Source organism: Euprymna scolopes, chromosome 15, assembly GCF_053919585.1.
Source record: "Euprymna scolopes isolate OS-2025 chromosome 15, ASM5391958v1, whole genome shotgun sequence".
In the NCBI taxonomy this organism is placed as follows: domain Eukaryota; kingdom Metazoa; phylum Mollusca; class Cephalopoda; order Sepiida; family Sepiolidae; genus Euprymna; species Euprymna scolopes.
This window is the reverse complement of record NC_136496.1, coordinates 21102651-21215150: the sequence shown is the minus strand read 5'-3', so window position 1 is coordinate 21215150 and position 112500 is coordinate 21102651. Positions and strand designations below refer to the sequence as shown.

General features: G+C 32.9%; 1 protein-coding gene across 2 annotated transcripts; it reads left to right on the top strand.

Annotated features, from left to right (window-relative positions):
* The first annotated feature begins 19331 nt into the window (after positions 1 to 19331).
* LOC145293745 (F-box only protein 7-like) lies at positions 19332 to 95656 on the top strand. Of its 2 annotated transcripts, XM_080140222.1 has the most exons (11): positions 19332 to 19601; positions 40518 to 40695; positions 54281 to 54520; positions 57592 to 57760; positions 62042 to 62128; positions 69384 to 69476; positions 71891 to 71943; positions 78069 to 78192; positions 81902 to 81939; positions 92947 to 93060; positions 95501 to 95656. In XM_080140222.1, the coding sequence occupies exons 2-10, from the start codon at positions 40528 to 40530 to the stop codon at positions 93022 to 93024; spliced, it is 1050 nt and encodes a 349-aa protein (XP_079996348.1). In that variant the 5' UTR covers positions 19332 to 19601; positions 40518 to 40527; the 3' UTR covers positions 93025 to 93060; positions 95501 to 95656. The 2 variants fall into 2 exon arrangements, with proteins under 2 accessions (XP_079996348.1, XP_079996349.1); XM_080140223.1 differs by lacking the exon at positions 54281 to 54520.
* The last annotated feature ends 16844 nt before the right edge of the window (positions 95657 to 112500 follow it).

Sequence of the window (112500 nt, the reverse complement as noted above, 5' to 3'; positions counted from 1 at the left end):
GCATATTTGTGTAATTATTATTGCAAGAATAAAATTGTCACTTTTTTATATACCCAAAATTGACAGTGTTTGTTATATACATTTGCCGAGCATTTTGGCACACGATTTATGAATAAATAGAACTACAGCACAACGTAACCGTCTGCCGAGATCAACACTTATATTCTTTAGTTTGAAAAGATGCCCCTGAAGAAGGTCGGAGGTTACACAAGCTTAAATTTTATTAAAATAACAACCAAGATGAGGATAGTAGTCCAAGTGATTCCGTTTTTGTTAGTTCCCGTATGTGAGTCGATTCAATTCAGTTACGACTGTTGTTCATTTTTTTTTTCTTATTCACCGACAAAACGAGACTTTTTTTTAATAATTTCAACAATTTCAATCATAATTTATATCATATCTGCACTATTACAATGTAATGTAGTTTGTAGGGGACTAGGATATACAGGGTGTCCGTAAAGTTACTATACAGTCTTACAAGTTACTATACAGACACCCTGTAATATATTAACAGTACAATAAATTTGCGCTCTTCCAAAGTTAGCTTGCGTGGCATGCTTGATTAAATAAACCTGTAAAAAAAAAAATATATATATTAACTATTAATACAAATATAATACAATAAAACAATAAGACTGTATAGTAACTTTACAGACACCCTGTATAAATCCCAATCCCGTTACAAGAGAATAATGAAACGAATGGAATTGAAGGAAACAAAAACTCAATTGATGGATAAGATAAACGTGTCGTTTATTTACTGTTAAAAGAATGAATGTTTTAGATATAACATGTGTTCATGTCCGCGCGGGTGTAACCATCGTTCGTTGCGGGACTGGTATTGTAGAAGGAAAAAGGAAATGTGTGTTTATCTCAAGTTCGGGTTACTATCGTTTGTTCGCGCGTGGGAAGAGAAGTGAGTAATGTAATAGAACGAGAAATGGCAGTCCATCGTGTAGACAAAGAAAAGGATAGAGGGTTGACGTCAGTTAGCAGTCAGCTACGCGAAGGTGTTCTCAGGGACCAGTAGTAGATAGAAAGAGAAAGAGTTAGAATGTGTACGTACGGTCTGTTAGCTTTTTGCCTCACATAGTAGCAAGTGGTGTGAGGTACGCGCCTCCCAAAAGGGAGGCGGCGGTTCGCCGAACCTCTCAGCCCGAGAGCTGGTCCTAAAAGGAAGAAGCCGCTTGTTGCTCTTTCTTTTATAGGTTGCTTCCGGTGGTCTTTTGCGCATGTGTGTATTTCCTTTGAAAGGAAGTGACGTCGTCCATCTTTGTGTGTACGTGTGCGCGTGTGTGAGTACATGTGTGTATGTTAGCGTGTGTGTATATGCACGTGAATGTGAGTGTATGTACGTGAACGTGAATATATGTACGTGTGTGGACGTGGGCACATATGTTTGTGTGCGCGTATGTATATGACAAGTAATATAGCTTGAAATGTGAACGTGTGTTTTTGTGTGAGACTTGAAAAGGCTTGCGCAAGTTATTACCCTTTAAGTCAGATCCAACATTGTGTATGAAAGTCTTGCAAAGACACAAAGGAAAGAAATTCGACACAAGTTTTTTTTCAGTTTAAAGAAAAGGCATTTATTACCGTTTCTACACCAAGCCACCTGACATGTATTTTCCAAGCCAGCAGCAATATGGTCGTCTGAAAATCTTGATTAAAAAAAACTGCTGTGTCAACAACATACTCAAAAGTCCCTGTTCACACATTGTTCAAAGTCCTTTTTTTCTTCCTTCCTCTTCCTCCGACCACATTGTGACGTCACGTTTGCACTACGGCTTGATCATTTGCATATATATATATATATATATATATATATATATATATATATATATATATATATATATAAGTAGCTTCGTTATACATACGAGTAATTACAAATCCAAAATTCTTTTTTCTTTTATTCAAATAGACACCCGTTTTTCTATTTTTAACCGTTACTTTTGACGTTGTGTGTGTGTGTGTGTGTGTGTGTGTGTGTGTGTGTGTGTGTGTGTGCATGTGTGTGTGTGTGTGTGTGTGTGTGTGTGTGTTGTAATTAACCAGTTTTGTTTTCCTTTTTATCACTACTTTATTTAGACCCCAGCACCATTTTCGGCATATCAACCCTTACCTTTTTTTTTTTTTTTTTTTTTTCTGATTCCAGGTTTAAAACACGTCTTCAAAGCGAGTGGTCACAGCACCAAAAACGAACATAAACTACATACTGAGTATATTCTATCATAAACATGTATGTATAATGTACGCACGGTCATCATAGTTGTGTATATAATGTGTGTAGTAGTTATGACGTATAAACATATACACTAAACAGGTTCAATCAACAGGACGAATAGACTTATTTGAAGTAGTTCTTTAACATATTTGTTGGCAGTCGGTACTTGAAACTATATAATAAAGAAGCTTCTAACTTCATTGCACGTGAAGCAACACCAAGACAACTTCTTGTGACTTTAAACATAGCTTTTATTTCTGTTCAACATTTCAGGTCGAATCATGCTGTCAGTTTCTCCTTGCTAGCTTTTGCATCTTGGGCCATAAACGTCCTCTTGGCTTCCCGAACATACAAGAAATGATGCTATCCTCAACTGAATAGCATGATAACTGAAAACCAACACTCTCTCACTCAGTCGTTAACCTAATATCATAAAATATTTCCTTGTCCCTCAAACAGAAGAGACGTTGCGAGCCTGTCTCTGCTTTATCATTATTTTCATGGCAAGTGCTCATCTATGGTTCCCCCTCACCAAACTTTGATGAAAAACACTCGTCTAACCAAAACCATTATCAATAGTTTCCCACACTCTTTATCTGTGCCTAAACCTAAATGTAGATTCCATGAACAAAGCTTCTTTCTTAGAACTGCACGCCTATGGAACTCTCTCCCGATTGGCTGCTTTCCAGCCAATCTGATTGTCTTCAAGTCCAACGTTTATCATTATTTTCATTGCAAGTGCTCATCTGAGCTTCAATCTATGCCCCCCCCTCGCCAAACTTTGATGAAAAACACTCGTCTAGCTGAAAACACTATCAATAACTTCCCACACTCTTTATCTGTGCCTAAACCTAAATGTAGATTCCATGAACAAAGCTTCTTTCTTAGAACTGCACGCCTGTGGAACTCTCTCCCGATTGCCTGCTTTCCAGCTAGCTACAATCTGATTGTCTTCAAGTCCAACGTAAACAAGTTCTTGATGAACCGTCCCCCTAAGTAATCCAATTTACGAAATTCCCACTACTTATGTTTACTATTCTATAATCACATGGACTAATGTATCCCAAATTAACCCTTATCCTCGAGTGGCCTCCGGGCCTTGATAAGTGGTGATTTCTGTGTAAAATGTTTTCTCAATCATTAAATCATTTCTATCTGATAGGCTTATAAAAGTAGTGGTTGATGGACAGAAATCAGAAGCCCACAGTATTAATGCTGGAGTCCCTGGGGCGGGGGGTCCATCCTGGGCTCAACTCTCTTCCTGATCTGCATCAATGATCTCTCAAAACACATACTTAAATCATTCGTTGACATCTATGATCATGATAAGACCATCTATGGCAACACATCAAAGGCCGTAAATAACAAAGTTCTCTCTGATTCTCTCTCTTTTGATCTTGAGCGTGTGGTACAATGGGGGAAGAGGTGGCTGGTTACTTTTAATGCATCTAAAACCAAGCTTCTATCTTTACATCATCAACGCTCTGATCCCCATCTGGCATCAATTGAAATGATTGGGGAGGCTCCATGTTTTGACAAGCTTCTGGGATTGACCTTTACTCCTGATCTAAAATGGAACACGTACATCAAATCTGTTGCCAAGGTCGGTGGAAAAATGGTGGGATCCTTCTACCGCTCCAGTAGATATCTCACTGCTGATGAAATTCTCTATCTATATAAAAGCCAAGTACGTCCAAAGATGGAGTACTGCTGCCATATCTGGGCAGGAGCTGCTAAAAAGTTTATCCTGCCTTTACAGAGTACAAAATAGACTTTGTAGCTTAGTGGGGGATGCCCTTTTCTCTTCCCTGCAACCTTTTTCCCACAGAAGAGGCGTTGTGAGCCTGTCTTTATTTTATCGTTATTTCCATGGCAAGTGCTCGTCTGAGCTCCAATCTCTGGTCCCCCCTTGCTAATCTTTCACGAAAAACACCCGTCTATCTGAAACCACTGTCAATAATTTTCCCCACTCTTTATCTGTGCCTAAATCAAAACATAGATTCCATGAACAAGGTTTATTTCATAGAAGTGCACGCCTGTGGAATTCTCTTCCATTTGCGTTTCCCACCTGACTACAACTTGGATGTCTTCAAGTCCAACATAAACAAGTTCTTGATAAACTGCCCTCTTAAGTAATCCAATTTATCAAATCTCAAATACTAACGATTACTACGATATTATCCCATTGATTACTGTACATGCATTAACCCTTATCCCCGAGTGGCCTCCAGGCCTTGATAAGTGGTGACTACCATGTAAAAAAAAAAAGAAAAAAAAAACTCAAATCAAATTTTCAAATGAGGCCAACTTTTGTTATTGTCTCAACTTTGTTATTGCTATCATTCAATTCGTCCTGATCGTTATTGTTATAAATTCGACCTGAATTCCATTATCGTCAGTGAAATATTTACTATTTTTTTAAAATCATTTTATAATCAAATACCTCAAACTTAAATGTGGAAACTTGCTAATCTACTTGCTAACTAGTCGTAACCAACCAGTTACACATAAAGTGGCTTCATGTCTTGTTATGATTTTCATGAAAAAAAATGCAAATAGTGATAATACAAATTGGCACGTTATTTTATTGGATCTTGTGTATAATAGGCACCCCCAAAAGTGTTTCTAAAACCAAAAAATACACTTTTGCTTCTAAAAGTTTTAGTTGAATTTTCTGGGGCTACCAGGTCAGGAAGTCTGAAGATACTGGCTTCTTGACCTAAAAATGCATCAAACTTTGAAATATTTACTTGCACAAAATATAAAAGTACATAATGAACAAATTAGGCAGAAGGCCATTCAAAAGTGTGGGGATAATGAGTGTCGTTGGTCATCCATGATCTCAAATACTTAAAATTGTCTATCTTATTCTTAACTAGAAATATATCTCAGTCACCACAATACCACATTCACTCCAGAGGCCGTCCTACTTAAGGTAAACCCAAATTTGAGAAAATTTTATTGAATTATTTTCCTTTCACTTTGCAAAGTAAAAAACAAAAACAGCAGTTTTCCTCTACAAAACAACCAAACTAAACACCATGAATAAATATTTGAAGATATGAAGAACTTGAAGCATTAAAACTTTTACCAAAATGACGAGATTCGACATTAAATAACCCGAAAACAGTTGATATGCTATAAAATGAAACAACCAACCAATCTAAATTTGCTGAATCTAAACACTCTTAAATGATTATCTTTTCAAGAGATTATGTCAACGCAAATAGAAACGTGATTAATTAATAAAAAAAAACCCAAACAAGTGAAGCATGCATGGTCCTGAGTGAGTACACAGTGAACGAGCCATGACAGTTCAGCACCTTCCCCTCCCCATTTAGTCCCAAACGTGAAAATGAACAAACGATGCAGTTTTATGCCTTAACATATTTAAATTTGAGTTCTGCACCATGCAAAAAAAGAAATGACTAAGTCCATCATTTGAATAAAGGTTGATTCATATTTTAGTGGATATCTAATTTTGTTCTCATGGGGAAGCCACTTAATAAGGAAGAAAAAAAAAACGCAAAAGATATCTTGAATTGGAACGTTAGCCAACTCGTACCCAACTGCAACATTGATAGACCTCAAGCAATAACGTTGGAACAAACTCGACCGGCAATGCCAATACGAACTCAAACAATAACCATGTTCTATTTCAGTCTGATGCTGTCAGATACAACTAATTACATTCTTAATCCTGATTTCCAGACAAATCACCTTCCAAAATGTTCTAGATGATCCATAATGCGCAAGATTAATATTTGTTATATATATCACTCACAGGCCCCACGGCATTGCCCAGTCGTAATAGGCTGCTGGAAAAATGGTAGGATCCTTCTATAGATCCAGTAGATATCTCACTGCTGATGCAATTCTCTATCTATATAAGAGCCAGGTACGTCCAAGGATGGAGTACTGTTGCCACATCTGGGCAGGACCTGCTAAAAAGGACTTATCCTACCTTGATAGAGTTCAAAATAGACTTTGTAGCCTCGTAGAAGATGCTCTCTTCTCTTCCCTTCAACCTCTATCTCACAGAAGAGATGTTGCGAGTTTGTCTCTGCTTTATCATTATTTTCATGGCAAGTGCTCGACTGAGCTTCAATCTATGCCCCCCTCATGCCAAACTTTCACAAGAAACACTCGTCTAGCTGAAAACACTATCAATAATTCCCTCCACTCTTTATCTGTGCCTAAACCTAAATGTAGATTCCATGAACAAAGTTTCTTTCTTAGAAGTGCACACCTGTGGAACTGTCTTCCGTTTTCCTGCTTTCCAGCTGACTACAATCTGATTGTCTTCAAGTCCAACGTAAACAAGTTCCTGATGAGCCGTTCCACTTAAGTTAACAAATTTACCGAATTTCCATTACTAACGATTACTATATTGCCCAATTGACTGCTGTACACTCTTAACCCTTATCCTCGAGTGGTCTCTGAGCCTTGATAAGTGGTGATGCCCATGTAAAAAAAACCCCAAAAAACTTAAATATGATATTTTAATTCATGCAGATTTTATATTGATCATTATTATAGAGCTAATTCTCTACCAATTATAATGTTCTACCCAATGTATAGAAGCGGCCGCCTGATGTGGCCTGGTTATAAAATATGCTGTAATATGATGCAGATTTCATATTCTGTACCCAATATACAGTAATGATTTCAAAAGTTTAAAAAATATATAACTTGAGTGCCATCAGTTAGAATCGAAACCAAAACATGTAACTCTCCAGCATTATTTGTTACTGTGTGACGTGAGTCGATATGCATAAAAAATTTATAACATTGTTGAAGGATTAATGTATATTTGCACATGTGTAGAAATAACATGTTTACTTAACTTACGCCTGCCAAGTTCCAATTTAAAAAAATAAAAATTGATACATAAGCAGCTATTTTTACAGGCTAAAAACCAAATTGAACTTGTCTGACAGGTCCAAGTCCCCTATATATTAAGTTGTAAGTCTGTAGGCCAAAAATTGACAGAGTAGTTTGGTAGAGACCGTTCTTCACAAAGACAAGGTTACGTTTATATATATATATATATATATAATAATCCACGTACAGTACTGTTTTGTTATATTGCAACTCATCAGTGTGGCTAGACTAGCACCTTTCCTTAGCCGTGGATTGAATCTACAACCATTGCATTAACCATGGATCGGTGCTCATAAACAACCTCCTCAAATGTTCATTAAATAAACATTCGCCAATCGCTTTTACAGTGCTCCAGCTGCTTGTCTATTTACAAACAAACAGAGAGCCTCGCTTAATAGCCAAATAGGCACTGAACAAGATACATTTACGACAGTGCTCAACCCAAAGAGGGGGGCTTAATATATAGTCATCCACATACAGTACTGTTTTGTTATATCACAACTCAATAGTGCGACTAGACTAGCGCCTTTCAATAGCCGTGGATTGAACCTACAATAATCGCGTTGATAATTATATCAATTATGGATCAGTGCTCATAAATGACCTCATCATATATATATGTATCTATATAATTATAAAACTCAAATGACCTTGTAACGAGTGATGTACCCCACTTTCCGGTTTATGACATCAGGTTGCACATGCGCGCATAAACATTAACCCATAACAACGTAAACAAATAAACACAAATAATCGCTTCTTTTGTAGATTTTGACCTGGGCACTGAAATATTAACGTTATTATTTCGAAATTATTATTTAACATGGGAAGAGTGGGGGTGTTTTGCAACTATTCTTTATTACAACTATACTGTCGCTATTTTCTTACAATTAAACAACTTTAACCCATTGACAAACATAAGAACAATTGTAGTAAAGCCAAGACTACTACTACTACTACTACTACTACTACTACTACTACTACTACTATTACTACTACTACTCTCTATCCGTCTCTTTTCCTTCCTTCCTTCCTTCCTTCTGTTTTTTATATTTTGTTTACATTTAGAGGTACAAAATAGTTGTGTGAGAACGGTGAATTTGCTGACACATTTACTAATCTGTTTCAATATTAGTTTTATTTTATTTTATTTATTTAGGTTTTATTTTTTTGCTTCAGGTTTTATTAATTATTTTTTTTTTAGATTTTAAGTTTCTATAACTTTGTTGAAGGATTCCAATATGGGTTTTTCATTCTTATATTTCTCATCGGTAGGTTCATGTGCGTTTTTGCTGCTAAATGACTTTCGTCGACGTTCAATTCGTAGGAAAATCATGTTTAATTTTTTATTTTTGAGCGATTATTCAGAAAAAATAGGTAACTTTACACGAATAGGGAAGATTTTTTTTTTCCTGTTTTAGTGATCCGTCCGTGATTTTTCATTTTAATATACTTTCATAGAAATGTTTCTGTTATGTCAAAAAAAAACTATTTTCTTTACATCACAAGTGTCACACTCATACATGAATTCCATAGCTAATATAACATACTGACCCAACGGGTCACGGGTAGTCTAGTATATTTAAAAAGTTCAAAATGTTTTCATCAATATTTGGAAGTTCCAAGTTATATCTGCGGTAGCTGTACAGTTCTAGGAGGTTCACCATCCCAGGCTTTATCTTTTCTCTTTAAAATGCATACCGTTTAGGTGTTTTGTAATGGTAAAATTATTTTGTCAAAGTCAGATTCAGAGAAATATTTTTCAGTGAAAAAGTTTTCAGGTTTTATAATAAAATGTGAGAAAAACGAGAGACACTGTCATACGGTAAACAAAACAAAATAATGAGTTAAGAAGGCATATATTCACAAAAGAGATCATTTATATATGTTTAAAATGGAAGTTTACAGCAATAGGAAAACATAGAATGTTCGTGAATATTTTTAGATTTCTTGTGAAAAAAGGGATTCATTAGCTGAGACATTAGAAATTTGGATCTGCTCAATAAAATAAATTATAATTCATAAAAAGTTGTTTACAAGAGTTGATGTTCTTTATTTATCATATAAGAAAATAGTTCAGTGATAAAAGTTTGGAAATATTTAAACTGATGAGTTGTTTTAAATGAGCAGACGATATTAAGAGATTCATGCCCACTAGGGAATATTGACAGGCATGGGAGTGCACTTTTTTTTTTCTTTTTTTGTTCGCTGTCTTTTCACTCTCCGACCTTGTGTTACATCCACCCCCCATCAGGAGGGAGCGAAGTAAATATCTGCTATAAAAACAAAAATACATACCCTGACTAATCCATTGCTCAACTCTTCTGCGTTGAGCAATGGATTACACATTTGCAACACAGTTGATGTTTTGAGCCAGAATAGATTGAGGTGGGTGACTCTATTACTGCTCCACCTCCCAGTAGTGCGAATCAGTAACGGTTGCTAGAGAGGCTGGTCATGGAAGCTGGCCATCTGAGGGTGTAACATTGAGGGGTAAGCAGTGGTTCCTAATCTTAGTCGCTGAGGGTAGCAGGGTTCCCGGTGCCAGAGAGACCCGGTTTTCTATTCAACTGAGCCAGATGGATTAGGTGACTCTTTACCACCTCAGCAGAGTGGCCAGGAACGGGAGAGATATTGCCGCACATCTATGCCTTTGTTCGGAACCCGTCCTTCATTCTGGACACACAAAATCACAACAGCACGTAGTCCTCATAGCTCTAGGCTGAATTGGAATGAGCCCCAACAACCCTGTCCTGGTTCAGCTCTTCCGGGTTAGCATGCTGCCGATGTTGGGATAAATCTCGACCAGTTGCAAAGCCTGACCACAAGGATACACAAAAGAATGGATGATGTAGGTTTATTGAAGTCGATAGATTTAGAGACAAGATAGAGAGACAATCTCAAACATGGAGTCAATTAGTTAAGAATGATCTTAGGAAATTGGGATTACAACCAGGCCTTGCACCAAGTTCGAAACGCCTGAAGAAGAGCTATCAAATAAAGCTCATCATTTTAAATTTTCAACCTCGTATAACAACCCCCACCCCACCCCGCGAGAGTGAGGTATATATCTACTTTAAAAACAAAAATACACACCCTGACTGTAAATCTTATATATAAATGGCTACATGTCTGTCTGTCTGCCTCCATATTTTCAAACTCTATCTCCTCCAAAACTGAAAGTCGCAGGGTGGCACTAAGAGCCTCAAATAATTGGATTTTTTATGGACCATTCTTTTATGGATCTTTAGGGGGTTAAAATTGTTTTTAAGGGGTCAAAAATGGATCAAAATTGAAAAATTCATTAAACATTTTGTACATTCATCTTAGTTTATTTTTAATTTTTAATCAGTTTGTATGCATGTCCCATTAATGTAGTTGTAGCGAATCGCCACAGACATTAGAGTGGCTGGACAAGGAGCGTTCCAGTTGCATGTACATCTGTTATCTACACCCACACAAATGATGCGGGCATAAAACTAAAAACTTGTTTTTTTTTCCCACCGATAGAGTTGAAAGCACACCACGTGACGAAGGTGTTGACTTTTTGTCCAATTGGCATTCAAAGGAAGCGAATTTCAAAAATATTTTTCTGACAGATCCGCTGAAAGCCGATCGAATGGTAAAAAGGGGCACTGTGCACCAAAACCAGACAGTCGAACTAGTTAGCATGCTGTAATCAACACTGACTTTGTCGAGGTTCAACGTTAAACCACTGATATAACTTCGCGCGCATCACTCATCTAAATTCTCCATATGAAAGTACCAGATCAGCGAGAATTAATATTTTCCCTTCTTGCTTCTTTTTGTTGTGCATACTAACGTCCGAATCTCACTGGATTAACAATACTGAACTAATTAATATAACGGATTTTAATGCCGTTTTAAACAGACAAAGAAGAAATATTTTTATATCTAAAAAAACATTTTGCCTCAGTCGGAGAAAGATTTCTCTCTCCTGCTTCTTATTACATGTTTTAATTCAAATTCTATCAGACTTTAATTAAGAGAAAAAACATATTAAGTCCTAGCGACCATACAAACCATTACAAACATTGCCTTTATGCCAAAATATTTCTTTCCAAAACATTTTTACATTCTCACAAACTTTGAACGATTTATTTATTATCACTTTTTTGACTCGTGTGTTGAATCGACACACACATAAAAAAATACGGGTCCTAGATATGACCTTAAACTATATCCGATGGTGAGGCCCCAGCTTGCGGGATTTGGGGAGTGTGCAGCCACCCTTTAATTGCCATTGTTCTCAGGTCTACTCTGACTCGGAGTGATAGTACCTGTTAGGGTCTCAACTATGGGTTAAATAGAAAAATACAAATATATTCTATTAAAAAACTTTTCTTCAAAATAACTGCATTTGGCATTAAATAACCTGAAAAAGGGTTGATATGCCATAAAACAAAAACAAACAAACTAAAAAAATATGCCAACAATAAAACATGTTGCCACATCTGGGCAGGAGCTGCTAGAAAGGACTTGTCCTGCCTTGATAGAGTTCAAAATAGACTTTGTATCCTCGTAGGAGATGTCCTTTTCTCTTCCCTGCAACCTCTATCTCACAGAAGAGATGTTGCGAGTTTGTCTCTGATGTATCGTTATTTTCATGGAAAGTGTTCGACTGAGCTTCAGTCTATGCTCCCCCCTCGCCAAACTTTCACAAGAAACACTCGTCTAGCTGTAAACACTATCAATAATTCCCCCCACACTTTATCTCTGCCTAAACCTAAACGTAGATTCCATGAACAAAGCTTCTTTCTTAGAAGAGCACGCCTGTGGAATTGTCTCCCGTTTTCCTGCTTTCTGGCTGACTACAATATGGTTGTGTTCAGGTCTAACGTAAATAAGTTCTTGATGAGCCGTTCCATATAAGTTATCAAATTTACCGAATTTTCATTACTAATGATTACTATATTGTCCAATTTCTACTGTACACTCTTTAACCCTTATCCTTGAGTGGCCTCTTGGCATTGATAATGTGGTGATGCCCATGTAACAAAAAACAAAAAAAAAAAAATGATTCATTATTCCTGGCTATCTTAAAATAAAAACTATGTTATTAAGTTTTATATTTGTCTTTGCCTTAATGCTAATTTTGACAACCTTTTATTTCTATTTTTTTTGTTAGGGGTTAGGAAACATTTACCTATGCTCACATCATGTCTGTGATACCGGGCATCAGTGTATGTTGACCAACTCCCCTACACCGTGGTAACGTCGCCAACTTTAAATGCTACAGTTTTGGTTTTGATTCTATCTGATGGCACCTACATACTTTTATTTTTACTTTTGAAATTATGACTTTATAATAATATATACGAAATTTGGAAAAATTAAAATATATTTAAGTGCATTTTACGCCCGGGCAACCCCGCCCCCTCCGCTAGTATTACATAAACTAGCAGCGACCAGCAATTACGATTTCTGCTGATTTCAAATAAACATTATGGCTACTACTGCTTTTTCACACAAACACAAATAGTTATGAAACTCGCTTGTGATGTCACAATAGAAAATAAATTCACAGTAAACTTTTGTCCAAAGACTATTTTAACAGTAGATAATGTTCTTTGAAAAACATTTGAACAGTAAGACATGATGGATTATTTCCCTTGATTTCCGTCTGACCTTTTTATTCGAAAACAAAATTCGATGCTTATTTTCGAATACAACCTATTTTCAAAACAAAAATACAGAAAATTCTTTGATGTACGTATGGATATATACGTACATCAAAGAATTTTCTGTATAGAACGAAGATGCCATACTCCAAAACTCACGTAAATTGATCAAGTACATTTTTTAAACTAAGAAAATCAAATTTTATGAGAGAGCGGTACGACGTAGGGTCTTGATCCGCCATCTATATATATAAAAGCGAAAATTTATGTATGTATGAATGTATGTATGTATGTACGCTTTTCTTCGATGTCCACAAAAGGCTTCTTTCAGAGAAGCGCTCGCTCGGTTCACAACTTCTTAAAACTTTTTATATCATTTATAAATTGTAATATCTCACACTTAACCACGGAGCTCGCCTGTCTATTTAATTTTATTGACTTTCAAACGTTAATTATTCCACATTTCCCACATTGGCACGCGTTACATTCGGTTTTCGGTATGAACAAAAAGCGAAACTCGACTTTAATAAAAGCACCCCCCCCCCCCGCTTCGGCGGCACGGGGGACAAGAGCGTTTGGGTTGGCAGCAGAGTGAGATCCGCTCCACGTGGAGCTGGGCGCCAGTTTCGAGTCATCTGAACAATTCGGAGTTCTCTCTGACCTGGCGATTGGCCCAAAATGCACTTCCACTCAACAACATACAATGCAGTTCCGGGTTTTTGGAGTCCCCGTTGTTGGACAACGGCCGTAGAAACTACTGATCACGCTTTCTTCGATTGCCGCGAACTCCACCAGTACTGGTCGTATGTCAGCGAGGTGACGGCTCGCATCGATCCTGAGCATCCTCGCCCAGTTACTGTATCCAATGTTGTGGACAACGTGAGGCCGCCGTGGGACCGGGAAAGACAAATGGTCTACGTTACGATCCTGGCTGTAGCGAGAATGGTGATTTGGACGTTGCGTTTGCAAGGTTGCCTGGGGGTGTTGTCTTTTTCTGATCAAGATCTGATCGCTTTCTTTAAACACCAACTACGGGTGAAGATCAGATGTGATAGAAGAAGGCTGCATCGCGCTGCATTTGACAGAAGATGGATACATGTGGCAAGTCTGTGTGTACGAAGAGGAGCCAAATTTGAATACGTGTTCCCCGCCTAGGTGTGGAACGCACATTCTGTAAAGTAAAATTAAACAAGTAGCCTCTCAGCTAGCTGAGTGTGTGTTCCATCCCTCCCCGATTAGGAAGCCTCCAAGATCCCCATCCCCTCTTACCTGCAATTTTTGTTTTAACCCCTTGCTCTAAATTTTACCCATCTTGGAGAGAAAGAAATGCAAACTAACCCCCATCCTTACCCACAAAATTTTCTTTTCTCCATTCACCCCCATCTAGAGGGCATCCCCACCTAGAGACTGACCCACAGAAGCGAGGTTCCTTTTACAAACCTAGTGGAACGGGCAGTCTATCAACTAGATGGGGTTGGGAGGGTCCTACTAATCACCTTTTGTTTTTTCTTCCCCCACCCTCGACACAAATGAATTATTGTACCATTTTATTGTTATCTTTTTGTTTTTACACGTCAATAAAAAATGTTTTAAAAATTGGGAGTTAAGTAGGACGTCCCCCAATATGAAAGGGTGAATGCGGTATTATGGCGAAAGAAGATACTAGCTGGGAGAAACTTTTGACTTTGTTTAGTTCTGGAGTGACAAGGATGACAAACGACCCCCACAATCCCCCCTTTTGAGTTGGCCATGTGCCTAAGTTTTTTGTTCATCGTTGATTTTGACTGTATTTTTAACATGAATAAAAGTTTTAATATCTCAAAGTGTAGTATCTGTTCCGAAGCAAAGACCAGCAAAGACCATATGTGGGGGTAACCCCACATATCTGACCTTGGTCAATGTAGGGATCACCCTACAGACGAACAGTTACTATCCAGCTCCCATTTCCCACCTCTCGGGAGCTGGTCCCCCCTTTCCCTCCCCCCTCCCTCTCTCTCCACATTAAAAACGGCCTTGTGCCTAATTTGCTCAGTGGGGAAGCAAATAAATCCAAATAGGCCCAGAGCCAGTGAATGTTTGTTGACTTCATCATATCAGACGGGGGGGGGGGGGGGGAGCGGGTTTTTGAAAACAAACAAACCGATTTATTGACCTCATTAAAAACTGTTCCACACAAAATGCTGCCTGCTGAATACCTATCCCTGTCACGTCAATAAAAACAAGCACCTGTTTTTTTTTCACACACACCTACAAACACCCGGGCAACGCCGGGTACCCCTCGCTAGTCTATATATATAAAAGCGAAAATGTATGTATGTATGTATGTATGTATGTACGCTTTTCCTCGATGTCCACAAAAGGCTTCTTTCAGAGAAGCGCTTGCTCGGTTCACAACTTCTTAAAATTTTTTATATCATCTCTAAATTGTAATATCTCACACTTAACCACGGAGCTCGCCTGTCTATTAAATTTTATTGACTTTCAAACATTAATTATTCCACATTTCCCGCATCGGCATGCGTTGCATTCGGTTTTCGGTATAAACAAAAAGCAAAACTCGACTTTAATTACAGGCCGACAGGCCGCTTGCCCGCGCGCCCTCCGGGGCCCGGGTGACATGATCAAAGTGTAGTATCTGTTCCGACAGATACTGCAAGCTGTGACTGGCTATGACTAGCAAAGACCAGATGTGGGGGCAGCCCCACATGCTTGACCCTTAACCAGCTCCCATTTCCCTCCTCTCGGGAGCTGGTCCCCATTTTCCCTCCCCCCTCCCTGGACTCCTCACATTAAAAATTGGCCTTGTGCCTAATTTGCTCGGTGGGGGAGCAAATAAATACAACAGGCCGAAGGCCACTTGCCTGCGCGCCCTCCGGGGCCCAGGTGACAAGATCAAAGAGTAGTATCTGTTCCGGCAGATACTGCAAGCTATGACTAGCAAAGACCAGATGTGGGGGCAACCCCACATGCCTGACCTTTAACCAGCTCCCATTTCCCACCTCTCGGGAGCTGGTCCCCTTTTTCCCTTCCCCCTCCCTTCACTCCTCACATTAAAAATCGGCCTTGTGCCTAATTTGCTCGGTGGGGGAGCAAATAAATACCTACTGCAAGCTATGACTAGCTATGACTAGCAAAGACCAGATGTGGGGGCAACCCCACATGCCTGACCTTTAACCAGCTCCCATTTCCCACCTCCCGGGAGCTGGTCCCCTTTTTCCCTTCCCCCTCCCTTCACTCCTCACATTAAAAATTGGCCTTGTGCCTAATTTGCTCGGTGGGGGAGCAAATAAATCCAACAGGCCAAAAGCCAGTTGTCTCCAGAGAGCTAAGTAACGTTTGTTCAATGTCGACTTCATCATATCAGACTGTAGCTTTCATTTCACTCCTCCTAATAAACAGGGAGCGGGTTTTTAAAAACAAACAAACCGATTTATTCACCTCATTCAAAACTGTCCCGCACAAAATGCTTACTGCTGAATGCCTATCGCAGTCACATCAATCAAAAACGTACTCCTATTTTTTTTTTAACACTTTACTATTTTCCAACTGCGCGTCGTGAAGGCTTTGTTTTTTTTTCACGGGCACCTGTTTTTTTTCACATACCCCGAAAAACACCCAGTCAACGCCGGGTACCCCTCGCTAGTCTATATATATATAAAAGCGAAAATGTGTGTATGTATGTTTGTGTGTATGTATGTATGTTTGTGTGTCTGCTAAAAACTTTCCACAGACACAACAAACATTCACAAACTTGGTCTCATATGAAAGCCCCACCTTCCAGACGACAAATATCGAAAAATTGACCCAAAGTGACTATCAGAAGTGCGTCAACTGATCGATTTTCTGCAGGGGGGCCCCCCCAAAAAGTGACATTTTAATGTTAAACATTACATATTTTTAAATCGATTTATAACTGCCCCAAAAAATACAGCCGCCAACTCTTCTACATAAAGTATACACGCAGCCATTTATTTTGGGTCAACTTGTATTTAAAACCCGCTGAGTCATGTCACGTGATCTTGACGTCAGCAAGTTCTAATGGCTGTCTTAATTTACAATTTAAAAATGTTGCTATCGGTAAAAAAAAATTAATTAAAGCTAAACTATGAACTTCTACGCTATGGCAACGTTACCAAAGTTATTACCACATTCAAAATAGGTAGATACGATAGTTAAACGAAAAATAACATAACATGTGAAGTAAAAAAAAAAATACGCTTACAAAAGATATTAACGATCGAAGTTTTTTTTTAAAATAAAAACAGCCAGACGCCATTTTCCAGTCTTTAGAGTAAGGCAGATGAAGTGAGAGAGAGAGAGAGAGAGTGAGAGAGAGACGCAAACAGAGAGAGAGAGAGAGAGAGAGAGAGAGAGAGAGAGAGAGAGAGATGTCTAGACAGAAAACGAGAAAAACGTTAACTTTTTCACCCCAAAATCGACAATTTTTGCCAGGGGGGAGGGTCATGACATCGTGACCTGATTTACTTTAAATAGTTGATAAACCAAACAAACTTTAAAGACGTCGCTTTAGCTCAGGTATTTAAGGCCTTGGTTCATTATCTAAACGTTTTGGGTTCGAATCGTGGTGTGAGATTTTTTTTGTTGTTTTTTTTTATTTTTTAAATTTAAATATTGAACCCTGTATTATTTAAGCCATTTTTCACGTAATGTTCGTTCATTTTTCTGTTTTAATCGTTCGTTTGCTTTATGTTATTTTTTTTTGTGTTTTACCCCCCCCCCCCCCCCCGCTTAATTAAAACGTTGTTTTCTTTTCTTACTTCGCTTATAACAATGCTTACATCATCATTGTCGTCGTCGTAACGCTCGACGACTTTCAAACATCTTTCACTTCTGGCTGGCCGATTTTATTTTCAAACTTCACCTCAGGGGTTCGGCTTAGATCCTACCCCCCCCCCGGCTAGTATTCTATCAAAGCGAAAATGTATGTATGTATGTATGTACGCTTTTCCTCAATGTCCACAAAAGGCTTCTTTCAGAGAAGCGCTTGCTCGGTTCACAACTTCTTAAAATTTTTTTATATCATCTATAAATTGTAATATCTCACGCTTAACCATGGAGCTCGCCTGTCTATTTAATTTTATTGACTTTCAAACATTAATTATTCCACATTTCCCGCATCGGCACGCGTTATATTCGGTTTTCGGTATAAAAAAAGGCGAAAACGTTTGTTCAATGTTTACTTCGTCATATCAGACTGTAGTTTTCATTTTGCTCCTCCTAATAAACAGGGAGCGGGTTTTTAAAAACAAACGAACCGTTTTATTGACCTCATTAAAAACTGTCCCGCACAAAATGCTAACTGCTGAATAGCTATTGCCGTCACGTCAATCAAAGACGCGCACCTTTTTTTCTTTAACACTTTACTATTTTCCAACTGCGCGTCGTGAAGGCTTCGTTTTTTTTTTCACATTTTCGGGGTTTTTTCACATACCCCGAAAAACACCTGGGCAACGCCGGGTACCCCTCGCTAGTTTTAAATAAATATGAACCGTGCTGAAATAATAACATTAGGAACTTCTTCGAAATAAGAACGAAAATCAAAAGCCACAATATGTAATTTCCATTAAAAACTGGTAAAAGTCACTTAATTGTGGCATGAGTGGATTGCAAGCAAAAAATGTTTTCTATTCATTAAAACAGTTTATGATACCGAGCCAAAGGTTCGATTTTTAGGGGGGAAAAAGCTAGTAATAAAGATGGGGAGGGAATCTCGGCGGTTTACATGGAGTTATCTCCCCGTGGCGTGTTAAAAATTTCCATAATGGCTGACTTCAACGTGCTCTCATAAAAACGTGTTTTTCCGCCGTAAAAAGAAAACTACTCAATAAAATTAAATGATTTTTTTTCGGAGATCTTCAGTACAAAACGGATACGTACAATATAACCTTTTTTTTTTTCGATATTTTCATTTTTTTAATGTCTTGATTAGACTGTTCAAGTACCTTATTTTTTGTTGTTAAATAGTATTCCATGATGACATTTTCGAATTTAAATCGGTGCTAATCTTAAGATTAAGTCGAAAGTTCGATTTTTTTTTTAAGATATCGTTTTAAGCAAAAACAATATTACGTACTTAATTCTCACGTCGAAAATAGTAATATATCCAAAAATTACAAAAATTCATCGAGTAGAAAGTTATTTACAGTTAAAAGTAATTTTTACAGAAAATTGGGTAAAATTGCATTGTTCTTATCTGTTATAATGTAGACGATAAAGAGTTCACACAGAGGCGACATAACTTGGAACGCAAAAATTAGATTCCATTTTAATGGATTAACATTTTAGCGCATAGACTTTATTTTACTAAAAACACGACAGCAGTTGTTTGTTCTACTCGATGGCTTAATGTATTTTTTTATATAATAGTATTTTCGACATTACAATTAAGTACGTAATATTGTTTTTGTTTAAAACGATGTATATTTTTTTTTTATCGATCTGTTGACTCTTTAACAAACACTAAACACATTGAGAAATATACCTTTTGCATGAGACCAAGAAACCGGCTAAGAACGATAACTCTAATTGGACTAAAGCTTTTTGATTGATTTATCGCCCTTGGCAGTATTTTTATTCTGTTGTGCACAACGGAAGTGAAGGGAGTTTTCGTGTTTACATCTTTTTACGAATGACTTGAAAGCGAAAAATATCTTCAAAAAAAAAAAAAAAAAAAAAAAAAAAAGAAAGAAAAAAGACAAAACAGGATGAAGATCCGTGCGAGACTTGGACCAACTGTCAAAGTTGTTGAAATCGAAGATGATGTAGCGCCATTCGTTCAGCTCCGCAATACGGATCCTCATCCAACATGCGTTTGGAAATCTTTTGAATCAGTCAGTGAAAAATTATTATTGTGAAAAATTTCTTAATTTTGAAAAATTATTATTTTTTTTATGTTTTAACAAATGTGTTTATTTTTGGTACTTATAAGTTTATTGTACTGCGCTGAAATAATAACGTTATGATTTAGAAAGCCATTCTTAACATGGGAAGGTGTTTTGTAACTATACTGTACTTTCATCTTACAAATTAATAATAATAAAACGTTTAACTTGAAAATACTATTTAAAAAAATAGCGCGGTACAATAAGTGCATAAAATAAAACAGGCACACTATAAAGTCAATATTATATCAAATTATGTCGTTAAATATTTCATTTGATGGCGGACCTGTACGACAGTGACCACCCCCTAAAAATGCGTGTTTTCACCTTTTTTTTTTTAAATTCTTTCCGACGATTATCATAGATTACAGACTTAAATATCATATGAGCAGAAAAAAAAAAAAAAATTGGTACTGTTAGCGGTTTTAGTTCCATGCCGAACACCGTAAAAAAAACCCTGAGTTTAGTTTCCCTCTCCCTACGCATGCGCAAAGAACATGTTTTAGTTGCCATAGTAATTAAACGATCATGAATTTTTATCGACTTTTTTTAATAAGTTTTTCTGTTTATGAATATATTGAAATAAATGAAATTACTACACATTTATTAGTAATAATTTTTTTTTATATTTACATTTTATATTTACATTTTTTTTAAATGAAAAGAAAAAGTCGATAAAAGTGAGACATAAACGGTAAAACGTCGTCATTTAAAAAGAAAATCCTATTAAAAAAACAAAAAGCCGATAAAAGTGAGACATAATTTTTTTCCTTTAATATTCATAAACAGTAAAACGGCCAAAACGCCATTTAAAAAGAAAATGCTATTAAAAAAAAAAGAAAAAGTCGATACTATTTATGAATATTGAAATAAATGAAATTACTACACATTTATTATAATTTTATCGACTTTTTAAAAAATTACTAAACATTTATTAATAAAAAAAATGGGTGCTAGTGCACTTATGATCCGCGCGATATTTTAAATCGTATTTCTAAGTTTAATTAAAGTTTAATGTTTTTTTTTTATTCAATTGTAAGGTTAAAGTAGAGAATATGGCAACTAAAACATGTTCTTTGCGCGTGCGTAGGGAGGTGGAGAACTCATTTTTTTTTGTTTATGGTGTTCCTATTTACAATGTCTCCCCACGGGACACAGTTAGACACCAGGGTCGTTTTTTAATGTGGAGAAAAGGAACAAAAATAAAAATTGTCTCAGTCATGAAGGATTTCTCCTGCAGTGCAGGAGTCCTGCACTGATAGAGAACACGAAATTTAAGTGCAGCACTGCAGCATCTGAAGAACAGATACTACACTTTGATCTTGTTTATTTATTTGCTTCCCCACTGAGCAAATTAGGCAGGAGGCCGTTTTTAATGTGGAGATAGGGGGAGGGGGGAGGGAAATGGGGATCCAGCTCCCGAGAGGAGGGAAGTGGGAGCTGGATAAGAAACTGTTGGTATGAAGGGTTGCCCCTTCAGTGACCAAGGTCAGATATGTGGGGTTACCCCCACATATGGTCTTTGCTAGTCATAGTATCTGCCGGAACAGATGGTATTTATTTGCTCCCCCACCGAGCAAATTAGGCACAAGGCCGATTTTTAAAGTGAGGAGTGAAGGGGAAATGGGGACCACCTCCCCGGGGAGTAGGGGAGCTGGATAGTGACAATTGGTATGAAGGGTTGACCCTACATTGACCAAGGTCTTATATGTGGAGTTGCCCCCACATATGGTCTTTGCTTGCAGTATCTGCCGGAACAGATACTACACTTTGATCTTGTTCCGAAGGCCAAATAAAAAATTTTTTTATGGTGTTCGACATGAAACTAAAACCGCTACCAGTACCAAAAAATTAACGACTTTCTCGTTATAACGTTCTATTTCATCGCTACCTGATTTACTATCAATTCTTTACCGATGTGTTACGTGATTAGAACGTTATAACGATAAAGTAAAACCCTTCTTAAAAGGCCTTAAATTTATTTATTTATTTTTCTACTAATATGGTACTTAAGTCTGTAATCTATGCTAATCGCCGGAACCCCCCCCCCCAAAAAAAAAAAAAACAAAACAAGGTATAAAACTCGCTTTTGCAGGGGGTGGGCACTCTCGTTCCGCTCATTTGATGTCTCCCAAAAAATGCTCATTTAATTCGCCTTTTTAGGCGCTAAAATAGACCGGCTCTCAAAGCAGCGTATAATCGTTTGATAAAATCCGATAATGAAAAACGGAAAACAAAAGTAAATTTCATTTTCATATTTATATATATAAAAAAAAAATGGGTGTTTGTATTACAGTACACATAGATTCGAAAAAGTTGTCAAAAAACAAATATATAACAAATAAATGTTATCAAAGGCAAGATAAGTTACTTTTCTACCAAACTGGATATATTTTTTGTGTTTTTATTCAATGTAACATATTTATTCAGCTCGAAAAACATACAGTGTTTACCGATGTATTCGAAAATTCAAGATGGCGTCTCACACCCTCTTTAACACGGTAAGTTTGGGAAAAGGTGTTATAAATAAAAAACTATACAAAATACTATTAAAAATCCGCCGAATATATGTCAACCTATTTCACGGTAACATATATTGAGCGAGTTTTTAACAGTATTTTATCCGGTTTTTTATTTATAACACCTTTTCCCAAACTTACCGTGTTAAAGAGAGAATCAGACGCCATCTTGAATGTTCCAATACATCAGTAAACACTGTATGGTTTTCGAGCTGAATAAACATGTTACATTGAATAAAAACACGAAAAATGTATCCAGTTTGGTAGAAAAGTAACTTATCTTGCCTTTGATAACATTTATTTGTTATATATTTGTTTTTTGACAACTTTTTCGCATCTATGTGTACAGTAATACAAACCCCAAAAAATAAAGGTGCTTGTTAAGATAGAGTGTACAGATCGATTTTTTAAAGATGTCGTTTAAAGCAAAAACAACAGTACTTATTTGTTATGTCGAAAATAGTAATGCATCCAAAAATGATTAAAATTCGAGTAGACCAAAAGCCATTGTGTTTTTAGTAAAAAGAAATGGTACTCATGCAGAGAGTGATCCGTTCTGAAATAATAACGTTATTTAAAAAGCCATTCTTAACATGGGGAGGGGATGGTGTTTTGTACCTATTCTGTACTTTAACCTTACAATCGAATAAAAAAACATATAAAACTTTAATTAAACGTGGAAATACGATTTAAAAAATAGCGTGGATCACTCTCTGCATTAGCGCCAAAGAAATCATCGCTATGATCTAAAAACAAAACGTCAGTCATTAAAGTGGCGGAAAAAAGAGATAAGTATGTCCCCTGTATTCGCAATCTTCAAGGTGTTTAAGTCTAGGGAAAATGCAATTTCTCCCAATTTTCCGTAAAAATTACTTTTAATTATAAATCATTTTCTACTCGATGAATTTTCATAATTTTTGGATATACAGGCTGTCCAAAAAGTCACTGAAGGGTTTTGAACTTAAATAGATTCTTTATTTTTGAGGATCTCTTTCTATAATTTGAACACAATCTTACTAAGACACTGGGAATTTAAAAAAAAATGCAAAATTCAAACAATCTTTATTTATGAAAAATGATCTCTTTTAAATGTTGCCCATTTTCAGCTTCATATATTTGTGCTCTTTCCAAAACATTAGTTATATCAGATTGCAGAATCTCTGGATTTTTTATTTTATTTTCACCCCAAACAAGGCACAGTGCCACTTTGATGTAGGAGACTACTATCAGGGACATAAGTTGCAGGGATACTATGTAGGGAGTTGAGCGGCAAGATGTCTTTTCCCATTACACTTGAACTTCTGCATATCAGTACAGTTGGGAAAGCAGGAACCCAGAAGGGAATTCTAAAGGGAAGAAACTATTAGAGTAGAAGGCTTTCTTGCATCTACGGATCTCTACTGTGAGGGGTGGGACTTTGTTGTTGTTTGTTGTTGAGAAACTAGTAGCAGATGCATCAGCCCAAATGTGACAACGATACTCCATACACTGGCAAATGATGGCCTTGTAGAGGTATAGGATATTTTCAGGCACAAGTAACTTTCTAGCATGATAGAGAGAGCCCATCTTCTTCGCAGCAGCCTTGGCAATGCTATTGATGTATCTGTTCCAACTCATGTTCCCTGTGAACGTTAAGCCGAGGAGTTTGCCTGAAGTACTTTTACTTTAACCAAAGTATCTTTAGCCATAGCTATTGGTGGTTGAGAAGGTTTCTTGTAATTATTAAAGGAAACAAGCTTAGTCTTGGCAGTATTGAACGTTACCATCCATTTTTGGATCTCTTCCTCTAGGGTTTCCGCTATTGTCTTGGATATATGTTCATTCGTTTTCCCCTCATGCCTGTTATAGAGTGTAGTGTCATCAGCAAATATCCCTATCTTGGAGACTTTTTTTTATCAAGGAGGTCATTTATGAATATCAGGAATAATAAAGGTCCAAGAATCGACCCCTGAGATCCACCCACATTTATATCATACTAGCATTTCAGCCCGGCGTTACCCGGGTGTTTGGAGGTTTGTGTTGAGCAAAAACAAAAAAAAGTGGTAGTAGGAAGACAGGCTAGAACCTGTACCGCAAAGGAGGAAAAGAATGGGAAAAAAAAATCTGACGTCTTTGCTGTTACGACCACCACCAAACCGGAAGTCACATAGGTTTTAATTAAGGCTAGACAATCGAAAAGAGACGATAACTTTCGAAAATATCAGCGAAAAAAGCGACCCCCCCTAGAAAAGTGCCCAGTTGAAGGTGAAGATATTTATGTTTTTAGCCAATTTTTCAATATTTGTCGTCTGAAAGGTCGAACTTCAAAACGATACTGATCTTGTAAAAATCTGTCGTCTCTGTCAAAAGTTTTAGGCAGACATACAAACATACATACATACATTTATATATTGGTAACTAAAAATTTTCGATCCAAACCGATTAAAAAGCTTGCCCTATCTCTGAGTACTCTTTATGTAAAATTTCAAATGTTTAGAGCAGAAATTGTCTGAGTAATTTGGTAGAGACCGCAGAGGTAAAATTTTTTTTAACTTTGACTCCTATTATGACCCTGTAAGATTTATTGTTTTGGGCTCAATACAAGTTATTAAGTTAGATCCATGTCCAAGGAACCTATATCTAAAATTTCAAGTGTTTAGACCCAAAATTGTCGCAGGAGTTTGGTAGAGTTCTCAAAGGTCCAATCGTTGAACTTTGACCCCTTAACAGCCTAATTTCTGGCCGAAAACGGATTAGAAAGATTTTCCCAAATATATTAAATTTCGAGTGGGTAGATTTAAAATTGACAGAGTTATTGTGTAGGGAAATGTACACACACACACAGACACATGGACACACAGGAAGACGCACAGACACGTTCACTTTTATAGATATATAGATTCGACGTATGACCATCGAGGACAACCTGGATTCTTCTCTTATTTAAGAAGGATTTAATTATGCGATTGCGATTTAACTCCCTTATTTCATTTCTGATGTTTTCCTTCAATTCTTGCAGATTTTGGGGTTTGACATTTCGAGGTCTGCCAGCTTGCGTAATGAAATAAGGAAGTTAAATTGCAATCCTGAGATTCTGCAATCTGTCATGAATAATGTTTTGAAAAGAGCGCAAATATGCGGAGCAGACAATGGGCAACGTTTAAAAGACATTATCTATATATATAAAAGCGAAAAATGTATGTATGTATGTGTGTTCGCTTTTTCTCTATGTCTACAAAAGGCTTTTTTCAGAGAAGCGGTCGGTCGCTTCACAACTTTTTAAAACTTTTTATATCACATATAAATCGTAATATCTCAGAGTTAACAACGAAGCTTGCCTGTCTATTTAATTTGCTCGATTTCGGGAAGATAAATATTCAACATTTGTCGCTCACTGCATGTGGGTTAGTCTTTTTCCTATAACATCTTGGGGGGAAAAAAAAAAAAGCGTTCAGCAGTAAATACTATCCCGCAGTCAAACTTGACCTCATTAACTCATTAAAACGGGCACCTGTCAAATCCAAGTAATTAAATAAATTCAAATGTGTTTCCGTTAGCATCTTGTGGTGGGGCAATGATTAACGTCACACATTTTTTTTTTCACACTTTAATTTACAACTTTGCCTCAACGGTTGGGGTTCGATCCTCATACTTACTTTTTTTTTTAACCCCCCCCCCCCCACACACACCTCCAAATACTTGGGCAATGCCGGGTACCCCTCGCTAGTCTATATATATAAAAGCGAAAATGTGTGTGTATGTATATTCGCTTTTCATGTATGTCCGCGAAAGGCTTTTTTCGTCAGCCTTCTCGCTCGGCTCATTCCTTCTTAAAACTTTTTATATCACGTCTAAATCGTAATATCTACGACTTAAGAATGGGGGTCACGGCTATCTTTAATTTGTCCAACTTTTACCAGCTATTTTCGAGATATTTTTTGATCGCTGTGCGGGGAAAAACAGAAAGTGGCTTGCAGCGCAAAACTAGTCATACATCGCACGATTTAACTTCCTCGCACCTGTCAATTTCAATTAATAAACCTTAACTTAACACGCTTATTAATTCCTTTCCCTTCGTGGCCGAGATGGTTAGGTGTCTGACTTTTTTCCTTTTCGTTCCCACCTTCACATCAAGGCTTCGGGGTTCAAGCCTACATTCCTACTAAAACTTTTTTTTTCTTTTACACCTCCAAACACCCGGCCATGTTTTGATCTAACCCCTCCCCCAATACACACACCTCCAAACACCCGGGCAACGCTGGGTACCCCCCGCTAGTCTATAATATAAATTTCACCTGTCTGTTTAAATGTATGTATGTATGTCTGCCTAAAACTTTTAACAGAAGTGACGGATTTTAACGAGATTGGTATCGTTTTGAAACTCGACCCTTCAGATGACAAATATCGAAAAATTGGCTAAAAACATTAATTCCTTCACCCTCACCTGGGCACTTTTCTACAGAGAGTGGTCACTTTTTTCGCCAATATTTTCGGAAGTCATCCTCTTTTTTTGATTGACTAGCCTTAATTTAAACCTTCGCCAATTCCGGTTTGGTGATGGATGCAACGGCAAAGACGTCACATTTTTTTTCACATTCTTTTCCTCCTTTGCAGTACAGGCTCGAGCCTGCCTGCCTACTACCAATATTTTATTTTATTTTTATTTTTTTGCTCAACACACACCTCCAAACACCCGGGCAACGCCGGACACCCAGGCTAGTATTAAATAAAAACATTTTTAATGTTTTTATTTAATATTATTATATAAGGAATCATTTTGATTTAAAATCTATTGAGAAATACACATTTTAAATATGTAAACATTAAAAATAAGGAATAACAAGTTATTAATTATTTTTAATGTTTTTGTTTAATATTATTACACTGGGATTTAGTGACTTTGCCGGCAAATGTTTAAAAAATAAAATTATTTGAATTTCAAATTGCCATTGCTAAAGTTTTATTTTGAGATGATTATTTAAAAATTTAATATTAGTAGTCGTCTGGGCTAGACTAAGAAATTTAAAAAATAAATTGGAGCTGAGTATTATATTATTATAGTATTATATTATTATAGTATTATATTATTATAGTATTACATTATTATAGTATTACATTATTATAGTATTACATTATTTTAGCATTACATTATTATAGTATTATATTATTATAGTATTAGATTATTATAGTATTACATTATTATAGTATTACATTATTATAGCATTATATTATTATAGTATTACTTTATTATATTATTATATTATTATAGTATTACATTATTATAGTATTACATTATTATAGTATTACATTATTATAGTATTATATTATTATAGTATTATATTATTATAGTATTACATTATTATAGTATTACATTATTATAGTATTACATTATTATAGTATTATATGTTTATAGTATTACATTATTATAGTATTATATTATTATAGTATTAATTGTAGTATTGCTGATGATATGATGCAACAATAACAAATAGAGACTGACTAGTCAGAAAATTTGATTTGCCATCTTAAATGCTATTTGGGTCTGACTTTAAAAATTCAACAACAGTACTTTATATGTTATACTAGTATGCCGGTCAGCATTGTCTGGTCATAAAATATGCTTAAATATGATATTTTAATTTATGCAGATTTTGTATTTATTATTATAAAGTCAATTAAAATATGATAGTTTAATTATCTTAAGTATGAGCTGGTTATTTAAAAGTAATGTGCAGATGGTTATCATACTGGACTCACTGTGTCTAGGTTTTGGTTTCGATCTCAGCTTGATTATTTTTGTTTCCTACAAGAAGTGAACTGTTCAAAAAAACATAATAGCTGCATGAACATGTCTCTGTTTATTTCTGTTTTTTTTTTGCTTCATTTTTTTTTTTTAAAGGAATTTAACGTTACATTTAATATCTACAGTATTTCAATTTATAATCAAAAAGAATTCTGCATTAATTAAAATATAACGTATATTTTATGATCGGGTAATGCCGGGTGGCCTGCTAGTATAATTATATTTTGTAAAAGTTTACTTGAAAAATAGTCTTTACTTTGAAATATTTACTTTTAATACCATGTAATAAAAATATATTTTTTTAGTCTTTACTATGAAATATTTACTTTTAATATCATGTAATAAAAATATATTTTTTAGTCTTTACTTTGAAATATTTACTTTTCATCTCATGTAATAAAAAATATATTTTTATTCTTTACTTTGAAATATTTACTTTAAATCTCATGTAATAAAAATATATTTTTTTAGTTTTTACTATGAAATATTTACTTTTAATATCATGTAATAAAAATATATTTTTTTAGTCTTTACTTTGAAATATTTACTTTTAATCTCATGTAATAAAAATAAATTTTTGTAGTCTTTACTTTGAAATATTTACTTTTAATATCATGTAATAAAAATATATTTTTGTAGTTTTTACTTTGAAATATTTACTTTTAATATCATGTAATAAAAATATATTTTTAGTCTTTACTTTGAAATATTTACTTTTAATATCATGTAATAAAAATATATTTTTAGTCTTTACTTTGAAATATTTACTTTTAATATCATGTAATAAAAATATATTTTTTTAGTCTTTACTTTGAAATATTTACTTTTAATATGTAAAAAAAATATATATGTTTAGTCTTACTTTGAAATATTTACTTTTAATATCATGTAATAAAAATATATTTTCAGTCTTTACTTTGAAATATTTACTTTTAATATCATGTAATAAAAATAAATTTTTGTAGTCTTTACTTTGAAATATTTACTTTTAATATCATGTAATAAAAATATATTTTTAGTCTTTACTTTGAAATATTTACTTTTAATCTCATGTAATAAAAATATATTTTTGTAGTTTTTACTTTGAAATATTTACTTTTAATATCATGTAATAAAAATATATTTTTGTAGTCTTTACTTTGAAATATTTACTTTTAATATCATGTAATAAAAATATATTTTTAGTCTTTACTTTGAAATATTTACTTTTAATCTCATGTAATAAAAATATATTTTTGTAGTTTTTACTTTGAAATATTTACTTTTAATATCATGTAATAAAAATATATTTTTGTAGTTTTTACTTTGAAATATTTACTTTTAATATCATGTAATAAAAATAAATTTTTGTAGTCTTTACTTTGAAATATTTACTTTTAATCTCATGTAATAAAAATAAATTTTTGTAGTCTTTACTTTGAAATATTTACTTTTAATATCATGTAATAAAAATATAGTTTTAGTCTTTACTTTGAAATATTTACTTTTAATATCATGTAATAAAAATATATTTTTGTAGTTTTTACTTTGAAATATTTACTTTTAATATCATGTAATAAAAATATATTTTTGTAGTTTTTACTTTGAAATATTTACTTTTAATCTCATGTAATAAAAATAAATTTTTGTAGTCTTTACTTTGAAATATTTACTTTTAATATCATGTAATAAAAATATATTTTTAGTCTTTACTTTGAAATATTTACTTTTAATCTCATGTAATAAAAATATATTTTCGTAGTTTTTACTTTGAAATATTTACTTTTAATATCATGTAATAAAAATATATTTTTGTAGTTTTTACTTTGAAATATTTACTTTTAATATCATGTAATAAAAATAAATTTTTGTAGTCTTTACTTTGAAATATTTACTTTTAATCTCATGTAATAAAAATAAATTTTTGTAGTCTTTACTTTGAAATATTTACTTTTAATATCATGTAATAAAAATATATTTTTAGTCTTTACTTTGAAATATTTACTTTTAATATCATGTAATAAAAATATATTTTTGTAGTTTTTACTTTGAAATATTTACTTTTAATATCATGTAATAAAAATATATTTTTGTAGTTTTTACTTTGAAATATTTACTTTTAATCTCATGTAATAAAAATAAATTTTTGTAGTCTTTACTTTGAAATATTTACTTTTAATATCATGTAATAAAAATATATTTTTAGTCTTTACTTTGAAATATTTACTTTTAATATCATGTAATAAAAATATATTTTTTTAGTCTTTACTTTGAAATATTTACTTTTAATATCATGTAATAAAAATATATGTTTTTAGACTCTACTTTGAAATATTTACTTTTAATATCATGTAATAAAAATATATTTTTTTAGACTTTACTTTGAAATATTTACTTTTAATGTTATGTAATAAAAAATATATTTTTTTAGTCTTTACTTTGAAATATTTACTTCTAATATCATGTAATAAAAATATATTTTTTCGTCTTTACTTTGAAATATTTACTTTAATATCATGTAATAAAAATATATTTTTTTAGTTTTTACTTTGAAATATTTACTTTTAATATCATGTAATAAAAATATATTTTTGTAGTTTTTACTTTGAAATATTTACTTTTAATATCATGTAATAAAAATATATTTTTTTAGTCTTTACTTTGAAATATTTACTTCTAATATCATGTAATAAAAATATATTTTTTTAGTCTTTACTTTGAAATATTTACTTTTAATCTCATATAATAAAAATAAATTTTTGTAGTCTTTACTTTGAAATATTTACTTTTAATATCATGTAATAAAAATATATTTTTAGTCTTTACTTTGAAATATTTACTTTTAATATCATGTAATAAAAATATATTTTTTTAGTCTTTACTTTGAAATATTTACTTTTAATATGTAAAAAAAATATATTTTTTTAGTCTTACTTTGAAATATTTACTTTTAATATCATGTAATAAAAATATATTTTCAGTCTTTACTTTGAAATATTTACTTTTAATATCATGTAATAAAAATATATTTTTAGTCTTTACTTTGAAATATTTACTTTAAATCTCATGTAATAAAAATAAATTTTTGTAGTCTTTACTTTGAAATATTTACTTTTAATATCATGTAATAAAAATATATTTTTAGTCTTTACTTTGAAATATTTACTTTTAATATCATGTAATAAAAATATATTTTTGTAGTTTTTACTTTGAAATATTTATTTTTAATATCATGTAATAAAAATAAATTTTTGTAGTCTTTACTTTGAAATATTTACTTTTAATATCATGTAATAAAAATATATTTTTAGTCTTTACTTTGAAATATTTACTTTTAATATCATGTAATAAAAATATATTTTTTTAGTCTTTACTTTGAAATATTTACTTCTAATATCATGTAATAAAAATATATTTTTAGTCTTTACTTTGAAATATTTACTTTTAATGTTATGTAATAAAAATATATTTTTTTAGTCTTTACTTTGAAATATTTACTTTTAATGTTATGTAATAAAAATATATTTTTGTAGTCTTTACTTTGAAATATTTACTTCTAATATCATGTAATAAAAATATATTTTTAGTCTTTACTTTGAAATATTTACTTTTAATATCATGTAATAAAAATATATTTTTAGTCTTTACTTTGAAATATTTACTTTTAATATCATGTAATAAAAATATATTTTTTTAGTCTTTACTTTGAAATATTTACTTTTAATATCATGTAATAAAAATATATGTTTTTAGTCTTTACTTTGAAATATTTACTTTTAATATCATGTAATAAAAATATATATTTTTAGTCTTTACTTTGAAATATTTACTTTTAATGTTATGTAATAAAAAATGTATTTTTTTAGTCTTTACTTTGAAATATTTACTTCTAATATCATGTAATAAAAATATATATTTGTTCGTCTTTACTTTGAAATATTTACTTTTAATATCATGTAATAAAAATATATTTTTGTAGTTTTTACTTTGAAATATTTACTTTTAATATCATGTAATAAAAATATATTTTTGTAGTTTTTACTTTGAAATATTTACTTTTAATATCATGTAATAAAAATATATTTTTTTAGTCTTTACTTTGAAATATTTACTTTTAATATCATGTAATAAAAATAAATTTTTGTAGTCTTTACTTTGAAATATTTACTTTTAATCTCATGTAATAAAAATAAATTTTTGTAGTCTTTACTTTGAAATATTTACTTTTAATATCATGTAATAAAAATATATTTTTAGTCTTTACTTTGAAATATTTACTTTTAATATCATGTAATAAAAATATATTTGTGTAGTTTTTACTTTGAAATATTTACTTTTAATATCATGTAATAAAAATATATTTTTGTAGTTTTTACTTTGAAATATTTACTTTTAATCTCATGTAATAAAAATAAATTTTTGTAGTCTTTACTTTGAAATATTTACTTTTAATATCATGTAATAAAAATATATTTTTAGTCTTTACTTTGAAATATTTACTTTTAATATCATGTAATAAAAATATATTTTTGTAGTTTTTACTTTGAAATATTTACTTTTAATATCATGTAATAAAAATAAATTTTTGTAGTCTTTACTTTGAAATATTTACTTTTAATATCATGTAATAAAAATATATTTTTAGTCTTTACTTTGAAATATTTACTTTTAATATCATGTAATAAAAATATATTTTTTTAGTCTTTACTTTGAAATATTTACTTTTAATATCATGTAATAAAAATATATGTTTTTAGACTCTACTTTGAAATATTTACTTTTAATATCATGTAATAAAAATATATTTTTTTAGACTTTACTTTGAAATATTTACTTTTAATGTTATGTAATAAAAAATATATTTTTTTAGTCTTTACTTTGAAATATTTACTTCTAATATCATGTAATAAAAATATATTTTTTCGTCTTTACTTTGAAATATTTACTTTAATATCATGTAATAAAAATATATTTTTTTAGTTTTTACTTTGAAATATTTACTTTTAATATCATGTAATAAAAATATATTTTTGTAGTTTTTACTTTGAAATATTTACTTTTAATATCATGTAATAAAAATATATTTTTTTAGTCTTTACTTTGAAATATTTACTTCTAATATCATGTAATAAAAATATATTTTTTTAGTCTTTACTTTGAAATATTTACTTTTAATCTCATATAATAAAAATAAATTTTTGTAGTCTTTACTTTGAAATATTTACTTTTAATATCATGTAATAAAAATATATTTTTAGTCTTTACTTTGAAATATTTACTTTTAATATCATGTAATAAAAATATATTTTTTTAGTCTTTACTTTGAAATATTTACTTTTAATATGTAAAAAAAATATATTTTTTTAGTCTTACTTTGAAATATTTACTTTTAATATCATGTAATAAAAATATATTTTCAGTCTTTACTTTGAAATATTTACTTTTAATATCATGTAATAAAAATATATTTTTAGTCTTTACTTTGAAATATTTACTTTAAATCTCATGTAATAAAAATAAATTTTTGTAGTCTTTACTTTGAAATATTTACTTTTAATATCATGTAATAAAAATATATTTTTAGTCTTTACTTTGAAATATTTACTTTTAATATCATGTAATAAAAATATATTTTTGTAGTTTTTACTTTGAAATATTTATTTTTAATATCATGTAATAAAAATAAATTTTTGTAGTCTTTACTTTGAAATATTTACTTTTAATATCATGTAATAAAAATATATTTTTAGTCTTTACTTTGAAATATTTACTTTTAATATCATGTAATAAAAATATATTTTTTTAGTCTTTACTTTGAAATATTTACTTCTAATATCATGTAATAAAAATATATTTTTAGTCTTTACTTTGAAATATTTACTTTTAATGTTATGTAATAAAAATATATTTTTTTAGTCTTTACTTTGAAATATTTACTTTTAATGTTATGTAATAAAAATATATTTTTGTAGTCTTTACTTTGAAATATTTACTTCTAATATCATGTAATAAAAATATATTTTTAGTCTTTACTTTGAAATATTTACTTTTAATATCATGTAATAAAAATATATTTTTAGTCTTTACTTTGAAATATTTACTTTTAATATCATGTAATAAAAATATATTTTTTTAGTCTTTACTTTGAAATATTTACTTTTAATATCATGTAATAAAAATATATGTTTTTAGTCTTTACTTTGAAATATTTACTTTTAATATCATGTAATAAAAATATATATTTTTAGTCTTTACTTTGAAATATTTACTTTTAATGTTATGTAATAAAAAATGTATTTTTTTAGTCTTTACTTTGAAATATTTACTTCTAATATCATGTAATAAAAATATATTTTTTCGTCTTTACTTTGAAATATTTACTTTTAATATCATGTAATAAAAATATATTTTTGTAGTTTTTACTTTGAAATATTTACTTTTAATATCATGTAATAAAAATATATTTTTGTAGTTTTTACTTTGAAATATTTACTTTTAATATCATGTAATAAAAATATATTTTTTTAGTCTTTACTTTGAAATATTTACTTTTAATATCATGTAATAAAAATAAATTTTTGTAGTCTTTACTTTGAAATATTTACTTTTAATCTCATGTAATAAAAATAAATTTTTGTAGTCTTTACTTTGAAATATTTACTTTTAATATCATGTAATAAAAATATATTTTTAGTCTTTACTTTGAAATATTTACTTTTAATATCATGTAATAAAAATATATTTGTGTAGTTTTTACTTTGAAATATTTACTTTTAATATCATGTAATAAAAATATATTTTTGTAGTTTTTACTTTGAAATATTTACTTTTAATCTCATGTAATAAAAATAAATTTTTGTAGTCTTTACTTTGAAATATTTACTTTTAATATCATGTAATAAAAATATATTTTTAGTCTTTACTTTGAAATATTTACTTTTAATATCATGTAATAAAAATATATTTTTGTAGTTTTTACTTTGAAATATTTACTTTTAATATCATGTAATAAAAATAAATTTTTGTAGTCTTTACTTTGAAATATTTACTTTTAATATCATGTAATAAAAATATATTTTTAGTCTTTACTTTGAAATATTTACTTTTAATATCATGTAATAAAAATATATTTTTTTAGTCTTTACTTTGAAATATTTACTTTTAATATCATGTAATAAAAATATATGTTTTTAGACTCTACTTTGAAATATTTACTTTTAATATCATGTAATAAAAATATATTTTTTTAGACTTTACTTTGAAATATTTACTTTTAATGTTATGTAATAAAAAATATATTTTTTTAGTCTTTACTTTGAAATATTTACTTCTAATATCATGTAATAAAAATATATTTTTTCGTCTTTACTTTGAAATATTTACTTTAATATCATGTAATAAAAATATATTTTTTTAGTTTTTACTTTGAAATATTTACTTTTAATATCATGTAATAAAAATATATTTTTGTAGTTTTTACTTTGAAATATTTACTTTTAATATCATGTAATAAAAATATATTTTTTTAGTCTTTACTTTGAAATATTTACTTTTAATGTTATGTAATAAAAATATATTTTTGTAGTTTTTACTTTGAAATATTTACTTTTAATATCATGTAATAAAAATATATTTTTTTAGTCTTTACTTTGAAATATTTACTTTTAATATCATGTAATAAAAATAAATTTTTGTAGTCTTTACTTTGAAATATTTACTTTTAATCTCATGTAATAAAAATAAATTTTTGTAGTCTTTACTTTGAAATATTTACTTTTAATATCATGTAATAAAAATATATTTTTAGTCTTTACTTTGAAATATTTACTTTTAATATCATGTAATAAAAATATATTTGTGTAGTTTTTACTTTGAAATATTTACTTTTAATATCATGTAATAAAAATATATTTTTGTAGTTTTTACTTTGAAATATTTACTTTTAATCTCATGTAATAAAAATAAATTTTTGTAGTCTTTACTTTGAAATATTTACTTTTAATATCATGTAATAAAAATATATTTTTAGTCTTTACTTTGAAATATTTACTTTTAATATCATGTAATAAAAATATATTTTTGTAGTTTTTACTTTGAAATATTTACTTTTAATATCATGTAATAAAAATAAATTTTTGTAGTCTTTACTTTGAAATATTTACTTTTAATATCATGTAATAAAAATATATTTTTAGTCTTTACTTTGAAATATTTACTTTTAATATCATGTAATAAAAATATATTTTTTTAGTCTTTACTTTGAAATATTTACTTTTAATATCATGTAATAAAAATATATGTTTTTAGACTCTACTTTGAAATATTTACTTTTAATATCATGTAATAAAAATATATTTTTTTAGACTTTACTTTGAAATATTTACTTTTAATGTTATGTAATAAAAAATATATTTTTTTAGTCTTTACTTTGAAATATTTACTTCTAATATCATGTAATAAAAATATATTTTTTCGTCTTTACTTTGAAATATTTACTTTAATATCATGTAATAAAAATATATTTTTTTAGTTTTTACTTTGAAATATTTACTTTTAATATCATGTAATAAAAATATATTTTTGTAGTTTTTACTTTGAAATATTTACTTTTAATATCATGTAATAAAAATATATTTTTTTAGTCTTTACTTTGAAATATTTACTTCTAATATCATGTAATAAAAATATATTTTTTTAGTCTTTACTTTGAAATATTTACTTTTAATCTCATATAATAAAAATAAATTTTTGTAGTCTTTACTTTGAAATATTTACTTTTAATATCATGTAATAAAAATATATTTTTAGTCTTTACTTTGAAATATTTACTTTTAATATCATGTAATAAAAATATATTTTTTTAGTCTTTACTTTGAAATATTTACTTTTAATATGTAAAAAAAATATATTTTTTTAGTCTTACTTTGAAATATTTACTTTTAATATCATGTAATAAAAATATATTTTCAGTCTTTACTTTGAAATATTTACTTTTAATATCATGTAATAAAAATATATTTTTAGTCTTTACTTTGAAATATTTACTTTAAATCTCATGTAATAAAAATAAATTTTTGTAGTCTTTACTTTGAAATATTTACTTTTAATATCATGTAATAAAAATATATTTTTAGTCTTTACTTTGAAATATTTACTTTTAATATCATGTAATAAAAATATATTTTTGTAGTTTTTACTTTGAAATATTTATTTTTAATATCATGTAATAAAAATAAATTTTTGTAGTCTTTACTTTGAAATATTTACTTTTAATATCATGTAATAAAAATATATTTTTAGTCTTTACTTTGAAATATTTACTTTTAATATCATGTAATAAAAATATATTTTTTTAGTCTTTACTTTGAAATATTTACTTCTAATATCATGTAATAAAAATATATTTTTAGTCTTTACTTTGAAATATTTACTTTTAATGTTATGTAATAAAAATATATTTTTTTAGTCTTTACTTTGAAATATTTACTTTTAATGTTATGTAATAAAAATATATTTTTGTAGTCTTTACTTTGAAATATTTACTTCTAATATCATGTAATAAAAATATATTTTTAGTCTTTACTTTGAAATATTTACTTTTAATATCATGTAATAAAAATATATTTTTAGTCTTTACTTTGAAATATTTACTTTTAATATCATGTAATAAAAATATATTTTTTTAGTCTTTACTTTGAAATATTTACTTTTAATATCATGTAATAAAAATATATGTTTTTAGTCTTTACTTTGAAATATTTACTTTTAATATCATGTAATAAAAATATATATTTTTAGTCTTTACTTTGAAATATTTACTTTTAATGTTATGTAATAAAAAATGTATTTTTTTAGTCTTTACTTTGAAATATTTACTTCTAATATCATGTAATAAAAATATATTTTTTCGTCTTTACTTTGAAATATTTACTTTTAATATCATGTAATAAAAATATATTTTTGTAGTTTTTACTTTGAAATATTTACTTTTAATATCATGTAATAAAAATATATTTTTGTAGTTTTTACTTTGAAATATTTACTTTTAATATCATGTAATAAAAATCTATTTTTTTAGTCTTTACTTTGAAATATTTACTTTTAATATCATGTAATAAAAATATATTTTTTTAGTCTTTACTTTGAAATATTTACTTTTGATGTTATGTAATAAAAAATATATTTTTTTAGTCTTTACTTGTAAATATTTACTTCTAATATCATGTAATAAAAATTTTTTTTTTAGTCTTTACTTGTAAATATTTACTTTTAATATCATGTAATAAAAAAATATTTTTTTAGTCTTTACTTTGAAATATTTACTTTTAATATCATGTAATAAAAATATATTTTTTTAGTCTTTACTTTGAAATATTTACTTTTAATCTCATGTAATAAAAATAAATTTTTGTAGTCTTTACTTTGAAATATTTACTTTTAATATCATGTAATAAAAATATATTTTTGTAGTTTTTACTTTGAAATATTTACTTTTAATATCATGTAATAAAAATATATTTTTTTAGTCTTTACTTTGAAATATTTACTTTTAATATGTAAAAAAAATATATTTTTTTAGTCTTTACTTTGAAATATTTACTTTTAATATTATGTAATAAAAATATATATTTTTAGTCTTTACTTTGAAATATTTACTTTTAATATCATGTAATAAAAATATATATTTTTAGTCTTTACTTTGAAATATTTACTTTTAATATCATGTAATAAAAATATATTTTTTTAGTCTTTACTTTGAAATATTTACTTTTAATATGTAAAAAAAATATATTTTTTTAGTCTTTACTTTGAAATATTTACTTTTAATATCATGTAATAAAAATATATATTTTTAGTCTTTACTTTGAAATATTTACTTTTAATATCATGTAATAAAAATATATTTTTTTAGTCTTTACTTTGAAATATTTACTTTTAATATCATGTAATAAAAATATATATTTTTAGTCTTACTTTGAAATGTTTTCTTAAATTTTCATAGTCATCTGCAAGAATTTTTCTGGCACCGGCGAATTAAAGTCATTTTTTTGTTTGTTTGTTTGAAATAATCTTTATTATGTGTAATAAAAAAAAACACACTTAAAAGACTAAAAAAGTATATTTTTATTACAAGATATTAAAAGTAAATATTTTATAGTAAAGAACATTTTTCATGTAAACTTTAAAAATATATTTTTTACTAGGAGGGGACGCTTAAATATGATATTTTGATTTATGCAGATTTTGTATATATTATTATAGGGTCGTGATTTCAAAAGTTAAAAAAAAAAAAACAGTATTTGAGTACCATCAGTTGGAATCGAAACCAAAGCGAAACTGTAGCATTCAAATCTGATGACATTACCACTGTACCAACATGACACACACATGAACATATTAAAAATAGACTAAAATGAATGTACAAAATGTATAACGATTTTTTCAATTTTGATCCATTAAAAACAATTTTAACCAGCTAAAGATCCATAAAAGAACGGTCCATAAGAAATCCAATCATTTGAGGCCCCTAGCGCCGCTCTGCAATTTTTAGTTTCGGAGGAGGTAGAGTTTGAAAATATGGAGACAGGCAGATAGACAGACAGACATACAGTCGTTTATATATTAGATTACGTAGAACTATTCTAAAAAAAAACAGATCAGACTGTTTGAAGATGTCGGCCTCCTGACTTTAATGCATTAAACATTGATGCTATTGTTTTTTTACCATTTCCCTTTGCAAAACTCAATCATGTTCTGCAAAACCCAAACCAAAGACAATTTTCTTCTACAAAACAATGAAACTAAACCAAACATTATGAATACATATTTCAAGATATAAAGGACTTGAAGCATAAAGTGATCGGATTCAAAATTAAATAACCCAAAAAGGAGTTGATATGACATAAAACAAAACAATCAAACCATAATGTTGGCTTTTTTTTTTTTTCAGGGAGTCACCCCTTATAAAGGCCTAGAGGTCACTAGAGGATAAAGGATTGATAAGTGTAAGGTTGTCAATGTGACAACAGCTCAGTAATAATTTTTGGTAGGAATTGGGCAGAATTAGACTATTTAAGGGAACAGCATAGCAAGAACTTGTTTACATTGGACTTGAGGATGACTATGTTGTACTCAGCTGGAAAGCAGGCCAATGGAACAGAGTTTCACAGGCGGGCAGTTCTAAGAAAGAAGCTTTGTTCATGAGATTTGCATTTAGATTTAGACACTGATAGAGAGTAGGGGAAATTGTTGATAGTGGTTGTAGCTAGACGGTGCTTTTTGTGAAAGTTTGGTAGAAAATTCAATAAAATTAAAATAATTCTAATTCCATAACTTGGCTCTATTTTCAAACAATTTTCACCATACTTTTAAGTAATCACCTGAAAATAAAAGTCAATTTTAAAATTGAATATTAAAGAAGTTGTCTACCTTAAGTTTAAGAAGGTACAAATAAATAAAAATCAAAAACTAAAATTACTTCATCACATCCTGAGCAACGCCGGGTATGTGTTGCTACATTTTATATTTCAGGGTTGCTTGCTCTTTTCAAGGTGATATCCATTTTTATTTTTCATTTTTTTTCAGAAAATTTGAAATGGGTTTAAATAAAACCGACCTGTTCAAAAATGAAGATGCTACAATCAAAGACTGTGGCATTGTCCACTGCGATTTAATTCATATTATAACGGAAAATCCGATTCCGGTCATTGAGGCAAAGAAAATCAAGGTACAAGAGAAAAAAGGAGTCGATACTAATAACAAGGTAATTGCTTTTTCGTTTTTCTCACCTGACAATGTTTGACAAGAGTATTGATTTTGATTAAGAATATATCAAATGTAATTGGTTTTGCAAAGCTAGATGTTCCATCCATCCATAGCCCTGAGCCCCTGGAAGGGGCATAGGCCATCCACAACTTTTGTAGATACTTTTGTAGAGAGAAGTTCTTTTTTCAAGGTGAATGTGCTGGCCCCACACCCAACCTTCCCAGAAGGTACATACAGCATCTAGCCTTCCCAAATGGTCACCCATCTGGTACTGGCCAGGCTCAATGTTTCTTAACTTCGGTGATCTGGCGAAAGCCGGTGTGTCAACGTGATTGTGCTGTACAAGATTAGATGTTAGGTATATAAAAAATAAGGTTAGTTATAGAAAATTCTGCTCTAGCTTAACCCTTTATGACGTTTTTAAAAAATAATTTTCTTCCTTTGAAGATTGTAATGCTGAGTATGGGGCAGCCAAACCAGCTGCCAATATTGCCCTGCTTTTTATTGAAACCAACCGAGAGCTCTTTTTATTATTCTCATTGTTCTCTTAAGTGCAATTGTCTGGATCTCTTTTACACTTGGTTCACCAGGAATATTAGTTAGGTAGGACTTCAGGTTCTTCTTCATAAGCCTTGTCGCACCTCTAATAACTGGTATGATTGATATCTCCCTAAGATTCCAGTTTCTTTTCATATCATACATGAGACCTTGATATTTGGTCTGTTTCTCCCTTTCAGCTCTGTTCAGACCTCCATCATAAGGGACACTCACTTCAACCAAGGTTGCCACTCTCTCTGACTCTTTTCAGATAAAAAGAAATGTTTAAACTCTGGAACCAATTCTATTACAATTAATTTAAAGGGGAAATATTGTTTCGGTTGTCGAACATTTCGGCGTTCAAACAAACATCTGGAATGAATTATGATCGAATACCGAGTACCAGTGTATTTTATTTTATCAACATTTTTCCTTCACCACCTCCTTTTTATTCCAAAGGGGGGAAAAATACTGTCTATGATGAGTTGTTTTGTGAACTTTTGCTATTCGATGAAACACGTGTAAGACGTACTACATAAACGTGAATAAAATAGTATGAGTGCGAATATTAATATTAAACAAATTTGCTTTTAGTCACAATTTACTTGAATTAATATTGGATTTTGTTTTATGTCAATTTGTTTTTTTCATGAGTTGGATTTTGTTTTATTTCAATCAATTTGTTTTTTTCATGAGTTGGATTTTGTTTTATTTCAATCAATTTGTTTTTTCATGAGTTGGATTTTGTTTTATGTCAATCAATTTGTTTTTTTCATGAATTGGATTTTGTTTTATGTCAATCAATTTGTTTTTTTCATGAATTGGATTTTGTTTTATTTCAATCAATTTGTTTTTTCATGCATTGAATTTTGTTTTATGTCAATCAATTTGTTTTTTTCATGAATTGGATTTTGTTTTATGTCAATCAATTTGTTTTTTCATGCATTGGATTTTGTTTTATGTCAATTAATTTTTTTTTTTTTTCATGAGTATGCATGTTTTGCTTTTGTTTATTTCAATTTTCTTATTTTGTTTTAGCTGGGGATGGGGCATTCTACTGGATACTACACATTCACCTTCTATCTCATACATTCCAATTGAAAGATCTTTTGAAAATTCAAATCGTCCCTTTGAGTGCAATTGTTTGTATCTCTCTGGTTCACCGTGTGTATTTGCCAAGTAATTTTAGAAATTATTTTTCAGAAGTTCAATTTCTCCTGTAATGGATCACAGTTGGTTCATGTGCTGTAGGTTGGCTATCCTTGTTTACTGGCACTGATTATGAATATGATCACTCATGTAATTTTATGTCATCATAACTTCCTGTATTTTGTTTAAATAGAGCACCAGTCTGTGGCAGTTGATTAACGACAGTCTTTATGTAATGCTGAAAGGATCGAATATCAGTAACAGAAAGTGGAAATAAAATCTGTTAATCTTGTTTAAAAGCATGTTTTTCTCTCTGATGTTGCTTCATGTCTTGAATCTTTTGATTCCTTTCTATTTCTGCCATCCTCCTGCCAACATTATGGAAGCCTAAAATCTCATCATACGTTCTTCAAACACAGATTGCGAGTAAAACTGTCTTTCAACAAATATAAAAGTCCAAAATTATCCATAATCAATTATTATGTAATAAAAAAAAAAAAATTGGATATATCGTAGCCGTTTTCATAAAGACTAAACTCACTACAAAAGTTTTAAAAAATGTGCATAAAATTAGCAGTTGTAAATTGTGAACGAATAATTTTATTAAAAAAAAAAAAAAAAGGTTCAGAGACCAATCAAATACATATTTTCTAAATAAGCATATTTATTTAAAATTCAGATTTTCAACCCACATAAGAGTCTTCATCAGGAAATGTAGACAATATATATATATCATTTTTTTTATGTGTTATTAGATGGTATGTAGACTTTGGTTGTTATTGAAGATGGAGTTTATATACCGTATATTTCGTTGTATAAGACGATACTTTAAGTTAAAAAGACATCTTTAAAAACCAATATTTCATAAGTTATCGGGCGTTGTAATCATTAGCCTAGGCTAAACAAACACGGTTTTGTGATTTAGCAGCTGTCTTGTACAATTGATATATGATAAATTTATTGAAATTTATTCCAATTTTGTACCTCATCTTATCTGACGGTCGCCTTATATGCCCAAATACATGGTATATACTAGTAGATAGACCTGATGTTGCCCGGGATTAAATAAGAATCAATGAATATTTCACATTCCCATATTTTATTATCATTGAAATCAGTGAAATTGCTCATTTTTTATTTAAGGAGACGGCTCAACAAGAACTTGTTTACATTTGACTTAAAGGCTACCATATTGTAATCAGCCAGTAAGCAGACCAGTGGAACAGTGTTCCACAGGTGGGCAGTTCTAGGAAAGAAACTTTGTTCATGGAATCTGTGTTTAGATTTAAATAGGAAGTGGAGGAAATTGTTGACAATGGTTGTAGCTAGTCGAGTGTTTTCTGTGAAATTTTGGCAAGGAGGGACCATAGATTGGAGCTCAGACGAGCATTTGCCATGAAAATAATGATTGAGCAGAGGCATGCTCGCAATGTATCTTCTGTGAGAAAGAGGTTACAGGTAAGAGAAAAGGGTATCACCTACTAGGTTTTGAAGCCGGTTTTGAACTCTGTCAATGCTGGATAGGGCACGCCAAGCAGCTCCTGCTCAGATGTGGCAACAGTACTCCATTTTAGGACGTACTTGGCTCTTATACAGACAGAGGATTGCATCGGCAGTGAGATACCTACTATTTAATGCATACCAATTTCTACTGTACACTCTTTAACCCTTATCCTTGAGTGGCCTCTTGGCCTTGATAATGTGGTGATGCCTATGTAAAAAAAAAAAAAATACCAACATTTCAAATTAATGATGATGATGATGATGTGTGCATTTTGTTTTTGTGCATCCAACCAATACCATATTATCTCAAACCCAAGAGGAAGACTAAATCTGGGGAATATAACTAGAGGTATGTAGAACAGGAGACTTCATTGGTTTGGTCACATTGAACAAATGGATGAGTGTTCTTTGGGTTAGATGCAGCACAGTTAAGGTAGCAGCTTCAGTTCAAAGGAAAACATTAAAGGATGTTATAAAAATGAACTTGAAAGTTAATAAAGATCTGGTCAGACATAAATTAATTTGGAAATCAGTCGAACTCGACTGAACTCCAATCTATCGTTCCCCTTTGCCAAACTTTCACAAAAAAAAAATACTCGACTAGCTACAACCACTATATGCAATTTCCCCCACACTCTTTCTGTGCCTAAATCTAGATACAGATTCCATGAACAAAACTTCTTTCCTAGAAATGCCTGCTTGTAGAACATCTTCTGCCGGCCTGCTTCCCGCTGGAATACAACATGGTAGCCTTCAAATCTAATGTAAACAAGTTCGTGTCGAGCCGTCCCCCATAAATAATCAAATTATACCAAATTTAAACCATTAACGATTAATACACTACCACTTTACATTGATTAACCCTTATCCTTGAGTAGCCTTCAGGCCTTGATAAGTAGTAACTCCTAAGTAAAAAAAAAATTCCTTCATGGTATCCAGTGCATGCTGACATATAAAATGCATTTTAAACTTATGACGATGATGATAATGACTAGGGCCATGACAACAGCATATTCTTTTCATTGTTTTGACTCTCGAGTGTGTATCCGTTGATATCGTATATGCTTTTATATAGAGTGATGTGGTTCTCGGTTGATTAACTGTGCTGGATATATACTCGAGAGTCAAAATAATGAAAAGAATATGCTGTTGTCATAGGCTTAATAATGACTGAGAATACCGCAATATAGTTAAGACGGCAATGTTTATGTCATACATACAAGATCTAATCTGTACAGAAAATAAATAATCTCGTTATTGTATAAATAATCCGTAATTATCTATTCAATGCATGGCTTAAGCTGCTTAAAATCTTTATACAAAAAAAAAAATTTAAACAAGGGGTTTATTATGACTAATGTCCATGCAATCGATTTTGCGTATTTATCAAATATTAGCTTGATGCATAAATATGCATAATTGGATCAGTGCATTAATTAATGCAAATGAACCAATTATCGTGCGTTATTTGAAAAACGTGTGGTTTAAATTCATATCATCCGTCTGGAACCCTCGTTTTGCTCTGAACAGTGACCATCTGAAAATTGTTCAGAAACGTGCACGCAAGTGAACACCCTCCACCAGATACTCGTCATACTCTGGCCGCTTTGGTTCTCTGCGCTTGGATTCACTGGAGCTCTCACATTTAGCAGCTGATTTGGTAAACACCTACAGAATTATTTAAAATCTCGTCAACAACAGCACATTCTTTTTTTTTTTAATTCTTTTTTTTTTACAATTATTTACCCCAAACAAGACACACTGACTTTTGGATGTAAGGGCCTACTATTTGGGACCATATCTACGGGGATACTTTGTAAAGAGCTGAGTAGTGAGATGTCTGTTTACATTACATTTAAACTTCCGCATGTCAGTAACAGTCAGGGAAGCAGGTACCCAGGAGAGGATTCTAAAGTCTTGCAGCTCGAAGGAATAAACCATTAGATTAGAGCCCTCACATCTAACAGCTGACTTAGTAGACACACAAAAAGTTATTCAAAATCTCACCACCAACAATACTGAGCATCTTTTTTTTTAATTTATTTTTTTTTTTACTATAATTCACCCCGAACAGACACAGGGCCACTTGGATGTAAGGGGCTTCTTATTGGGATCATATCTACATGTAGGGAGTTGAGCAACAAGATGTTTCTTCACATTACGCTTGAACTTATGCATATCAGTTAGGGAAGCAGAGACTCGAGCAGGAATGGAAAAGTTTAGCAGTTTGAGGGGAGATGCTATTAAGAGTAAAAATCTTTCTGGCACTTAGGGATCTCTTCTGTGAAGGGGTGGGATTTTGCAGCTTGTCTGGTTAGTCAGAAGTATTTAGGTCAAAGAGGCACAAGTGTTATGAATTTGTCAGAGCACATTCCATAAAAAAACTTGTAAAGCAGCCACAAGTGTACAGAGATACAACATTGCGGTGATGGGACAGAGGTTGGTAGTGCGTGACTAATTAGGTTGAGTCTCCATGTGTCTAACACGTGTAGATTTTGTATTATTTGGATTCTTCGGACTACTGTTCTCATCTTGAGAGTTATTTTCAGAACGTTCTGGTCGATGTAACCTCCGACCTTCTTCAGACGTATCTTGTTGAGCTCACGAAACTGCATGGAATTTTTTAACAGGACCCTTTATTTAATCCAGGGGGGTATTTTGTTCTTATCCTGTTAGCCACGACTGGGTAGAAGTCCTAAGTAATTTGCAATTGTATTTGTAGATAAAATCAAAAAGCCTGGCGTAGCTCCATGACTTTCGGTAATGATTTTTTCATGTACTCGGAATTGTTGAAACATGTTACAAACCACATCAATCGTTAGCTGCCTAGGCACTACATCCTTTAAAACCCTCGTACTTTCCAGAATTTCCAAAAATCATACCTGATGTCACCGCTCCGTACACATGTACATCATGACTTCTATACTCTTCATTCCCCTGACAATTGTACAACATCTTATCTACTATATACGTACGGTTGATGAGTTGTAGTACACTTGAGCACTACACACAATGATTTCATCTATATATTAATACGATAGATAGTGTGTGTGTTCTTTTGTGTATCACACTTACATCCAGGTCGTTTAATAGTTATGTTATTTTATCAAGAATTCTTCATAAGTTTTGGTTTTTGACTATAGCTGATGTCACTTTAATCATCTATTTTTTTATTAATAATTTTATCAAGAATTCTTCATAAGTTTTGGTTTTTGACTATAGCTGATGTCACTTTAATCATCTATTTTTTTATTAATAATTTTATCAAGAATTCTTCATAAGTTTTGGTTTTTGACTATAGCTGATGGCACTTAAATCATCTATTTTTTTATTAATAATTTTATCAAGAATTCTTCATAAGTTTTGGTTTCGGTTTTGACTATAGCTGATGTCACTTAAATCGTCTATTTTTTTATTAATAATTTTATCAAGAATTCTTAAGTTTTGGTTTCGGTTTCGATTATGGCTGAAGGAACTGAAGTTATATATATATATATATGCACATATATTTTCATAAGTTTTTATTTCGGTTTAGATTCAAACTAATGCACCCAAGTCATATGAAAATATTTTTTTATTTTTAAAATCGCAACTTTATCACATATATAAATCAACAGAACATTAACTCCATAATAATATGTACAAAATCTGCAAGAATTAAAATATCATATTTAAGCGTACTTTACAACCGGGCTCCATTTACACTTAACATCTACGGAATGCCAACATCAATATATTACATATGAATGAGTCCCCTGTGGAATTTCCACAGGTCCTGCTAGTTATTATTATTTGGACTCACTGGGACAGCATTTCTCAACCAGGAGCCACTGGCCTCCAAGAGGAAGCCATAAGACAATGTCAGAAAAATGTAATTCAAAATACAGAAACTTCCAATGTATAAATATGGTGACAAGATTTCAACCATGAAAAAAAAAATGTAATTAATTTCTATATACTGTGGAACCTCTGAATATGAAATTAATTGGTTCCAGCTTGAATTTCACATCCTGAAATTTTCATATCCTGAAAGGCATTTTACACGTAAATCACCTAATTCCTTCCAAGCCCTATGAAAACAATTTTATAATAAGGGAAACACCAGAATGACTCTAGTTATGAAAAAAAGATCATTTATTTATATATATATATATATGATCTTTTTTTCATAACTAGAGTCATTCTGAAGTCAATCTTGCTAGATTCAGCCACTCTGATGAGTCGTGGACGACGAAACACGTGTCAGTGGATAATTATATTTTAAAAATAATATATATGCCGCTCCCCATTAAAAGGGGGTACCAGATTGGTCAATGGGAAAATTATACCCAACAAGCATTTAGGTAAAAATACACTTTCGTATAAATACTTGAATTCATTCAAGAAAGTATCGCTAACAAAAACAAAATAAAAACATATATATATATATATATATATATATATATATATAGTGGAACCTTTAGATACAAAATTAATTGGTTTTAGCTTGGCTTTCGTATCTTGAAATTTTGGTATTTGGAAAGGTGTTTTGCATGTAAATCACCTAATTTGTTCCAAGACAGAGCTGAAGTTAAGAGGTCTTGTCACATGAGCTCAATTACAAGTGTGCCATTTTTTTTTTTTTTTTTTTTTTTTTTTTACTTGAGAGTCACCACTTATCAAGGCCCAAAGGCCACTCGAGGATAAGGGCTAATGAATGTAAGGTGATGGTGAAGTAATCACTTATGGTGTAAATTTGGTAGAATTTACTTATTTATGTCTTAACAGGAACTTGTTTACATTAGATTTGAAAGCTACGATGTTGTATTCAACTGGGAAGCATGCCAGTGGAACAGTGTACCACACGCAGGCAGTTCTGAGAAAGATATTGTATTTTATATCATATATATGCAGATGCTTGATAGTAAGTTATAAAAATATATATGGCAATTAAGCTACACAGAATATTCCGCAGAATATTCTATGTAGCTTAATTGCCATATATATTTTTATAACTTACTACCTTGCTCTACCTATGTATTGAACACTGATGAAGTAAATACTACAAATTTACGCATAAAATTTTTGTATATTAATTTATGTGATTAAATGAAGTAGTTATATATATATCTATAATATAAAGCTGAATGTCTGTGTGTGTGTGTCTGGTCACGAATAGGCTCCTATATGGTTGACTATTTTAAAAAACTGATTACATATAATGATAGAAGATGTATCGAGACACAGGAATGGGTATGTTTGATCTGGCAGAACGGTGGTTCATTAAAATTGTGGGGTCTGCGTTCGCGCCTGGTCCACAAAGTATGGAAATAAAAAATTTAAAATTAAAAAAAAAACGTTTACAAGTGTTTTTGATATAGATGTACATAAGAATACTTTGATAAGTATGTTTTTACTTAAATAGGGATGATATAATAAAATTGTGGGGTCTGCATTCGCGCCTGGCCTCCATAGAATGGAAATAGGCACAAACTTTAATAAAGACTTTTCATATCTATCTGCGTAAATATTCTTTGATAATTATGTTTCAGTTTGAAGAAATATGGTATAATAAAATTATGGGGTGTTCGTTCGCAAATGACCTCCATAGAATGGAAATATGTCACAAAGTTTAACAAGGTTTTTTATATAGATCCACAGAATATTGTGATAAGTGTTTCTGTGTGAACAGGTATGGTATAATAAATTATGGGGTTTATCTATTTTAATTTTACTTTCATCATATTTTGCTTTGGTTTTGGTATCCCCAAATTTGAAGCTATCTCTTTACAACCATTCCTTTTCATAACCTATCATACTTTCATAAATCAGAGTCCATTTTCTGTAGACTGTTTTTGAACCCAGCCAACGACGGGTACTTTTGCTAGTATATATATATATATATCAGAACAACAAGATGAATTAGATCACAGATTAATGAATCTTGTGGTATCAAGTCTTACAATATATTTTTGGGAGATAATATTTTTTATGTAAGACAATCCCAGCCAAATAAAATTGCTCAATATACTAGATAGAGCAAATTAAAAATTGCAGGTTTTATATTTTAATCTCTTTCAGGAAATATAATTTTCAAAACAAAAAAAATATTTTTGATTGAGCAAGGAATACAGCATTCAAAGTACTTTCCTTAATCATTGGGTTTTCGATGTATGCTCATCTCTTTAGCATTAGCAAGATATTTGTGTTCTGGATATGATTCATTTTTGCTATTTAGCGCATCCATTGAAAATATATTACAGATTAAAATCTTTTAAAAGGACATAGAAAAGAAGAAAGTTCTTGCAGAATTCAGCAAAATTTTCACTTTGATTTATAATTTTCGAGTAATCAAATAAACAACATACAACTAAATCTGCAATTTTTGTTGAAATGTAGAGGAGTCACAAGTGGTGAGATACTCAGTAAGGGGGCCACCTGGTCATCGAAGGTTGAGAAACACTGCACTAGTAGTTCTCACAGAGGTCACTCACTGATGATGACTGATGTACATTATCTTATCTTTTATATATATATATATATATATATATATATATATATATATATATATATATATACTAGCAAAAGTACCCGTCGTTGACTGGGTTCAAAAACAGCCTACAGAAAATGGACTCTGATTTATGAAAGTATGATAGGTTATGAAAAGGAAGGGTTGTAAAGAGATAGCTTCGAATTTGGGGGTATCAAGACCAAAACAAAATATGATGAAAGTAAAATTAAAATAGATAAACCCCATAATTTATTATACCATACCTGTTCACACTGAAACACTTATCACAATTTTCTGTGGATCCATATTAAAAAAAACCTTGTTAAACTTTGTGACATATTTCCATCCTATGGAGGTCAGTCAGGCGCGAACGAACACCCCGTAATTTTATTATACCATATTTCTTCAAACTGAAACATAATTATCAAAGTATACTTATGCAGATAGATATGAAAAGTCTTTATTAAAGCTTGTGCCTATTTCCGTCCTATGGAGGCCAGGCGCGAACGCAGACGCCACAATTTTATTATATCATCCCTATTTAAGTTAAAACATACTTATCAAAGTATTCTTATGTACATCTATATCAAAAACACTTATAAACGTTTTTTTTTTAATTTAAAAATTTTTTATTTCCATACTTTGTGGACCAGGTGCGAATGCAGATCCCACAATTTTAATGAACCACCGTTCTGCCAGATCAAACATACCCACTCCTGTGTCTCGATACATCTTCTATCATTATATGTAATCAGTTTTTTAAAATAGTCAACCATATAGGAGCCTATTCGTGACCAGACACACACACACACACACACATCCAGCTTTATATTATAGATATATATATATATATATTTTTTTTTACAAAGGGGTCACCACTTATCAAAGCCCGGAAACCACTCGGGGATAAGGGTTATTGCATGTTACAGTACGTTAGTATTGGAGGTTTGATAAATTGCCTTACTTAAGGGGGCGGTTAATCAGGAATTTGTTTATGTTGGACTTGAAGACATCCAGGTTGTAGTCAGGTGGGAAACAGGCAAATGGAATAGAGTACCACAGGCGTGCACTTCTAAAGAAGAAGCTTTGTTCATGGAATCTACGTTTTGGTTATGCAGTGATGATGAGTTATAGTGCACCTGAGCACTGTACACAATGATTTCATTATTATTTGTACTCACTAGGAGTTCTCATACAGGTACTTATCAGAAACTAGCCTGGGTGCCCGGCGTTGCCCAGGTGTTTGTAGGTGTGTGTTGAGCAAAAAAAAAAAAAAAAAATTGTAGTAGACCGGCTTGAACCCGTGACGCGAAGGTGGAAAAGAAAGTGAAATAAAATCTGACATCTTACCGCTACTCCATGACTTGACCGGAAGTCTTAAGCATTCAAATTAAACGTAGTCAATCAAAACGATGACTGGCGCAAATGGCATTGCTTTTAAAGCTCCCACAAAGGTCGTTTTTAATGTGAGGGAAAACCAGCTCCCCCAAAAAGGGGGCACTCTGGCAGTATCCAAATAAATGGTAATTCTCTCGGGATGATGGGTTTCCCCTACATTGACCAAGGACCAATTACAGAACAGATACCACCCGGGCAAAAGCCAGACATTGACGTTTGCGTTTGAATAGTTTTGTTTTATTTATATGAAAAAGACAAGCAAACAGCCGACACAATGGCATGATGGGAATTTTGTTTAACTCGATCAAAAAAAAGATAGAGACGATGACCGTTTACGAATCTGAGATATTATGATAAGTAAGCGAAAACTTCTCATGGAATCTAACCGAAGCGAGAACCCCCACCCACAAAACTTTTCAGGGACATACACAAACGCTAGCGTCCATTTTGCTCTTTATATAATAGATTACTCGCTGATAATAACCAGTGGTGTTCCTTGAAGTCTGGGTGACAAGTTTCCCCAAATTTCCAGCACTCTCTATCTCTTTTGATAACCTTTGCATGATTGCAACAGCTGCTTATTATTGATTTCTCATTGGCAATGACCGTTGAATTTCTCTGATTAAAGTATTCTCTGAACTCTTGCAGTGGAGGTCTGGTTAGTGCTTTCCCTTCACGATCTTTCCATTCTACTTGACCCTACACAGCTTTTTTGTGCGGTATCAGCCGAAACTGATACCTTTATTATTATTACTAGCAAATGTACCTGGCATTGTCTGGTATTAAACATAACATTAAATTCCTTTAAAAAAAAAAAAATGAAGTAAAAAAAAAAAAAATGGAAAGAAACTGAGACGTGCATGTGAGTATTATGTTTTTTCTAAACAGTTCATTTCTTGTAAGTAAAAAAAAAAAAATGCTTGAGCCGAGATCGAAACCAAAACCTAAAGACAGTGAGTCAAGTATGACAACCATTAGGCCAGCTTGCCATGATTTTTAAAAAAGTGTTTTCAAACCTACTTATTCTTAGCATAAGGAAGCTGTCATGTGAATGATTCACGCATGTGTAGTCGTGAAACAGTTGACAAACAAATAAAAATCCGATGACTTCTCAAGTACCAATTTTTAAATTTTGACCCCTGAGCAGATCTTTTGTTCAGATGAAAACTGATTAAAACATTTTCTACGTGTCTGAATACCCTATATACCAAATTTCAAGTATGTAGGTCAAAAGTTTGTTGATTATATAAGTTTAGAGTTGTCCTTACAGATACACATTCTCACTTTTATAGATATATAGATTATTATTATTATTATTATTATTATTAGTAGTAGTAGTAGTAGTAGTAGTAGTTTATCTGTTTAGCATTGCTTGGAATGAAGTGAAATTCTAGTTTTTAATTTTTATAGGCTTTTTATGTGTTTGCACATTTTTTAAATTTACACAGAAAATGAAATATAAAAATTTAGTTGTAAGAGAGACAACCTTTTTTTATAGTCTTTAATTAAAAATGAATTATTTCCCTTGCTGATAAAATATTTTTAGTCATAATTGAAAAATGTTACCATAGTACTAGTTGTTCAGGTGAGATTATATATTTCTAAAAGTAAACTGTACCAAAGTCTATTATGATAGTACCAATAACATTGTATAACAATAACAAATGCAAATTGGCTAGTCGGAATCAAAAATTAATATTTCAACTTGAATGTAATTCTTTTATTTTTTTATTTGCTTTTTATGTGTTTGCACATTTTCAGACACAGAAAATGAAATAAAGTTTCAGTTGTAAGGGAGGCAGCTCTTTTATATATTTTTTAATTAAATGCAATTGAGATTGTCGGACTGACTTCCTCATCTTGGTTGTTATTGTCACAATGTTTCGGCCGTTTTGCCCTCCGGCCTTTGTCAGGTGTTTTGTATCGAACTGGGGAACCGTTTTTAGGAGTCTCGAACCCAACCCTTTATTATTATTACGGGGGTACCGTGTTCGGACTCCAGCTAGGCTTTGGGACATAGTTGTTGATTCTCTGTTTTGAATGTTACTTTTTCACTGCCTTCTGTTCAGGATTGAACTCGGCACCTTTGGGTAACTGTAAACTTTGATACAACGTCTAGGACCACTCGGCCATCTAGTGACATAACCCTAACCCTAACCCTAACCTAACCCGAACACGGTACCCCCGTAATAATAATAAAGGGTTGGGTTCGAGACTCCTAACAAATGGTTCCCCAGTTCGATACAAAACACCTGACGAAGGCCAGAGGGCAAAACGGCCGAAACGTTGTGACAATAACAACCAAGATGAGGAAGTCAGTCCGACAATCTCAATCAATGAAAACACCTCGTCTCAAAAAAAAAAAAAAAAAGAAAAAAATATAGACAATTACTAAATGCAATTCTGTAAGAGAATAGAAAATAGACCCAAGATGTAATGTCCAGTTTTAATTTTTTCTTGAGCTTCATCAAAAATATTGTTATTTTTTTTTTTTTCTGATCATCAGGGCAAATCAATGTCAAGTTGCTTAAAGGATGCAACAAGTTCTAAATCAGTAGAACCCATGGCGTTTGTCTGTAACAGTCCGTACATGAAGAAAGTATTGCTCTGCCACGAGTCGACCAGTGAACGAGTACCAGAGCAGCTCGAGATGCTGCTCCATTCTTCCTCTGCGGAAACGTCTCAGGAGATTCTCATGGTTGCCGTTCACCAACTCATGCGGGAAACGGGATTTCAGTTTGCAACTGTAAGTAGAAAAAGTAAAACATGTGCTCCCCCCTCCCCCTCACACAGCGACTGCAACCACTTTTTTTCCTTGCATCTATGCAGCAAATGGCAACCTCATGTTTTCCTGCATTAAGAAATATATAAAGTTTATAAAGAAGGTAGCTGTATTTGTGGTTGTTAATCTGCAATCCATTCGACATTAGTTTTTGCTTGGAGGGTGTCATTATCCTCTCATGTAGAGCACTCTCAAATGAGCCCTGGTGATACCAGATCAGATTGCCTGAAGATATTGACCTTCTGACTTAAATGCAGCAAATACTGATGTTATTATTTTTTTTTCTTTCCCTTTGCAAAACTCAAGCATGTTTTAAAAAGCCCCCCCCCCCCGCTCAAAAAAACAATTTTTCTCTATAAAACAAACAAAACCAAACACCAAATATATCTTTATTATAAGGCAAACTTTGTGTGTGTCCATGAATTCATTCCCCATATACCTCACAATGACAGCCGATTTTTATGAAATTTGTACTTCATGTATCTTGCACTGTTCTTAGATAGGTTTTGTCTTGGAATGTCTTTGATAAATATCAATAATCGATTAGGTTCACACAGACTTGAAAAGTCCGTGAATTTTTATTTTTGCCTTGAATAATCCTTGAGAATATTTAAATTTATTCAAAATGTCTTGAAAAGGCCTTGAAAATTGCATTGGTCCCTTTATCACAAAACTAACTTAAGTAGTTTTATGACAAAGGATCTAGTTTTCAATTATTGCAAATTTTTTTCTCACTTTTTTTTTTAGCGGTGTGGGAGAAAGATTCAAATCTTCTATTTTTGCTTTCATTTATAATTTTTTTTTTTGTAGGGGCACAAGGGGAGGAGAAGTAGTACCCCTCCCATCCCCTAACAAACTCTTGTGCAGATGATACTCTCCAATGGGGACCCCTCACCTCCAAAAAAAAAAAACAAATTGTGATAACCAAAAATAAAGCCAGCTGAGTAAAAAAAAAATGGACAAGACAGCAGCCATCTTGGTTGGAAATTAAAAGCCGTAAAGAGAGTTAATATTTGAGATGAAATAAAAAGCATTTAAAACTACTTAGTTAAAAACACCAAAATTTGATATGGGTTTGATTATAAAGTAAGTTTTATTGGCTATGGTAACATTTATTTGTTGAATATTTGATTTTTTTTTTTTTACCTCTTTTTCGAATTGCTGTGGATTGTAAAACAAACCCCAAATTTTGTTTTGAAAACTTGAATTTTGTCTGAAGAACGCTTTGAAAATTCCTTGAAAATGAACACTGAAAATCTGTTCAAACCCTGATTAGTTGGTTGGTTGTTTTTGTTTTACGGCATATCAACCCTTTTCAGGTTATTTAATGCCAAATCTAGTGATTTTGAAGAACGATTTTTTAATAGAGTATATTTGTTTTTTTTTTTAAAGTCAGTTTCTATTTAACCCATAGTTGGGACCCTAACAGATACTACCACTCCGGGTCAGAGTGGACCTGGGAGCAATGGCAATTGGCTCCATACTCTTCCAAGCTCGCAAGCTGGGGCCTCACCATCGGATATAGTTTAAGGTCATATCCAGGACCTCAAACCCTGATGTATGTGCGTATATATATATATATATATATATATATATATATATATATTAGCATTTCAGCCCAGCGTTGCCCGGGAGTTTGGATGTGTCTGTTGAGCAAAACGAAAGCCAAAAAAAAAAAAGTGGTAGTAGGAAGGCAGGCTCGAACCCGTACTGTGAAGGAGGAAAAAAAAACGGGAAAAAAACCTGACGTCTATGCTTTTAAGACCACCGTCAAACCGGAAGTGACATTCTTTTAAATTAAGGCTAGACAATCGAAAGGAGAGGATGACTTTAAAAAATATCGCTGAAAAAAAAGCGAATCCCCCCCTCCCCCGGAGAAAAGTTCCCAGTTGAAGGTGAAAATATTAATATTTTTAGCCAATTTTTCGATATTTGTCGTCTGAAAGGCCGGACTTTAAAACGATACTGATCTTGGTAAAATCCGTCGCCTCTGTCGAAAGTTTTAGGCAGACATGCAAACATACATACATACATACATTTATATATTGGTAACTAAAGATTTTCGACACAAACTGATTAAAAAGCTTGCCCTATCTCTGAATACCCTTTATGTTAAATTTCAAATGTTTAGAGCAGAAATTGTCTGAATAATTTAGTAGAGACTGCAGAAGTCAATTTTTTTTAAAACTTTTACCCCTATTATGACCCCTTAAAATTTATTGTTTTGGGATCAAATCAAGTTAGTAAGTTAGATCCATGTCCAAGGAACCTATATCTAAAATTTCAAGTATTTAGACCCAAAATTGTCGAAGGAGTTTGGTAGAGTTCTCAAAGATCAAATTGTTGAACTTTGACCCCTTAACAGCCAAATTTCTGACCAAAAACCAATCACAAAGATTTTCCCAAATCTCAGTACCCTGTATATCAAATTTTGAGTCTTGACTTAAAATTGACAGAGTTATTGCGTAGGGAAATGTACACACACAGACACGTTCACTTATATATATATACTAGCAGGGGTGCCCGGCGTTGCTCGGGTGTTTGGAGGTGTATGCTGTGCAAAAAAAGCAAAAAAACAAAAAAAATGGTTAATTTTTTAAAACTTTGACCCCTATTATGACCCCTTAAAATTTATTGTTTCGGGCTCAAGTCACTTTATTAAGTTAGATCCAGGTTCAAGGAACCTATATCTAAAATTTCAAGTGTCTAGACCCAAAATTGTCGGAGGAGTTTGGTAGAGTTCTTAAAGGTCAAATCGTTGAAATTTGACCCCTTAACAGCCAAATTTCTGGCTGACACCCGTCACATCGATTTTCCCAAATCTCAGCACCCGGTATTTCAAATTTCGAGTCTATAGACTAAAAATTGACAGAGTTATTGCATAGGGAAATGTACACAGACAGACAGACACGTTCACTTTTATATATATATATATATATATATATATATATATATATATCACATTCAATTCTATTTGTATTTTTGTTGTTTCCAAAAAATCTTTCATTGAAATTTACCTTTGTTCAACCCTGCAGAATGTGACAGTTGATGGAAGCAGTAGTCCTATTATGTCCAACCTAAGTGAGATCTTTGCCAACCAAAGGAATCAATCGTATTATCGCCTATTTTACACACTTCCTGACAACGAACGAGTGACCGCCATGCTTGTCTGTATTCCGATGATTAAGATGCTGATTATTCAGGGTGAGCTATATTATATAGTTATTGTATCAGTTATTTATATACTAACTCTCGGCCACGGTACACTTATTTCAGTTATCTATATACAAACTGTCCCGACCCAGCATTGCCCTGATATCTTTTTAGTTTTATCTTTGTTTTGCTATGTGTTTTAACTGTACTATTTTGTTTTTTTAATAGGATTTTAAATATTAAATTTTTTATGGAAACCTTCACTCTCATTTTCCTTATTTTGTACTTTAGTCCTCACATCCTTTGACCAATGTTTCTGACAAAGAAGGAAGAATTGCTGTTTACTGAGTCGGGATCTATCCATGTAATACTTATTATTGAAGTGGTATTTTCTTATCATCTCTTTACATCTAGTGACTTCATGCTTTATTTGGAGCAATTTCCATTTAAAAAAAAAAAAAAATTATGGTATCATTTGGTCATGAAATTATTTATTGAACGAAGGTCACTGAAAAAATAGTCTCATGATTCTACCACTTCAGAAGGTATCTCACTTCTGACACAATTCTCTACACATATAAGAGCCAAATATACCCTAAAGCCACATCTGAGGAGGAGCTTCCAGGAGTACCCTGTCCTGCTTGGACAGAGTTTAAAACGGACTTCGAAATCTAGTAGGTGATGCCTTTTTCTCCTCCTCCTTTTCTTTATCATAAAACAACCTGATGTTATCTGTATACTTTACAGATGTAACTGAAGTGAAATTCAAAAGTAAAATGACCTCCCTGTAGACCGATTCTTAACAATAATATTTAATCATGTTTGGTTGGCCAAATATAAATGGGTCATGGAACACCCGTCTCGCAGAAAATACTATCACTAATTCCCCCCACTCTTTATCTGCGCCTAAACCTAAACGTAGATTCCATGAACAAAGCTTCTTTCTTAGAACTGCATGCCTGTGGAATTGTTTTCCGTTTACCAACTGACTGCAATATGGTTGTCTTCAAGTCTAACACTCTTTAACCCTTATCCTCGAGTGACCTCTTGGCCTCGATAAGTGGTGATGCCTGTGTAAAAAAAAAAAAAAATGTAAATATGATTGTCGGCAAGCATATTGTTGTGCATGTCAAAAGGACATTTGTTTTGAGCACACATTAAAACCAAACAAGAATCAAAATCACTAACCAACAAACTAGCCTGTTGTGTAGCGGTGATATCAAACTGTAAATTGACGAGCTGCTGTGTGTTAGTGCCGAGAACTTTAAAACTTTGGTGCTAGTGCACTTACTGATCCGCGCTATTTTTTAAATTGTATTTCCAAGTTTAATTAAAGTTTTACGATATGTTTTTTTTTTATTCAATTGTAAGGTTAAAGTACAGAATATGTACAAAACACCCTCCCCTCCCCATGTTAAGAATGGCTTTTTAAATAATAACGTTATTATTTGAGCATGGATCAATAAATGCACTAGTACCAAAACTTCTTCTAGAAATGCATTTGTTGAACCGTTCCAACAACTTGTGGAAGATCTCATGGAAGTTCTCTTGTGTGAGCGTGTCAATGACCCTCATCACAGCCTCTTTCATTTCCTCCATTTTCTTGTAACAACAATCTGTAAGTTTTTTTTTTTTTGAGCTTAGGAAACGACCAAAAGTCACAGGAAGAAAGGTCTGGGGTATAGGGAGGTGAGGAACTTTTCTTCTTTTTTTTTTTTTTTTTTTTTTTTTTACACGGTGGTGACCACTTATCAAGGCTCGGAAGCCACTCATGGATAAGGGTTATTGCAAGTACAGTTCGTTAGTGTGGAGATTTAATAAAGTGTCTAGTTAAAGGGGCGGTTCATCAGGAATTTGTTTACGTTGGACTTGAAGACATCCAGGTTGCAGTCAGGTGGGAAGCGGGCAGACGGAACAGAGTTCCACAGGCGAGCAGTTCTAAGGAAGAAGCTTTGTTCATGGAATCTACGTTTTGATTTAGACACAGATAAAGAGTGGGGAAAATTTTTGACAGTGGATTCAGCTAGACGGGTGTTTTTTGTGAAAGATTGGTGGGGGGGACCAGAGATTGGAGTTCAGACGAGCACCTGCCATGGAAATAACGATAAAACAAGGATAGGCTCGCAACGTCTCTTCTGTGGAAGAGAAAAGGGCATCCCCCACTAAGCCACGAAGTCTATTTTGTACTCTGATAGGCTGTTTTTAGCAGCTCCTGCCCAGATATGGCAGCAGTATTCCATCCTTGGACGTACTTGGCTTTTATATAGATAGAGAATTGCATTAGAAGTGAGATATCTTCTGGAGCGGTAGAAGGATCCCACCATCTTTCCAGCGACCTTGGCAACAGACTTGATGTACGTGTTCCATTTCAGATCAGGAGTAAAGGACAAAACCAGAAGCTTGTCAAAACATGGGGCTTCTCCTAGATGAGAGCCATCCATTTCAATTGATGCCAGATGGGGATCAGAGCATTGATGATGTAAAGATAGTCTTAATGCCCATCTTGATCAAATAGTCTGTGGCAAGAATGGAGTTGTGAGTTGTGGACTGGTGCATTGGGACAAACTTTACGCAAATCTTCCACATCTTCAGTTCCTCGCAAATAATTATGTGTACAGTTCCCACACTGACATCAAACTGTGCGATTATTGTCTCTATAGATACATGCCAGTCCTTATCCATAAAATTCTTAATTTGGCCAATCAACTCTGGCGTTCTGACTTCCTTACTTCTCCCACACTTCTTATCATCCCTCACAGACTCTCTGCTTTCCTTGAATCTTTTATGCCATTCAGAAACTGATGCTTGACTAATGCAAGATGGTCCAAAAGCAGTATGAAGCATTCCATATGGATCTGTGTCATTTTTTTCCAAGTTTAAAACAAAATCTTATTGCATCTCATTCTTCGTAAGTGTCCTCACGTCCAGATTGCATTTGAGAAATTCACCATCTGTGGCAATCAGGCTTTAGAAGGGTGTATTTCAATTCCTGCTGTAGCTGTTCATTTGAAGCTGAAATCATAAAAATTGGTCAGTTATCTCATAAGATGTATAGCAATAACATAGTGAATTTTCAAGAGTCTACAACAAATTTAAATGTCTGTACAAAGAAGTCTGGAAACTTATTTAAGGCACCTCATATATATATATATATATATATATATATATATATATATATATATATATATATAAAGTTATTTTAATGGAAAGTTTTACTATCAATAAAAACATATTTTTTTATTTATAACAATATTTTTATTGGGAACTTGTAATAGGCATAAAAACATAATTTAAAACTATTTTTATTAAAACAAGTGAAGCGTGCATGGTCCCCTGTGAGTGCACAGTGAACGAGGCATAAAAAAAAATGACCTGCATTTGTCCCCCCACCCCCTATTTAGCCTCAAAAGTCCCCAGGGGATGTCAAATCCTGGTGAAAATGAACAAACGATGCAGTTTTAGGCCTTAACATATGTAAGTTTGAGTTCTGCACCATGCAAAAAAAAAGAAATGACTAAGCCCATCATTTGGCTCCCATTTAGCCTCAAAAGTCCCTAAGGTCTTAACATATTTAAATTTGAGTTCAACACCATGCAAAACTGCTAAATAGACATACACAGAAAATTTTGGACAAATATGGTAAAATAATCCCAAAAACGGAGTGTTTTTATTAGCCCTAAAAGAGCCCGTAGGGTACACCCAAGAGTTATCACGAAGTATAGACAAACAAAATTATACAGAAATCAGTTAGTTACAACTTTTCAGAAAGTTTTATAAAAATTCAAGGCATCAATTTTTTTTAATAAGCACAAAAGTGTTAATTTTAGCCATTTTAATCCGAAAGGCACCCCTAGGGGTGCAACCGGAGTTTTCTCGGAAAATCTGTTCTATTACTTTTTTACTCATATCATGTTTAATGTTTGTGCAAAATTTCCAAAAATTCCAAGACGTAGTTATTAAGAAAAGTGTGGACAGATGAATGGACAAACGAACAAGAGTTATATTCAAAGGTCCACCCTCCTTTTGTCGGAGGACCAAAAATTATTTCATTGGAAAGTTTTACTATCAATAAAGACATAGTATGAACATATTTTTTTTATTTATAACAATATTTTCATTGGGAACTTGTAATAGGTATGAAAGCATCATTTAGAACTATTTTTATTAAAAGAAATATTTACTTATCTTAATGTATCTTCATATTACGTCCCCTTTTAAAAACAAACATTTTGTACGACTAAAAAATGTTTGAAGTTTTTAAGTATATTTTTTGCTTACGTCATCCTTTCATCAAATATGATTTTTCTCATTTTTTTTCGTCGTCATATTTAGGCAAACTTCTGAATCATCCTCCATCTGAAGAAAATGCACCTGAATATCTTATGAACTCCGAACATTTCATCAATCAAATGAAAACAGGTGCGTACTGTTTTGTTTTAAAAAGAAATTATTTGTTATATTACATCAATGATTGACTTGTTTTATGGCATATCAACCCTTTTTGGTTGTTTCATATTGAATCCATTTATTTTGGTAAATAAGTTATTTGTATTTTCTGTTCTTAAATATTTAATAGATTTTATTTTGCATATAAATCATTTGTACATTAATTTCTTTCTCATTTTTTTATTTTTTATTTTATTTTTTTACTTCTACAGAGTTTTTGTTAATCAACATTTTTATATATAATATTTAGATCATTTCGAAAACAATGGAAATGTTTAGGCAAGTTAATTGTGTGAGTGGACAAAACCCCTAATAATGTGTCCAAGGTGAAAGAAAGAAAAGGAATAGAAAGTTCCGGAATGTTTTCATGTCGGGAAGCAGAAACTTAAAGTGCCCCCAGGTTGTCCAGTGGAGATCTTCAGTGAAGTAGTCGGAGTCTGGGGAGATTAAATGGACTGAAAGTGAGAGGAGAGAGAGCTGTGTCTTCTTTGGTGGTCTGAGCTCCTCCATTGGCTACTGGCTAGTTCCTGACAGAGGTAATTAGTTCCTTAAGGGACATGTAGGATTAATGCACCCTACTAGCTGACTGGTCACTGCATGGCTGCATCAGTCAGCAAGGGGCCATTAATCCGCAAGAGAAAATAGTATGTTATGGTGGATTTGATTAACATGCATAATAATAAAATGATGATCATTTTATATAAAGAGATTTTGTCTGTCCGTCAAAATTTTTATTAAATCATTTCTCTCTGATAGGTTCATAAGAGTAGTAGTTGATGGGCAAAAATCAGAAGCTTACAGTATTAATGCTGGAGTCTCTCAGGGGTCCATCCTGGGCCCAACTCTTTTCCTGATCTACATTAATGATCTTCCAAATCACATCCTTACATCATTTGTAGACATTTATGCTGATGCGACTACCATCTATGGTAGCACATCTAAGACCGTAAATGACCAAGTTCTCTCCGATTCTCTCTCCTCTGATCTTGAGCACGTGATACAATGGGGAAAGGAGTGGCTGGTTACTTTTAATGCATCTAAAACCAAACTTCTATCTTTACATCATCAGCATTCTGATCCCCATCTGGCATCAATTAAAATGAATGGCTCTCATTAGCAGTACACATGAAAAAAATTGAAATAGCTTAAAATATTTCAATATTGGTATACATAGAAAGAGTTTGATGAGCTAAGAAAGAATCTTTTTAAATTTTTTAAATCTGATTAAAATTAATGAAGTTATGACTATTTTTGTGCCTTGCATGTTTGGATATTTTCCCTCTTTAAGACCATATGTGTTTTGTCACATTTTTTACACTACTTTTTCAGTAAAAATGTCATATCTTTGTTAAAACACAAGATTAAGTAATGAAATTTACCATATAAGTGTATTTTTGTACCAGGAATCAGAATATGCAACTGAAAATCTCCCAACGTTTATGGTTTCCAAATAATCTGCAGTAAATGTGCATAAATATGCAGCAATTCCTTAAAAATACCATGTATCCATAAACAGAAAAGAAATTGGAGAACTCATAGTTGAATTGTAATGTGCTTTATGTACAAAAAACTTGAATCTAAACATAGGACCATTTAAAACTGAATATATTGCAATATTTCTTTGGTATTATTGTAGATTAACACCTTCTGTTTAACCTCACTCAACCTCTTCTGACCCCCCCCTCCAAAATGTGATTCTACCTTTTTAGGCAATTATATATGAAATGCCATGAAAAAACTTTAATGAAAGATAAATTATTTTAGAATTTAATGTAAAATAATTCCTCATTATAGGTCACTCTAGCGTTTTAGGGCAGTTAACTGTTTTTTTTTTTCTATCATAGATCCTGTATGCTTTTTTTTTTTTTTAAGATGATTATGTGTGGTTTTAAGAGGGTTTCTATGCAATGAGAATATTGGAAGGGTTGCCATTCAGACTTTGAATTAGTTGTAGGGCTAATGAAAATTATGTGTGAACATACTGAAGACTTGACAGAAACAAAAACAATATTAGAAGAGGGGGAGGTTAGTTTCACAAAAATTTAATGTAAAATAATTCACCATTTCCAGGCCATTCTAGCATTTTAGGACAGTTAATTTTTATGGGAGATAAATCATGTGCATTTTTCTTTAAGGAAGGATCTATTTTTTGTTTGTTTTAGATGCTTGTATGTGGCTTACAGAGGTATTTTGTTGGGGGAGGCTTGCCACACGAACTTAGTGTTATTGTTAGGGTTAAAGAGTGTTTTAGGAGGAGACCTGCCACTCATAACTGGGGTTAGAGGTGAGGTTAAGAGAGCTTTTTTTTCAAAGAGAGCGTTCATCACTCATATTTACTGTTAGTGGTTCATAATTATTGGCTTTTGAAAATGTTATGGATTCAATTTGGAATATTACATTACTATTAAATATGTAAACTTATGTCAAAAAGAAAAATGTGTGTGTGTGTATATATATATATGCATTTACACACACATATATATATATGCATAAACACACACACACACATATATATGTGCATATATACACACGCACACATATATATATGCATATACGCACACGCATATATATATGCATGTACACACACACACACATATGCATACACACACACCACACGCACACATATATGCATATACACATACACGTGTATATATATATATATATATATATATATATATATATATATATATGTATATATATAACAAATGTTATGCAAAGCAAGATAAGTTACTTTTCTACCTAACTGAATAAGTTTTTTACTGTTTTTATTTAATGTAAAATATTTATTCGGTTCGGAAAGTAGGTAATATTCAGCGCTACCCAAAAAGAAAATATGGCCGCAATTTCTATTTACATTTTTCAAGTCTTGATAATCACTTCAAAATAAGAAATAAAGCAAAATGGTGAATGAAATCCACCCAATAAATGTCACGGTAACATTTATTGGGTGGATTTCAATCACCATTTTGTTTCATTTCTTATTTTTAAATCTTTGTTGAGACTTCAAAAATGTAAAGAGACATTGCAGCCTCTTTTCTTGTTCTTTGGTAGCGCTCGCTCAACACTACTTGTTTTTCGAACTGAATAAACATTTTACATTAAAAAAAAAGAAAAAAAAAACTAAAAAGTATCCAGTTAGGTAGAAAAATAACTTACCTTGCCTTTGATAACATTTGTTTTTGACAACTTTTTTCCTACCTCTGTGGATTGAAATACGAACCGTTACTTCATTTTTGTTTTGTTGTCTTAACTGCAAAATGCCGTTTCCATTTCAAATAAATATCTTACAGAAAGTTATATATATATATATATATATATATATATATATATATATATCTATAATATAAAGCTGAATGTCTGTGTGTGTGTGTCTGGTCATGAATAGGCTCCTATATGGTTGACTATTTTAAAAAACTGATTACATATAATGATAGAAGATGTATCGAGACACAGGAATGGGTATGTTTGATCCTGCAGAATGGTGGTTCATTAAAATTGTGGGGTCAGCGTTCGCGCCTGGTCCACAAAATATGGAAATAAAAAATTAAAAAATAACGTTCACAAGTGTTTTTTATATAGATGTACATAAGAATACTTTGATAAGTATGTTTTAACTTAAATAGGGATGGTATAATAAAATTGTAGGGTCTGCGTTCGCGCCTGGTCGCCATAAAATGGAAATAGGCACAAACTTTAATAAAGACTTTTCATATCTATCTGCGTAAGTATACTTTGATAATTATGTTTCAGTTTGAAGAAATATGGTATAATAAAATTATGGGGTGTTCGTTCGCCCCTGGTAGAATGGAAATATGTCACAAAGTTTAACAAGGTTTTTTAATATAGATCCACAGAATATTGTGATAAGTGTTTCAGTGTGAACAGGTATGACATAATAAATTATAGGGTTCATCTATTTTATTTTTACTTTCATCATATTTTGCTTTGGTTTTGGTAGCCCCAAATTTGAAGCTATCTCTTTACAACCCGTCCTTTTCATAACCTATCATACTTTCATTAACCAAAGTCCATTTTTTGTAGGCTGTTTTTGAACCCAGTCAATAACGAGTACTTTTGCTAGTATACATGCATACATACATATATATATATATATATATTATATATATATATATATATATATATTATAGTGTGTGTGTATTTGGCAGGTAAATAAGTCAGCAAATGTTATATTTGGTTTTAATTTGCTAAGAAGCTGCGTTATGAAATTTTGAAGAAAATTCCAGGTACTTCTGCACTTATTGAACCATGCTGAAATAATAACGCTGTTATTTCGAACTTGAAAACTTGAAAATACTATTTAAAAATAACACGGTTCAATAAATGCACAAGCACTAAATTCCATAAATTTGTTGATTTCTATTTTCGAGGTTGAAGGTGTTTATTCCATAGGCCCTTTATACTACGCTGGAGCAGGTCGTAAAAATACCTTTCGCTTAATAAGTAGAAAAAAAAAATAACAAAATAAAAAGCTTTCTAATTGTAGTTTGATGTGTTTTCTAACTGCTTTTAAAATTTCAAGAATATTGATTTGAGGGTTTGTATTACTATACACATAGATTCGAAAAAGTTGTCAAAAAAACAAATATATAATTGTTATTATACATTCTGAAAACCGAATAGTTCTAAACTAATGTTATTCTGATAACAAAATAGTTCTAATTAAACATATAAGAACATTTATATTCATATTTTCATGTTTTTTTTAATTCGTTCTTGAATAAAAATTAAAGGACGCGTGTTGTTTACATTTACACTGTGCTATCGCTAATACTTCAGCTGCTGCTGCTACTAATACTACATTTGTCCAAACTGGAAAAATAGAAACGTTTTTTTTTTTCAGGTAGGTCCTTTTAAATTATTATTAATTACCGCAGTCCTACTCAACATACAATAATACTTTTAATTGATAAAGATAGTAAAAAGATTGATTTACTTACTAGTGGGTGTCCAAAGAAAGTTTTTTTTTAAATGTTCGATACTCGTCATATTAAAGTCTTTTTTTTAACACGAAAAAAAAAGAAATGGTCAAAAATATTTCAGACACTACACAGTATTAAGATTAACACCTCTTCTGATTGTTTCCTAAATTTCATGACGAAATTCTTCATACAATCACGGTACGGGCCTTTAGAAATCAGAGGAGGTCATTACAAAACCTAACCGAAAACACCATTTTATAACGTTAAAATTTTTATCACTTTATTTGCTTAAAACTCTTAATAAATATGAATGTACATTATATATTTTAATTCATTTGAAAGTATATTCATTTCCAAACAAAACAGTAGTAATTTGAAGACTTGAAGTGCTTTGGTTTAAAAAATATGGCTATTTTAGTAGAACTACCTTGAAATGTGTGATTATCCGAAGCGTTTTTTCTGTCTGTTTTGTGTCTACTCTCGTCTTGAGGAGGCTTCAATTTTGACAAGCTTCAGGATTTGACCTTTACTTCTGATCTTAAATGGAACACGTACATCAAATCTGTTGCCAAGGCTGCTGGAAAAATGTCCGGATCCTTCTATTGATCCAGTAGATATCTCACTGCTGATGCAATTCTCTATCTATATAAGTGCAAGGCACGTCCAAGGATGGGATACTGTTGCCACATCTGGACAGTAGCTGCTAGAAAGGACTTGTCCTGCCTTGATAGAGTTCAAAATAGACTTCGTAGCCTCGTAGGAGATGTCCTTTTCTCTTCCCTGCAACTTCTATCTCACAGAAGACATGTTGTGAGTTTGTCTCTGCTTTATCATTATTTTCATGAAAAGCGTTCGACTGAGCTTCAATCTATGGTACCCCCTCGCCAAACTTTCACAAGAAACACTCGTCTAGCTGAAAACACTATCAATAATTCCCTTCACTCTTTATCTGTACCTAAACGTAGATTCCATGAGCAAAGCTTATTCCTTAGAAGTGCACGCCTGTGGAATCGTCTTCCATTTTCCTGCTTTCTAGCTGACTACAATCTGATTGTCTTCAAGTCCAACATAAACAAGTTCTTGATGAGCCGTTCCACTTGTTAACAAATTTACCGAATTTCCATTACTAATGATTACTCTATTGTCCAATTGACTACTGTACACTCTTAACCCTTATTCTCGAGTGGTCTCTGGGCCTTGATAAGTGATTATGCCTATGTAAGAATAAAAAAAAAAATATTGATAGTGTTTTCAGCTAGACGAGTGTTTTGAAAGTTTGGCGAGAGGGGACCATAGATTGAAGCTCAGTCGAGCACTTGCCATGAAAATAACGCTCCTAAGTACATAAGGTATATGTGTGTCAAATTTTAAAAAATTGTCCCAGCCATTTTGGAGTCCATAGGAAACGAACTCACTCACACACACACACACACACACACACACACACACACACACACACACACACACAAAGTGCCTTTGTAGAGGACAGAGTCGCCTTTTGATGTGGAGTTGGTGATCTCATCCTCTCTTGCTAAGTAGGAGAATAAAGGAAAGGTCACATGTCCCCTATGCCGTGAAATGAAGACACGAAAAATGCCAGTATTATAAACACCACCAAATAAATTTATTTACAGCAGATAAAAAATAAATGGTAGTAAGAATTCAGTGAGAGATTATAAGTAACGTTACTTGTGTTTATAGTCTTTGATGAGAGGTCGACGGCAAGATCAGGGGTGGATTGGCGTTCTCCAGACCGGAGAGCATTTATCGTCACATCTGCACTCTTTGATGTCCAACGAAGAAAAAGAATGGATGATACAAACCGGAAATGTATCGCTCCCTTGTGGCAAAGAATGATATTGCCAGAGTTAAAGGGCAATAATCGTGTTTGCCTTAAGATCATCCGTTTATGTATGTGAGTTTGTGCAGAGAACTCGATTCCTACAACTTTTCTATATAAGTGGAGATAGAGATAGTTGTTGATTGCTAGTATATTATTGAACTATGTAGCATAATATTACTTTCTGAGTATTTATTAATACTTATAAATTTCTCATTTGGGTCGATTTAGTATTTAAAATTCAATGGACATTGTTTTCATAGAAATGCTGATAAGCTTATATTTTCTGCATCTTATTAGTTTTTCTGTCTAAAAGAAATAATTTTGTGCTATCCAGATAAATATTTGTTTTATGAAAACGTATTTGTTGATTAAATATGGAATTTCCACATGTCCTGCTAGTATTTAATATATAAGAATTGTTGAACTATTCCATTTCATCTTTCAGATTCAGCTGCCACGGTTTACAAGAATCTTAGATCCCTTTCTGCAGAATTTAAAGACAATGTCGCTTTGCCACTTCTTGGAGAAATGAAAATTGGTAATTATTTCTTTAGTCCTTTATCTAAAGCCGAGCTGTTAAATGCTTGTTTCCCTATGGTTTTTGTTTTCCTAATTTTTTTTTTAATCAAGACATCAAAAATGAAAATATCAAAAGAAAAAGTTATATTGTGCGTATCCGTTTTCACATGAAGATCTTCGAAAAAAAAATTTCACTTAATTTGATTGAGTAATTTATTTTATTACAGCAGAAAAACACATTTTTATGAGAGCGCGTTGAAGGCAGACATCTTGGGTTTGTTTTAAATTTTTGTTTGAATTTTAGAAATGAAACGGGAGATAACTCCATGTAAAGTGCTGACACTCCCTCCCCATCTTTATTACTAGCTTTTCTTCCTATAAATCGAACCTTTTGCTCGGTATCATAACAAATTGTTTTTTCGCTGTAAAATAAAAACTACTTGATGAAATTAAGTGAAATTTTTTTTGCGGAGAACTTCATTCCATAACAGATACGTACACTTTATACTTTTTTTTCTATGTTTTCATTTTTTAATATCTTGACTAAACTGTACAAGTACCTTTTTTTTATATATATATCTTAGCCACACAAAATACATGTTAAAATTTCCTCACTTTTTTGGGTTCAAGTATGTATCAACGTGACACACATATGAACTGGTTAAAAATGAAGAATAAACAAAAATAAACATACAAAATGTATAACGATTTTTTAATTTGATTTCTTAAAAATTATTTCAATCGGTTAAAGACCCATAAAAGAATGGTCCATAAAAAAAATCCAATCATTTGAGGCCCCTAGCGCTGCTCTACGACTTCAAGTTTCGGAAGAGATAGAGTTTGAAAATATGGAGACAGACAGACATATAGCCTTTTATATATTAGATTAAAATTTGGTGATTGTTCAGGTTGTAATGAAAAATAAAGACCTTTTAAGATATTAGAAAGGTTCTTTAGTTTTAGGAGAAACTGATCAATAGATTCACCTTGATTTTGTTTCCTAGTGGTGAGAAGGTGACGAGCAAACACAGAATTTACCGGTTTTACATAGGTTGCTTGAAGGATGCTAATAGCCCTCTCGAATGTTGAACAGTGAGATATAAGAGAATAGACCTTCGGTGAGATGAAATTAATCAGAATACTTAACTTATTCGGAGGATTTTGAGGATGAGCGACTGTGAGAGAGTCGATGCAGTTGATGAGGGTACGATACCAATGATTCCATTCGTCAGCGGTTGTATCTGACGATCCTTCGAATTTACCAGGTCTCAGTATAGCATCCATTGTTGCTGTTAATTTTTAATTTTATGTTGAATAAATTGTAATGAAAAATAAAGACCTTTTAAGATATTAGAAAGGTTCTGCGACGGCATTAGCAGCCTGCCTTTCCCAGAATGGACGTCCAGTAGCATATTTTTCCAGAACCCTAACGCAGTCAGAGCGTCAACATTCAGCAGTGGAACGTGAATCGGCAGCCATTGTAGAATCTATTGATCAGTTTCTCCTAAAACTAAAGAACCTTTCTAATATCTTAAAAGGTCTTTATTTTTCATTACAATTTATTCAACATAAAATTCAGCAGGTACAACAACATGGTCGGTAACAAACGACTAAGCTGGGAAAAGGCGCCAATTTTGTTCTATTTGTAAACATCTGGTGCGCATGCGCACTAGCGCTCTAAACTCACAACACAGGTTAACCATTATATGTTAAAAAGAAAATAGCACAAAACATTATTATGTACTTATCTGTTACGGTAAAAAAAAAGACAATACACCAAACTTTATGGAAATTCATTCAGCATTTTTGTTTTAAAAGTTAAATTCAGTTTTATCAGTAAATGGTTTCTATCCTGCATTACTACAAAGTTTGAGTTATGTGTGAATTATCTCCCTTGACTTTAGCTATACCGAAAATGGTGACCAGAAATCGTTTACTGATAAAACATAAATTTAATTTTTAAAGGTAGAAATTCAGGATGAATTTCCATAAATTTTGGTGTATAAACGTGTAATTGCTTATAATGTGTAATTTATATAATTATAGGATAAGCTGATTTACTTCTTTTGGATTCGGAAGTTATAACAAAATTCTGTGAATTGATCAAGTAGTTTTATTTTAACTAAGAAAATCAATTTTTATGACTAAGTGAGACGTCGTGATTTGATGGGCCATGATAAGGGGAGACAACTCAATTCGAACTATCTAAATCAAAATCAGCGTTATTATGGATACCTTTAGCATTAAAATCACTAAAAAGACATTTTTACTTTCTTAGTTTAAAAAAAAAACAACTACTTGATCAATTTTCATGATTTTTGGAATATGACATTTTTGTTCTGTGATGTTATAAAGATTTTTAAATATTTTTGTTTTTTAAATAGGTGTAAGTCTAAAAAAAAAACAAACCTTTTCTTCTTTTTCTGTGTTCAGCCTTAGGAATCCCTGATGATTCTGGATTTCTTGGCCTCATTCCTGAAATTCAGGTTGGTATACTCTTTTATCCAAAACTAAAGATAGTACAGGTTAATTAGATGAATAGGTTGCCAGTTTACTGATGAAGAATATTATGAGAGGATTATAGATCATGAATTGAGTGAAAAAAATCTGATTACTTATGAAGATGTTTTATGACAAGTATTATCTGTTTATGTTAGATTTAGAGACAACCATGATGTAGCCTACAGGGAAGCAGTTCTGTGGTAAGATATTCTGTAGGTGGAAAATACTTGGCAAAAACTCTGTTCATAGAAATTTAGTTTGATGATAGGCACACGGAGGAAAAAAGCAATTTCTTTGCAGTTGCGATAGTAAGACAAGTGTTTGCTGTGAGTGTCTGTTAAGGAGAAATGTCCTATGGTCTGGAGGTCATTTTCTAACGATTCTGCCATTGTCTTAGATTTATGTATATCCTTTCTTTCCTTATGCATGTTATAGAGCGTTGTATTATCAGCTAATGTCTTAGTCATCAGGGAGGTTGTTTATGTATATCAAGAATAAAAGTAGTCCAATTACATTTTTACACTAAGCTAACTTGATTTTAAATAGTTCATGTATTTTTTTTCACATAAACTGCAAAAAATATGCATGTAGTCTACAAACTATGATTAAAAAACTAAAATTAAATTGAAAAGTAAATTCTGTGGTCAACAGGATAAAGGTTAATTTAATAAATAAATCTTGAATGGTACTGTTTTAACTATTTCTTATGTAGCCAACGATAGCTTAAACACTAATGACTAAGGTTGGAGCGCTATATATATTTTTTTTTTTTTACATAGGCATAACCACTTATGAAGTCCCAGAGACGACTCCAGAATAAGGGTTAAGAGTGTACAGTAGTCGATTGAACAATATAGTAATCGTTAGCAATGGAAATTCAGTAAATTTATTAACTTAAGTGGAACACCTCATCAAGAACTTGTTTACATTGGACTTGAAGACAATCAAATTGTTGTCAGCTGGAAAACAGGAAAACGGAAGACAGTTCCACAAGCGTGTAGTTCTAAGAAAGAAGCTTTGTTCATGGAATCTACATTTAGGTTTAGGCACAGATAAAGAGTAGGGGGAATTATTGATAGTGTTTTCAGCTAGACGAGTGTTTTTTGTGAAAGTTTGGCGAAGGAAGAACCATGAATTGAAGCTCAGATGAGGACTTGACATGAAAATAATGATAAAGCAAAGTCAAACTCGCAACATCTCTTCTGTGAGATGTTGCAGGGAAGAGAAAAGGACATCTACAAGGCTACAAAGTCTATTTTGAACTCTATCAAGGCAGGGTAAGTCCTTTCTAGCAGCTCCTTCCCAGATGTGGCAACAGTACTCCATCCTTGGATGTACCTGGCTCTTATAGAGAATTGCATCAGCAGTGAGATATCTACTGGATTGATAGAAGGATCCGACCATTTTTCCAGCGGCTTTGACAACAGATTTGATGTACGTGTTCCATTTAAGATCCGGAGTAAAGGTCAAGCCCAAAAGCTTGTCAAAACATGAATTCGATTCTCGCTGATGACACCCAAGTCATGTGTTGTTTTTACTTTTAAAATCACTGCCATATATTACATACAATGTAATTTATAATAATCGTTAGATAATCTGCATAAATTAAAATATCATATTTAAGTGTATTTTACAACTGGGCAATGTCTGACAGCCAACAAGTACTATATAAGCACCAAATATTTTCTGTATTTTTTTATTCATCTTGTTTTTAAAGTAGAGCAAGTAAATTTATTCGTCATTTATTTTTTTACTATTATGTTAAACATTTTTTTATTTTTTAGTTAAAAATTTTTTATTAGTTGTGGAAGAGGTTAAAGAGGTACTTATGCAGAGAAGTTATCATGCTGAAATAATAACATTATTTAGAAACCTATTAACATTGGGAGAGTGTTTTGTAACTATTCTGTGCTTTCACCTAACAATTTCATAAAAACAAAAGATATCGTAAAATTTGAATTTAACTTGAAAATACTATAAAAATATAATGCAATATAGTGTATTTATTGATTTATTTATGCATTGATATATTTGATCGTCTGCATATGAATGTGTCGATTGATTATCTAAAGAGTGTTATATTATGGCGGGATTCATATAAATGTTGTGTCATTGTGTATGACATGTTATTAATGGCTATAGTGGGTTTTTTCACTATCTGAACCATATGTTCTTATCTATATATTGTTACGTCCCTGGTCCAGGTTTAAATGCACAGCAGTTATTTTAATTCCAGCACATGGACTTAGGGTTACTGCATGCACCTGGATTGTAATAAAACAAAAGTCTCTTTGATGAGGAAACAGAGGAGAAATTCACGAACCTTCATGGTTAGCTCAGAGTCAACCGTATAATGTCTTTTTTTTTTTTTTTTAAGGTATCATTTGCTTTTTTCTGCTGCTCACCCCACGAGCCAAGAAACATTGCCTTCCCTCGCTGAAAAAAATGCCAATTCCGACTGATTCTTTTTCTTTCTTTTTTCCTCTTTCTCCTGCCTCTCACCATAGACTTATGTCCACTGAGACCTTCAGGGTCTCAATTTTCTTCCCACGGCCTTCGGACCGTGATATAACTGTCTATTTCATGATAATTTTGTCTAGGTGTTGATATGTTTGCACGTGTGTCAAACATAATTATATAAACATATATTTGATGATGTACCTATTTTTCTACTGTCGTTTCTCTGAGAGTTCTTCAGCCAAGTCTCGGGGAGAAGGATTCTGTATAAACATAGACATTTCAAAGAGGGACCAAGATGCTATGTATTTTTATATTTTTTATTTCTCTCAGGTAGTTGACATTAACAGATGAGTGATTGACGATTTTTGCTTGGGTGGTTTGTTCTTATACATCTCATGTCTGAGACTCTCCCCCTCCTTCCCCCCCTCCCTCCCTCGGGAGGAGACACCTTTCAGACCATCTTTTGTTGATGTCCTCAATCTAACTGAACTATTTTCCCAGGTAACCAGAACAGGTGATAGACAGACACATACTTCCGATGAGCTGGTCAAAGCTTTTGGTGCAAACCTGATCAGTCACAGAGTTTGATGTATATTGGCATATTTTGATATATTATCAAAACAGCCTCACGTATCATCTCTTGTTTACTTTGCCAGTTAGATAGATAAATATATTAATAAACAGATACAAAGATAGATAGATAGCTAGATTGATAAATAAATAACAGCTAATTTATCTTCTGTTCCATAACTATATAACAACACGACACATAACAATTATAACATTAAAGGCAAATAGCAGTCTATTAGTATTTACTTGTAAGAAACATACCTCATCCATCTGGGTTGATTTTGATTTAACAGATCCTCAGAAAAACTGCAAACGAAGATTCGTACAACCCAAAGCCTTCATGGTATTTACAGCAGCTTTATTTAAGATGTTTTTCCCCCATCGGAAAACTGAAACGCTGGTCCTAGGTCTTTACTATCAACAGTTTCCTCTACTCAGAGCTATTACTGTCCACAGACTGTCTTTCTTCCTTTGACTAATAACTGGGTCTGCTACCTCTGACCTCCAACTCTTTACTAACTGATACGTGTATTTCCAAGCTATCTTGTTGTGTCATTTTGTTTATGTTCTAACATTCTTTTTCATCAAGTTAACATTTTTATTTGTGCTAGTTAGGAAAACTAACATTCCTTTCTATCAAAACATGTTAACATAAATAATTTTACTTTAAATATTTATTTTGTTATGACATTCTATTTTGACAAATATTAATAACGGTCATAATAATCGTCAACCAGCACACTTTTTGGCGTTGCCTGACCAATATCTAACAAAGATGTTGTTATATATGTGAAGAAGCCGTAATAAATATCAGATGGGATATAAATTTCACCATGCATATCTCCATGTTGAATGTTCCTATTTTGTTGTGGGGCATTCTGCACTTTTAAAATGAATTCATATTCAAAATATTGACTGTTTTGGTTTTATCTTTTCAGTTGAAAATCTTTAAATGCGTATTATATTTATTCATTTTAATCTACCACTAAAATTAAAATCTATAAATCACCCACTCACAGGTGTATTTTTTTTGGCCCTCTTGCACTTTAAGTAAATGGAAATTAGGAAGATAAAACAGGAACAGCAGTCGTTTGACACCGGTTAAAAGAATGCAATTTGATTGGATAAAGAAATTATGACGTCATTACTATAAAATATTGATAAAATTTAAAAATTGAAATTGTTGAAAAAGAATTGGAAAAGAATTTAATAACTAAGTATTTAATAATTAATAGTTTCTTTAGAATTTAAAAAAATTTTTAAGTTAAGATAGAATTTAAGAATTGAAATTACTGTAAAAAAATTTAATAAGTATTTAATAATAGTATAAAAATATTTTATGTAGAAGCATTTTTAAAAGAGTTAAAGTCATTTAAGTAACAATTCGATCGCTGATTTATAGTAAACTATTTTACTTTTATTTAAAATTTAAAAACGTTAATTAGCTCTCCAGTTAAAAGAATTTTTTTAAGTTAAGATAGAATTTAAGAATTGAAAGTATTGTAAAAGAATATTTCCGCGTATAATAATATGTATCAGATAACAATATCAGTTCTAATTTGTTTGGTTGGTAAAAAAAATCTGTTTTATACTAAATAAAAAAAAAAAAAGTACTTTACAGGATACGTGGACCCTGCGTAAACAGTTTTCTTTTAATGGTTGCTCTTGAAATGCGCAAAAAAGTTTTTTCACTTTCTTCGTATTTATCTCATAGACCTTTTTTTTTTGTTTATCATGCATGTATTTATTTATTTATAAAATAATCATTAAAAAAAAAATTCTGTTTTCTTATATTGTCAATTTCAATATCGTTTCTTTTTATCATTTCTAATTAATTAAAATTACGCTTAAAAAATTGTTTGAAAAATTGTTTTAAAAAATCCTGAATTAATAAAAATAATTTATTAAAAAAAATTCTATTTTCTAATATTGTCAATTTCAATATCGTTTCTTTTTATCATTTCTAATTAATTAAAATTACGCTTAAAAAATTGTTTTAAAAAAATCCTGAATTAATAAAAATAATTTATTAAAAAAAATTCTATTTTCTAATATTGTCAATTTCAATATCGTTTCTTTTTATCATTTCTAATTAATTAAAATTACGCTTAAAAAATTGTTTTAAAAAAATCCTGAATTAATAAAAATAATTTATTAAAAAAAATTCTGTTTCTAATATGGTCAATCTATTTTATTTATAAAATGACGTCATAATTTCTCCATCCAATCAATGGCATTCTTTCAACTGGTGTAAGACGATTGCTGTTCTTTTTTTATCTTCCTAATTTCCATTTACTTAAAGTGCAACAGGGCCTTTTTTTTTTTTTTACAAAACTATATACGAAGTGCCTTAAATATGTTTCCAGACTTTTTTTTTATGGTTACTTTAATTGATAGTACACATATGAAACTGTAGTCCCTTGCACACTTATTATATAAGTTTTTACAAAGTCTATAAATAAATATTTAAAAGTTTCAAAATGAGGCGCTAAATGTCAAATCTGGTAAGTGCCATCGCGGCAAAGTATCAAGTTTGTATACTATTTTATTCCCCTTAGCCTCCTCTAACATGTGCAAGAGTAGTTATGGTTGAATTCAGACTGGAACATTGGTAGAAATCGACTAACGCACAGTATACCCACCAAACTAAACTTTAACAGCGTTTTTCACCATTTTTTTGTTTGCAGCACTTACTGAGTTATAACATTCAGTGATTTAAATAATCGGAATCAGTAATTGTATCAGAATTAGAAAAAAGATATTGGCATCATCCTATTACTGTTACTTACCTAGCGTTGCTTGGGATGCAGTAAAGTTACTCTAGTTTTAAATTAGAAAAAAAAAATATTGGCATCATCCTGTCACTGTCATAATAATTGTTAACCAGCACACTTTTTGGCATTGCCCGACCAATATCTAACAAAGATGTAATTACATATGTGAGGAAGCCGCAACGAATATCAGGTAGAATATAAATTTCACCGTGCATGTCTCCATGTTGAATGTTCCTATTTTGTTGTGCGGCATCCTGCACTTTTAAAACATATTAATATTTGAAATGTTGGTTTTATCTTTTCAGTTTAAAATCTTTAAATACCTTGACGTTCGAACTCTCTTGTCTGTGAGTCTCGTTTGCAAGAGTCTGTACGAAAAAAGTCGAGATCCATCTCTCTGGCGACGGCTATTTACAATTCATAATAAAAGTAAGTTTTTTTACTCCAAACGATTTCTTTTTTTTATTAGTAGGGAAGCTCCTTTCAGTCTCAAGAGACAATAAATACCCTCTGTAAGGATCTCAAGGTTGGCAGTCTATAATGAAGCTCGAGTTGCTCCAGCCTGAATCGCAATTTTTGAGTTCAATGGAAACAATGCCTGTGTTAGCTCAGTATTTGAATGATATTCAAGTTATCTTCCCACCAAAACCTAAAGACAGTCAAGTATGATTAGGCCAGCTTGCCACGATCTTTAAAAAGTGTTTTCAAACCTACTTATTCTTAACATATGGAAGCTGTCATATGAACAATTTACACATGTGCAGTCATGAAACAGTTGACAAACAGATAAAAATCTGATGACCTCCACGTAGCAATTTATAAATTTTGACCCCGTAGCAGCCGCTTTTTCCAGATGAAAACTGATTAAAAAGTTTTCCATATATCTGAATACCTACCCTATACACCAAATTTCAAACCTGTAGATCAGAAATTTGTTGAGTATATAGGTTGAGAATTGTAACAAATAAAAACAACTATACAAAATACTGTTAAAAACCCACCGAATATATGTCAGCCTATGTCGTGGTAACATTGAGTGAGTTTCTAACAGTATTTTGTATATTTTTAAAATTTTTTATCTCATTTTCCCAAACTTACCGCCGTGTTCAGCTGAGAGTCCGGCGCCATTTAAAATTTTCCAATACATTGGTAAACACTATGTTTTTTTAGCTGAATAAACATGTTACATTAAATAAAAACACTAGAAAATTATCCAGTTAGATAGAAAAATAACTTATCTTGCCTTTGATAACATTTATTTGTTATATATTTGTTTTTTGACAACTTTTTCGAATCTATGTGTATAGTAATACAAACCCCCAACAACCAACCTGGTAGAAACAACTATTTCAGTGACCTTTTATCTATCAGGCTGAAGCATTTATTTGGGTTGTCCTAGAAGGTCTATCTTCTCAGACCTTCTCTCAGGATGGAGTAAGTTTATTGTTTACTGCCTGAAGTGTCCCAACGGTGAAATGCCAAACAGGACTGCCCAGGCAATTTTAATAGGCCAGAGTTCTCCTCCTTCAGGGGCGCCGTCTTGATACTTCCTAGCTTCTGCCCTTGTGTCACATCTTCTTTTTGCAACTTCTCGCTAATCTCCATGTCAGTATGCAATTTTTCCTGTTTGCTATATCAGTATTCATTTCTCAGGCGCATGCCTCCAATTCCCTAACCTTGCTTTGCGTAACTTATTATTAGGGCTAAGACAACAGCTTATTTTTTTATTGTTTTTACTCTCGAGTGTGTATCCGTTGACATCTTATATGCTTTTATATAGAGTGATGTGGTTCTCGGTTGATTAACTGTGTCTAATTGTGTCGGGTATATACTCGAGAGTCACAACAATGAAAAGAATATGCTGTTGTCATAGCCCTACTTATTATCACATCAAATGCATATAGCTTTGATCTTAGTTTTAAAACTTTCTGCTAAAATTATGATAATCCTAATCACACAATTCTGTTATTCATTTTTGAATGATTGATTCTATACTAAATTGAAGCGGTACCTCCTGTATTTTTTATTTTCGTCTTTTTTTTCATTTTCTTTCAGCAAATTATTATCGAATGGACGCTAATTTACCAGATTATCAAAAAAAATTTTTTTTTTTAAGTCAATATTTAAATATTTGTGTGGACGTACTCAGTTTCTACTGCAGCGTTTAAGTAAATCAATTACCCATTTTTAAACCATTCAACATTTTTAGGCTAAATTTCATGAATTTAGCTTTTTTTAAGGCAGTTTAGCCTTTTTTTTTTTTTTTAGATTATTTTAAACAGTGAAATTAAAGAAAAGGCTAAATTCGTGAAATTTAGCATAAAAACGCTGAGTGGTTCTAAAATGGGTGATCAATTTATTAGAAAGTTGTATTAGTATTAGGGACGTACCTTTACTACTTGGAATAATGAACTATTCCATGACATCACTTTTTTTTTTTTTAACACAGGAATCACCACTTATCAAGGCCTGGAGGCCACTCGAGGATAAGGGTTAATGGGTATATATTTGTCAATGGGATTATAGTGTAGTAAACATAAGTAGTGGGAATTTTGTAAATTGGATTACTTGGAGGGGACGGTTTATCAAGAACTTGTTTACATTGGACTTGAAGACAATCAGATTGTAGTCAGCTGGAAAGCAGGCAATCGAAAGAGAGTTCCACAGGCGTGCAGAAAGAAGCTTTGTTCATGGAATCTACATTTAGGTTTAGTCACAGATAAAGAGTGTGGGAAATTATTGAATGTGGTTTTGGCTAGACAAGTGTTTTTTGTGAAAGGTTGGCGAGGGGGGGTGCATAGATTGAAGCTCAGCTGAGCACTTGCCATGAAAATAACGATAAAGCAGAGACGGGCTCGCAATGTCTCTTCTGTGGGAAAGAGGTTGCAGGGAAGAGAAAACGGCATCCCCCACTAAGCTACGAAGTCTATTTTGAACTCTGTCAAGAAAGGATAAGCTGCTTCTAGCAGCTCCTGCCCAGATGTTGCAACAGTATTCCATCGTTGGTCGTACGTGACTTATATATAGGTATAGAATTGCATCAGGAGTGAGATATCTACTGGAGCGGTAAGAGGATCCCACCATTTTTCCAGCGACCTTGGCGATGGATTTGATGTACGTATTCCATTTCAGATCGGGAGTAAAAGTCAAGCCCAGAAGCTTGTCAAAACATGAAGCCTCCCCAAGACAGGAGCCGTTCATTTCAATTGATGCCAGATAGGCATCAGAGAATGCTTTCTTTAGTAGTTAGCCAGGAAATGCTTATCAGAATGATCTCCCTTGGATTATCTTGTGTCTTTAAAATAGTTACCGGGTAATGAGAACCGGTTTACAAAAGGAGTCACACGGAGAGTATGGTTGTTACCACTATTCCAACAGTGAGCAAATATATTGCTCAATTACCTCTTTTATTTTTGTTAATGCATATTTATTTAATTGTTTCTGTTTCTTCCTCCTCAATTATTCAAACGCTAACACCACAACAATTAGAAACTGAGCACCTTCTACAAATATTTAAATATTGGGTACTTGTACAGTTTACTCAAGACATTGAAAAATGAAAATATCGAAAAAAGGTTATATTTCATGTATCCGTTATGAAACGAAGTTCTCCGAAAAAAATTTTCACTTAATTTCATCAAGTAGTTTTTTTTTTACAGTGAAAAAACAATTTGTTATGATATTAAGCAAAAGGCTCGATTTTTAGGAAGAAAAGCTAGAATTAAAGATGGGAAGGGAGTGCCTGCGTTTTACATTGAGTTATCTCCCCGTGGCATGTTGTTCAACTTCAGCAAATTTCACAATGGCTGACTTCAATGCGCTCTCATAAGAACGTGTTTTTCCGCTGTAAAAAAAAAAAAAAACTACTCGATCAAATTAAATGAAATTTTTTTTCAGAGATCTTCAGTCCAAAACGGATACGTACAATATAACCTTTTTTTTCGGTATTTTCATTTTTTAATGTCTTGACTAAACTGTACAAGTGCCAAATATTGATTTAAAAAGAAAAATCTTTTGATACATGGTATATAATAATCTGCTGAAAAAATTAAAAAAGAGAAAAATAAAAAACACAAAAGAGTGTACCGCTCCCATATTACCAATTATTTGTCTTAATTTTTTTTCTTTTTTTTTTTAGGTTCTTTTGCTTGTGGCTCTAGTGATGACTGGTTCAATGTAAGTTTTTGTGTTTAACTGTACTTACTAATGTGATGACTATTAATTGGAATTGAAAGAATCAGAACTGTTTGGGATATCGAAATTGGAAAAGTTTGTGCCTATATACCACTATCAGCCGGTCACCGAGGTGTGACCGACAGACGTGTTATAGTAAATGTCTTAAAGCGGTCTCATGAAGACATGAAGACGGGCCAGTCATTAGGGTCTGAGTAACAAGAAGAAAATCATACCTGAGATATTGGATCTGGGTGTGGCTCCTTTCTTTTCTCAAGATGATCTCTTCACCCTGGTGGCATTCTGGTGGGAATCTTCATCTCCTTGTCCTCAGGGCCGCCTTTCGACTTCAGACATTTATGAAGGCATTCATGGCAGACACAAGAAAAATGACACGCGACACAATTGTAATATACATAAGGTATAACTAACTATTTTATTTTACATTAGAAATACAATATATATTACAAAAAACAATTTACAATTCATTTTTACGATTAAAAATGGATAATAGGCTTTTCGAAGCTAACTAAACTACCCTAACTAGTGTTGAGGGAGGGGGTGCCCCCCTCATTTACGGAGAGACAAAATATGCGTCCTCACATCATGGTGGTCGTGCAGGAAAGAAAAAGAAAGATAGCAAGGGGATTATGGGAAGGGGTTTCTTTGTATCTCTACGCTCATGGACAATTTACCACCCGTCCATGCTGCAGAGTGTGTTAGAAACAGTGGCACAAGGAAATAGTGCCACATCCCTCCCTATGCTATCCGAAATTTATGAGCATTCATAAATTTCAGAAGTCCCTAATTTTCCGTGAATGGTGCGTCAACCGGCCGTCAGCAATCAATGTCTCCATGCTCTACGTTCCATCAGGAACTCAGTGAAGCAAGTTATCTTTTCCACCAGGCTCCTGGTAGGCTGGTATACTGCTTCAAATACCAGAGAGGGTAATCATCCTCGCCCTCCATCGAGGCAATGGCATCACGATTTCAGTTACTGGATTTACACTTTGTTAAGCAACCAGTATAATATTTTTTTAACAAAGCCGGATTTTACGTGAGTTCATCACGCCGACCTATACGTAGTTGACTAAGCCGGATTGTACGTGAGTTTATCACGCCGACCTATACGTATTTCACTAAGCCGGATTCTACGTGAGTTTATCACGCCGACCTATACGTATTTCACTAAGCCGGATTGTACGTGAGTTTATCACGCCGACCTATACGTATTTCACTAAGCCGGATTCTACGTGAGTTTATCACGCCGACCTATACGTATTTGACTAAGCCGGATTCTACGTGAGTTTATCACGCCGACCTATACGTATTTGACTAAGCCGGACTCTACGTGAGTTTATCACGCCGACTTATACGTATTTCACTAAGCCGGATTCTACGTGAGTTTATCACGCCGACCTATACATATTTCACTAAGCCGGATTCTACGTGAGTTTATCACGCCGACCTATACGTTTTTTAATTTAGTCTGCATAACATTATTTTCGTAACTGGATTTACGCTCCCTTCAGCAACCAGTATAATGTATTTTAACCAAGTCGGAGTTACGTGACCTCATCACGCCGACCTATATGTATTCCAAGTTATTACTTCAGTTACTGGACTTACGCTCTCTTCAGCAACCAGTATAATGTATTTTAGATAAGTCGGGGTTACGTGACCTCATCACGCCGACCTATATGGATTTAGTAAAACCTTGGTCTTCAGAGGTTCTAATCCAATTAATTCTGTTAGAGCAAGGAGTCTGCCGCCGAGCGACCAATAAAAACTATCCACCACGGAATATTTATTAATTATATAAAGAATTAACTAAGAAGGGCACTCAGCCTTCATGAGTTAGAATACTCAATTAGGGGGAAAAAATTTCCAAAAATAAACAATTCAGAAACCTGGTATACATTAAATCAATGAAATAGGGTGTTAACAATTTTTTTTCTTAAAAAGAAAACATTTTTAAAAAATCATTTCAGAGCACCTCGGTCACAATTAGAATTTGTTTACACAATGCAAACGCATTTCAGTTATTACATTCATAATTAACTTTTTCCCAAATTTCAGGGTACATTTAAAAAGTATATGTATTTTTTCAAAACTTGATTTACAAAAGATCATTAAAATTTAATTCCAAAATTTAAAAATTATTTCAAGTATTTTGGTTCATCGTTAAAATCAATTTATGTTAATTAACTTCTTTCCAAAGTAATTCATTTATTATTATAAAAACCAATCTTCTCAAAAGGTCATAAACTTCGAATAGACCCATTTTTCGTAATACAATTCAAAAATTATTCCAAACATTTGGTTCATTATTAAAATTAATCTTCCGAAAAGATCATAGACAATTCATTTTGAATCAATTCACCCTTCACAATGAGATTCAGAAACATCCCAAATTTTTCATTTCGTAATTATTATTTTTAAAATTCAGTGTACATTTAAAGTTATTTAATTGATTCTTAAAAATCATTTCTTCTTATAGGTCATTATCAAGGTCATTTCGAATTCAGAAACATTTCACGTTAATTAACTTTATTTTCCAAAGTAATTATTTTATCATTTAAAAGCAATTCTTTTCCTAAACTCACTCACAAGGATTATTTCGAATTAATAAACTCCCGCCACACCTGGGAGTCACATTAGTTAACGACCAGTACTGTATAGTTAACAGCTCGAAAAAATTAAAGTTTCAATTAAAGAGAGATCTTTCTAGACTGAGGAAATCTTTTTTTTCTTAATAATTAATTCAATTTTACGTATATACTCCTCAGTCAATATTTCAGGGACCCCTATCATACGGTCCAATTTCAAATAAACCTTAAATTAAAGAATTTGCTCGAATAATTCTTCCTTAAAATCATCTAGAGTTCAGGAAAATCTCTTTCGTTAGTCAAACAATATTTCCTTAGAAATTATTAAAAATTCAGAGAATATTCGAAATGTAATAGCGTAATTTTTTCTTTAAGAACAACTATGAACATTTCAGAGAACTCTTAAAAAATTAACGTAATCATGTAACAGTTGGCTTTTCCAAACACTCGAAGACTTCAAAAAAGTACTTTAAGTGCTGTTTGAATAATCGTCTCAGTTTTTATTTTTAATAAAAACCAATTGAAGACATCATTTAATGTAATTTAACGAAGCATAAATAATTTTGTTCTTTAAACTTGGTAGAAAAATTTAAAAAACTCCAAGTTAATTCGTTATTATATGTCCTCCTGCAATCAGCCATGGGGGTTTAGCTATACAATCATTAAAACGCAAGAGTAGAGAAAGAGACTGAGGGGGAAAAGAAGGGGATAGAGACAGAGCGATGCCATTACACACCCTACCACCCTCATGATATCATTACGTAATAACAAAAAAAATCTTCGACAATTTTCTCTCTCGTCCTCATAGACCCTAAAAGGTAAGGGAATGAGAGAGAAAGATAAGAAGAAGAAGAAGAGAGAGAGAGGCAGCTAGCGTTGTTCTCCCACCCATTCCTTAACACCCTCGCAAACACCATGACGAGGTCATCTTCGCTTATCTTTCCAATGTGCGGCCATTGTTTTAAAAAATGAGTGACAGGTAGATATTAAACATCTCTACGAGTTTAAAAAAAAATAAGAAAATAGAAAAACAATCTTATTTTGAACAATTTTGTAAAATACATTCTAACACAAAACTTTCATATTATCTAACCCCAATTTTTTTTTTTTTTTACCAGTAACATTTTTTTTCTTTTTAAACAGACAAAACATCAATAAAAGAAACATTATCAATTAAAAAAAATGGCCCCTTATGTTTCAGCTTTAATTGTTACCTAACCTGAAAAATAAACACATCAACTGTTCATGGAATAAAATGTAATGTAAAAGTTCTATTTTTTCAAATCTGAATCTAACACTTGCAAAGTCAAAAGAATTTTTTAAAAAGTCCTATATTTTTATAAACCTGAAATAAAGATCAGATAAAAAATGTTAGGTATCCTTTATTTTCTTTCCTTTTTTTTTTTTTTTTAAATTTATTTTTCGAGCTTCGTGTTTGAAGGATTTTTTTCTTTTTTTTTCATGTAATAACAAGATGCATAGATATACACACATATCGATATATATCCGGAGAGAGACAGAAAGAGAGAAAGCGTGAGAGAGAAAGAGATATTGCATATTCTAGAGACACTTTTTTCTCATCTCTGTTTTTTTTTTTTTTTTTTGTGTGGGACACATTTCTTACTTTTTTTTTCGAAGGGTTACTTTCAATACTCTTTTTTTTTTTTTTAAATCGATCCTTTGTAAACTGTTTTTTTTTTTTTTTGTAGGTGCAAGACAATTTTTTGTTCAGGTTCTGAATTTTCTTTTTGAGTGCGTTTTTTTTTTTTTTGTGCGCGTGTGTACTGGTCTGCCATTTTTTAAAAATTTTGCCAGAAATAATAGTTTTTTCCGTTTTTAAAGACCGTGGACCATTTTTTTTTTATTCGATTCGTCTAGTGGTCATTATTTTTGGTTGTGCCGTGGGTTTAAGAGTCGAAATTATTTCCATGCTGGGAAACAATATGTCTTGGTCATAGTGCATCATTTATACTGCGACACAGATGCGACGAGATCCGTCTGGTAATTAACCAGGGTCAATCCTGCGTCTTAAGGCAACATTTATACTGCGACACAGATGCGACGAGATCCGTCTGGTAATTAACCAGGGTCAATCCTGGTCACGGCACCATTTATACCACTATCAGCCGGTCACCGAGGTGTGACCGACAGACGTGTTATAGTAAATGTCTTAAAGCGGTCTCATGAAGACATGAAGACGGGCCAGTCATTAGGGTCTGAGTAACAAGAAGAAAATCATACCTGAGATATTGGATCTGGGTGTGGCTCCTTTCTTTTCTCAAGATGATCTCTTCACCCTGGTGGCATTCTGGTGGGAATCTTCATCTCCTTGTCCTCAGGGCCGCCTTTCGACTTCAGACATTTATGAAGGCATTCATGGCAGACACAAGAAAAATGACACGCGACACAATTGTAATATACATAAGGTATAACTAACTATTTTATTTTACATTAGAAATACAATATATATTACAAAAAACAATTTACAATTCATTTTTACGATTAAAAATGGATAATAGGCTTTTCGAAGCTAACTAAACTACCCTAACTAGTGTTGAGGGAGGGGGTGCCCCCCTCATTTACGGAGAGACAAAATATGCGTCCTCACATCATGGTGGTCGTGCAGGAAAGAAAAAGAAAGATAGCAAGGGGATTATGGGAAGGGGTTTCTTTGTATCTCTACGCTCATGGACAATTTACCACCCGTCCATGCTGCAGAGTGTGTTAGAAACAGTGGCACAAGGAAATAGTGCCACACCTATCCCGATACCCAAAACGATTCTTTTTTTTGTTTTTGTTTAAAACTCAATTTTATCTTGCTGATATTAATGATATAAATGATAAATATTTATTCATTATAATCTACCAGGAGCTGCAAAAAAACAGCCTATCCTGCCTTGACAGAGTACAAAATAGATTTCGTGGCTTAGTGGGGGATGCCCTTTTCTCTACCCTGCAACCTCTCTCCCACAGAAGAGACGTTGCGAGCCTATCATTGTTTTATCGTTATTTCCATGGCAGGTGCTCGTCTGAACTCCAATCTCTGGTCCCCCCTCGCCAATCTTTCACGAAAAACACCCGTCTAGCCGAATCCACTGTGAAAAATTTCCCCCACTCTTTATCTGTGCCTAAATCAAAACGTGGATTCCATGAACAAAGCTTCTTTCTTAGAACTGCACGCCTGTGGAACTCTGTTCCGTCTGCCTGCTTCCCACTGGACTACAACTTGGATGTGTTCAAGTCCAATGTTAACAAATTCCTAATGAACCGCCCCCCTTAAGTAAACACTTCATCAAATCTCCACACTAAGTTGCAATAACCTTTATCCCTGAGTGGCTTCCGGGCCTTGATAAGTGGTGATCACTGTGTAAAAAAAAAAAAAAAAAAAAAAATCTACCACTAAAATCTAAAATTAAAATCTATAAATCACCCACTCACAGGTGTTTTTTTTTTTTTTTTTACATTTGCAAAACTATATACGCAGTGCCTTAAAAATATTTCCAGACTTTTTTTGTATGGTTACTTTAATTGATAGGACAGATATGAAACTGTGGTCCCCTTGCATACCTATTTTATAGGTTTTTAAAGAGATTCAAAAATAAATGTACAAATAAATATTTAAAAGTTTCAAAATGAGGTGCTGAATGTCATAACTCGGTAAGCACCATCATGGCAAAGTATCGAGTTAGTATACTATTTCATTCCTCATAGCCTCCTCTAATACGTACAAGAGTAGTTATGGTCGAATTCAGACTGGAACATTGGTAGAAATCAACTAACGCACAGTATACCCACCAAACGAAACTTTAACAGCGTTTTTAGCCATTTTTTTGTTTGCAGCACTTACTGAGTTATAACATTCAGTGATTTAAATAATCGGAATCAGTAATTGTATCAGAATTAGAAAAAAGATATTGGCATCATCCTATTACTGTTACTTACCTAGCGTTGCTTGGGATGCAGTAAAGTTACTCTAGTTTTAAATTCTTTTTGATCATTTTTAAACTCATACAGAAAAAGAAATAAAATTTTAGTTTGAATGGGGACAAATGACTTATTTTTCGAGATCATTTTAATTTTTCATACTGGGGCAGATTGCTGAAACAATCTTTCACTTGGTGATACAAGCACTAAATTTGAAATTTGTCGGGTTGGCTTCTGCAGCCATCTTGAAAACTGTCAGCCATCTTGAATTTTCCAATGGCTAACGTTCTTTTCTTAAAATGTATGTTCTGAACGTCATTTGTGCCAATTTTGGTGCTTTTTTGTCACTAAGTGAAAGATTCTTATGGAATATTGAGATAACTTGCCCCACTATCAGTCTTATTAAAAAAAAATGCTTTCATATGGAAAAAAAACAAAATATCTATAGTGAAGTACATTATTATAGCGGCAATAAAATGGTATAACAATCACAAATGGGAACGTCTAACTCTTTTTTTTTTTTTTTACAATAGGCATCACCACTTATCAAGGCCCAAAAGCCACTCTAGGATAAGAGTTAATGAGTGTACAGTAGTCAATTGGATAATATAGTAATTGTTAATAATGGAAATTCGATAAATTTGTTTACTTAAGTGGAACGGCTCATCAAGAACTTGCTTACGTTGGACTTGAAGACAACCATATAGCAGTCAGCTGGAAAGCAGGCGACTGGAAGACAGTTCCACAGGTGTGCAGTTTTAAGAAAGAAGCTTTGTTCATGGAATCTACGTTTAGGTTTAGGCACAGATAAAGAGTGGGGGGAATTATTGATAGTGTTTTCAGCTAGACAAGTGTTTCCTGTGAAAGTTTGGTGAGGTGGGGGCATAGATTGGAGCTCAGTCGAGAGTAGGCTGATGGTCTGCATCCATGACATCGTTTTCTACCAAGTAAGCTTCTTGCTCACCTCTACATCTTTCTGTTGTGGTCTTATATGATGCCATTATAGTTGTTCTCAAGGGTACGATATTGTTTATGATTTGGTCAAACACCATTTTATATGCCATGAATGATACCAGATTTGGGCATTCTCAAAGGAGTTATCCCCTTGCTGATTTTTATTTTTCAGTCTCATTAGAAAATGCTTTCATATTACCAATTGAACTTGTGTGGCTTCAAATGGTGTCCTGCGTGGTTCAGGCATTGATGGCTATGACTCTATCTATCTATCTCCCTCGAGGAATTCATGAATTCATTGTTGCTCATCATTCACAACTCTGTCCATGCTGTTTTCTCAAAAGTGTTTTGATGTATTACCACAGCTTTATTTGAAGTTGTACAGACAGTAGGTTGCAGTTTCTTTCTGCCCGAGCAGTGGCCATACTGTGCAATTGTCCTGAGCATTGTACTCAAAGGAATCTTTTGCCCAGCACAATGAGATACGAAACCATGAACAGAATTATTCTTGATTGCTTCCGTATTACAGCAATCATCTGCTTTCTATGACCCCACATTACCCTGATCGGGGGGGGGAGGGGAGGGGCTGAAGTAGGTTCTTAACCTCACCCAGAGGTCTCCCACAGACTAGCGGAGGGAAGGAAGTGTCTAACTTTTCCTTTGATAGTAATGTTGTACCATCATCCTATACAGCATCACTCATCTGGTATTAGCCAGGCTCATCGTTGCTTAACTTCAGTGATCTAGCGGGAACTGGTGCGTCAACATGATAATACCATATGAAATTAAAAAAAAAAAAAAATAAATGGTGGTAAAGTTCATTGTTTTAATGCCAAAAACATGGAACAACAATAACAAATAAAAATTAGCTAATCAGAATGAAAGTTTATGTCAGCTGAAATACTATTCAGTTTTTTTTGTTTTTTTACATAGGAATTATCACTTATCAAGGCCCAAAGACCACTCGAGGATAAGGGTTAATGAGTGTACAGTAGTCAATGGGACAATGTAGTAATCATTAGTGGTGGAAATTTTGTAAATTGGATTATTAAGGAGACGCCTCATCAAAAATTTGTTTACAATGGACTTGAAGATGACCAAATTGTAGTCAGCTGGAAAGTAGGCAAATGGAAGAGAGTTCCACAGGTGTGCAGTTCTAAGAAAGGAGCTTTGTTCATTGAATCTACATTTAAGTTTAAGCACAGATAAAGAGTGGGGGAAATTATTGATAGTGTTTTTAGATAGACGAGTGTTTTTTGTGAAAGTTTGGCAGGGGGGGGGGCATAAATTGGAGCTCAGATGAGCACTTGCCAAGAAAATAATGATAAAGCAGAGACAGCCTCGCAACATCTCTTCTGTAGGAAAATGGCATCCCCCACTAGGATTTGGAGTCTATTTTGAACTCTATCAAGGCAACTTTTAAAATAAATGGTGGTGAAATTCGTTATTATAGTGCCAATAACATAGTACAATAATTACAAATAAAAATTGGACAGTTAGGATCAGTCAGTTTAAATACTATTATTTACTTTTTACAAAATCTAACGTTAAATGTGAGATATTAGAAAACTTTGGTGTATTATATTTCATGTAAAAAAAAAGTAAATTTTATAAAAAGTTTCCTCTTGTGAAGTAAGTATGACAATAGAATTTTTTTCTTTTTTTGTTAATTTACGGCATACCAACCCTTTTCAGGTTATTTAAGGTGATAATTCGTTCTGGTAAAATGAAATTAAAAAAGCTGATGTTGAAGTCACGTATAGTGAAACATGCACGCACGCACACACACACACACACACACACACACATATATATAGAGATATATATAGAGAGAGGCAGAAAAGGAAAGACAGAGAAAGAGAGAGTGTGTGTTTTTCCAAAAGGATCACGTAGTTTGAGAGATGAATGCGGAGTATGTATAATGGGTTTAAAATAGTGTTGGAACGATTAATTGGAATCGGGAATCCGCAACGTCTCTTCTGTGGGAAAGAAGTTGCAGGGAAGAGAAAAGGGCATCACTTACCAGATTTCAAAGCCGGATTTAAGCTCTATCAAGGCTGGACAGGGCGCGGTGGGCAGCTCCTGCCCAGGTGTCGCAACAGTACTCCATTTTAAGATGTACCTGGCTCTTATACAGATAGAGGATTGCATTGGCAGTGAGATGCCTACTGGAGCAGTAGAGTGATCCAACCATTTTTCCAGCGATATTGGCAACAGATTTGATGTATGTGTTCCATTTCAGGAGTGAAGGTCAGTCCTAGAAGCTTGTCAAAACATAGAGCTTCCCCAAGACGAGAGCCATTCATTTCAGTTAGAGTGTGATGGGGTTCAGAGCGATTATGATGAAAGGAGAGAAGCTTGCTTTTTGATGCATTAAAATTAACCAGCCATTCTTTGCCCCATTGCACCACGTTCTCAAGATCAGAAGAGAGAGAATCAGAAAGATCTTAGTCATTACTAGCGTTTGAACCTGACATACCCAGATTCATAATCTGTATCATTAACCACTTAGTCACCATCACACCTAGAGTAGAAAGTGGATCTTGGGTTTACTTTCCACAGTCGTGTAATTTTTGCTTTCCTTATTTTGTCCTTTAGTCCTCACATTCCACGAGTTATGTTTCTGACAAAGAGGGGAGATTTGTTGTTAGAGAACAGTAATTCTTTCCTCTTTGTTAGGATCTATTCCTACTAACACTTATCAATGGCAAGTTTTTGATCTGGAAGTAGTATATTTTTAGCTCCTTTCATCAAGTGGCTTCATGCCCTGTCTGGAGTGATTTCCATCAAAAAAAAAATTGCATTGTTCATTATTATGATCAAATTAAATTCTTAAAACTATTTTGTGCATTTTTATCAAATTAAATTTATTTGGCAGAAAATAGCAAAGCGCAACAAATCATGTGAATAGCTAGAAAGATATTCACATCCGCATGCAGTTTGAATGTTTGTCTAAGGCCACTTTAAACCAGGATATGGTAGGCATTGTGGTGTTTTTTGTTATTAGAGCAAAAATCAAAAATCGAAAAAATGAATTTTCATTAAGAACCAATGATCAGGTTGTCTGAAGATACTGGCTTCCTCACTCACAATGCACCAAACATTGATGTTATTTTTTTTTTTCCATTTGCAAAACTCTATCATGTTCTTCAAAGCCCAAAATAATCATTTTCTTCTACAAAACAACCAAACCAAACGCCATGAATAAATATTTGAAGATATAAACAAATTGAAGCATAAAAACTTTTACCAAACTAACTGAACCCGAAAAGGGTTGGTATGCCGTAAAAGAAAACAACCAAACCAAACCAAACGAAACCCATGAATACATATTGGAAACATGTAAACAATTTGAAACATAAAACATTTTTTCAAAAATTACTGAAAAAGGGTTGATAAGCCGGAAAACAAAAACAAATTAAATTCTTCAAAAATATTTTGTGTGTGCAATTTATTTGGCACAAAAGTTCTGAAAAAATGTTATCCCGAATTTTAGCAACTTCTTTTCCTTTTTTCTTTTCAGAACTTTAAAAAAATGTATGTTTCTACGATGGAGCGTCCCAGATATAGCAAATTTCTCCAGAGCCATTCGATCCGATAATCAGCTTCATAAAACTGGATGTGATCATGTGTAAAGGTATTAAACAAATTAAATAAATTAACAGGATTACTTGATGTTGCCCGGGATTCTTATTTCCATAAATTATATAGATTACAAAGAAAATATAAATAAAAAATTTTCTTGATTGTAATTTGAAATGTTTAAGTTCAGTTTTAGACAAACTATATGTAAAAAATACATTTCTTTGTTTTTATTAGGGAGTTATTATCGCTTATCAAGGGTTAATGAGTGTTGGGTAAATCGACTATGAGACAAGACTGTGATGATCAGTAATGGTGGTACTTGTGTTGGGTTTTGATTATTTAAGAACTTATTTACATTTTGCTTGAAAAAGAACCATGTTATAGTCAGCCGAGAAGCAGCCCTGCGGTATTGTCTTCCCAAGACATACAGGTCTAGGAAAGAAACTTTGCTAATGGAATTTTCTATTTAGTGTTAGACACTAGTAGAGAGTAAGGGAAGTTATTGAAAGTTGTTGTAGCTTGACAAGTGTTTGTTGCAAATGATTCGCAGGAAGAGGGACCATAAATTGAAGCTCAGTTGACTTGAGTCTCACATTAAAAATTGAATATTATAAATTGTAAAAATAAAAAAGCTATTAGGCATTCTTATTCAATCCTTATGATGATTGTGAAGACCGAGAAATAAGTGGTCATGATTAGAATGCGCTTGCTGTAAGAAAACAGTGGCTGAATGCAAGGACAAACCTTGAACTGTATAATCACAAAAAATATACCTATCTGGTCCGGCTCCTTGCTCAGACCAATGTGACGCTCTCTCTCCAGATATCCCTGTCTTGCATCAGCGTGGTGCTACCAGATCAGGTTGTCTGAAGATATTGGCTTCTGGATATGACCTAAAACTATATCCGATGGTGAGGCCCCACCTTGCGGGCTTTGGGGAATGTGGAGCCACCCTTTAATTGCCATTGCTCCCAGGTCCACTCGGAGTGGTAGTACCTGTTAGGGTCCCAACTATGGGTTAAATAGAATCTGACGTAAAAAAAAAAAAAAAATATACTCCATTAAAAATCGTTCCTCAAAATAACTAGATTCGGCATTAAATAACCTGAAAAAGGTTGATATGCCGTAAAACAAAAACAGCCAACAGCCAATCCTGAGACGAAATACACCTAACATTGATGTTTTTTTGTTTTTCCATGTCCTTTTGCAAAACTTAATTATGTTCTGCAAAACCAAAAACAAAACCAACAACCCACTGTTTCCTTCTTCCCATTTCCCCTTTCTCTTTCTATCTCCCCCACTTCCTGACTGGTTTCCTAGCTTAAAATGAACCAACCATTAATACTGTAACCCTTTTCCCTCCCCCATTGCAAAACTCATTCATGTTATGCAGGAAAGGGAACAAGAGCGATAAAATCCACTATAAAACAACCAAACCAAACACTACAAACTAGCAATTAAAAATACAAAGAGCTGTAAGAATAAATACCTTTTACAAAATAACTGGATTCGGCATTAAATAACCCCAAAAAGGTTGATATGCCATAAAACAAAACAACCAAACCAAACTCTACAAATAAATATTTAAAGATATAAAGAACTTGATGCTTAAAAACTTATTTCCAAAATAACTGGATTCGGCATTAAATAAATTGAAAAGGGTTGATATGCCGTAAAACAAGCAAACCAACTTCCATCAGCTGCCTCAGATCTTTAGGATCACAGTTGGTGGCATGTGCAATTTGCTGGATGTATGTGGATCGAGGTCGTTCTATGCTTATGCACCTGTGTTGTAGAGTCCATAGCAATACATTTTTCACCAGCTCTTGCTTGCTCCTCTGGCAGTGACTGGCAAATCATAGACCTTGATAGTAATAGTAGATATGGCAGGTAGGTTGCCATAAAGTTGCTGCTTCATTGGATGATCTTGCCAAGGTATATTTAACACTATTCATAGCATACGGGTGTAGGTGCCGTCTAGCTTTCTTTCCAATCTTTTAGTGAGTGTCCAGGTTGTAGAATTGTAAACAAGGACAGATACGACCACTGCTCTGAAGAACTGCCTCACAAAAAATAAGTGCTATTGGGAGTCCAAAATGGTTAATTAAAAGGAGGCAGATGTTTTGTTCAAAAGTTATTTTTGTTTACATGTATTTTTAACCAGTTTTGTTTATCTTTTATGCTATTGATTTTACAAATGAATGTCGTCACTGCTGTCGGAAGAAGAAATTACCACTGGTATAGACACTATTATAAATAAATATTATCATTTGATATTACGAACGGACTTTGTCATTGATGTGGACGATAGAAATTGCTTAACCAAATGCATCTAAAAGTTCATTCATGGTCTTTTAACGCCATAACCAAAAATATCATTCAATCCTGGGAAATGTTGGGCTTTCCCGCGAATATCTATATTAAATAAATTTTGCTATTTGTTTCAAACTTTTACAAATTTCCCACCCAACATATTTCTGCTTTCTTTTCAGATATCCTCAATTAGTGTTGAAGGTGTTTCCTGAAAATCTGAGTAAATCTAACATGAACAAAAAAGATGGCTGGAACAGATACGGATCTAAAAAAAAAAAAGTGCTTCTGATATAAAGTGAATTTCTGTAATGTTATAAAGGCGCCTGAATTTGAAATTAGTTATTTATTACACTCATTGACTTTTTGGGTCAGTATTTTTTATATTTATATCTATGCACTACCCAAATTATGAAACAAATTATATATATATATATATATATATATATATATATATATATGTATATAAACAATTTGCTAATAAGGTTTTATTCATTTTACCAGACATTTTTTTAAAACCTGTATCTCTCACGGAAAACGATCAATAATTGTGTGCCAATATTGGATAATTCCTCCATGGACTCATCGGAAAAATAAACAGAAAGTTCTCAAAGATAAGAATGCACAATGATGTAATATGTAAAATTCAGAATAAACAAAAACAACTCCTCGACCTATTTTCATCTTGTCCTATGTAAAACATCTATCACATCTCTACTACCATATTGTATTAAATTCTATAAGATTCATTTCAAGTAAAAAAAAACAAAAACTAATAATTATAATATTGGGTTGAATAGTGGGTGTACATATCGGAGACCATATAATGGACAATGACGATTACTTGTTGAATCCAGTATTTGTAGTAGAAGGGATATAGATGTGAGAATGGACGGTTCTTTTTACACACTGAGAGAGATACATTATTGATGATGGGGGACAGACAGTTAACACTTTGGAAGAGTGTCTCATACAAAGTTCTTTTTCGAAAAAATGGTCGGTTACAGCCACAAGTCCTCGTCAGGCGAATTAATAAATGGTTGCTTTCTACTGAGGATTAATTTCTTCAGTGGAAAGCAACCATTTATTAAGTTGCCTGATGAAGACTTGTGGCTGTAACCGACCATTTGTTCAAAGCATTAGCATGCTCAGTGTCACAACCATGTAAACTTGTATATATTAATATATATATTAATATATATATAAATATATAATAATATATAAATAGACTATATCTATATATATATATATTTATATCTATATATATATAGATATAGTCTATTTATTATACAAACATTATTGGTTACATATGTGCATACATGTTTCAGTCGAATCCCAATTCAAGGATAGCACTTCATCAGATCAAAAAAGAATTGATATTGAATTGGAAGTCAAAATTACATTAGTTTTATAAGATATTAGGGTGTGGTTTACATTCTGGAAGAAAGTAGGGTTTATTCTTTGTGAATGCAAGCAGTAGAAATTTTGGAGGAAAGTGCGGTGAAGGAGGAGGTAGGGGTGAGGGAAGAGGGTGAATGTAAATGACCTAATTATACCAAATTACTTCTACAAACGGTTATTACGCAACTATTTCAATAACTACAATACACACATTTACCCTTATCCTCGAGTGACCTCCAGGCTTTGATATGTGGTGACCCCATTTAAAAAAAAAATAAAAGTCATACCACCCAACCACATTACTATACAACATGCTATGATCATAATCTAATGCGAGTAGAAAGTAGATCTTGAGTTTACTTTTGATGTCACAGCAGTGGAAGGGGAAGAAAGTGGGGTTTATTTTTTTGCTGACATGAAAGAGACTTTTAGACCCCTATAGCATATGATAGCATGACGACTTTTAAGCATGTGTTTATGCAACAGGAACTTTTAAACAAGATCCAATCCAAACTGTTAACAAAAACTGTTGGATAACTGTGTGCCATGGGGCAAGCTGCAGACATAACAGCTGGGTGTAGCTGTGAACTGGGAAATGGGTAATTAGCCCCCGAGAGGGAAACCAGGGATGCGACCATATTTTTGCTGGTTTAGAACATATGTGTCAGTGGTTTGGTGATGAAACAACTGCTAATAATAATAAATGCCTTTAAAAAAAACTAGTCAAATTTCATTCCTTTGTTTCTTTGTGAAATTTTAGTACACAACTTTAGGTCTGTGTTAAAATATAAGAGACTATATATTACAACTGTTTTCTAGGTCAGAATCTATTCCATCTAACATTTATCGTTGGCAAGTAGTATTTTTTTAGCTCCTTACAATAAGTGGCTTTATGCTTTGTCTTGATAAATTTCCATGAAAAAAAAAAAATTTATATGGTGAAAAGTTGTCAGTTGTCTTCTGTTAGAAATTTTCTTTAGTTATTTCTAACGCTTTTTTTTTTTGTTTATAGAAATAACAATCTTTTGTAGCAAAACAACCTTCAATTTTTTGGATCAAGGCAATTAAAAACTAACAAGTTTATTGTAGTCAAGAACAAATTATATTCAATTATAATCTATAATATAAATCTCACCTGTCTGCTTAAATGTATGTTTGTATGTCTGCCTAAAACTTTTGACAGAGGCGACGGATTTTCACGAGATTTGTGTAATTTTGAAGCTCGACCCTTCGGACGACAAAAATCGAAAAATTGGCTAAAAACATTAATTCCTTCACTCTCAACTGGGCACTTTTCTACAGGGAGGGGTCGCTTTTTTTGCCAATATTTTCGTAAGTCATCGCCTTTTTCGATTATCTAGCCTTAATTTAAACCTACGTCACTTCTGGTTTGGCGACGGGTGCAACAGCAAAGACGTCACATTTTTTTTTAACATTCTTTTCCTCCTTTGTGGTACGGATTCAAGCCTGCCTGCCTGCCTACTACCACTTTTTTTTTTATTTTGCTCAACACACACCTCCAAACACCCGGGCAACGCCGGGCAACCAGGCTAGTTACAAATAAAATAAAAAGTAATACCTGTGTCAGTTTGAAGTTCAATAGTTTCCAAATTAGGTAACAAAGGTGAAGAGAAGTGTTTTCATTCCTTCCAGTAAAACTCTTCGAGCTTCTCTCGTCGTTTTGGTAAATTCCTTTTGAGCTCCTCTCGCTGCAGCTTCTTTTTTTAATGTTTACATATCACCTCTCCTCAAGTAATAGTTGATAATTTGCATAAAGTAACCAATGCAAATTGCATAAAGTCACTTATACAAATTGCATAGAAAGTCTTGTTAAGAATATTTCCAGTAGTTTCAGACTTTTGGGGGCCCAAAGACCATAAGTTGCTGTTCCTATTTACAATGCCTCCCCATGAGACTACATGTTAGACACCAGGGTCGTTTTTTAATGTGGAGAAAAGGAACAAAAAATAAAAATTGTCTCAGTCGTGAAGGATTTCTCTTTCACTAACAGAGAACAAGAAATTGAAGTGTAGCATCTGAGGAACAGATGGTATTTATTTGCTCCCCCACTGAGCAAATTAGGCACAAGACCGTTTTTTAATGTGAGGAGTGAAGGGGAAATAGGGACCAACTCCCCGAGGAGTAGGAGAGCTGGATAGTGACAATTAGTATGAAGGGTTGCCCCTACATTGACCAAGGTCTTATATGTGGGGTTTCCCCCACATATGGTCTTTGCTTGCAGTATCTGTTCTGGCAGATACTACACTTTGAGATATTAAATCTTTTATTCATGTTAAAAATACAGTCAAAATCAATGATGAACAAAAAACTTAGGCACATGGCCAACTCAAAAGGGAGGATTGTGGGGGTCGTTGGTCATCCTTGTCACTCCAGAACTAAACAAAATCAAAAGTTTCTCCCAGCTAGTATCTTCTTTCATCATAATACCGCATTCACCCTTTCATATTGGGGGACGTCCTACTTAACTCCCAGTTTTTAAAACATTTTTTATTGACGTGTAAAAACAAAAATCATAACAATATTATGGTACAATAATATACTACACTTTGATCTTGGCCTGAAGGCCACGGAATATAGTAGTTGGTGTTACATTTTTATATGATACAAGTTGCTACATCACAACATTATATGGTGACCATATATATGTTATGTGACAAAAAAAAAATAAAAAAAAAAGGCTATGCTATGTAAGATTTATGTCATTGTGATTGGGCTATGTAACAACAACACGATGTGACATATGGCAGCTAGATTTGTTATGTGGCAAAACTTTGTGCACTGTAGTTCAGAACTGTAATTCCTCGTAAAAAAGCCAGCACACCAGGATTAGCATGCTCTGGCCTACAAAAATTTCCTGAGCAACCCCATTAGAATTCCCCAACAGGAGTTCCTAAGATGATTAGCAATAAAATAACTCCTTCTCAAAAAGAAGGTGGGACTTAAATTTTACATTTTTTCAAAATTGTTCGCATTGCATTGCCAAAATATGTGAATATTTGAAAATCTTTACTAATAAAAAAAATAGGTACTTGTATATTTTAATAACAAAAAGAAATATTAACTTTCAAGTAAAACAGATGATACCTACTTGTGAGGTCACAAATAGTAACATATTAAAAGATTATGGAAAATGATAAGGTAGAAAAATAATTATTAATGAAAAAATATTGTGAATTGACTGTTACGTTTACTAAAAAAGATACAGGTTGACAGGGAAGATAATTAAGTTCTATTGCATATGTCACGTAATGAACGTAATTCAGAATGTCAGGCAAATTTTATTCCCATCTAAACTTTATCGAAAACTGTTTTTCATTAATAATTATTTTTTCTATCTACTTTACTGCTTTCTGTAATTTTTGGATATGTTACTATTTGCGACATGGCAATGTTTTACTTAAAATCCAATACTTTTTCATTATTATTATTATTATTATTATATTGATAGAAGCACCAAAAAAATATTTTTTTTTCATTAACACTTCAATTAAATTTCTGCATCATCACCTTTCTATATATATTTCCTGAGCAACCCCGTTAGAATTCCTCAATAGGAGTTCCTCAGGTGATTAGCAATAAAATAACTCCTTCTCAAAAAGAAGGTAGGACTTAAATTTAAAATTTTTCAAAATTGTAGTCATTGCTTTGCCAAAGTATGTGAATATTTGAAAATATAAGGATCGGATTTGCTGTGGTTACTGAAGAGTTTTATCTATCGACACTTAAAAAAACAAAACAAAAAAAAACGAAGCAACATCAGCCGTTCTTATTTCACGTATGTAAGGTGGGTGGATATTTTTGTTGATATTTTTATCATTTTTTTCAAAAATTGTATTTTTAAAAAATCTGACAACTTTTCTACTCTTTCTTGTATTGGCTCAAGATGTAGTATCTGCTCTGTCTTCAGTAGGAAGAGGAGAAAAAAGATGGATCCGTTTTTTTAATCTTTAATTCATGTTGGATATTCTTAAGCATCTAATTGTTATATTTTTGAACAATCAAGTTCAAACATGTTCCTATCTAGAAAAAAAAAAAAAAAAAAAAAATTGGTGCTTATTTAAAACTAGCCTGTGTACCTGGCATTGCCCAGGTGTTTGAAGGTGTGTGTTGAGCAAAAAAAAAAAAAAAGTGGTAGTTGGCAGGCAGGCACGACCTGTACCACAAAGGAGGAAAAGAATGGGAAAAAAGTGACGTCTTTGCCGTTGCGTCCATTGCCAAACCGGAAGTGGCGAAGGTTTAAATTGAGGCTAGTCAGTTGAAGACAGAGGATGACTTTTGAAAATATTGGCAAAAAGCGACCACTCCTTGTAGAAAAGTGTCCAGTTGAGGGTGAAGGAATTAATGCTTTTAACCAATTTTTCGATATTTGTTGTCCAAAGTGTCGAGCTTCAAAACGATACCAATTTCATGAAAATCCATCGCCTCTGTGAAAAGTTTTAGGTAGACATACATACATACATTTAAACAGACAGGTGAGATTTATATTATAGACTAGCCATGGTGCCCGGCGTTAACTGGGTATTTGGAGGTGTGTGTTGAGCCCCCCCCCAAAAAAAAAAGAAGTGGTAGTAGGCAGGTAGGCTCGAACCCGTACCGTAAAGGAGGAAAAGAACGTGAAAAAAAAAGTGACGTGTCTGCTGTTGCACCCATCGCCAAAACGGAAGTGACGTAGGTTTAAATTAAGGTTAGACAATCAAAAAGAGCGAATGACTTTCGAAAATATCGGCGAAAAAAGCCACTCCTCCCTGTAGAAAAGTGCCCAATTGATGGTGAAGGAGTGAATGTTTTTGCCCAATTTTTCGATATTTGTCATCTGAAGGGTCGAGCTTCGAAATGATACCAATCTTGTGAAAATCCATCGCCTTTGTCAAAAGGTTTAGGCAGACATACAAACATACATACATACATTTAGACAGGTGAGATTTATATTATGGAAGATGACAGGGTATAACGATAAAGAAAGCAGGCGGATATTTTTAACGAAACTTTGGGTCCGCGTTATAATGTAAAAGACTATCTTACAGCTGTTTTCTAGGTCAGAATCTATTCCATCTACCATTATCTATAGACAGAAGCACCAAAAATATGTGTTTTCATTAACATTTCAATTAATTTTCTGCATCATAAAATTTCTATATACACAGGCGGCAAAAAGAAAGTCTGCACTGTAATTTTTTCGAAAACTGCAAATTTAAGCTAAATTCAATGTAACTGTTTAAACAAACTATACCTTATTTGATTGGTCTTTTATTTCTGTATAATTTTACCTGTTCATATTTGGCTTTTAATTGAAATATTCTAGTGTTCACGTCAATTTAAAAAAATAACTTCAAATTGAGAAGGCAAAAAGAAAGTCCGCACAATGGAAAATTGTTATTTAAATGTAACTTTAGGACATTAATGCAACACAAATACAACAGGAACATAATGAACTTGTTAATATTTAGTAGCATAGCCATTCTGCAGTTTGACAGCCTGCAATCTTTTGGGAATTCCTTGAATTACACTGTAGCAATACTTCCGGGGAAAGGGCATCCTACTTTTCTTTAATTTTTGTCCAAAGTTCTTCTAAATTTGAAATTTTATCATTGCATAGCTGTTGCTTGATGTAATGCCATACGTTTTCAATAGGATTGAGGTCTGGAGATTGTGCAGGCCAATCCTAACATGGAATATCACGCTCTTAAAGGAACCTCTTGACATTGCCAGCTGTGTGAATGGGAGCATTATCCTACATGAAGACGGGATTATCATCCAAATTCCAACCAAAGTAAGGAAGAAAATGCTCAGTCAACATATTGATGTACTTGGTCGAATTAATTCGACCTTGCAAGCGAACTATAGTCCCCGGACCAGTGGTACTAATAATGCCCTACACTAAAACAGAACATCCACCACCTTGCAGCATTGAAACTTAGCACCTAGGATTAAATTCTTCATCTTTCCTCCTACCATCACTGCCTATCCTATTGAACTTGCTTTTATCGCTAAAAAGCACTTTTAACCAATATGAAGAGTCATGATCTTCATTACATCTTACAAAGTCCAAACGGCGCTTTCTGTTCTTTACAGAAATCATTGGCTTGCAACATGTCCTCGCAAATTAAATTCCTTTAATCTGTTCTTGACAGTAGAAAGAGAGCACTTTTTAACAAGATTTCACTGTTGTTGGATTTGGGGAGCTGTTTCAAATCTGTTTCTTAGGCTGCGGATACATTAAATTTAGCTTTAATTTGCAGTTTTGAAAAAATTACAAGTGCGAACTTTCTTTTTGTCGGCACTGTACAATGAAGATCGGATTTGTTGTGGTTACTAAGGAGTTTTATCTATCGACGCGGAAAAAAAAAAAACAGCAAAGCAATATCATCCATTCTTATTTCACATGTAATGAACAGATGGGTATTTTTGTTGATATTTTTATCTATTTTTTTAAAAATTGTATTTTTAAAAAATCTGATGAAAAATCAGTTCAGGTAACTTGATTATGTAGTAGAGCTGACATCTATTCAATGTAGCCACCTTCAGCCTCAATCATCACCTTGACACATACAGGCTTAGAACTGGGAGCATTACTTTTCCACAAGCACATGTGGGAGCTTGATGAATACTCAGTGAATGGCAGTGATCAGGTTGGCGTTGGTGCTGTGGGAGGTCATGTTGGTGATGTTCTCAATGTATAACCAAATGAAGTAGTCCAGCAGGTTCAGGTGTTTTTAAATTTGTGATTTCTCTTGCGAAACTTTAGAAAATATTTAACCTTGAAAAATTAGAATGTTTTTAATTCTTAAATATAAAGAACTAGCAGGGTACCCGGCATTGCCCGGGTGTTCGGAGGTATAAAAGAAAATGTTAGTAGTCAGGCAGGCTCGAACCCGTGATGCGGTGACGCAAAGGTGAAAAAGAAAGTGAAAGAAAACATGACATTTTACGGCTCGGCCAGGAAGGGAAAGGATTGAAAAGCGTTCTAATTTAGCGATTAAAAAGTTGACATGTTAAGTGAATGAGTTAACGCAGGCGATCACGCACTTAAGTTTGGCTGTAAACCAGTTAAGCTTTCAACTTCCAGCTCCTCCCAAGAATGGGTGGGAGGCTCTGGCAGTGTCTTAATGAATAGCAATTGGCTGATATTAAGGGTATTACCCACAGTGATCAAAGCTAATTGCCTTTCAAGATGTGCTGGCGACGAAGGCCAGTTAATTACGTTTATTTTGATTCAGTTTCGCTTTCATATGGAAAACACCAGCAAACACACGAGAGGGCGGAATAGCGGGAATTTTATAAAAGCCAGTCAAAATAAATCTACAGACGTCATGAATCATATATATTACAATCTAGGGAGTATATAAAAAGTTGTAAAATATAGTACTCCACACTCAGCCCCCACCTCCGACACTCCCCCCCCTCTGCAAAAAAAAAAAAAGCCTTTGCTGGACATAAAAATATGTGCGCGCCTGTTTTGTCTTTTAAATATAAAGTGTGACAAATGGATTTACCATTTTTCATGATTACACATAAAGAGGAAAATATAGAATTGTTTGAAACCCGACATGACCTGTTCCTATTTATTTGTCTGCTCATAAGAGCTGGGTTAGTGTGAGCAAAATTCACTTCTTACAAATGGAGTACTTTGGATTGAGGGGAAAAATGCCCCAGTCCAGAAGGATTCATTCTTTACTGCCTGAAAACAGGAAAGATGAAGTGTAGTATAAGAATATTGAGAACAGATACTACACTTTGCTCTTAGCGACCAAATATGTTTCGGTTAACATTAAAACATATTTTAATGCTTCATTGTTTTGAATATTTGAACTGTAGTTAGCAGAATATTAAAAATCATTGTTAACAGAATATTAAAAATCATTGTTAACAGAATATTTTAAAAAAAAAGTATCCAAAAAAGAAATATGCAACAAAAAAATGTTACCAAAGGCAAGATAAGTTACTCTTTTACCTACCTGGATAAAATTTATTTTGTCTGTTTTAACTTATTTTAAAGCGTTTTTTTTTTGTTCAAAACAAACCGAGTGTCTTCTATTCAGTCAAAATGAAAAAAATAAAAATAAATATGGCTGCCATAAGCACTGTCCTAGGACTCTTGATTACCATGTAAAAATTGAAAATAAAACAAATTACTAGAACATTAAATTTCCCTACGATTGGTGACATTTATTAGATGTATTTATACCAATATGTTGTTTAATTTTCGATTTGTGAGCAATTATGAATGGTCCTTATACAATAGTTATGGTAATTGTGTTTTCATTTTTCGTTTTAACTGAATCGAGTGGAAACTCGGTTTATTTTAAACTAAAAAAAAAAAAAAAAAAAAAAAAAGTTAAAATACAAATTTATCCAGGTAAGTAAAAGAGTAACTTATCTTGCCTTTGGTAACATTTATTTGTTGAATATATATATATATATATATATATATATATATATATATTGGACCATATTTTTGTTTTTCGTTAATGACAATAGAAAATGCAGAATGTTTTTGATCTTTATTCAAAATCAATTGTTGCAATTTATTTTTGTACCTATTTACTATGCCTCCCTACCGGACAGAGTTAGACACCAGGTCGTTTTTTAACGTGGAGAAAAGGTACAAAAATAAAAATTGTCTCAGTCGTGAAGGATTTCTCCTCCACCGAAAGAGAACAAGAAATGGAAGTGCATCTGAGGAACAGATGGTATTTATTTGCTCCTCCACCGAGCAAATTAGGCACAAGGCCAATTTTTAATGTGAGGAGTGAAGGGAGGGGGAAGGGAAAAAGGGGACCAGCTCCCGAGAGGTGGGAAATGGGAGCTGGTTAAAGGTCAGGCATGTGGGGTTGCCCCCACATCTGGTCTTTGCTAGTCCTAGCTAGTCATAGCTTGCAGTATCTGCCGGAACAGATACTACACTTTGATCTTGACCAAAAGGCCAAAGACCTTTTTTTTTTTCTATGAGAAAATATATGAAATCAATTGTTACGAAGATACAAGCAAAAAATAGACATGAATTATCTCCCTTTTAACATCAACATGAAACTAAAGAAGGGTTCCGTGACTGGGGCACTAAAAAAGTTTTGTCTTATACTAGTGTTCCGTTTGGGGTGCTGGATATTCCCCTGATAAAGCAATTGACCATGTGTCTCATTTTGCCCCCTGGATGTAGCAAGTAAATCAAGACAAACGTAGCAAACAGTTGGGGCACAGAAAGCAAGTCAGACAACAAAAAATAGAGAAGTGTTGTGTAGAAGAAAACCATACAAGGGAAATAATTCGTACATGTCCTGCTTTTAAAATAGTATAAGGGCGATAAATACTGTCAGGGAAATAATCCGGGTCTACTCTTTAAAATTATTCATTTACAAAAGTCACCTTTTTTTTACATAGCAGTCACGACTTATCAAGGTCCGGAGGCCACTCGAGGATAAGGGTCAAAGAGTATACAGTAGTCACTGGGATTATAGTGTAGTAATCGTAAATAGTGGAAACTTTGTAAATTGGATTTCTTAGGGGACGGTTCATCAAGAACTTGTTTACATTGGACTTGAATACAATCAAATGGTAGTCAGCTGGAGAGCAGGCAAACGGAAGAGAGTTTCATAGACGTGCAGTTCTAAGAAAGAACTTTGTTCATGGAATTTACGTTTAGGCTTAGGCACAGATAAAGAGTGTGGGAAATTATTGATAGTGGTTTTAGTTAGACGAGTGTTTTTCATGAAAGTTTGGCAAAGGGGGACCATAGATTGGAGCTGAGACGAGCACTTGCCATGAAAATAACGATAAAGCAAAGACAGGCTCGCAACATGCCTTCTGTGGGAAAGAAGTTGCAGGGCATCCCCCACTAAGCTACGAAGTCTATTTTGAACTTGAAGGCAGGATACGCTGCTTCTAGCAGCTTATCCTGCCCAGATGTGGCAACAGTACTCCATCATTGGACTACCTGACTTTTATATAGGTATAGGATTACATAAGGTGTGAGATATCTACTGGAGTGGTAGAAGGATTCTACCATTTTTCCATTTGTCAGAGAGCCAATCTGTAAAAGTGTAGAATTGTAAAAATTTGCAGATGAAGAGAAAAATTTCTTATGGTGTGGACACGAAAAATTATTTGTGGGAATTCTAAAAGATCCGGTACATTTTATGGAGTGATTCCGGTTTCTGATTGGTTGCTACTAGAGCACGGCTTCATTTGATTGCTCAGTTCTTATCACCCCTGTCTATAAATAGAATCTTCCAATTTTTTGAGAATCATATTCTGTTTATTATATCAAAAATATTGCAACACCTCCATTCACTCTTTGTTCAACAAATGCATCCACTAGTTCTACCTAGAGTCCGACAACCTCGTTCTTAAGGGCTACTGTGGTCAGGGCCAGATTTATAAGGAAGCGATCTGAGTAGGAAGTTGAGCAGCAAAATGTTTGTTCACATTACATTGAAATTCCTGCATGTTGGTATTTCCAGGAAACAGGGAGCAGAAATGGAATTTCGGAGATAAGAAAGCCGAGGAAAGACGCTTTCAGCATAGAGAGTAGAGCATCTTTCGGTATCTAAAGATCTCTACAGTGAAGTTAGTAATAGGTCAGAAGTATTTTCATGTAGGGAGTAAAAGTGCAGTAAATTCATCTGAGCTCATTCCGTGGAAGTCAATGCTTCTGTTTCGTCTTGAAAGACAATGGGTACCACCTGTAACAGTAGCAGTGTGAAATTGTGAGGCAAGAGTTACACAATCTGCAACCACATTTCTCCTGAATTGGCACTGCTTGAGTCCAGTGTCAATGAGAAGTCCAGGATGGCTCGAAACAATGCCAAGATAAGGAGAGAGCACATACAACTCCTGGAATTCCCAAATGGTCACCCATTTTAGTAATGACCAGGCTCAAAGTTGCTTAACTTCGGTGATCAAACTGGAACTGCTGTGTCAATATGATTATGCTGTATTATTCGTGGAAGTATTTATTCATAGACGTACTTATAAAACAATCATAGAGATGCAGATCTGCAGTGATGTGACAGGAATTGGAGCTTGGAAGACAGTGCGGGACCTGAATGATATAATACGATTAAACTAATTAAAAATGGAAACATAGTCTTATGCATCGATTTAAAGTTACCACAAAATGCCTTATAACTAATTTGAAGAACACGTTTTCATAAAATGTAAAAAAAATAGCATCAATTATTACGTCATAAGATTAATTAAAATAATAACATAATGCAGTTAAACTTATTAAACTAATTATATATCATAGAACTAAATACAACAATGAACGTTCGTCATAAAATTAATTAAAAAATTAACATGATGCTAAAAAGACTGCAATATGATGAATAAAAATCATCACCAAATATCATAATTACAATAATAACACAATGTCATAAAGTTAATTAAAATAATATGATGTCATAAAACTAATTAAAATAATTACACGAGGTTATAAAACTAATTAAAACATCTTGTCATAAAACTAATTATGATAACATGACGTCATAAATTAATTAAAATAATATAATGTCATAAAACGATCAAATGAGACAACTACCCAAACAAAACTAATTCGCTTTCTCCCTTGAGGCTTGTTTTCACCAACAGCTGTGGGCTTAGAAGTAATCTAGACGATGTAGAGTCTTACTTCTTTGTAAACTCCCTGGATATCTTAGCGTTAAGTGAAACAAACTTGCACTCCTCAGTCTCCTCTGGCAACACAACAAAACATCTCCCTCTCTGCCAAAAGGACTCTGATAGATATATGTACGGGTTTGGAGTCTATATTCATAGCAGCCTCCCTTTAAGTAGACAGCAATGTCTTGAATCGGATAACCAGGCTTTTATGTGCTTTCGACTATTCTTTTATCACTGTGTTAGTTACATGTTTTCTCTACCGTTCTCCATAAAGTCAGGATTGTACCTTAATCGATCATGTCTCTGATAGTATAGATGCAGCACTCTCCTTAGACAGTAATGCCTAATTACATGTGTTTGGTGACTTTAATGTCCACCATAAAAATTGACTTAGTTTCTCAGATTACAATAGATGCAGCTGGACACTCTTACGTAGCTTCTCTATAGCTCATTCTGTCACACAGACAATAATGTTTCCAACTCACCTACCAGATTGTAAACCTCAGCAGGCTTCACTTCTAGACCAATTCCTCACCACAGTACCTGGGGATTGTGTGACTAATGCCCACAGTCGATTTGGAAATGCAGACCACCTAATGATATCAGTTGACATTACACTTAAATCCCAACCTCAAGGTGAGGAACCATTGCTCAAAACAACAAGGTACTACAAAAGGGTTGATTGGGAAACCATTAAAGAACACATCCGAGATACCCCATGGACTGATATCTTCGCTCTTCCTTCTGAACAGTGTGCCAATGAGACAAGTGAATGGTGCAAAGCGGGCATTGAAGCACAAGTTCCCACACGGAATATTATAGCAAGCCCCATTCAGCTCCATCGTTCACTACAGATTGTGCAGCTGCCATTGCATAAAGACTGCATGCATTCCACCAGCTCGTACTTCATAAGTCAAATACAAATAGACAAAAAAAACTCATAAATGCTAGAAATCATTGTAAGAAAGAAATAGCAACAGCCAAAAGAAATCATGCTGAAATAATCAGGGAACGCATAGAATTGCAAAAAATAGGAACTTATGGTTTCCAGAAAATCTATAATAGCGTAGTGAATAAAGTGCAATCAGTAACTCCTCCACTATCCAACAACCAGAATGTGCATGGCAACCAAGAAGGCGAAACTGCTTGCCTGGCAATTCGCCACCAACTACACCTTATAGCCAACAAATAACTCCCTCTCAAATTTCCCTAAGTGGCCTGAAGCCCCACTAGAAGATGTAAAAATCACAACTTTTCATGTCCACAGTATCATAAAAAACTCTAAGGCGTGTGGGCCTGATCTCATCCCTGCAATACTAATTAAGAAATGCTCAGCTGAGCTAGCCCCCATACTTTCCAAACTCTACAATAAATGCCTTGCTGAATCTTGCTTCCCTAATTGCTGGAAGATGGCCTCTGTGGTATAAATGTACAAGAATTCTGGTGAAAAGACTAGCCCTCCCAATTATCGCCCTATCAGTTTCCTCCTCCTCCTCCTCTTAACTAAAATCTTTGAGACCTTAATTAATCAAGCACTAGTCCACCACCTCACAAAGCAAATCTTCTCTCTGACAAACAGTATGGATTTAGGCAATGTCGTTCTACTTCAAATATTTTAACAGTCATCTATGAATGCATATACCATGTACTGGATAAGTCAGCCAAAACCAGGGCTGTAGCCATTGATATATCCAAGGCCTTTGACAAAGTCTGGCACGAAGGGCTGCTAATGAAAATTAAATTCTATGGTATAACTCGACGTATATTAAATATAATTAGATCCTTCTTAGACAATAAGACCATCCAGGTTATCATTGATGGATGTATATCCAAGCAGCATAACATTAATGTGGAAGTGGTTCAGAGGTCGATCCTATGACCACTATTATTCCTGATGCTCATAAACGACCTTTCTGATAATATTGTGTCCGAGATGGGCATGTTTGCTGATGATACAGCGCTCTATAACATGCATAAGGAAAGAACGGATGTACATAAATCTAAGATAATGGCAGAATCGTTAGAAAATGATCTCCAGACTATAGGGAAATGGAGCAGCAATTGGATGGTAACATTTAATGCTAGTAAAACTAAGCTGGTCTCCTTTAACAATTACAAGACACCTCTCCAACCACCTATACCTATGACAAATATCACCTTACCTGAGAATTCTTCCTTCAAACTCCTCGGCCTGACATTTGAGGGCAATATGAACTGGAACAAATACATAGAGGACATTGCAAAGGCTGCTGCAAAGAAGGTGGGTTCCCGTATATCGAGCTAGAAGACTACTCATGCCTGAGAGTATCCTGTACCTTGACAAGGTCACCATTCGCCCATGAATGGAGTATTGTTGCCATTTCTGGGATGATGCGTCTACCACTAGCCTCTCCCTCTTGGATAAGGTCCAGAAAAGAGTTTTCAATCTAATAGGTCCCACTGTCAGCTAAGCTCCAACCCCTGTCCCATCACTGCAATGTTTTACAAATATTTTAATGGTATGTGCTCTGATGAACTCGTTGCACTTGTTCCCCCTCGACGTACATATCCCCGACAAACCCGCTAAGCAAAAAAAATCTAACTCCTTCACTATTGAGGTCCGTAAATGTCAGAAAGCTTTCTATTCTAATAGTTTCTTGCCTCGAACAGCTAGAACTTGGAATTCCCTTCCTGCTACCTGCTTCCCTAGTTGTACTGATTTGCAAAAGTTTAAATGTGACGTTAACTAACATCTTGTTAATCTTTCATTACACCATATATAAATATTTGAAAACATTAAGATATCAAACGCCCTTCTTTTTTTTCAGAATTATGGGAATTGTCATTAAATCACCTACAAAGGGTTGATATGCCGCAAAAGTAAACAACCCCAAATCAAACCTGTATCCTCTTTAATTAATTGATTATTTGTATCTTTTTTTTTTTTTTTTTTTTTACATAGGCATCACCACATTATCAAGGCCCAGAGGCCACTCAAGGATAAGGGTTAAAGAGTGTACAGTAGAAATTGGACAATATAGTAATCATTAGTAATGAAAATTTGGTAAATTTGATAACTTATATGGAACGGCTCATCAAGAACTTATTTACTTTAGACTTGAACACAACCATATTGTAGTCAGCCGGAAAGCAGGAAAACGGAAGACAATTCCACAGGCGTGCAGTTCTAAGAAAGAAGCTTTGTTCATGGAATCTACGTTTAGGTTTAGGCACAGATAAAGAGTGGGGGGAACTATTGATAGTGTTTACAGCTAGACGAGTGTTTCTTGTGAAAGTTTGGCGAGGGGGGACCATAGATTGAAGCTCAGTCGAACACTTTCCATGAAAATAACGATACATCAGACAAACTCGCAACATCTCTTCTGTGAGATAGAGGTTGCAAGGAGGAGAAAAGGACATCTCCTACGAGGCTACGAAGTCTATTTTGAACTCTATCAAGGCAGGACAAGTCCTTTCTAGCAGCTCCTGCCCAGATGTGGCAACAGTATTCCATCCTTGGACGTACCTGGCTCTTATATAGATAGAGAATAGCATCAGCAGTGAGATATTTACCGGATCGATAGAAAGATCCCACCATTTTTCCAGCGGCCTTGGCAACAGATTTGATGTACGTGTTCCATTTAAGATCAGGAGTAATGGTCAAGCCCAGAAGCTTGTCAAAACTTGAGGCCTCCTGAAGACGAGAGCCATTCATTTTAATTGATGCCAAATGTGGATTAGAATGTTGATGATGTAAAGAGAGAAGCTTGGTTTTAGATGCATTAAAAGTAACCAGCCACTCCTTTCCCCATTGTACTACATGCTCAAGATCAGAGGAGAGAGAATTGGAGAGAACTTGGTTGTTTACTGTCTTAGATGTGCTACCATAAATGGTAGTGTCGTCAGCATAAATGTCTACAAATGATGTAAGGATGTGATTTGGAAGATCATTAATGTAGATCAGGAAAAGAGTTGGGCCCAGGATGGACCCCTGAGGGACACTGGCATTAATACTGTGAGCTTCTGATTTTTGCCCCTCAACTAATACTCTTATGAACCTATCAGAAAGAAATGATTTAATAATTGAGAAGACATTTCCAGCTATACCATAGCTAGCGATCTTATGAAGTAAACCTTTATGCCATACCCTATCAAAGGCTTTAGA

What these genes read in the sequence shown, in the direction of transcription:
- LOC145293745 (XM_080140222.1), top strand. Translation starts at nt 40,528, where the DNA reads ATGGGTTTAAATAAAACCGACCTGTTCAAAAATGAAGATGCTACAATC. An exon ending in GAGTCGATACTAATAACAAG is followed by an intron (nt 40,696 to 54,280) that starts GTAATTGCTTTT and finishes TCTGATCATCAG; the next exon opens with GGCAAATCAATGTCAAGTTG. An exon ending in ATTTACAATTCATAATAAAA is followed by an intron (nt 78,193 to 81,901) that starts GTAAGTTTTTTT and finishes TTTTTTTTTTAG; the next exon opens with GTTCTTTTGCTTGTGGCTCT.